We start from the raw sequence: 140,548 nt of genomic DNA, 5'->3' as shown, positions 1-140,548 counted from the left end.
TGGGTATGTATGCCTGCTTCCTGTGATCTTACTCCTCGCTGCATGGGTGGTTTGCAGACTGGACCATGGTCACATGTCAGGTGCATCAAGTGTGTTCTGTGGTGGAGGAGAACTCGCCCTTCATCAAGGAGCCGGACACCGAGGTGCTGCAGGATGACCCACCCAGGAGTGACAGAGTTCAAAGGGTGATAGACTCCAGTCTCTTTCTCCAGCTTCCAGTAAGGGAAGGGGTGGGTGCTGAGGGAACAGGAGATTCCTCTCTTACCCACTAGTTCATGAAAGCCCTTTGCTTTCATTTACAACCCTTCACCACAGGAAAGAGCAAGGAAGGAGACATCCTTGTGATGAATAACATTCACCATCCCTAACTGACTCCCACCGGCATGCTGTGAATTGACATTGCATTTGCATCAGCTGGAGGGGTGTGGTGGTGCATGCCTTTAGCCCTGGCACTCCGGGGACAGAGGCAGGAGGATCTCTGTGAATTCAAGGCTATCTTGGTCTACATAGTGAGTTCTAGGACAGGCTGGACTACATAGAGAGACCCTGCCTTAAAAAAAAAAAGTTCCATGATAGGTTGCTCACACACATGTGAAAGTGTATGTTTGAGGTCAAAGTTTGATGTTAGATGTCTCCTCCTTCTCCTCCTCCTAATTTTTTAGAGATACAGCCCTCTCACTGAACCTGGAAGTCATTGATTTGGCAAGATGTGCCGTCCAGGGAACTCCAGGGATCCTCCTGTCTCCACTCCTCCAGAACTAGGCGTGTAGTGCACACTACACCTGGCTTTAGGAAGCTGCTGAGGATCCGAACACAAACACTGACCGAGCTGTCTCCCCGGCCCCCATTTCTCCGTCTGCTTTAGACGGTCTTGCTCTGTCTCCATCTTCTCATGTAGATAAACCTGAGCAATGCGCAGTTCGTTCCCCTGGTGACTTCGCTGCTCCCAGACCTGGGCCCTCACAAAACTGCACCAGGTACCCAGCCATATCCTGTGCTGTCAAATCTCCTAAGGCCTAGTGTTGTTTGTTTGGATGAAACACCCTGTGAGGGCCACAAACGTGTTCCATTCAGCCTCTGAATCAAACAGAGTTAACATACAGCCGCTTAGCATCCCCCAGAGGAGTCAGATTACAGTACCATTAGGTGCCCTTTGGAGGGAGAAGTCACTCCCAGTGGCCCTAGAGAAAGTAATTGGGAGCCAGTGGGGATATTGTTATACAGGGGATGAATGGTTCTAAGCACAATAAAAGCTGCTTGTGCAGTTTTGGTGGAATTGTGGTCGATCCACCAAGCATCCCGTTGCCTGTGCTTAGAGCAGGATGCCAGGTCCAAATGATAAAACAAACAAACAAAAAACAACAAAGAACAAGAAACAGCCCAAAACCAGCCAAACAAAACAAATAAAAACCAGTACACCTAAACATCTCCGCTCTTTTCTTTCTGTTTCTCTTACAGGGCAGAATAAAGCCACTTAAATGAGTCTTAGGAACCAATAGGGGGCTGACCACAACCCACATCAGTGGTGCTTGGACCACTGAGGATGCTTGGTTAGAATATGAAATGCCGAGCCAGGCGGTGGTGGCGCACGCCTTTAATCCCAGCACTTGGGAGGCAGAGGCAGGCGGATCTCTGTGAGTTTGAGGCCAGCCTGGGCTACAGAGTGAGTTCCAGGAAAGGCGCAAAGCTATACAGAGAAACCCTGTCTCAAAAAAACAAAAAACCCCAAAACCAAAACCAACCAAACAACAACAACAAAAAGAATATGAAATGTCTGCTGCAATTTTGTGTGTTATATGCTTGGTCCCCAGCTCATGGTGCTGTTTTGGAAGATTCTGGAACCGTTAGGAGGTACAAGCTAGTTGGAGGAAATAAGGGGGTGAGGCTTTGAAGGCTATACCTGGTCCCCAGTCTCTTCCTTGGTGTTTGCTTCTGATTTAGCATGACATGAAGAATCTCTTCAATCACGTTCCCACTACGGTGATGTTCACAAGTGCATGCGAGCCAAGCAAGGGTCATAGCCAAGTCCTGGGTTTGTTGGGCTGTTCTGGGATTGAGCCCAGGGCCTCTCATACACACACACACACACACACACACACACACACACACACACACACACACACACACACACACACACACACACACGGCAAATGTACCACTGAGTTCCTGGCCACCCTGATTTTTTTTTTTTTTAGACAAAGTCTCATATAGCCCAGGCTGACCTCAAACTTGCTATAGCTGAGGATGACCTTAAACTTCTGATCCTCCTGCCTCCACCAGCAGAGTGCCGGGATTAGAGGAATGTGCCACCATGCCTGGTTTAAGACCCTCCCCACTTAAGTTTTCTTTCTTTCTTCTTTCTTTCTTCTTTCTTCTTTCTTTCTTCTTTCTTCTTTCTTTCTTCTTTCTTCTTTCTTTCTTCTTTCTCTTTCTTTCTTCTTTCTCTTTCTTTCTTCTTTCTCTTTCTTTCTTTCTTTCTTTCTTTCTTTCTTTCTTTCTTTCTTTCTTTCTTTCTTTCTTTCTTTCTTTCTTCCTTCCTTCCTTCCTTCCTTCCTTCCTTCCTTCCTTCCTTCCTTCTTTCTTTCTTTTTTTTTCTTTTTTTGGTTTTTTTGAGACATGGTTTCTCTGTGTAGTTTTGGTGCCTGTCCTGGATCTTGCTCTGTAGACCAGGCTGGCTTTGAACTCACAGAGATCTGCCTGGCTCTGCCTCCTGAGTGCTGGGATTAAAGTTGTGTGCCACCACCGCCCAGCCCCCATTTAAGTTTAAAAAAAAACATTTAAAATTATATTTCATTTGTTTGTGTGTAGGTGTATGTAAGTGTAGGGGCACGTGTGTTATGGTACACAAGAGGTCAGAGGACAACTTGCTTGAACTTCTACCATGTGGGTCCCAAGGTCAAAGTCAGATCATGAAGTTCAGTGGCAGGTATGCTTACCTGCTGAACCATCTCGGCAGCCCAGCCCAGCTCCCTGCCTTTGAAAAAAAAAGTTTTTATTTTTTGTGTATGTTATTGTGTCTGCATGTATGTCTGTGCACCGCATGTGTGCAGTGCCCTTGGAGGCTAGATGTGGGACTGGAATCCCTTGGGACTGGAGTTACAGTTGTGAGCCACCATGTGGGTGCTGGGAAATGAACCCGGGTCCTCTGGAAGAGCAGCCCATGCTCTTAACGGCTGAGCCGTCTCTCCAGGCCTGCAGCCAATGCTCTTCACCAATGACACACACCTCTCCAGCCCCCACCCCATCCCCATCTCACCCCCCACCTTTTTTTTTTTTGACAGTCTCACTGTGTAGCCTTGGCTGTCCTGAAACTCAATATGTTGACCAGGCTGGCCTCGAACTCACAGAGATCTATCTGCCTGCCTCTGCCTCCCGGGTGCTGGGATTAAAGGAAGGTGTCACCAGCCTGGCTTTCAGCTCCCTTTTAAATTAAAAATAATAATAATAAAAGTTTCTTGCCAGATTTTTTTTTTTTTGAGACAATCTCCTCATTCCCAAAGCCCCTCAGGCTGCCCCTATAAAAGGTCACAGCCAGCTTTTTCTCCTGGCAGACCCTCCCTTCGATCTTCCAAAGGAGAGAGGCTGCCCTCTTCTGTGTGCAGTGATAAACGCAGTCCCATCTGATCAAGGTCAGACTCTGGTCTCTCTTGCTGTCTCTTGACAATGACTCAGAAATCCAGCCCTGCTCCTGGAACTCTGGGCTGCTGTCGGGAAAGCACATGTCTCAGAAACCAGAAACTGTTGGGACAGGTTCTCAGGACTCAATAATGATCATTTTATTGTTTGGTGGAGTCTGGGAAACTGTTAATGTACATAAATATCAATACTAGGAATTTTTGGTTATAAATGCCAGCCAAGAAAAAGAAAAGGATTATTATTTTTAGAAAATGAAAACAAAATCCAGTTTCTTTAAGTTCCACATGGTGGTTCCTGGACTAAATGCTATGGGGTGTGTGCATGTGTGCGTGCGTGCGTGCGTGCGTGCGTGCGTGCGTGCGTGTAAGAGAGAGTTGTGTATATACAGGTTCACATGGGTGATTGTATGTGTGTACCAGTGAACATGTATGTGTGTGTATGTTTTCAAGGGGAGACTAAAGGTTGATGTCTGGTGTCTCCCTACCACTTTCCAGCTTATTATTTGAGACAGGCTCCCTACTGCACCTGGAGCTCACTAATTCAGCTGGGCTGGCTGGCCAGTGAGCTCCAGGGCCTGCCTGTCTTCACCTCCCAGAGCTGGGATTATAGCCACTTGCCTCTGCACCTGGCTTTTCCAGGGTACCGATGATACAAAACTCAGATCCTCAGGCCTTCACAACAAGCCCCCGCCAACTGAGCTATCCTCCCAACACCCCCAAATGAGATTTTAACACTTATTATGACTTAAAAATGTGTATGTACGTGTGTGATGTGCCATGTGTGGTGTGGATACCCTAGGAGGCCAGAAGAGACCATGAGATTCCCTGGAGCCAGAGTGGTAATAAGCCGCCTGGTGTCTGTGCCAGGATCCAAACTTGGGTCCTTTGGAAGAGCCGTGCATTTTCTGACATTTGAACCCTCACTTTAGCCCCACATTTGATTCGGAATGAACCGGACAGACCCTATTTGCTTTCCTGTTCAAAGTTCCTCCTGATGACTTTATGAACCCAATTTACATGCTGCTCTAAATAGACCATTTCTAGTCACCCTAGAGACAGAGGGCAATGGCCAACCAGAGAAATGACTTCACCCAAGCCAGGCTTGGTGCACTGGTGACTTTGGGGGAGGGGTAACTCACCGGAACGAGAGAGCGTTGGCTTATTTACAGGAGCAAGGACGACCGTCAGCAGCTGGCTCGTTGAGAAGAACCTGGGCAGTTTACCAACACCACTCAAGAGTCTTCTCTCCTCAGCTGTCGTTTGCTGAGCCAGATGCATCTTGGGTGACAAGATTCACAGCTGAGCAGGGTCACTGGTGACAGTTCTGTAGCCTGAGTGGTACTGACTGGGGTTCTACAAGCTGGTGTCTTAGGGTCACTAGTGCTGAGGAAACGCCATAACCAAAGCGAGCTGGGGAGGAGAGGGTTTATTTGGCTTACATTTCCATATCACTATTCATCACCAAGGAAGTCAGGACAGAAACTCAAACAAGGCAGGAACCTGGAGGCTGGAGCTGGTGCAGAGGCCATGGAGCGGAGCTCCTTACTGGCTGGCTTCCTGCACCTGGCTCAGGCTGCCTTCTCATCTAACCCAGGACCACCAGCCCGGCGGGGCCTTCCCGGATCAATTATTAATGAAGAAAATGTCTTACAGTCTGATCTTATGGAGGCATTTTCTCAACTGAGGTTACCTCCTTTCAGATAACTCTAGCTTGTATCAAGTTGACATAAAACTAGTCAGCCCAGCTAGGGAGGTACCAGCTTGATTTCCCCATGCCCTGCGCCAGAGCCTTAATGTCTCCAGCAATAGTGACTAACTTTGATTTTTGACATAAACTGAGTGAGAGCAGTGGCAATAGCCTGTGTTATTCTGGGGGGCCTCAGCAGCCTCCCTGACCAACAACTCATAGGTATCATTCCTAATACTAAGATTTCCATTTACCCAGCAATTGTATGGCTCCTGGGAATACTTTCTCGATACATAAAACAAACAAGGTACCTGCATTTAAACTCTGCTGTTTTTTACTGTTGTTGGCTTTTTCATTTCCAGAGCTTTTTTCAAATCTGGAAGACGCTTGAGAATTACTACCAGATCTATTAGATGCTAGAATCTTTTTTTTTTTTTTTTTTTTTTTCTGAGACAGGATTAACCTGGTCTGTCCTGGAACTTGCTATGTAGACTGGACTAGCCTCGAACTCACAGAGATCTTGTTGCCTCTGCCTCCTGAGTGCTGGGTTGAAAGGTGTGTGTTGCCACGCCTCCCTCAGACGCTAGAAGCTAGAATCTTTTTAGTGAGGGTAGACAGAATCCCAAGGTCTACCACCGTACCTTCCAAGCAAACAACGTAGCCGAGGGGGTTTACTAAACAAGAAGAACAAAAACGTTACCGAAGACCGATACAGTGCGTGGACAATCCCATCTCTGCATTGGTTTTTCTTTTTTCTTTTTATTTTTTTTATTTTTTGATTTTTCGAGACAGGGTTTCTCTGTGTAGTTTTGCGCCTTTCCTGGGACTCACTTGGTAGCCCAAGCTGGCCTCAAACTCACAGAGATCCACCTGCCTCTACCTCCCGAGTGCTGGGATTAAAGGCGTGCGCCACCACCGCCTGGCTGCATTGGTTTTTCATCCAAACTTCTTGCTGGATTAACTCTGCTGTGAACCTAGTTCTGCAGGGTCTGGCGAGCCTTCTCCGGATTCCCTTATGATGCCTGGTCGTCTGTTGTATTCCAGTCCATGACATTCAAGGGGACTCACCCAGTGATTACCATATATTCCTACTGGCTCATAGAAGCCAGTCCATCAGGGACTCTGATCATGCAGACTCCATCTCAAGAAGCTGTGGATTGCCAGACTCATGCTTTTAATCCCAGCAGAGGCAGAGGCAGGCAGATCACTGAGTTCAAGACCAGCCTGGTCTACAGAGCTAGTTCCAGGACAGCCAGGGCTACACAGAGAAACCCTGTCTATAGTTAAGTCACAGAGTTTCTCTACTTCCGTAGTATTCAGAATCACTCTGTCTGCCCCCACATCCCACTAGTTCCTAAGTAAGACATGAGAAGCTTTTAAAAATTTCTTGTTTAAAAGCTTTTTCCAGGGGCTGGAGGGGATGGCTCAATGTTAAGAATGCCTGTTGCGGAGAAGGATTCAAGATGGCGGAGACAAGCAGATGCAGGTAGGCCTGTGGCAGCGGCCCGCGGAGGTAGACGGGTCCGGTGGCAGTGGCTGACAGGGACATTTAGGCCCAGCGGCAGCTGGCAGAGACATTCAGGCCCAGTGGCGGCCCACAGAGGTGGACAGGCCCTGCAGCAGAGATAAGCAGACGGAGGTGGACAGGACCGGCGGCGGCGGCGGCTGACAGAGATATTCAGGCCTGGCGGTGGTCCACAGAGGTGGACAGGCCACGCGGCGGAGACAGGCGGACGCAGGTCGGCGACTTGCGGAGGTGGAAGGGCCGGTGGCAGTGGCCGACAGGGACTTACAGGCCCAGCGGCAACCGGCAGAGACATACAGGCCCAGTGGCGGCCCGCAGAGGTGGATGGGCCCGGCAGCAGTGACAAGCAGAGGTAGGTAGGCCCGCGGCGGCAGACAGCGGAGACATACAGGCCCATTGGCCGCCCGCAGAGGTAGACAGACCCAGCGGCAGCTGACAGGGACATACAGGCCCAGCGGTGGAGTCAAGTGGACGCAGGTGGGCCTGTGGCGGTGGGCCACAGGGGTGGACAGGCCCGGGGACAGAGAGGGGAGGACACAGCTTGGAACGGGGACGCCCCAGCCCCAACACCTGGGGAAGAGGCTATCTCTGTGGGTCGGAACCAGGGCGAGTCTGGACACTCCGTCTGGGGACAACCCAGGGCCCAACTGCTGATCCTGTGAAACCCAACAACTTGGAGGTGTTGGTGAGACTACCCTGCTCAGCTGAAATCCATCTGGGAGAGGATTCAGATGCCTACAGTTTGAAGTCTGAAGAAACAAGATCAGCTGAGGAGTTGACAAATGAACAAAACGTGACCTGGGAACACAGAAGAAGGCGCTACCCAGTCACCAAACCAGATCACGAGAATCATAAGTATATAATTCACCGACTGAAATCAGCTGTCCCTGAAGAAACAGCCCAATAGCACCAATTTAACCAAGAACCCCTACTAAACCAAGACTAAAAATTAGAACAAGAGAGGCACTCTCAGACACAGACACCACCTGCACCGCACAGAGGAAAAGATGAGTAGACGCCAGTGCAAAAATACAGGCAACAACATAAAGACCTATATGGCAACATCAGAACCTAGTGATTCTACACCTGCAAGACCTAAACATACCATGACAGAAGAAACAGAAGAGATCAACCCTAAAAATGACTTTAAGAAGATGATAGAGGCCCTTAAAGAAGAAATAAAACATTCCCTCAATGAGGAAATAAAAACTTTCCTTAAAGAGGTAATGAAAAACTACCTTAAAGAGGAAATAAAAACTTCCCTTAAAGAGGAAATGAAAAACTCCATTAGAGAGGAAATTAAAAACTCCCTTAAAGAAATGGAAGAAAAAACGAACAAAAAATGGGAAGAAAACAAATCAAGCCAAGAAAAAGCAATTAAACAGATGAAAGAAACATTTCAAGATCTGAAAAATGAATTTGAGACAATAAAGAAAACACATGCTGAGGGAATGCTGGAAATAGAAATCCTGACAAAACGAACAGGAACTACAGAAACGAGCATAACCAACTGATTGCAAGAGATGGAACAGAGAATCTCTGACACTGAAGACATGATAGAGAAAATAGATTCATCAATCAAAGAAAACACTAAAGACAAAAAAGTCATAACACAAAACGTCCAGGAAATTTGGGACACCATGAAAAGACCAAACCTAAGAATAATAGGGATAGAAGAAGGAGAAGAATACCAACTCAAAGGCACAGAAAATATATTCAATAAAATCATAGAAGAAAACTTTCCTAACCAAAAGAAAGAAATACATATGAAGATACAAGAAGCTTACAGAACACCGAATAGGCTGGATCCAAAAAAAAAGTCCCCCCGCCACATAATAATCAAAACACTAAACACACAGAACAAAGAAAAAATATTAAGAGCCGCAAAGGAAAAAGACCAAGTAACATATAAAGGTAAACCCATCAGAATAACACCAGACTACTCAATAGAGACTATGAAAGCTAGAAGATCATGGACAAATCTCATGCAGACACTAAGAGACCACGGATGCCAACCCAGACTATTATACCCAGCAAAACTCTTAATCACCATAGGCGGAGTAAACAAAATATTACAGGATAAAACCAGATTTAATCAATACCTGTCTACAAACCCAGCCCTACAGAAAGCACTAGAAGGGAAAATTCAACCCAAAGAAGCTAAACACATCCATGAAAAATCAAGCAATAGATAATCCCACACCAACATACACAACAGAAGAAACAAGCTGGTGTAGCTATCCTAATATCTAGAGAAAAAGGATGTTTCAAAAGAGAAGAAGTCTTGTGGCAATGCCTCAGTGGTCCAGGTAACTACCAGAACTCGGAAAAGTTGGTTGAACTTGGGATTGACTGGGAGGCCAAAGATTTAAAAAGCAGAAGATTCTCTCAAGACACAAGTTGTGTGATAATAGTGTGTTTTGTGTGTGTGAATGAGAATTTGTAAATGTTGAATTCTAGGCTTCGACAATCATTGTCACTGCAGATTAAGCTGCAAGTATTTATGCTTTAAAACTTAAATTATAAAGCTAGTTACGTCTTTCTAACAACAGTTTTAATGTTTATGAGCATATTTTACCTACATTACCTTTTCAGGATGTTGAGAAAGATGCATCACAAGCAAAGGCTGGAGGCTGGGGGCTAGATGGTTTTGAGGAAGAGGTCTTGGTGGACTCTTTCATAGAGCAAAGGGAAGCAATGCCTTCTGGGAAATGAGTTAAGTTTTAATCTAGTCTTTAGGATTAGAAGTCAAAAACAAAAATATTAAGGAAAGGAAAACCTAATTGATCTTTGAAGTATTGTTATATGGAATTGAGTGGGACTTTTGAGGCCTTTCTTCCAGAAAACAAGGACTTGGTTGTCAGGCCTATATTAGGCCTAAACCTTGGTGCCATGTAGTTGTACTTAAATCATTTCAATGGAAAGTGTCTTAGTGATTGGAACTTCTAGTGCAGTTTGGAGTTCTTCCATTTGAAAAATGTGATATTTGCATGGGATTGTTTGAATCTTGTTTTCTAGTCCCTCCCCATCACCACCCTCATAGTCTGAAGGTAGATTTTTATCTTGATAAAGGAACAAAAAAGGTGAACATCTTGTTTGTAAATAGGTATCTAGTAACTAGTGGTAAACTTGAAATGGTAGAATTCTTTAAAGCCTAATTCTAGATAGCCTTAAGAAAATATATCTTAATTACTTTTGAACCTGTATTCACCTTGTTTTTTTTTTTTCAAATATCTTAAGTTATATTTTCTTTTTCAGAGCTGCTTCTTATTTGGGGCTACTTTTTTTTTATTATTTTTTTTTAATTGAGGCGTAATTCATAAAAGGGTATATTGTTTTGATGAGACTTTTTACAACTGTGGCTGGATGTCTTTCTTTAGTCTTCCAAGAAGGGCCATTTTACTTTTTTAGAGTTACTTTTTAAAGTCATGAGGTCAACAACATGGACTACTATGCATGTAAGTGCTAATGCAAATTAAAGCCCAAGTTGACCTCCAGCAGCAGTTCATTCTATGTTGACAGTGAGAGAACACTTTGCCTGTTAGGATACTGTTACTCGTGGACTGAAATGCTGAAGAAACCCCTCCCCCTGTTTTGTTTTTTTGCAAAAATCAAGGTATATTCTAGGGTTTCCTGGTTGACCTCAACAGATAAACTGAGATGATAGTCTTAGTTCAGAAATGATCTGAATGTAGATTTACAGTCTACGTGTACAGCTGGCTAAGTGAGATCGCTTTCACAGTTCTGCATGTATCCCATCGGCTCCCCATTAGTCACTGAACTCTTAAAACTGGTATTGTAACATTATTACAATGTTTTGCACCAATTTTATAAACTTTACAGTACAATATGTGTTCCTTTTCTGAGGCAAACCAAAGGTATATTTCTCAAGGTTCTGCTGCTATCAGCAGCGTTGATGGAGGATTTCTTATACATTTGTAATAGATAGAAATAAACCAGAAAAAAAGAAGAAAAAAAAAAGTGGTGGAGGAAAAGGTGAACACTGCAAGAATACTCAAAAGGGCTGAGAGTTGCAAACGCCAAGATTGGCTTTGCATAGTAAATGGAATAGAACAGCTCTGAACTATAGCTTACTTTTCCTGGTTTGGTCTGACAGAATGATTGAATGCTTTTGTACAAAATCAGAGCCTTAAAAACAAGGATTTGGTGAGATTGTAAAATGGTGTGCCACTTTGGCAAAACAGTCTGGTGGTTGGTCAAAATGCAAAACATTGTTACTCTGTTACTCAACAATTCTACCCTTAGGAATATAACCTCAAACTACTGAAAATGTGCACCTATGAAACATGTACATGAAGGTTTACAGCAGTGTGTTGCTAACAGTAAAAAAGTTAAAACAACTCAAATAGCTATCAAATACTGGAGAGAAATAAAATGTGGCTTATTCATACAATAGAATATTATTAAGACATAAAAATGAATGAGAAACTAACAGATTAAATGACTTTGGTGAACCTTCATAATTTCATTTGTAGATCTTTCCATTTCTAATTTATAAATACATTTTGGGTTATAAATTATAAATGTACTGCCTCCTGTCAACATTGTATACTTCTATTTGATGATTTCTGTGTCAAACATTATATGGAAATGTTTCCAAGTATTTTCTGTATTAACTGTGAATGAATAGAACAAAATAAATTGCCTGTGATGGAAAAATAAAAAATAAAAAAAAAAAAAAAAGAATGCCTGTTGCTCTTGCAGAAGACCTGAGTCCACAGGGAAATGCCAAGTGTGGTGGTGCACACTTGTAATCCCAGTGCTGGAGAAACAGAGACAGGGGGATGGGTCCCTGAGGCTTGCTGGCCATTTTCACCTAATCAGTGAGCTCCAGTCCAACAGAAGACCCTGTCTCAATGGAAGAGGACGGCTTTTCTGGGGATGACAGGTGAGGTTTGTTCTCTAGCCTCTAAACACACACACACACACACACACACACACACACACATACACACACACACACACACACACACACACACACACACACACACAGGAACATGCACACACATACATACATTACAGATAGACTTCTCAGGAAAAATGACGAAATATCACAACCTGGTAGTATTGTGGTCACAGGCAAATACCCTGGTCATGAGGAGCCAATCCTGAAGGGCTTGCAAACAAGCTGAGCAGGCACTTGATCCAGGGCTTTTCACTGGCGAGGTGGCTATGCAGGGGCTGGATGAGAACTACTGCTGCCGGTCGGTCCTGCCCTGCGGCAGCTGAGCTGTCCCGTTCTCAGGATAAGTAGAGCTTGAGGTGGTTTTTATACAGTCCACCAGGCTGGATGTTTCTCTAAGAAGAACTCGGAGCTTGCCTCATTTAACTGTTTGGTTACATGGCTGCTTTTGTTAATAGCACCAACTCGAACCTGGCGTGGTGGCACACGCCTTTAATCCCAGCACTTGGGAGGCAGAAGCAGGTGGATCTCTGTGAGTTCGAGGCCAGCCTGGACTACAGAGTGAGATCCAGGACAGCCAGGGCTACACAGAGCAACTTTGTCTGGAAAACAAACAAACAAAAAGAACACCAACTTCGGTTGGGGCTGAAAATTTTCAGCATGTTAAAATCTTGTTGTATGGCTGTCTCCATCTCCCATCTGTCTTTGCTCCTCAGGTTACCTTGAGTGCACAAGCAATAAAGTTCTTGAGACAATAAACCTCCTGTGACAAAAGTTGAATTTACCCCCAGAGAGTATTGACTTCTTTATTCTGACAAGGCTTCCTCTGAAGAATCCTTAATGTTCAACCAGACCTGTTTGCTTAAGACTAATGCCTCATACTCCTTGTCCTTTGCGTCTGTCCCTTTGACACATAATCTAGGCACCCACGTCATGTCAGTACCTCCCAAAGACAGACCTGCTCAAAAGACACTCACCGTCTGTCTTCCCGATGTAGGCATACAGACGGTGGGGTAAGACAGTGGATGAGGGGCTGTATCCATAGATGAGAAGAGTCAGGGTTTAAAAAAAAAAAAAAAAAAAAAGGAAGGAAGGAAGCCGCCGGATAGTGGTGGTACACGACTTTAATCTCAGCACTTGGGAAGCAGAGGCAGGGGGATCTCCGTGAGACCAGCCTGGTCAACAGAGTGAGTTCCGGGACAGCCAGGGCTACACAGAGAACTCCATTCTCGAAAAACCAAACCAAAAACAAACAAACAAACAAATCAGAGAGATTCTGGAGTTGTACCTCAGTTGACAGAGTGTTTTTTTGGCATACAAGAAGCAGCCCTGGGTTCAGTTACCATTGTTATGTAAAACTGGTCTTGTGGCGCATGATCAAGCTGGTTCCATTCTATGGATGCGAAGGTAGTTCAACACACACATACAAGTCAACAGGTGTCTTACGCCGGGCAGTGGAGGCCCACGCCTTTAATCCCAGCACTTGGGAGGCAAAGGATCTCTGTGAGTTCAAGGCCAGCCTGACAGCCACGGCTGTTACATAGAGAACCACCCCCCTCCTCCCCCCCCCAAAAATAGAAAGAGCCTCCAGGTTCACACATTGGCAGAATTATTATTGCGTAAATTCAAATCTCTATGACAATTCCAATAATATTCTCCACAGAAGCAGAGAAGAAAATCCTACAGTTCATCTTGTGAAGGCACAAACAGCCACAGTAGCCCTGACAAAAAGCCACGCCAGAATCATCACAATGCCAGATTTCAAATTATACTTCAGAGCCATAATAACAGAACAGCATGATGTTGACACATGGGCCGAAAGAATCAAATGCAGAGTGTCCAATCTGCGGCCTTGGGGCTGCCTATCAACATGTATGTACAGGCTACAGTGTCACGTCTCAATGTCAAAAGACATCCCAGAAATAAACCCACACAGAGACAGTGACTTAAACCTTAACAGAGTTGCCAGACAGCATATATTGAAGAAAATACAACCTTTCAACAAATGGTGCTTGGAAAACTGGGCATTCCCGGCCCAAGAATGAAACTAGATGTCTATCTCTCAGCTGGCACACACAAAAATCAGTGCAATGGGCTGGAGAGATGGCTCAGAGGTTAAGAGCACTGGCTACTCTTCCAGAGGACCTGAGTTCAATTCCCAGCACCCACATGGTGGCTCACAACCATCTGTAATGGGATCCAATGTCCTCCTCTAGCACGCAGAGACCATGCAGACAGGGCACTCAATATACATAAATATATATTTTTTTCTTTTTAGAAACGGTTTCTCTGTATAGCCCTGGTTGTCCTCGAACTTGCTCTGTAGACCAGGCTGGTCTTGCCTCTGCCTCCCGAGTGCTGGGTACAAAAATAAATCTTAAAAAAAAAAAAAAAAATCAGCCGGACACTGGTGGCACTTTAATCCCAGCACTCAGGAGGCAGAAACAGGCGGATCTCTGTGAGTTCGAGGCCAGCCTGGTCTGCAGAGCAAGATTTAGGACAGGTACCAAAACTACACAGAGAAACCATGTCTCTCGAAAAAACAAAACAAAACAAAACAAAAAAATCAATGCAAAATGTATCAAAGACTTCAGTGGAAGACCTGAAACTTTGAAGCTGCTTAAGGAAAAACAGAAAAACAAACAAACAAACAAAAAACCCACTAGAGGATGTAGGTAGGGGATGTAACTTTCCAAAAAGTACTGCAATAGCCCAGGAAGTAATCGCATGAATGAATGAATAAATTGGAATTTATAAGATTAAAAATATTCTGCACAGCAAGGAAAACAGAATGAAAAGACAGGTTACAGACTAGATGGAGAATATTTCTCTATCCATCCACCTGACAAGGATTGATAGGGTACATAAAGGACTCAGAAAAAATTCAATGTAAAAAAAAAAAAAAAAAAAAAAAAAAAAGCTTCGGGCTGGAGAGATGGCTCAGAGGTTAAGAGCACCGACTGTTCTTCCAGAGGTCCTGAGTTCAATTCCCAGCAACCACATGGTGGCTCACAACCATCTGTAATGAGATCTGGTGCCCTCTTCTGTATACATAATAAATAAAAAAAAAAAAAAAAGCTTCAATCAATAAATGAGTGAGTTGGGGGCTGGAGAAATAGCTGAGCAGTTAAAGCATGTGCTGCTCTTGAGGATGGTTCCCAGCATCCATGATGGACAGCTCCACAACTGCCTCGAACTGCAGTTCCAGGGGGTCCAATGCCCTCTTCGGGCCTCTAGGGGTACCAGACATGCACTCGGCAGACATTTATGCAGAAACGAGGTGTGAAGGCACATGTCTGTAATCCCGGGGCTTGCAGAAGTAGAGGTGTGAGCATCAGGAGTTTGGGGTTATCATTAGTTACACAGAGAGTTCCAGGAAGGTAGCTTCAGCTAACCTCTTGCCTCATATCTCCTGTAGCACTCCCTGAGGTCACTTGTAGTTGGAATGTAGGAAGGGGCAGTGGGTGGCATCTCAGGTTATGGTCCACCCATCATCCCTGCCTCTGCCAGGGAGTGGTGACAGCTGTATTGTCATTACTGTAGACATAAATAGAGCCCAAAAGCATTGCTTATTGCATTACAGTGCCTAGGAGGCTAAGGTAGCGCTGCTCCCTGATGGGAGGGGATGGTCAGGTACACCTGGAGGAAACAGCTCTTATTGCCCTCTTCCTGCATCCACCCTCCAGCAGCCTCCATTTACTCAGCTACTACAAAGTTCATCTACACCACTTCTTGGGAATTGGTTATCTTTTGCCTCAGCTTCCTTATTAAGCAAAGAGACAGAGTGCAGCATGGGCGAGCATCCTAATTAGCAGTATACTTAGCACAACGTTAATGTCTAGTATATCAAGAACTCCAAGGGCAAAACACCAAGGAAAAGAAAGCAGCAATCAACAGAGAAGCCAATGCACAGACCTCAAAAGATGAACTAACAAACTGCCAAGAAGCTTGGCGTGGTGGGTGCTGGAGAGATGGTTCAGCTCTTAAAAGGCCTGTCTGGTCTTCTAGAGGACCTGAGTTCAGTTTATTCAGTTGATAAACAGCTCTTATTGCCCTCTTCCTGCATCCACCCTCCAGCAGCCTCCATTTACTCAGCTACTACAAAGTTCATCTACACCACTTCTTGGGAATTGGTTATCTTTTGCCTCAGCTTCCTGAGCTGGGATTATAAGAAGGTGCCAAGAGAGAGTCTCACTTGAAATGGTCTAAACCACCACTGTGTTGCCTAGCCAGGATGACCTTGAACTCATGACCCTCCTGCCTCAGCCTCCTAAGTGCTGAGATGCATGATGTAGACTTCTCTTTTCTTTCTTTCTTTTCCTTTCTCTTTTCTTTCTTTCTCTCTCTCTTTCTTTCTTTTCTTTTTTTTTTCTGAGACAGGGTTTCTCTGTGTAGTCCTGGCTGTCCTAGAACTCACTCTGTAGATCAGGCTGGCCTTGAACTCACAGAGATCCACCTGCCTCTGCCTCCCAGTGCTGGGATTAAAGGCGTGTGCCACCACCGCCCGGCTCTTTGTCAGTAAAGGAGGCTTTCTTATATACCTGATAATAATAGGTTGGGTGGGAGAACCCACGAGGTCTCCAGATTCTTTCTGGCTTTTCTGTACTAATTTCTTCTTCCTGTGTCTGAAACAGGACCTGTCTTCGGTGGGGGGTCTACAGAGGCAGGATAAAAGCAAGACTGGGACTTGGGCAGGGAAAGGAGACACTCGTCCCAGGGCAGCTGAAAAGGAAGTATGTCAGCAGAACTACTAAAAATTTTGCTGTGACAGTATTTGAATCAACATGGTACTCCTTTAATAGAGATTTCATGAATTAAATGCGTCAGGGATTAACGTGGAGTCACTGGCAATGTATTGGTGTCCCGTTAGGGAAAGGAACCGAAGCACTGTCCCCTGCAGTCATTTACAAAGAGCGAGTCCAGACTCAACTTCTCTGTTTCATGCTCCGCCTCTTCCATCCTCTGTCTGTCCATCTCGTGAGTCTGAATCTGTGCCTGCCTCTGTCCCTGTGTCTGTCTCTGTCTGTCAGTCCCTAACAAAGGGCTTCACTCTGTCGTTGTTGAGCAGAAAGCATCACATGGGGGAAAGAATGAGAGGCACTTTACAGAAGTCTCTAACTTCTTTAACTGCAGTGTTTTCTAAGGGATGAAGTCACTGGATCCACCTGAGCCCGACGGACCCAGGACCCAGACCACAAGCAGTGCTACAAACATCGGTGTTTACCAACCCAAAGCCAGAGATGGGTATTCATTTTAGAAGACTGCTTCCAACCTTGGTGTTGGCTGCTTTCAGCAAATGATGCACATGCAGAGTCTGGATCAGGGCCATGGAAGAGCTACACAGTTTCACTAATACATAACCAAAGCTATGCACCAGTTTAGGCTGTAAAATCTCAGAGTGCGATAAACCCGAAGCAAGTCGGATTGACTGACAGTGTTCTCTTAAAGGAAGAGTAAGCAAACAGGCTGAGTACAGGTAGGACACTGGTCTTAATGACATCAGAGTAGATTAGTAACTTCGGCTGTGGGGCTCAGCAAACAGTAGCTTAGACTATAAGAGAGAGCTTCATAATATTGCATTACCTCAAGGATTTTGGTTTTGTTTTTGAGACAGGCGTTATAGGAATTTAGAGCATCACTGTATGGGGTAGACATTAGAAGGAACGGCTGGTTTTTTTAGAAGTACTTTGACCTTGAAGAATCCTTGCAGAAAACAGTGATTGTTTCCTGTGATCTGGAGAGTTGTTTTGCTGACGGGGCTCTGCAGCCATCCCATGATTTTGGTCACAAGACGCCTCAGGCACACCTGAAGCTCTTGTCTGTTTATCATTACTGAAAATCTTTAAGTTGCTTTCTAGAAATTCTTGGTTAAATTCTATAAAAATGTAATATCTGAAACAGAGTGGGTTGTTAGCTTATTGAAGAATGTGGTTACTAAGGTAAAAGTGAAAGTTTTTAAAAAGTACAGCTCTGGAGGGAACGGGAGTCAGGCTACACCTGACGCTGTGCAGGGACAGCTCTGGAGGGAAAGGCATCCCGACTTGTCAGGAAGTCAGGCTACACCTGAAGCTGTGGTATGGTGGGGGATGGTCCCCCAGCAGGATGTAGCAATCCTGCTCCTCTCCTAGAGAGAGCCCTTACAGCTGAGCTCTGCTCCCCATCACCTCAAAGGGGCTTCCCAGCAGAGGTGTCCACTTTTTCTTCCTCTGCTCTGCTCCCCTAAGGGAACATCTAGCACAGGTATCCGTTTCTTCTTAGGTCCAGCCTAAGATGTTACTTCTTCGCTTCCCTCCGCTAAAGGGGAACTCCCTGCAGACATACATCAATCTCCTCAGGCTCTGGTGACAAGTTGTTACTTTTTCTGCTCAGTCCTGCAAGGGGACATCTCAGCAAAGGTTCTGTTCCCTTCATTAGCGAAAGATCTTCACCTAAAACTCTTAAGAAAGATTTATCCGGGAAGGAGGCGTCCAGGAGAGTGGCTGCCTCTGCCGGGATGGAGAAGGAGAGCCAACACAACACCTGACCAGGCAGAGGGCCTTCTATAGGGCTTCTTAGGGGTGGAGTTTTTCCAGGGAGAAGATTTTCTGCTCAGGGATTGGTTGGTTTAGATGGCCAGGAGCAAAGTTGTCTTTGGATTCAGGGCCAAACTGTTTCTTTCCCTGACTCTTTTTAGCCTTTTGGCTCTAGTTTAGGGCCAGGGTGTATTTATTTCACTGGCTCTGGTTCTAGGGCCAAAGTATGTTTCAGTTCTGGTTTCAGGGTCAGGGTGTGTTTCTTAGGTTCTGGGTTCAGGACTAATGCATTTCTTTCACTTGTTGGGGTTTCAGGGCCAGGGTATGTTTCTTTCACTAGCTCTGGGTTCAGGGACAGGGTGAGGTGTTTTTTTTTTTGGCTGACCATTTTACCCTACAAAAAGTTCATAAAAAATAAACTCTTACTGATAAAGAGCATACAAAAGTTATTTTTCCACTAAATAAAATATAGGTAAATTGTTTGTTCCTCACTTAATAATTGGCAAGTCGCATTAACATGTTACTTGGGATCTATTAAAAGGATCCTCTTTTTGAAATTTTGTAAAAAATACTCTGTGAGTATTCCCTAAAGTTACCTCTTAAAATCCTATAGAGATTGTTTTTAATGCTTTTATGGATGTAAAAAAGACTACGCAAATAGAAGCTGGTAATAGAATTGTCCAATTACTCTTGCTTCCATATCTAAAGGTAAAGCAGCTCCGGTGTGTAGAACAGAAAGTTTAGAAAGTACTGGAAAGAAAGTATTTTGACAAACTGTTATTAATGATGAATGGCCAAAGCTAAAATTACAAATAAATGGCATGGAGATTTCAGGCCGACTAGACACTAAAGCTGATGTACCTATAATTTCTCAAAAATCATGAAATCCCAACTGGCCTTTACGAGAAGTGTCTATCCAGTTTTCAGGAACTGTAACATTATCTAATATAAAACAAAGTGTGGAATGGATTAAATGTAAAGGGCCTGGAGGACAGGAAGGGATATTAAAGCTGGTATGGGGGGAGCAGTACCCCTTAACTAAAGAAAAATTGCAGGCGCTTGAGCAACTGGTACAGGAACAATTAGATGCTAAACACACTGAGGAAAGCACAAGTCCTTGGAATTCTCCTACGTTTGTAATAAAAGAGAAAATGGCAATCTGGAAAATGGAGAGCTGTAAACAGAGTAATTCAACCCATGGGCCCTTTACAGCCTGGAATTCCTTTACCTTATTACCTAAGGCATGGCCTATAATAGTTGTTGATTTAAAAGATTGCTTCTTTACTGTCCTTTACGAGGACAGGATAGAGAAAGTTTTGCTTTTTCAGTTCCAGTAAAACGATATCATTGGAAGGGTTTTCCCTAGGAAATGTTAAATTATCCAACTTTATGTGAGTATTTTATAAATTAACCATTAAGTAATTTGTTTCAAATTTTGCAAGGTGACTCATATTTAAACAGTCCAAAGCATTTAACAGTTGAAGCTGAAAAGGAGCTGACCCAAGTAGAACAGAAAATACAGAATGCCTATAGAGATCCATTAGATCTCACAACTGAGTGTATTTTGGTAATTTTACCTTCTACCCATTCCCCTACTGAACTTATTATGCAAAGGGAAGATAATATTTTAGAATGGATATTTTTAGCTCATAAACAGGGTAAAAAGTTAAAGTAAAAAGTTAAGTAAAATGTGTATAGAAAAGGTTTCTGAATTCATTAAAAAAAAGGAAGAATAAGACTTCGTCAATTGTCAGGAATAAATCCAGCTGAGATTGTAGTACCTTATACTAATGTAGAAATTATACAATTATGGGTAATTAGTGATGACTGGCAAAGATCCTGTAGTAATTATTTAGGAGAAGTCAACAATAAATAACCCAGAAGTAAAAGACTTCAGTTCATGGAAAGAACTGGATGGATTCTTCCCAGCCTGGTGAGGAGAGCACCTTTTTCTGGGGCTGGTACATTCCATGTTGACACAGGTAAATTAGAAATGGTTGGTTGTGGGGCAGGAAAAAGAGATGAAATGGTTCCGAGTCTATGCTTCAGTTAAAAAAATTAGAGCTGTATGCATTCTACTGGTTTTATTAGACTTTAATGAATCTCTTAATATAATTATTGATTCTCAATATGCAGAGGGGTTGTATTACATATCGAAACTGCTGAACTTATTCCTGATAATTCAGAATTAACTTTATTATTTATACAACTACAACAGGCAATCCAAGAGAGGAATTGCCCACTTTATATTACCTGTATTCAGTCTTATGCAGGATTGCCTGGGCCATTAGCAAAAGGAAATGAAGAAATTGACCAACTATTAATAGGAAATGTATTAGAAGCTTCAGAATTTCATAAAAAAACATCATGTTAGGGGCTGAGTGGTGGTGGTGCACACCTTTAAGCCCAGCACTCAGGAGGCAGAGCCAGGTGAATCTCTATGAGTTCAAGGCCAGCCTGATCTACAAAGCGAGATCCAGGACAGGCACCAAAACTACACAGAGAAACTGTGTCTCGAACAAAACAAAACAAAACAAAACAAAACAAAACAAAACAAAACAAAACAAAACAAAACAAAAAACAAACAAAAAACAAAAAAACAACCAAACCTATCATGTTAACAGCAAAGGCTTGAAGAATAAATTTTCCATAACCTGGCAATAAACTAAAGAGATTATAAAAAACTGTCTTAATTGTTCTATGTATAATCAAGTTCCTTTATCTTCAGGAAGTAATCCTAAGGGCACTCAAAGGAATGAAATTTGGCAAATGAATGTATTTCATTTAGCAGAATTTGGAAAATTAAAATATGTTCATCATATTACTGATGCATACTCTGGATTTCAATGGACATTTGCCTTACGTTCTGAAAAGGCTGATTCTGTAATTGCACATTTATCAGAGACAATGTCTTACATGGCTATAGCAATACAAATTAAAACTGATAATGCTCCTGCTTATATTTCCAGTGAAATCAAACAATTTTTTGCACATTATAACATAAAACATATTACAGGAATGCCATATAATCCCACAGGACAAGCAGTTGTTGAAAGATCTAGTCACACTCTTTATAAAAGAGATGCTTATAAAACAAAAGGGGGTATGAGGACCCCCAGAGATAGATGAGATAATGCTTTACTAACTTTAAATGTTTTAAATGTTAATGAAACAGGGACAACAGCTGCTGTAAGACACTGGACCATAGGAAAAAACCGCTGAATTAAATCAGCCTGTGTACTACAAGGATGTCATGATATCAGTATGGAAAATGGAAGGTGTTATGATGGGGTTGAGGTTGTGCTTCTGCTTCCACGGGGGACAAGAAGTTGTGGATACCATCAAAATTAATAAAACTTAGACATGAGCAAGAGAAGTCTCCCGGAGGCCTTGGCTGCTGAGATGGAAAATATAGCTCTGGGGAGAAAAAGATATTGAAAGCCTTTGAAGCAGACACTGATCCTCCTCCATGGGGACAGCTTAAGAAATTGACTGAAGAAGAAGCAATAGTTGGGCTGGCCAAGAATGCTGGCCTTTGAGTGCTATAATTCTGTCCCTCGCCATGCTGTCTGGGTAACTGTACAGGTGACAGGGACTGAGGATCATGGTCACTGGGCTTATGTTCCCAGTCCTCCGATTAACAAAGGAGTAAGTTGGGGAGATACGGATATTCCTGTTGTGGTCAATGAATCCTCTTGGCTACCTGGCCCTTATGACCACAGGGGACCTGCTAAGCCTGAGGAAGAAGGTGAGGAAATTGCAAGCTCTGCTGTAGGAGCGCAAGGGATTCCTATTTGCACGAGTAATGGAACTCACTGTCGAAATATAACTTTTCAATTTTGGCTATCTTTAGTTAATCACAGCACTGCCCAGAATTTTCATGATAAATTTGATATGCTTCATGCATTTGGCTTTAGAGGACAGGAAATTAATGCTCCTGGTTCCATAAATCTACCTGGGTTACCAACAAGGAATCTGACTGGGTACATTGGCAGCAATGTAAAGGTGAGAAACCTCAAGTGCTCATTAATATCTCCCATGGAGACGTCATTGACTGGAGCCCATACGGCTTCCCTTGAGGAAAATGTTCTCATTCAGAGGTAAGACGGCAGAATATAGTCTGAATGGAACTTTAGAAATTAGCTCCACTGTTGAACCTATCCAATGGCAGGGAGCTGCAATGTCAGGTTCTATGTTACAATTTGGCAATTCAGTTCAGACTAATTTCTGGAAATGGGTAAGTGCCTTATGATCTCTTAAATTTTGGAAAGGAAAGTTAAGTGTTTATGATGGTACTTATACTTTGTCCTTTAGATTGAATCAAAGTCACACTTTTGTAGCACGTGTACCATTACTTACTAAGTAGCCCGTTTCCTTATGGCATTTTTTTTTTTTTTTTTTGGTTTTTCGAGACAGGGTTTCTCTGTGTAGCTTTGCGCCTTTCCTGGGACTCACTTGGTAGCCCAGGCTGGCCTCGAACTCACAGAGATCCACCTGGCTCTGCCTTCCGAGTGCTGGGATTAAAGGCGTGCGCCACCACCGCCCGTTTCCGTATGGCATTTTTATACATACTTAGTTTTAGCTGACTCTCCCTGTACCCCTTCCTCTCTCCCATCTCCCTAGCTCCTGCCTCACTTAAACCTTTCCACTTCAGTATTACCATTACCCCCTTCACTTTCATATCACATGTGTTCTACTACCCTCCTGTCCTAGTTAGGGTTACTACTGCTAGGATGAAATGCTATGACCAAAGAAACTTGGGGAGATGTGGTGTTTTGAAAGAAAATGGCTTCCAAAAGGAGTGGCACTATTAGGAGGTGTGGCCTTGTTGGAGTGGGTGTGGTCTTGATGGGGGAAGTGTGTCACTGTGGAGGTGAGCTTTGAGGTCTCCTATGCTCAAGCTACCAACCAGTGTCTCAGACCACTTCCTGTGGCCTGCAAGATAGAGAACTCTCAGCTACTTCTCCAGCATCATGTCTGCCTGCATACCACCATGTCCCGCCATGATGATAATGGACTGAACCTCTGAACTGTGAGTGAGTCACCCCAACTAAATGTTTACCTTTATAAGAGTTGCCATGGTCATGGTATCTCTTCACAGCAATAGAAACCCTAACTAAGAAAGGGTTTATTTCAGTTTACACTTCTGGATAGCAGTCATCACTGAGGGAAGTCAAGAAAGGAACTCAAACAGGGCAGGAACTAGAGGCAGGAGCTGATGCAGAGGCCATAGAGGAATGCTTCCTAATGGCTTACTCTCTCATGGCTTGTTCAGTCTGCTTTCTTATAGAACCCAGGACCACCAACCCAGGGCCACAGTGGGCGGGGCCCTCATCCATTGATCGCTTCTTAAGAGAGTGCTCTACATGCTTGCCTACAGCCCAGTCTTATGGAGGCATTTTCTTATTTGGGAGTCCCATCTCTCAAATGACTCTAACCTGTGTAGTTGACGTAAATGTAGTCAGCACATCTTACCCTCTCAGGAGCCTTCTTCTTGTTTTTTTTTTTTTTTTGGCCTCTACATGCACTCCCACAGAAATACAAATATATGAAAATGAGAAGTTAGTATTCTCATTGGAGACATTTATCTTTTGCGTCTAGGTTACCTCACTTAGTAAAATTATTTTCCAGTTCTATACACTTAACTAAAAATTTCATGATGTCATTTTTCTTTATAGCTTAATAAAATCCCATTGTATGCCGGGCAGTGGTAGCACACGCCTTTAATACCAGCACTCAGGAGGCAGAGGCAGGTGAATCTCTGTGAGTTTGAAGCCAGCCTGGTCTACATAGTGAGTTTCAGGAAAGGCTCCAAAAGCTACACAGAGAAACCCTGTCTCAAAAAACAAAACAAAACACAAAACAAAAAATCCCATTGTACATATGTTCCACATTCTCACTGTCTATACATCAGTGGATGATGGACACTTGGGCTGGTTCCATTTCCTAGCTATTGTGAATAGACTGGCAATGAACATGGATGTATAAGCGTCTCTGTGGTGGGGTAGAGTCCTTTGGGCATGTGCTCAGGCGTGGTACAGTTGGGTCAAACAGAAATCTAGTTCTAGCTCTCTCTCTCTTTTATTTTTTAAGACCAGGTCTCACTGTGTATCACTGGCTGGCCTGGAACGTGGTATGTAAACCAGCCTGGCCTCCATCTCACAGAGTGCCTCCTGCCTCTGCCTCTCCAGTGCTGGGATTAAAGGCGTGTGTCACCATGCTCTGCTGTTTCTCATTTTCAGGAACTTTCACACTGATTTCCATGGCTGCAGTTTACACACCCAGCACCAGTGTGTCAGGATTCCTTACACCCACTTCTTGGCCAGCGTTTATTGTCTTTGATTGCTTGATGATAGCCGGTCCAGCTGCGGTGAGACAGAACCTCTAGGTAATTTGCATTTCCCTGATGGCTAGGGATGTTCAATACTTTAAAAAATAGTTATGGAAGGCCAGTGAAGTGATACACCAGGTTAAAGTTCTTTATACAACCTGACAACCTGAATTCGGACCCCGAAAACAGGAAGGAGAGAACCAACTCCGAAAAGTTGTCCTTCAATTCCTCCCCCATACACACATCATGTGAACATGCATACACAGATAAGAAGAAAATAAAATGCAGAAAAACTCTATTGGTCATTTGTATCTCTTTTGAGAACCCTCTTCAGTTTCTGGTATGACTCAGTTTATCCAATAGCTAAAGCTTAACAAATTTAGCAAAGACCAAGAGGCTAGACATATATCTTCAAGTTGGTTTTTGTGAGCTTGAACAGATCTTATAAACTGTGTTTATCAAACATGCCTTATTTATCAAACATACATTGTTACTAAATTTTTCTAGAAGCCTGGTGTTGAACAGTTAGCAAAGACAGATGTGGCTAGACATACATCTCTAAGTCAGTGTGGTGGTTTCAATGAGAATGGCCCCCATCAGCTCACAGATTTGAATGCTTGGTCACCAGGGAGCGGCACTATTAGGAGGTGTGGCCTTGCTGGAGTAGGTGTGGCCTTGTTGGTGGAAGTGTGTCACTGTGAGTGGGCTTTGAGGGCGCAGAAGCCCAAGCCAAGCCCAGTGGCTCTCTCTTTCTCTCCTGCTGCCTGTGGATCCAGATGTAGAGCTCTCAGCTCCTTCTCCAGCACCTTGTCTGCCCGCATGCTGCCATGCTTCCCACAGTGCTGATAATGTACTAAACCTCTGAACCTGTAAGACAGCCCCAATTCAATGTTTTTCTTTATAAGAGTTGTCAGACTGGAGAGATGGCTCAGAGGTTAAGAGCAGTGTCTGCTCTTCCAGAGGTCCTAAGTTCAATTCCCAGGAACCACATGGTGGCTCACAACCATCTGTAGTTAGATCCGGTGCCATCTTCTGGCCTACATACATGCAGGTAGAACACTGTATACATAATAAATAAATCTTTATAAATATATATAAAGTTGTCGTGGTCATCATGGTGTCTCTTCATAGCAATAGCAGAATGACTAAGACAGTCAGCTTTTGTTATTCTGAGTAGGCCTTTATAACCTTAGGAATTTATAAACTGTATTTATCTATCAAACATATGCTGTTGCTTATCTACATTTTTTACTCTAAGGACAAAAATCATATAAAATCCATCCTAATGCAAAACCTTGGAGACCGGCTGCCTCCTTAGTCTAAAAGGAGGGGCCAGGATAAGCAGAGGGCTCAGAAGGACTACAGAATTTTGTGAGTGCTGCCTTAGTTGGTTTCTACCTTGTGGTCATCTTAGTCAAGATGGTGGCAGATTACATGGTATGTTCTCTCTTTTAGCTTTAGAAAAGGTGGCTGCCAGCCACAATGAAGAGGTCGTCAGCCAAGATTAAGGCAAGCCCAACGGTTGCTATTTAAAAACATCTATTTTCTGAAACAAGAGTTGAACCCAAGCTATATATAGTTTGTTGTAGTAAATTAAGATTACCTTATATAAAGATTTTTTAACTATCAACTTTTTGTTACTTTTTTTTTTTTTTTTTTTTTTTTTGAGGCAGGGTTCCTCTTTGTAGTCTTGGCTGTTCTGGAACTCACTTTGCACACCAGGCTGGCCTCGGACTTAGAGATCTGCCTGCCTTTGCCTCCCTAAAGGCATGGACCACTGTGCCTGCAGGCTTGTTACAACTTTTTTGTTTGTTTTTTGAGACAGGGTTTCTCATGTAATAGCCCTGGCCATCCTGGTACTAGCTCTGCAGGCTGGCCTCAAACTCACAGACATCCACCTGCCTCTGTCTCCCAAGTGCTGGGATTAAAGGCATGCGCCACCACCGCCCAGTTTGTTATAACTTTTAAGTTAACTTTTGTTACAGATTTTACAGATCTTTAAACCATACCCAGTGAATTTACAAATCCTGAGATAGATAAAGAGTTTACACAATAGTTTTACAAGATTTCTTTCTGGGAGCAGAGCAAAGAAAGTATAGAGATAAGAGGTTTTTTAAGGCGAAAGATTTATACGATCTGAAGAGAAACCAGAGTATAAGAGGTTTTTTAAGAGTATAGGGTGATGGCCCAAGCTTTTAATCCCAGCACTTGGGAAGCAGAGACAGTCTGGTCTCTCTGAGTTCAAGGGCAGCTTGTTCTACAGAGTTCCAGGACAGCCAGGACTATTACACAGAGAAACTCTGTCTTGAAAAACAAGAGAGAGAGAGAGAGAGAGAGAGAGAGAGAGAGAGAGAGAGAGAAGAGAAGAGAAGAGAAGAGAAGAGAAGAGAAGAGAAGAGAAGAGAAGAGAAGAGAAGAGAAGAGAAGAGAGGAGGGAGGGAGGGAGGGAGGAGGAGAAAAAGCTTAGGGACTGGAGACTTTTGGGATCATTTGCTGGTGCAGTTGGCAGAAGCTGTTGATCTGTAGAATTTGAAATCTGGGTGTGTCGTGTTGTGGCCATGGATCTGTATAGAGTTCAAGCCATTAGTGGCTTTAATGCAATCCCTGAGTCCGGGGATGAAAAGAGAAAGATCTGCACACCGAACTCCTCCAGAGGGAAGGCTCCAGTTCCAAAGGGAGCTGAGATACTAGAGGGACAAGGGTCACAAACAGGAATTTTACCAGAGGGAGAATTCCAATGCGGTAGAGGTCCAAGGGGGCGCCAGGAAGAAACAGGGCAGGCAGCGCTTAGGGGAAGGAAGGAAGCCCCGGGGTGGAGCTGAGTCCTGGTGGAGAGGAGGAGAGGGGGAAGGGGAAACAGAGAAGTGCCCTGGCCACAGGAATTTCAATTTGGGGCATCCTCAAGCAGGCTGAGAGACTTGCCAGATAGAAAGGTCCCAAATCACAGAGGAGAGGGGACCCTTTCTACGCGATGCGGGACCAGGAGGGTGAAAGGAGCATCCTCACACACTTTGTGGCTTTCACAGTAAGAGCAGGCTCCGGCAAGACGAAGCAGGCAGCTCCAGGGTGACACTCACCTAGGCGATGAGGAGAGAGCTGGTGGAGAGAGTGACAGAATCTTGCCACGTGACAGGATCCCTGGGCGCGGGGCGGGAGAGGGGCGTCGCAGGCTCCTGGAGACAGAGACAGAGAGGTGATGCCCCGGATCAGAGCGGAGGACAGCAGGTAGAGGGAAGGAGCCGTCCAGGAGGCACACTCTAGAATTTGGAGTCAAACATGGTGGATGGCAGAAGCCAGCAGAAACAAATGGTCCATATTTACTTTAGGCGAGTGGAATCAGCAGCAGGTTAGGTTAGGAGGCCCGGCCCCTCGTTTATTTATGCTCCCGGGAGGTTTGGGTATCAGATATATAAAGTGAGGACAAGCTCTCTCTCCAAGGTAGGGCTGAGGGGAGGGAGCGTACAGCCGGAGGCACTTGGAAGAGTCCTCAGAGCACGGAGAGAAAATAGTAGGTTAGTAAAGTGAACGCGGCCCGGCCGGCGGCAGCCTGGCCTGGGTGGGTGGGTGAGGGCCACCGAGAGAAAAGAGAAATAGAGAAGGGGCCAGGAGAGGGAGACAAAAACAGAAAAACCGAGAGTGTGCGTAGCCAAAACGGCAGGGTTATAAGGGGCTGAGAAGGCAGGGGAGGGAAGCCCACGCACCACCGTGCGCGCAGGAGAAGTTTAGGGTAGGGGGGGTGGGGTGAGAAAAACTGAAAAGAACCACAGGTAGTTGTGACACTGAGGAAGCCTGGGGGCCAGCATGCACTTTGGCGTGCTAACAGGCACCACACACAGCCGTTTGACCTGGCCTGATACCTGCCATGTCAATAGCCACAGTTGAATTCATATCCACCACGAAAAGGGGGAAACAACAACAACAACAACAAAAAGCCAAAACCAATGATGGAGTTGGAACTAGGGGAAAAAATGACTTCGTTCGTTTTTCGAGTTATTTGTATATTTTACGGTAACCCCGTCAGGTGTACAGCTGGCGCGTGCACACACACACACACACACACACACACACACACACACACACCCCTCCCCGCCCCATTCTGTAGGTTGTTTATTCACATGTAACTAAGAGTGACCTTGAATTCTGATCCTCCGGCCTCTACCTTCCGAGCGCTGGGGTTACAGGTGTACTCCACCACAGACACCTGTTTTTGCCTATCTGTAACTGTATTGTTCCTGACTGGTTGCGTATTTGGGATTACTTGGTTTTTAACCTTACTTCCTTTTTTGCGACGCAGCAAGGTATGATGAAATGCATACATACCGCATGTTCACAGGGGATCCCACGCGATCCTAAGTGAAACTAGCCTTTTGCATGCAATTTGGCTGGGTCAGAACAAAACAGTCGAAAACCACCCCCAACGCCTTCCGAAAAGGCTTTCACAAATGCAAATGCGGAACAATTTCGTGTGAAATTCTTTTTTTTTTTTTTTCTTTTTGCACCAAGCACAAAGGCATCTTGTGGCGAGTTAAGTCCTTGTAAGGGGGGTTGGACTAGGTTGCAGCTTTACTTTCCTGGGTCTTGTCACGACGATTTGCTGTGGAGTGTCAGGGGAAGGTGGAGGTAGGGCAAAGGTCGAGTTAGGGAGAACTGTGGAAGGGCAGGTAGGGGCGGAGGGGACAGGGAGATCTAGGAGTGGGGGCAGGGTGGACAGAAATGCCTGATGACCCGGGGAGAAAAAGGACCAATTTGGAGAGAAGCAGGGGCCGCGTTGCGCAACTATCGGCCCGCGTGCCCCCAGGTTAACCACTCGGTGCGAGGACCCGCCCCGCATCCGGGAGGACGACCCTGGAGCGAGAACACAATTAAGCTGTCGCCTTTTGCTCCTAGGGGAAAGCACTGGGGCTTCGCCCAACCTCACCCAGTTCTAGTCTATCCTGGAGTTTGGGGGAAATGCCGAATCCACTCCACTTCCCCCAGAAAGACGTACCCACCAAGGAGGTGCGGTGGACTGGCCTGCGGGTAGAGCAGAGGTGGCTTGCATTCTTAGCACTGAACCCCAGGGAAATAAAATACACCCAGAGTGGGTTAAGGCAGGGTAACTCTACTTACAGTTTGGTTACCCCCACCTTGCCTCAGTTTCTTCATCTGAAAGGCAAGCCTCAGAACTGTCCTTGGGGATGTCGTAGTTTATGAAGAGCTGAGCTCCCAACTCTTCTAGTAGGAAAGGCTGGGGCGGTGGTGGCCGCAGGGACCACCACAGTTCCCGGGGCGTGAGACCCTGGCGCGCACAGTCACAATGCACCAACCCGAACAATGACTAGACCATTGGAGGGCAGCGTAGACGCCGGGCAAGATCCAGCTCCTGGGCGGGGTCTGTGGGATGTGGGCGGGCACGGTCCCGCAGCTTTTTCCTTCTCGGACTGGGACACAACCAGCTGTGCAGTCGGCAGAGAGGTGGCCAGAGCAATCCGCGATGACTTCCAGCTAGTGAGTGTCCCTGGCCCGAGAAAAAAGTGGCGCGCGATGCTGGGGAGCAACCGGTGCGGGGGCGGCAGTGCGCCGGCGGAGGGCAGGTGGCGGGTGGAGCCCGGGGAGTCCTCGCGTGGGAGGCAGCAGCCTCCGGGTACGGTGCGTGCAACCTTGGCTGGAGACAACCCCCCCCCCTCGACGCCCCCTGTCTCCGCTGCTGCTCCGGTGCAAACAGGGAACCAGGTTTCCCGTGTGAAAATCCGACCTGGAAGTTGTTCCACGGTCAAGCACACGCCGAGGGCAGGTCTGAGCGTGGGGTGGTGCCTTGGGGGTGCCGGGCGCAAGGCTAGAAGCCCTGAAGCCCTGAGCAGAGACTAGGCGCCTATCTGACTGAGTTCTGGGATCTAGCGGTCGGATGCATGCGGGCTCAAGCAAGTTCAGGAGCCTTGGTCCCTGAGTCCCTTCCAGAGAGTTCCATAGCCACCTTCGCAGACTCCATGGTTTCAGAATGTTGGGGTCTGGAGTGAGGTGCTCAGCTGAACCTCAGTGAGCCTGCACCATAGCACCGCACGCCGAAGACGCTGGAAGGTTGACTTAATAATGAACGCGGGAAAAAATGTCCTTGGACGTGTTCGATTAGTTTTTACAAATTACATAGAAGGATTAGAAAGAGTGTTGTGGCCGGGTGATGGTGGCACGCGCCTTAACCCCAACACTCGGGAGGCAGGGGGAAGCACAGTTCTGTAAACTCGAGACCAAGGTTATTTTCTCCGTTTTTTTTTTTTTTCCAAATGCAAATGCAGTTAAGGGAGATGTAGCTCAGTTGGTGGAGGGCTTGCCTGACACTCCAGAAGCCTTGAGCTCAATCCCAACTCCCTGGGAGGCAGAGGTCCACAATTTTGAGGCTAGATGGGGAGATCAACTTTAAAATGGGCTGAGGAGGTGTGGCTCTGTGGGGTATGGTGCTCGCCTCCTGTGCACCAGTACCGGGATCGTTTTTTTTTTTTTTTTTTTTTTTTTAAATAGCAAAAGACGGTCCACAAAAGATGCAGGGAGTGAGGGGGAAGGCAGATCTCTCGTGTACCCTTGCCCACTGCTGAGGACTTCAGAGGGAAGGTAGAAGCTGGGCTCATTTAACGGGCTCAGTGAACATGAATGATGCCAATCAAATTTAAGGCTGGCAGATGTTTGACAAACTTCGTATTTCCTTCATTTATGAAAAGCTAGAATTTTGCTTCTAGATCTACAATCTTAATCCATGCTGTGTGCCATTTTCCTGTTTCTACTGCTTGGTGCTGGCCGGTGCGGTCCCGGGGAAACCATCATCTGTCTCTTCTAGCCCCTGAAATGCCATAGCTCCTCTCAGCATACCCAACCAACTCAGAGAGACATTATTGTCCATACACTACACTGAATACATGTTAATTTTTACATTCATTTCAAAAACCAGTGTGGCGGTGTGTGTCTGTAGTAATTCCAGCAGTTCAGGAGGTTAAAAGTTCAATTCATTCTATACCCCGTAGAACACTCAGGAGCTGGCTCTGTGAGTGGACAGAAAAGCGTGATGACAGGGAACGGTCAGGAGACCAGCATTTACTTAGGGTGAGTCAACTGTGCTCCTGACAAGGCCCATGAAGAAGGAAGTGCTGATACCTCTCTCCATGTTAGAGTTGAGACTGAGGGAGAAAGTTGTCCCAGGACCATGCTGGAAGGAGCTGATTGGAGTTTACCTCCATCCTGGATTTTGATTATTTGGGACATTTACTAGAATTTCATTTGACAATTGTTGGTGAATGGAGAGATGGGTCAGTAGTTTAAAACACACAATGCTCTTGCAGAGGCACTGTGTTCGAGTCCCAGCACTAATGTCTAGCAGGCCCTAAGCACCTGTGACTCCAGCTCCAAGAGGATCTGAAACCTACACACACACACACACACCATCAAATCAGATGTCCTGGGCAAAACTTTCATTCCAACATTACATTCTCCTCCCTTGGAACTTGAACAACACATTTCTTTTTTTTTGAGGTGTGGTGGGGAGCATGAGGTTTCTCTGTGTAGCCCTGGAACTAGCTGTGTAGACCAGGCTGTCCTTGAACTCACAGAGATCCACCTGCCTCTGCCTCCATGTGCTAGGGTTAAAGGCGCCTCCTCTCCTGCTGAGGCCACTGCCACCACACCACAGCAGCTGCATTCAGCTTTTTATGTGGGTTCTGGGGTCAAACTCGGGTCGTCAGGGTCCCACAGCAGGGGCTTCTAACATCTGCTGAGCATCTTCCCAGTTTTTCTTTCCTTTCAGGGCAACTGAAAAGGTATGCTTTTTGAAGTTTTTCAGATTGTATGGAATCCGTAGGAAGTAAAGGATTACAAAGGCCAGGGATGTAGCTTTGTGGTAGAATGCTTGTAGTTTGCATGAGGACCTGAGTTCATGCTTTATTTTATGAAAGGGGGAGGGACTTGGTAAGCTAAGATGCTGAGTTCATACTTGTTGAGATATTACACTTTCCAAGCAGTTTTTGGTGGTGCTGGGTACTGGCCCCAGCTCCTTAGGAGTGTTAAGTGTGTGCCCTTCTACTGAGCTACAGCTTCATCCCCACCTAAAGCAAAATCCAAACCAGAAACCTACCACCAAGAAACACACAGGCCATGTTATACTTGGCAGTTGGCTCTGTTTCAACATTTTAAGTTTTTGTTTGTTTGTTTTTGTTGTTGCTTGTTTTTTAGAGACAGGGCCTCTCTGTGTAGGCCTGGCTGTCCTGGAACTCACTGTAGACCAGTCTGGCCTTGAATTTAGAGATCTGCCTGCCTCTTCCTGGGATTAAAGCCATGCGGTACCACCACTTGGCTTCTTTTTTTTTTTTTTTTTTTTTTTTTTTTGTTGTTGTTGTTGTTCCTTGAGACATGGTTTATGTAGCTCTGTCTGGGCTTTCAGACTCACTTTGTAACCCAGACTGGCCTGATCCTTCTGCCTCATGGTGTTTTAAAGTTTAAGCATCAATTTAAAACTTCAAGTAGCAGTCAGGTGGTGGTGGCACTCGGCTTTAATCCCAGAATTCGGGAGGCAGAGGCAGGCGTATCCTCGTGAGTTCAAGTCCAGCCTGATCTTCTGAGTGAGTTCCCGAACAGCCAAAGATACACAGAGAAACCCTGTCCTGAGAAACCAAAAAGAAAAAAAATTTCCTCAGGTAGAATGAAACTCAGGTTTCATCTTCAAAATCGTTGTTTTAGTGCATGGAGGAAGCAGATTCCACAGGGAAGAGGTGTCACAAGTTCCTGAGGAAGGATGGTTGAGCTCATTTCTGAATGTATGGACAGCCTGAGACCTAATACCGAGCCTCCAATGACCTAGTATCCCAGGTGGATGCTGGGAGTCAAGTACCCAACTATGAGTTCTGCAGATTAAATTCCATGTTAGGGAAGTTCTTAAAGATACAGTGCTCACTTGAAGATGAACAGGAGGCAATCGCCCAGAAAGTCCTGCCTTTCTGGGATAAAAGACTCCTCGTGCAAAAATGGAAATTCCCCAAAGTAAAGGGCCCGTGAGCTGGCTCAGTGGGTGAAGGCACTTGGACCACAAGCCTGAGGGGCCTGGCTTGGAACCCTGGAACCACGTAAAGGTGAGAGGAGAGAACTAACTGCATGAAGTTGTCCTCTGATCTCCCCACTTGCATGTGTGCCCCACCCCATCATGCCTGTACACATGTGCATGCACACACACACACACACACACACACACACTCTTCTTTAATCCCGGCACTGGGGAGGCAGAGACAAATGGATCTCTGTGAGTTTAAGGCCAGCCTGGGCTACATAGAGAGTTTTAGGATAGCCAGAGCTACATAGGGAGACCCTGTCTCAAACCAAACATGAAAAAGACATAGAAAGCAACAACAACAACCCCCTCAAAGCCATTGTTCACTTGGGGTTTATTTATTGCTACATGACAAGTTGTGAAGTAAAGCTGAGACCGTTTAAAGATGCTTAAGAATTCATCAAAAATGACAGGCTGGGTGTGGGGGTTTGAGTTCTAGTACCACAATCAATATAATCAATCAACCAATCAATCATAAACCTAAATGTTATCACAATTTCATTGATTTATTTATTTTAAAGATGTGTTCTGTAGCCTAGCCTGGCCTCAAACTCTCCTTCCTCAGCCTCTTGAGTTCTGGGATTACAGGTATGCCCTGAGAGAGAAATACATTCAGATTTAAACATTTTAATGAAAACATTGACTATGATTAGTCTAATGCTCGAATCAGGCTCCAGTGCCCACTTCCTAGCCCATTGCTGTGGCTAGAGGCTGTAGATCCTCTTCAGGTGGGACTCTGCCAATTCACCATATGGAAGCTAGCTTCTGAAGGAAAAGAAGAAATTAAAAAGGAAGGACATGACTGCTCCTAGATATGGTGGAGGAGAAAGTTTCCTCTAGATAAAAGAGAGAGCATGGCTAGAGGCAGAGATACCTGGCAGAGTCCAGAGTGAATATGACCAGACTGAGTCATATGAGGAGAGGTGTAGGCAGAATTTTGCTGTCCTGACTGCCTGCTCCCAATAACTGACTTGGGGACTTAATATAAGTGCTTGGCTAATAGCTCAGGCTTGTTATTAACTGGATCTTACAACTAACTCATTTCTATTAATCTATGTGAAGTCATAAGGCTTGTGGCTTTTACCTCTAACCCATTTAGTGTGTCCGACTTGTTCTCCATCTGGCTGGTGACTCCACTGACTCTTCCCTTCCTCATCCCATCATCCTTAGTTTGGCTTTCCTGTCTAACTTTATCCTGTTCTGCTATTGGCCAGTCAGCTTGTGTATTAGACCAATCATAGCGACATATATTCACACAGTGTGCAGAAGGGTTATTCCACAGCATTTCCCCCTTTTGTCTAATTAAAAAGGAAGGTTTTAACTTTAACATAGTAAAATTATATACTACAAAGCAGTTATCAAGGGGCTGGAGAGATGGCTCAGTGGTTAAGAGCAGTGATTGCTCTTCCACAGAACCCAGGTTCAATTCCCAGCATCCACATGGCAGCTCACAATTGTCTGTAACTCCAGTTCCAGGGGACCTGACACCCTCACACAGACATATATGCAGGCAAAACACCAATGCACATAATATAAAAACAAATTAGAAATCAAAACACCCACAAAAAAACAGTTATCAAGTATGAATTACAGTTACAATATCCAGTCTATTTTTGTATTTGGCAAAATTAGAGAAAATACTCTATTATCTATCTTATCTTGATGAGTCTAAAGTCTTATACCTAATTTGCTTTCTATCATAACTAAGGAAAACTATAAGTTTAACAATTTAGTTTTTAACTCTATCAAATATCCTAGAAGGATGAAATGTTACCTAATGACAGGAACATCAGGCTGCCTGGACCCAAATTTCCTCTGCAATGTTGGAGCATCCAACTCTGGCCTACAGGTCTAGCATATCTGACAGACTTTCCTGTCAAGCAGAGAATTGTAAAGGACTGTCCCTACCTTGTCTTGGCTGTGGGGCGTTTACCCACCACCCCCACAGTTCCCCAGAGTTTTCTTGAGTGCAATCAGCAAGAAATATTAGATAGAAGGATTTATAGCAGAGAATCTTGCAGAAATAAACAGATAGAAAATAAAGGATAGCCTCGAGAGGGCCTGGAACCTATTCCAACGGGCCCTGACTGTTTCTGGCCCAGGGTTTTTATAGAGATGCCAAGGGGTGGAGCAAAAGACCTCCTCCCCCAGCACAGCCAAGTGCAGACCATCTCAGACACCAGCACTCAGGCCCGTGGTCCTGATCATCCTCTATTTGGACCTGCTGGGTAAAGCCACGAGGAACCCGAGAATGGGCTCCCACAGGTCCCCCCTTCTTAATATATAAAAAAATAATTATTAATGGCTTATAGCAATCTCCATAGCTGTTACACCTCCCAGTATGGGAGTAGAGGATGATATAGATGGCATTTCTCTTTTGAATTAGGTCCAAGGTGACTACAGCAGTCTTAGCTGCCTCAAACCCTGTCTAAACCAAAAACTCTTAAGGCGACTACAAACTTAAAGAATCCCTTAGCTTCATCATTACCATTAACAGGTTAACATAAATATCGCTATACATAGTCACAATTCTCTCAATCTTACAACTCAAAGCAAACTCTTAACAGAACCATTTGAATTAGCATATATGATGCTATATATAGTTAACAATTTTCTCCGACTTACAACTTTAACTCAGTGATTTGAATTTTCTTGTTAACAGAACATAGGAAAAACTTCGATGTATTCACATCAAACTTAAATATTTCCTTAACTCCACAAAACCAGGGTGCATTAATATCAATAGGTTTCTGCGAACATAATTCAATCTCATAACTCCTCCTTTCATTTATAACTTTTTAAACAAAATCTCAAACCTAGTTAGAGGAATCCAAACTTATACAATTCCTACAAACCCATATTGAAAAGCAATATTTTCAATCTAACCATTAACACTTTGAAAACTTTTAGCTAAACATCCAAAAGAGTTTTATAAAACTCTTTACACTTTAAATTTTAGTATACCCATTTGCATTTCTTACTAACAAATCATGACATTAATCCACTCAAACAACAATTTAAATTAAATAGACTAAGGAATATTAACTCTTCCTTTTCTTTATAATTTTAAGCAAAATCTCAAGCCTAGTTAGAAAACCCAAACTTTTCTGTTTAAACAGTTCCATTTGTAACACAAAAACAGTTCTGTACGTAATTCCATTTTCACATAAACAGTTCCACAAAACAATTCATAAATCACCAGTTAATAAAGCATATACGCATACACAAAATTGCATCTTGATTCTAAGTAGAAATACATTTCTTCATTTAAACAGTTCCATTTTTAACCCAATTCCAGAAAACCGTTCCTAGGTCATTACTCAAAACTGTCCCATTGCAATGAAATCTCTATTGTTTATTTCATTTAAGTCTTAAAATTCAAATGATAAATTCTGGTACTAGCCTTCCAAATATGAAAAACCCATAACCAAAATCTTTTTGTAATTTTATCTCATTTTTAAGTTCAAAAAGTTCAAACAAGAAAAATTCTGATATCAGGCTTTCACTTCCAAATATGAAGAGACATTTTTCAACCAAAACTTCTTGCAGTTAATAATTTTTGTTCAAACAAGCATCTCTGAACTTTTATTCTCAAGCCAGAGACCTTTTTAGGTACAGTAGTATTCTAAACCGCACCGTTTTTTGATGTTAGCTCAGGTTTTTCTGTGTTACGTCGATTTTCCACGGATCTCAGCTGCGAATGCCTTGTTGTGCTGGTTCTGGCGTCTGCCATTTTTAGCTTCTTAGCGGCTTCTGGAGCTTTTGAAACCATTCAGACTGCCTACTATGAAGTCTACTAGGACACTAACCTTCTGTGTCTCGGGTTCTTTCACCATATACACTAAGAATAGACTCACACTTAACATTTACACTTTACAAACTCACATATAACTTTTTTTGCCTTGCAAAGCATTTAGACTCAATTCAACATTTACATTTTTTTCAAACTCACATATAATGTATTAACATCTACTTATTTATACTCCTTAAGGAAACTATAGAACTACTTTAGCAAATATATTTCTTATTACTTCTTATACACAACTAGTATCTTTACTTCTTACAAGCTTATTACTACATGTCTTAAGACTACCTTAGCTACTTCTTGCAAGCTTATATTCTTAAAGGAATTCTATAGATCTATTTTACAAACTTAGCTACTTCTTGCAAGCTTATATTCTTAAAGGAATTCTATAGATCTATTTTACAAACTTATATAGGCTACCATTAGCATATATCTAACTTAGCAAACACCTAAAGATTTCTTAACACAGATCTAACAAGACAGAATTTTTACAAACTCACATATTTTTGTCTTTCTACTTCTTACTCTTAATTATTATTATTATTATTATTATTATTATTATTATTATTTTGTGGATAGTACTTGGTTTATTCATTAGAAAAACAAAAACAAAAACCCAATAGGTCTTACATACAAAACAAGATGCTTTTTGTTTTCAAGGGTTAAAAGCACTCTTTAAAAATTTAAAGTGGGAACACGGATGACACAAAGCTGTTTCTCCCAGAAACACATGAACAAATGTAATATGCACATGGAATTTATTATACACAGACCATTCAGGGGCAAGACAGGACCACAGAGCCCTGTGCCCGTCACAGCTCCAACATGGCAGACACTGAGGGTGGTGGGAGTATGTGTCAGCATCTGGGCACAGAAGTGAATTGGTGCATAAAATAGAAAACTCACTTCCACGTTAGAACACCAACAGAATTCAGCCACAGTGTAGAGCCACAGCAATCCAGTACACTGAGCTGCTTGACTCAGGGGTGACAGGGAGATAATCGCAACACAGATGTAACCCTCACATCTGGGGTCCAGCACATCTTCAGCCCCAAGTTGCCACTGGCACCTCAGCACCAAGGCAGTTATCACTCTGGCTAACTTTCCAGGACCCAACGCTGCTGCCTGCAGCCTGGCCTCAGCACTGGCCAGGCCCTTCTTTCTCCTGTGTAGAGGCAGGGTTTGCAGAAAAGCCATGCAAGCTGCTGGTGTCATCGTTGGTCACATACAACTGGGCTTTGAGTCCTACAGGGCTGGTGTGGGGAGGGTTTGTCTCCACTGTTTCTAGGGCTGGGGTTCTCCATCACAGGTGACTAAGGTGTTCAGGGACCAAACCATCTCATGGCCTCACTCTCCACTTACTCTTAATTATTATCACCATCTCTATTAGAAAGATTCTCTTAACTAGACAGGAAGTACGTACATCATTTCTAAAGTTTAGAGTTTATAGTCAGCTTTGTTATAAAGCACTGGGATTTAGTGAGTGTTGTCATTATAGAGTTGTGATACTTGTTGCTAGGGGATTGTAACATTCTCGGGACGAAGCCACACTCCAAAGTTGCCAGATCTCTCAGCCGTTCCGGACCAGCAGAGATGCACTGTCAGCAGTAGACAGTTTTTAACTAGAGGCTGTCCCTTCACCCAAATTCATAGTAGTTCCCCTAAATGCCTCAATTCAGACAAACATTTCTATTACAGCAGCACTTTTGGTTTGTTCTACGGAAAAACTTCACTTCACGCTGAGGGTGAAATTACCATATTTAGCTTCTGTAAAGCTCTTCGCCAATACTGCACAGCTACTAGGTGATATAAGGTATTTTTCTAAAGGAGCTAGTAAAGCCAAAAGTGGCACAGCTCTGAACTCTTATTCCTCACTGTTTGCATTAAACCAGTGACAAAACCTCAGAAGCACTAATCGAGCCACTTTCATTCTGGTTCCTTTATAGGAACCTCATTGGACCTGACCTTCCTTAGTTCCACGCTCCTTACCAAATGCTCCAGTAACCACCGAGCTTCATTCTCCTCTTGTGAAAAAACACAAACATGTCCTCAACCCCATATTAAAACAGGATCGGGCCGGGCGGTGGTGGCGCACGCCTTTAATCCCAGCACTCGGGAGGCAGAGCCAGGCGGATCTCTGTGAGTTCGAGGCCAGCCTGGGCTACCAAGTGAGTTCCAGGAAAGGCGCAAAGCTACACAGAGAAACCCTGTCTCGAAAAACCAAAAAAAAAAAAAAAAAAAAAAAAACAGGATCGGGACCCTTCCATAATCCCGAGCAGGGATCTTTCCATTTCACTTGAGTTTCAGGATTTAGTATTTTCACTTCATTAGCTTTAACTCCTGATGTTATTAGCGGCTGTGATATTTAGCATTGATTTCTTATAAGGAACTTTCAGGTAAAGCAACTCTTTTGTAAGACAGCTAGATTTTCTGAAGTTTGTTTCCCATCTATAAAGCAGTCATTTCTTTTCTGAATGCCTGTTTCCTTGTCTCCTTATTAGATTTGCAAAGGAATTACTCATTGCAGGCAGTTTGTTCAAAAGGCAAAAAACTTTTTTAATTTCAACGTAAGTTTTTTCATATCTAAGACAACGTTCAGTGTATAAACTGCTTTCCCTTGTTTTAAAGATTTTAAAGTGGCTTGTTTGCTCTTAAAGGTAGCTTTTGTCATCCAACTACCGTAAACACTTTGCACGGCTATTAGGGTAAATAAGGCATTTTACCAACAGAGCCCCAAACCTCGAAGCTCCTAGTTCGTATCCTTTCAATCTTTCATTGGAACTGATACTTAAACTTAGACTACTTTCCTTCTTTTAAAAGCTGTATTTTAAGTTTACCATGAACGTATCTTCGAGCTGACAAAAGTGTTTCAGGGCAATGTCGCCATCTTCAGCAGAAAAACTACCTTTCCCAGAATGCATTTCCCTTATATCAGTCCATAATAATATCAGTCCCATATCAGTCCCTTATATCATTTCCCATATTTCTTATCGGGTTTGAGAGTCAACTGGTTCTCTTTTACCAGACTTGCTTACCAATTCTTGCCCGGGAGGTTTGAACAAAGTTTTTTGCTTTTGCAATGGGAGATTTGAACAAGCATTTTACATTTTCAGCTATGGCACATTGGGAGGTTTCTATTCTCCTCAGCTGGCTTCAACAGGTGTTTCAACTTCATCAGACACTGACCCCCGAATCAGAACCACACCTGCCTCATTAGCCGGCATTGAGGCTGGCATTTCTGATAGCAACTTTGCTCGGGGCTTGTGTTTGCCTTAGCCAGTCAGTGAAAAACAAGATCATTTGCAACAGAGCTTTTCCATGGCTCCTTCAGAGATTTTCTCCCACTGATCTTATTCTCATTTTGCTTGTTCCTCCCCCCCAGATGCAGAGCTTCAGGTATCTGTCTGCGGCTCTGTACCTCTGCTAGCTGCCTTTGGAAGTAGGGGCTTTTTTTTCTCCCCCTGAATCTGTCTCCAATTCTAGCAGCTTTTTCAGGTCACATATTTTCTGGGGAGGATTATGTTCCTTCTCTGTTTCTTCAGAGTCTTTCTCCCAGACAGTTCCCAGTTTGGTCTCAGTTCATCCCCTCTACCCCAGAAACTGTTTCCGACACTAGAGTGGCGGCTTTCCCTGCTACTGAAGGTAGGGGCTTTTTTGTCCGTTTCTGTTTTCGGGGTCTGTGTGGTTTGCGTACAGACTGAAAAATTTAACAAGGGAGGTTTTTGCCATTTCTAAACTCCCATTAGGACAGGTGCTTTGCCTCTTCAGGCCTTCACCTGGCCCAGTCCCCCAGTGGGTTCCCTTTGTTTGTCTGGGTGCTCCAGGACAGAGCTTATGCCAGAGGCAATCACCCCTCAGGGCTACACTCCCTCATCTCATCGGGAGTCAGTTGAAACAAAGCTTTTCTCAAAGAGGTGCTTTCTCTGACAGAAAAGCAAGCTTTACTCCTGGATAGTTCTGTTCTGCCCTGGCTGGGCTCTTTCCCCAGACAGCGTTCTGACTCGGCAGCACGACTGCTTCAGACACAGTTCGGCTTTACTGTTTTCCCAGAAAGGTCCTTTCTCTGATAAGAAAGCTTTTCTCAGATTTCTTTTTGCAGCTGTGGAACTATCAACCCGGGACTTGTAGGAAAGTGGACAACAGTGCCGTTCCCACTGGCTTTAGCTTTGTTTGTTCATTAGCAATCTTCCCCTGGGTCCTGCACCTTCCTGCCTCAGCTCTTGCAACTGCAGGAATCCTAGTATCCCTGAAATGCACTCCAACTCAGAGACGCTGGCCAGTTGCCTCTGGGTTTTTGGTCAGAAGCGAGGATACAATGCTAACAGTTTGCATTGCTTCAGGGGATCTTTGCATTAGGAAGATTAGGAGCACCTTTTCTTTCTGAAATGCTCACTCAGACAAAACCCTTGTTGCCTCAGCTCCGCTGTAACTGAAAAGCTTGGCTTTTTTGCTTTTCTCAGGTAAAGTTTCCTGCCCTTTGGGCTCTCTGTAGCTCTTCACCCACACTCTCCCAAGCGTTTCCATCAGGGTACTCTGACCCACTATCTTTTACTAGCTTGAAGAGAGCGTAGAAGGGGTTTTTAGAAACTTGTTCCTGCCTCCTGCCTTGCAGGGAGGATTGTCAAAGCTTGAGAGAACTTAGAGAGGTTTTGCTGTCTTAAGTTTGTTGTTTTCCCTTAGAGCTAATCACAGGTGGTCCCCATACTAATATCTTCAGGTGATTCTAATTTTTGTCCTTCAGAGAGTTCTGAAAGGCTTTAGTTTTTAAGTTTGAGAACTTTTGAGAAAGATTAAGGCTTTTTAGAGAGATTTTTTTTCCCCCAAAATTTCCAAGAAAAGCTTTATAGTTTAAGAGAAGGATTTTTTCCCCCAGGAGAAAGACCAACTTTTCCCAAAACTTGCCAACTTTAAACTTTGACTTCTTACACCCCCATTTTTGCCTCAGGGAGAAATTACTTTCTCCTGCCTCTTGGACTTAGCATTTCAGCTGTCCCCAGGTCAAAAGCTTCCATAGGAAACTTTTTCTTCCCCATAAGCTCAAAGAAGAGCTTTTTTTTACTACCCGTAAAGCCCAAAGAAAGATTTTCCCCCCAGTTTGCGTTTATAGCTCCCAAAGTGAGGAAATTAAAGAGTTTTTCTGTCTAGTTACCTTACTTATTTTTTCGTACACAATCTTACACTTCTAAGTTTTTCCTAAACTATATTACTACCCTATACCTTATACTTATTTTCCACAGATAGAAATTGAGAAAGGGATAGAAGATAGAAAATTTTGACAGAAGAGAATTTCGCATCGGACATCCTTCCAGTCCGCTTTCCTTTTCTCTCGAGGATAAAACCCCTGCCTCCCAAAAAAATATATATAAAAAATATATATTTTCCATAACACCGGCATGCCTTTCCACTGGCAGGGCTGACTCAGCACTTTCACCAAAAACTCTGTAATAAAACTATTATTTTCCTTTATCTTTAGTCCCTACTGCTTTGTCTTTAGTCCCTGTTCATTTGTCTTTAGTCCCCCCTTTTTTTTGTTCCCTTTTTTTCTTTAGTCCCTTTTTTTTTTCTTTAGTCCCTGTTCATGGCGCCATTCTGTGGGGCGTTTACCCACCACCCCCACAGTTCCCCAGAGTTTTCTTGAGTGCCAGCAGCAAGAAATATTAGATAGAAGGATTTATAGCAGAGAATCTTGCAGAAATAAACAGATAGAAAATAAAGGATAGCCTCGAGAGGGCCTGGAACCTTTTCCAACGGGCCCCGACTGTTTCTGGCCCAGGGTTTTTATAGAGACACCAAGGGGTGGAGCAAAAGACCTCCTCCCCCAGCACAGCCAAGTGCAGACCATCTCAGACACCTGCACTCAGGCCCGTGGTCCTAATCATCCACTATGCGGACCTGCTGGGTAAAGCCACAAGGAACCCGAGAATGGGCTCCCACACTTGGCAAAGCTCAGAAGTCACCTTTCTAGCATCCTACTGGTTCAGTTTGGACAGTATATTGTCAGAAGTTGAGGTAAGGGTAGATTTTTTTCCAAAATGGCTAGCTTTTGCCATAAAGAAAGCAAACTCCATACAGAGGTTCTTTGATGCCCATCATCTTCTCTGAAGTAGATATTAAATGTCATATTCTGCAGGTTTTTGATGTGTTTGAAGACCATTTATCTATCTAAATATATCCATGTATGACTTTGAAAACATACCTAACATGACTATAAGTTTATTATAGATGGCTACTAATCTGTATTTCTTAATTACATATTACATTTTTAAATGAGCTCCATAAACACAGTACCTTCAACAAGTAGAAATATTTGTACAGTATAACAAAATTAACTTTAAATTTATATCAATAAGCCAAAATCCATACCAATGTATATATTTAAGACTAATAGTTGTACCGGGTGGCGGTGGTGCACACCTTTAATCCCACCACTCGGGAGGTGGAGGCAGGCAGATCTCTGTGAGTTCAGCCTGGTCTACAAAGAGAGTTTCAGGATAGGCTCCAAAGCTACACAGAGAAACCCTGTCTTGGAAAAAAAAAAAAAAAGACTAATAGTTGCTTTTTTGGTTTAAAAGTAGATTCAGTATTTAACCTTTTATCCCATCATTTATACTCCCCCCATTTTCTTTTTAGAACGAGATCCTTGAATCTAATCTCCTTTGTTCAGCTTTTTTCCTGACCATTACCAATAGCAACTTGTAACCAACTCCCCTTAAATGATAATAAACATCCATAACCTATTTTTGGGAAATGTGGATGTAGTTTTCCAGACTACTTCCTGTTGATTGGGGGCTCTGGTAATCTTTGGGGAACCCTGATAAAATTCAAGGTTATGGTCAAGTCCTGACTGGAGTATTCTGTGAGGCTCTATCATTTCAACCAGCAGCCTTGAAGCTGTTCTGGATGCAGAATTTTGAGGAGACTGTAACAGGGACATTTTGAAATGCTGGATCACCTGGGCCATCCATTTTTATTGGTATTTGGTCCCCTTGCTCTGAAAATATATAAACTTTTAAAGATACATATCTGCATTAGTACAAGTATAGACTGTGCATTGTATGTAAGTCAGTCAAATGTGATTTTTTTTGTTTTATGTTTGAGCAGATAAAATATACATTATATGTCTTGTAGTTCTAGGTTTATTTTTTTATGTTTGAAGTCAGATTTTTTACGGGGTCTTCCTCGATCAAGCCTGATTTTCCTTAACTTGGAATGGATCCATAGCCTCTCATTTCCTGTGGAAACAAAAGCATAATCTTTCCCTCAAAGTAACATACCTTTTGACTTAAATTTTGAAGTCAAGATATTTTTAAAATATATAGGTTGGTTTATTCTAGCAGCTTTTATAATCCAGTGTCTCCTAGCAGCCAAAAAATTCAGACAACACAATAACATACAGGAACCAGACTCTCTGTGTATTTCCCATCTTTACGAGGCTTATTATATTTTTTATTACTCTACTTCTTCCCCTCCCCTCAGCTGAGGACTGAACCCAGAGCTTTTCGCTTGCTAGGCAAGTGCTCTACCACTGAGCTAAATCCCCAACCCCTCCCCCCTCTATTTCTTTTTTAAGGACTTTCTCTACCCTTTTCTCTCCTAAGCCTGCATATATTTTTAAACACGATGTAACCCGTTTAGAGGTTTCTTCTGTCTGAATCTGTCTTTACTGCAGATCTGTAACCTTTTCCGTCTGCATGAGCAAAATCCCCAAACCTCGACATGCAGCATGCTGGTGGAGCTTGCAGCTTACACCTACAGGCAGTGGCTGGAGATGCCTCTTTGCACCACTGCTTCTTGCCTTGAGCTTTGCCCTGTAGTTTTTAACTTTTCTCATCCTTCCACAGTTCAGCTAGCTCATAAGTCATCACTCCACCTTAATCTCTCACAACGCTGTTGCTTACCCAAACCTACTACCAGCAGGTTGTCTAGGAGGCGTAGTTAATAAACTGAGAACACTGTCTCTCTGGCCTTTCTCATGTGAGAGACTTCGGGAACCTGCCATGTGGCTTAGCTCGTGGCGTACTGGCAGCTGCCAGGAGATACGTCTCTGTACTGTGGCTGGCATCAGAGACACAAGACTAGGAAGTCAAGTTTAGCTCTGTTTTGGTGTGTTTAGAACCTTTTAAAAAGCTTTTTCAAGTCTTATGTTGATCTGTACCAGATGGTGGGCACCATTTGTAAGGTGGAAATTTCCTGTCCCGCCCTGCCTGTTCCCAAATAACTAGCAACCGCTTCCCAAATAACTGATTTGGAGACTTAATATAAATTATAAATGTGTGGTCAATAGCTCAGGCCTGTTACTTACTAGCTCTTACGACTTAACTCATTTCTATTCATCTGTGTGCTGCCCTGAGGCTCGTGGCTTTTACCTCTAACCCATTTAGTGTGTCCGACTTGTTCTCCATTTGGCTGGCAACTCCACTGACTCTGCCCTTTCTCATCCCATCATTCTCAGTTTGACTTTCCTGCCTAACTTTATTCTGTTCAGCTACTTGCCAGTCAGCTTGTTTATTAAGCCAATCATAGTGACATGTATTCACACAGTGTACAGAAGGATTATTCCACAGCAGAGGGGAGGGGAGAGGAGAGAGGAGCCAGACCAAGAGGCCAGAAGGGTAAAGGGTAGATGAAAGGATAACCCAAATGGTTTATATATGGATTATACAGGAAAGGGCAGCTGAGGGAAGGGCAGCCCAACCCCTGGACTGGAGAAAGTTAGAGGACAAGGTGTGCCAGCCAGGAGGGCCAGATAACAGGTGGGGACTGAGGAATGCCCGGAGAACCTGGCAGCCAGAGTCTGCTTTGATGTGTTAAGCAGGCACCTCAGTCTCAGTTTGAGACCCAATGACTTCCTCCTCAGAGCAAATCATCTGTGACAGCCACCAAGGCCAGAGCCACCATGGCTTTTATTAGCTAATTGCAGAAGTTGATAAGATTATTATGTGCGTGCTTGCTGATCACAAAAGCCAGTGTGAGAAAGGGCTACACAAAACTGTGGCTAACTCGGGGTGGAAACCAAAGACACCTCGGAGACCAGTTACCACAGTGAGCCGAGGACTCAGGTTGTCTTTGATGCGCCCACTTGATAACCACAGCTGACTGCATCCTGCTTCCTGGAAAAACCATAGGCAGACTGCTGACGGTGTCGACTGGTGGTCCCTTCCTGCCTTGTGAAGCCCTTTTCTAAACCCCAAACAACCAGACAAGGGCAACCAAGACTGAGACTCTTTGTGCCCAGCAGCTCCGACCCCGACCCAGGTCCTGGAGGCTTTGCATTCTGCTCAGGGCCCTCTCACGTCTGTTTCTGTCTCTCTGTCCCTTGCTGTTCAACAGACTTCTTTCACTTTCCCACTCACCAGCTGTGTGTAAACGAGTGAGACGTGACCCCGTGTTGACCTCTGGTGTGAGGAGCTCTGGTGACTTGGTTACCTGACAGCCTTACACCAATACCAATACTAGCCAGACTCCCTTGAGCTCAAGGTAAAACGCTCCCTTCTCCACAGGACTTAAAATTTTTATTTCTTAGTTGTGTGAGTGTGCGTGCATGTGCACACAGGCCTGCCTGCTCCAGGGTGTGCACATGCCGTCTCTGGACAGCTTTCAGGAATCGGTTCTCAGTGTCCACTTTGTTTTTGAGGCAGGAGTTCTCCAGGTTCTGTTGCTCCAGGTCAGCTGGCCCTTGAGCCTTGGGCTGGTTCTCCGGTCTGCACTTCCCATCCTGCTTTAGAAGCTCTGGGATCCCAGATGTGCGTCACAGCATGTGGATTTTTACATGGGTTACAGGGTTGAACTCAAGTTGTTGGGCGTTTTTTACTTGGGACCCCATAGGACTTAATTTTCAAAGAAGAGATGGATTTTATTAGGGATGCATCTTAACATAGATTTAAGCATACAGTGAAAATAGGGGTGCTCAGGGAGGTTAGATACCCTCAAAGGTCATATGGACTTCCTCAGAGGGAATTACCCCAAAGGATTTTTGCATCTTTTATGGTTTGAAGAGTAGGTTGTTCATTCGGTTTTTATGTTTTACTTTATGCTACATTTAAGCCCACATCGTAAGTTCTCATTTCTCTGAGGTCATCTTTTCCCCTGTGCAATACCTTCTTTTGGCTTAGGACAGTAAGGATCAACTGTATGAGGCAGGGGAGCTCCTGTATGGGTCAGTCTGTCCATGAGCTCTGTCAGGAGGTCACACAGCATGAGCACTCTGTTCACCTGGATGAGTTCACTGTCCAGAGAATCTGTACCCAACTTGAAGTGCAGTGTAGCTAGAGTTTTCCTGCCTTGCCCACAGTCAGGACAAATCTCTCTCACCCGCCAGTCCCACAGCCACTCAGACCCAACCAAGTAAACACAGAGACTTATATTGCTTACAAACTGTATGGCTGTGGCAGGCTTCTTGCTAACTGTTCTTATAGCTTAAATTAATCCATTTCCACAAGTCTATACCTTGCCACATGGCTCGTGGCTTACCAGCATCTTCACATGCTGTTTGTCATGGCGGCGGCTGGCAGTGATTCCTTCTGCCTTCCTGTTCTTTCTTTTCTGTTAGTCCCTCCTATACTTCCTGCCTAGCCACTGGCCAATCAGTGTTTTATTTATTGACCAATCAGAGTAATTTGACATACAGACCATCCCACAACAGTATAGTTGTATTATTTGTGTTTTGTTTGTTTGTTTCTGTTTTTTTTTTTTTTTGACAGGGTTTCATTGTGTGGCCCCAGCTGTCCTGGAACTCTCTCTGTAGACCAGGCCATCCTCAATCTCACAAAGATTCACTTGTCTCTGCCTCCTGAGTGCTGAGATTAAAGATGTGTGCCACCACGCCTGGCTTTGTCTGTGTTCTTAAAGATTTATTTATGCTTATGTGTATGGGTGGTTTTTGCTGGCCTGCATGTATGTCCATGTACCCCATGTGCACCTGGTGGCAATGGAGGCCAGAAGACTCCCATGGAAATGGAGTCATGGACAGTTATGAGCCACAAATGGGTACCGGGAAATGAGTTTGGGGGACTTACAGAGCATGAATGAGGGGTTCCTTACAGGAGCATGGGTGACCTCAACTGTATTAGTGCAAAGATGCGCCACACTGTGGAGCCCCATTTCCAGTCCACCATCTATCTCCTATGTATTCTAGCATCTCCCAAGATTACTTGCGGCTGAGAGAGAGCAGGACGTAATGGCTGCCATCACAACACAGTCCTGTGATCATCCCTTGGCTCCTTCTACTTAAAACTATTAACAGCAACACTACCAACCAAAGAATCTCTCCTCCAAAATATTCCCGGAGGAAGAGAGTCATATTACAATGTCCTTGAAGGTGGAAACAGTTTTACAGACAGGTGGTACTCTGAGAGGTGACATACACCTTTAATGCTGGCACTCTGGGAGGCAGAAGCAGGCCAATCTCTGTGAATTTGAGAGTAGCCATGATTTACATAGAGAGTTTCAGGCCAGGCACATAGAAAGACATTGTCTCAAAAAAAAAGTAGTGACTTTCTGTCTCTCTCTCTTTTCCCCTTTCTTTTTCTTTCTTTCTCTCTTTCTTTCTTTCTCTCTTTCTCTCTTTCTCTCTTTCTCTTTCTCTCTTTCTTTCTCTCTTTCTTTCTCTCTTTCTTTCTCTCTCTCTTTCTCTCTTTCTTTCTTCCTTCCTTCCTTCCTTCCTTCCTTCCTTCCTTCCTTCCTTCCTTTGGGGGGGCACACTAGTTACTGTGCAGCCATCGCTGTGGGGGGGCTCACTAGTTACTGTGCGGCCATCGCTGTGGGGGAGCACACTAGTTACTGTGCAGCCATTGCTGTGGGGGGGCACACTAGTTACTGTTCTCATTGTTGTGACAAAAGCAGCTGAGGAACGGCTTCTTCTGCTCAGGACTTGAGGGAACATCCATCGTGGGAGAGACTGGTGGCAGGAGGAGGCTGAGGCAGTTGGTCACCTTGTACCTGCAGGCAGGAAGCAGAGAGAGAATGCCGTTGCTTAAACCTCCTCCTCCTCCTCTTCATCATCTTCTTCTATCTTATTTTTTTGAGACAGGGTTTATCTGTGAGGCCTTGGCTGTCCTGGATCTGGATCTGTAGACCAGACTGGCCTCAAACTCAGCAATCCCCCTGCCTCAGCCTCCCTACTGCTGAAATTAAAGGCACCACACCATCACCACCTTCCTTCTCCCTCCTTCTCCTTCTCCTCCTCCTCTTTTTTCTCCGAGACAGGGTTTCTCTGTGTTGCTTTGGTGCCTGTCCTGGATCTCGATCTGTAGACCAGGCTGGCCTCGAACTCACAGAGGTCCGCCTGGCTCTGCCTCCTGAGTGCTGGGATTAAAGGCGTGTGCCACCACTGCCCAGCCCTCCTCTTCTTTTTAAGTTCACTTCTAAAGATTTTTTTAATTGAAATTTAAATTTTTATGTGTGCTGGTGTTTTTGCCTGCATGTGTGTCTGTGTGTGAACTTCTGGAATTGCAATTTTACAGACAGTGGTGAGCTGCCATGTGGGGTCTGGGAATTGAACTCAGGACCACTGGAAGAGCAGTCAGTGCCCTTAACCACTGAGCCATCTCTCCAGCCCCCTTTCTTCTTTTTAATTTAATTAAAAAAATTCTTTCTGTTTGTGTGAAGTGTGTGTAGGTGTACACACAGGTGTGTGCATGTGAAGGTTCAAGGTCGATGTCAAGAACTGTCCTCTTGCGCACTGCACATCTTTTAGCCAGGCAGTGGTGGCGCACACTTTTGATCCCAGCACTTGGGAGGCAGAGGCAGACAGATCTCTGAGTTTGAGGCCAGCCTGGTCTACAGAGCAAGATCCAGGACACCCAGGGCTACTCAGAGAAATCCTGTCTTGGGGTCAGGGGGATCTCCCTGTAGGAAAGCCTGTAAGGCATTTTCTTAATGACTGATTTTGGAGGGCCCAGTCCATTGTGGGTGGGGCCATCGCTGGGCTGTGGTCCTGGGTTCTATAAGAAAGCAGGCTGAGCAAGCCATGGGGAGCAAGTCATTAAGCAGCACTCCTCCATGGCCTCTGAGTCAGCTCCTGCCTGCAGGCTCCTGTTCTGTTTGGTTTTCTGTCCTGACTTTCTTGGAAGATGAACAGAGATATGGGACTGTGAGCGGACAAACCTTTTCCTCCCCAGCTTGCTTTTGGTTTTATCATAGCAATAGTAACCCTGACTAAGACACCAGCTTTACGTCAGAAATGTTTTTCACTATGCAGGATTTTTTTTTAAAGTTCTGATACATATGTAAATATCCCATCTCTTCTACTACAGGTGTTTCTGTATAGTCATGACTCAGGAGAGGATGGTGGTGACAAGGTGCACAAAAATAATGCTGGGGCTGGAGAGATGGCTCAGCAATTAAGAGCGCATGCTACTTGTGTAGAAGATCTGGGTTCAGTTCCCAGTACCCATGGTGGGTGGCTCACAACTGCCTGTAACTCCAGCTCCAGAGGATCCAATGCCCTTATCTGGACTCCATGGGCACTCACATGCACACACACACACACACACACACACACACACACACACACACACACACACACACAGAGGCACACACATACACACACAATTAAAAAATAAACCTTAAAAGTGAGTTTCTAAAGCAAAAGGCAGATCTTGCGGATTTCTGTGGTGTGTACAGACACAGGTTGACATTGACTGACGAGGGAGATTAGAGAAGGAGAATTGCAGTGATCAGAATGCTCTCGGTGCATGCATGAACCTGCCAAAGAAAAATGCAGTAAAGGTTATAAAAAGTTGAAAAACACCATCATCATCATCACCACCATCATCATCATCATCTTACCTTCCTGTGTGGGAACAAGAGGAAGCGCTATCCAGGGCTCAGGCTTCAGCCGTTCTCGGTTTCTGCTCATTTCAAAAGCAAACCGTGTCAGTGGCATAGCGACCGGAGGGACACAGTGCCAACCACCAACCCGCCCGGGTCTTTATTTTGACACTGACTTTACAAGTTGCATTCTGGACCTTTCTTGGATGTTTCTTCAATACAATCCAACCCAAACAACAGGCTCATTATTATTTCGACCACCCGACATGGAAACACAGGCTGGCCTGTTTTAGAAGGACAGACTCTGCACTTACTCGGTAAAAATTAAACCTTTATTAGTAATCTCCTGCTAGAACAATCTCTGTTAATGATTATACCTCAGGACATTTCCTTGGCTCTAGTCAGATCTGGGGAATTCAGAAGTCTAAGAACTTGGGACTGAAAGTGTAACTCAGTGGTAAAATGCTTGCCAGACAAACACAAAGCCTGGAGATCCGATCCATCCATAGCATTACCAAAACTACACATCTGGGAATTTAAATTTAAAGCAGTGTTGTACACCTGTAGTTTCCACCTGGGCGAGGGGGTGGGGGCAGAAGGACAAGAAATGAAGATCGTTGTTGGCTAGACAGTGAGTTTGAGGTCGGCCTGTTTTTGTTTTTTAAAGGAAAACTCCAAGCGCCATGAACATAGCTCCACATGTAAAGGTTCTTGCTACCCAGAGAGACAAACCGAGTCCCACCTCCCAGTCCCACATGGTAGAAAAAGAGAACTCACCCCCAAAAGTTGTCTCCTGACCTCCACATATGTGTGCCATAGCATGTGCACACTGATGTAATCCCCTCACAAAATAAATAAATAATAGTTTTTAAGAGGCTAAGAAATCGATGAAGAGCTGGGCGTGGTGGTGCACACCTTTAATCCCAGTTCTCTGGAACCAGAGGCAGGTGGATCTGTGAGTTTGAGGTCAGCCTGGGCTATAAAGAGAGTTCCAGGACAACCAGAGCTGTTACACAGAGAGACCCTGTCTCAAAAAGACAAAACAAGGCAAAAACAGACAACAAACAAAAAAAAGTTGATAAGGGTCTGTTTTTTGCTAGTGTTTCTGTAATTTGATTAGTTTAAATGAAGGTGTTTTTGCCACCATTTTACAAAGTTCAGATGTTAACAGGAATACATAATAAAGGTAGTGACGAGCCCCCATAATTTTTTTTATATACTTGAGCATTTCTGGTCATGGACTTATTCCATGTACTTGTTGAGTCCTGGTTCTATAACCTTGCTATTCCTCCTTTTCTTTTCTTTTTCCTTTTTGTTTTTTGAGACAGAGTCTCTTTACATATCCCTGGATGTCCTAGAATTTACCATGTAGACCAGGCTGGCCTTGAACTCACAAAAATCTGCCTGCCTCTGCCTCCCAAGTGATTTATTTATCTCTTTATTTATAGATGCGTGGTGGTTTGAATAAGAATGGACTCCCATTAGGGGGATGGAGAGGATAGCTCAGAGGTTAAGAACACTGGCTGCTCTTCCAGGGAACACGGGTTCGATTCCCAGCACCCACTTGGCGGCTCACAGCCATCTACAACCGTACTCACCCTCTTCTGGCCTCTGTGGGTACAAGACATGCATGTGGTGCACAGACATACATGCAGGCAAAATACCTACACATGTAAGATAAAATAAAAATAAAAATTATAGCTGGGCGGGTGGTGGCGCACAACTTAGTCTTAGTACCCAGGAGGTAAAAGCAGGCAGATCTCTGTGAGTTCAGAACTAGCCTGGTCTACAGAGAGAGTTCTGGGACAACCAGTGCTACATAGAGAGACCCTGTCTCAAAATAAGTAAAACATAAAAAAATTAAAGAATGTTCCCTATAGGCTCATGTATTTGAATACTTGGTCACCAGGGAGTGGCCCTATATTTCAAAGGGTTAGGGGGTGTGGCCTTGCTGGAGGAAGTGTGTCACTGGGGGTGGGCTTTGAGGTTTCAAGAGCCTATGCCAAGCCCAGAGTCTCTCGGCCAGCAAATCAGGATGTAGTTCTCAGCTACGTCTCCAGCACCACGTCCGCCTGCATGCCACCATGCCTTCTGCCGTGGTGATAATGGACTGACCTCTGAAACTGTACGCGAGTTCCGGTGAAACGCTTTCTCTTAGAAGAGCTACCTCAGTCATGGTGTCTCTCCAGCAACAGAACAGAGACTAAGACAAGAGGGAGATCTCACAAGGATGGGGTCCCAGCAGGTATCATACGGTGAAGCAACCCTCAGAGATGAGAATGAAAACCTGGTGTGGACTGACTTGTCAGCCTGGGTCAGACTCCGGGGAGGCTAATGCTAGGTGGTTCCTTGTTCAGCATGCTAAAAACATAGTACAATTTGGGAAAGGTTTTCAGGCAACAATCAGTCCAGTTCCAGGTGCACAATAAAGCTTAAGGTGGGACTACTTAGAGGCTCTTTTACAAATTAAATGTTTTCTTTTATAAGAGTTGCTGTGTGGCCAGCCTGGACTACCAAGTGAGTTCCAGGAAAAGATGCAAAGCTACACAGAGAAACCCTGTCTCAAAAAACCAAAAAAAAAAAAAAAAAAAAAAAAGAGTTGCTGTGGTCATGGCATCTATTCACAGCAATAAAACCCTACCTGAGCCAGGCTGTGTAGTGGTGCACGCCTTTAATCCCAGCAGTCGGGGGTAGAGGCAGGTGGATCTCTGAATTCAAGGCCAGCCTGGTCTACAGAGTGAGTTCCAGGACAAACAGAGAAACCCTGTCTTAAAAACACACACACACACACACACACACACACACACACACACACACACACACACACAGAGTCCTAACTGAGATAGTTGGTGAAGCTATTTCCAGAGAAGATTAAACAGGAGACTCCTTAAGGCTCAGGAAGTTCTGAGTTAAAACATCCGCTCCAGAAAGGTGGGCGGCGCACTCAAAAAATAAACAATTCAAGTCTCAAAAGTTCCTAAAAAACAAAAACAAACAACCAACCAAACACACGGAACAAGATGGCTTTCTGAGGCGCCTTCCTACTCACTCCCACCGTGGCGTACCGTGGCCAGGGCCAGAAGGTGCAGAAGGGGATGGTGTAGCTCATCAACCCCATCTTCAGATACTTGCCAAATAGGTCTCGGATTCAGGTCTGGCCGTATGAGCAAGTGAATATGCGGATAGAGGGTTGTATTATTGGCATTGATGAGTCCATGGACCTCGTATTAGATGATGCAGAAGAAATTCACTCTACAACAGAGTCCAGGAGACATCTGGGTGGGATCGTGCTGAAAGGAGACAATATTACTCTGCTCCAGGTGTTTCCAACTAGAAACTGGCAAGCATTGAGAAGTTGAAGCGGAAGTACAGTGAAGGCGTCTTCTGTTGGGAGCACAGTCCGAAACATTTGTTCATATTGTTTTAGTGGCCCTTATGTTATTATCAGGTGACAATAAATGCTGTGAGATTGTTTTGATTACCGCTCCCAAAAAAAACCCCACAAGATATTCAGGGCCCTCCTAAGACTATGAAGGCAGCGAGCAGCTGCTGGGGGAAGGGCTTTTCCAACAGCGTCGGAGCTGCTGGAGGAGACGCTCAAACCTGGAGAGCTGCCTTCAAGTTCTGCAGAGAGCTCCAGGGTTACAACTTTCATGAGTTATGACCCATGTTGGGGGCCACTCTTTGGTGATACAGCTGCCTTTGGGTTGTCTCTTCTCCTGTGAGAAACCTCTCACTCATTTTCCCGATAAAGTCGTTGATTCGCCAGGTTGGACTTTGGTGTGATCATTATGCTGGTCTTCTGTTAGTCTCTATTTAGAGTGATCAGGTGTTTGCTCTAGTCTCCCTAGGAAGAGGGTCCCAGCACAAACAAAGACATACTCTGATGTAGGTGGTACTGTCCTTTGGGCCTGGGGTAAGAAGTAAAAAAATAAATAAATAAAAAGACAAACGCAGAGTTCTAGATCTCCCCTTCCCCAACTTCCTGTTGGCTGTGGTGTGAGGAACCTCCTTGGGGCTGCCTCTGCAACGACTGGCTGAACTTCTGAAACCGTGGGGCCAAGAGAGCCCACTTCAGATGCTTTCTGCAAATCGTTTAATCGACTTGACACAAAAGTGGTTAATACGTGAGCTTCTGTGCACCCCCAATTTTGAGATTATTTTGCCCATCCCTTAATTTTCCCAAGTCCTTTGTTACTCCTTCCTTCTCTCTTTCTGAGTTGTCCTTAGAAATCCCTTTCACCTTCTTTCAGAGAGCCTCTCACTGGCCTGGAGCTCACCATTAGGGGAGACCGGCTGGCCAGTGAGGCCCCAAGACCCTCCATTGTTGTCCTGATTATCTTGGGGCTGCAAGCGCGTACCTGTAGATGTAACCAATCGTCTTATTAAAATAAGAAACACAGAGCCAATGTAAAAAAGAAAGCCGAGAGGTCTGAGCTCAGAGATAAAATCTTACCTCCTGCAGTGCTCCTAGCTTCCCCGAGAGAGAGCTTCTTCCTGTTTGTCTGTCTTTAAATAGTCTTTCTGTTCTGCCTTCTCATTGGTTGTAAACCCAACCACATGACTGCCTCATCACTGCCTGTAAGTACCGCCCTCCAGGTCTTAAAGGCGTATGTCTCCAATACTGGCTGTATCCCTGAACACACAGAAATCTACCTAGCTCTTCTAACCACCACGCTCTTGCTATGGCTCTAATAGCTCTGACCCCAGGGCAACTTTATTTATTAACATAAAATTAAAATAACATTTCAGTACAAATAAAATACCACCATACGTACCAAGGTGGCACACCCCTTTAGTTCCCAGCATGAGAGACAGAGGCAGGCAGATCTCTACGAATTCAAGGCCAGAATGATCTACACAGTTAACTCCGGGCCAGCCAGGGTTATATGATGAGACCCTGTCTCAAACAAAACAAATTAAATGATCATTATTGAATGTGCATGTGAATGTATATGTACAAATGCCATGGCTCAGGTGTGGATGTCAGAGGACAGTTTGTGGGAGCTGGTCTGGTCCTCCCACTGTGGGTTCTGGAAATCAAGTCTTCTTTTACCCACGGAGCTCTCTCCCAGTCCGTACCCAGCTTTTTATGTGGGTGCCAGAGACTGAGCTCAGGTCCTCGTGTGCAGCGTCTCTGACTAAGCTGTCGTCCCAGCTCCTTGAGGTCAAACATTTTTAATGCATTTTGCTTTTTCTCTGTGTGTTCTGCCAGCTCCAGATTTCTGTGGCTCCTCAAGATCTCACTCATGATCCTAGGACTTGTGGTTCTTCTATTTATATCCAGAAATGTGCCCTTTCAAGCAGTGCTCAGCAGCTTCAAGCCAGAGTTCCCGAAGCCTGAGCCGGGTGGCTCAGTGATGAAGCTTCTACCTGAGGAGTACCTGAGGAACCTCTTTACCTACGAAGGCATCTGGTGAGACTCTGGGTCTCTTCCCTGCGTCTCCCTGGGGGCCTAGGCCTTATGGGCAGTTCTGAACAGGTACTGATGACTAAAGTGACTCTCAGAGACCAGGCGTGGTCTGTGGGACGCAGTCTCTGTCCTCTTCAGCACCCAGAAACCATATAACCTCAGGGGGAAGATGTCGCCTCTTGGCATCTGCCCTACTGGGACTTCCTGCCACCTGAAGTGCCCATGGCTCTTGGGTTTAAAGAAGCTAGGTGGAGGGGATAGTTCAAGAGAGGGCTCTTAGGCATGGCGGTACACTCAGAAGACTGAGGTAGGGTGTGTGCCATGGGTTAGAGGCCAGTCTGTGCCACATAGACAAGTCTCTAAGGGGGAAGGGAAAAGGAAGAAAAGGGAGGAGTCTCTTCAGTCCTTCCCCTCACCGGCCCTCCTGCTTGCCTCAAGCTGTCTCTGTGAGCCCCGCTCCACCCCCCACATTAGGAGAGCCACGTAGGAAAAGAGACTTTCAGGGTGAGTGTCACACAAGATTAGGGCTGAGGTCCCCTCACCCCCTTCAGCCATCCATGTGTATCTGTGTCCCTTGTATGTTTTAGGCTGTTTCCTAAAAACCAGTGCGACTGTGACTCCGGCCAGCTGCGAAGAAAATACAATTTTCAGGGTGCTTATAGCCAGAATGACTTCCCAGCTGTGACTGCCAGGAGACAGGCGGAATTTGAGCACTTTCAGAGGAGGTGATGCGGACTGGGGGAGGCTCTCGGGGTCACCAGGAAGAACAAACACCCACTCCAAGCGCTTAAGGGAGTGAGGAGCCCTAAGAAAAAAGTCTGGACCTCCCCCTCCTTCGCCCCCCGCTCCCCCGGAGGAACCATCGGGAATAAAGAGAGGAAGACAGTAGAGAATAGAGTCCTCCAAGGGAGATCTGGAGGGTTTTGTGCACATAAAACTTTTCAATAAAATCAGTAGAGGAAAAGGAACAGAGCTCAACGCCGCTCACTCAGTCATGGTGGTGGCACAGCCCTGAGGTGTCACAGAAGGTGACTATCTATGCTGGGAACATACCACCTGCCAGGTCTGAGTAGCGTGTCACTTTTTATTTATGAGTGCTCTGTATGTCTACCACATACCAGAAGAGGGCATCCGATCCCACTGTAGATGGTTGTGAGCCACCATGTGGGTGCCGGGAATTGAACTCAGGACCTCTGGAAGATCAGCCAGTGCTCTTAACCGCTGAGCCAGCTCTCCAACCTGAGTGGGTCACTTTTTAATCTTTTGACGGTGCTGGACCCTGAACCTAGGGCCTCTTATAAGCTAGGCAAGCACTCCATGCCCCACCCCCGGTTCTTTCCCGTGGTGCTGGAAATCAAACCCAGATCCTTGCATGTGCTAGGCAAAGGCCCTGCCACAGCCGCAGTCCCTCCCTTTCAGTTGCAAAGGATGGACACCAAGATGGGTGGTTGAATTAAAATAAGTTCTGGCTGGTTTTTCTTAGAGGGGATTTTGTACGTGCTGGGCAGGGTAGTCCTTACCTGTAATCCCAAAATGTGGGAAGCCGAGAACAGGAGGATTACAAGTGTAAGGATATCCTAGGCTTCGTGGTAAGACCTGTCTCAGACCAATAAGATGGAGTCACTTGTGACAGCCCCTTTAAAAGTAACTAAAAGCCGAGAGGTTTTAGAGAAATACTTCTTAGGCAGCGCTAGTTGGTTGTAACTGAACGTGAATCTTGATTCCTGCTTGCATTGAAGTCTATGATACTTGTTTCTGGCATGGACATATTCCACCTCAGGAAGCAGGCAAATATAACTGGTCTGTCAGGGATGCAGATATTCTTTCATCAAGATTTACTTTTTATTATTTTAAATCGTATGTATGTGCAGTGATAATTTCACTTGTTCTTGCTGCTGCTGCCGATGGTGATTTTTAAAATGTGTTTTGTTGTACACTGACTCATTCTTGCTATCTCCCGAAGAAAAGGGCTGCCCCGCCCACCACCTCTGCTGGCTCCACCCAATCTCCCCTTTGGATACCCAGTCCATGGAGTGGAGGTGATTCCCCTGCACACAATTCTCATCCCAGGTAGGTACACCTGCGTCCCAAAAGGCTGCAGCCAGCCATTCACTGGGTGTCCTTGCGCACTTGGCATAATGCAGGAAGCTTGTGGGACTTTGTGGGAGTCCATGGGAGACCAGCGCCCACCTTTCGAAGGGTTCTTAGGGGGAGGAGAGAGGAATGAGAAAGCATTAGATAGAAAGATAGAAGGAGACAATAAGAAAGAGACACAGGGCCGGGCAGTGGTGGCGCATGCCTTTAATCCCAGCACTCGGGAGACAGAGGCAGGGATCTCTGTGAGTTCGAGGCCAGCCTGGTCTCCAAAGCCAGTTCCAGGAAAGGCACAAAGCTAACCCTGTCTTGAAAAACAAACAAAAAAACACCTTACTATTTAAAAGGTGGCTGGCTGGATGTTCAGATCATACTTGGGGTTTTCACATGAAAATTTTTATCATCAATAAATAGAATGTGGAATTAAAGAGAGAGAGAGAGAGAGAGAGAGAGAGAGAGAGAGAGAGAGAGAGAGAGAGAGAGAGAGAGAGAGAGAGAGAGAGAGAGAGACAGGGACAGGATAGCTTTGGGAAGGCCCTGGGTCAATACCTACTCGCCTGGAGGTTTATTCCAAAGGGCTTTTTATACAATGCCAAGGGGTGAGGCAAAAGACCTCCTCCTTTTAAGATCAAAGCCCACACCATGCAGCCGAGTGTAGACCCTTCAGAACACCTGGTAACCACGCCTGTGGCCAAATCATCTCCTTATGCAGCCCTGCTGGGTAAAGCAAGCCCAGATTCTCTGACCCTGAGTAAGGTCTCACTAGAGAGCCTCTATGGGCTTCCATAGGATTTCCTCTCTGATTCCACAACCCAGAATCTCTCTTTGTAGCTGCAGATTCCCTGTGGCTCTAAGATAATATGGAAATTGGAATTCTGTGGGTCTCTGGGGGGGATCGTAGGGAATAATTGGCTTTCAAAGGTCCTCTAGCACCAAGAGCAAATAGATGAACCTATCTCCAGGGAGGATGTTCTGAAAAGAATGCTTAGGTCGGTTCAACTCCCTCATAGGGCAGGAGGAGGAAATGGCTCGGTAGGAAAAGGTGTCCATGCCCGGGCTGCCACCTGAGGTCTATACTCAGGACCCACGTGGTAGAAAAGCCAGCTTCCTCAGGCTCCTAACCTGCCCACATGAACCATGGCATGCATGTACCCCCCCCCACACACACACACTCCCTGCACACAAAATAAAAAATTTAAAAGGTAAAATGAAATAACAATTAAATTCCTTTCCAAGCTCAGTGTGGCAGCACACACTAGTACTCACACAGAAGTCAGGAGACTGAGGCAGGAGGATCAGGAATTTGAGGCTGGCCTCAGCTACACGGTTTTAACCCCACACCTCCATACCAAACACCCCAAATTAAAGCAAATAAGATTAAACAATAAAGACAAAACAAAAACAAAACTAGCCTTCATGGGGTCTTTACGCATCCCTCTGCCTCTCCATCGCCTGCTTTTTCAAAGCCAAGTACAGCAAGGCCAGGAGACACCGTAAGCAATATGCGCATTTTCCCCCCAGAAGTGGTGGGTGGACTCCGCACCATCTGGTGAATGCCTCCCTTGCTATGGGCTCTTGGCATCCAGAGGCAAACAGCCCCTGCCATGAGCCATGGAAAAGACCTGAGTTGAGCTGGGTGACGGTGGCACACGGGATCCAGCGAGTCTCCATGAGCGAGACCCAAATTATCCCAACTCACGCTGCTAACAGGTGGAGGTGAGAGCGAGTGCCCGGGACAGAAGGCAGGCAGGTGCCAGATCTGTGGCCCAGCCTTCCCGACGGAGCAAGGGGAGGGAGAAGCAGCCCCCTTGGCCCAGTGACAGCTAAACTTCCTCCTCTACTGCTTGCCAGCCTTCCGTTCAAGCTGAAGTCACACTTAATTACATCCTGTGAGATAACCAATAAATCTTGCCCAGAGGGAGAGCACTGTTGCTTGAACCCAAGGCTTTTTAGACAAGTTCCAGGCCTGTGAGGAATACCCTTAACCCTGGTAATGATTTCGAGTAGCCATTTAAAAATGATTTTACATTTTGGGTAACTTGTTTATAAAACAAACAAACAAACAAAAAACCATCACTGGGCGGCAGTGGCCCACACCTTTAATCCCAGCACTCAGGAGGCAGAGCCAGGCAGATCTCTGTGAATTTGAAGCCAGCCTGGTCTACAGAGTGAGATCCAGGACAGGCACCAAAACTACACAGAGAAGCCCTGTCTCAAGAAAAAACAAACAAACAAAAACAAACCACACACACACATTTGCTTGATTTTTGTTTATCTAAGAAGACTTAGTATCTATGCATCTCTGTGTGTCTGTGTGAGCATATATGTACATGAATACATGTAGATGTGTATGGAGGCCAGAAGACCATGTTAGCAATGCCCTCTGTTATCTCTGCCTTTTCCTTTTGAGGCAGGTTTTCTGGAGTTCATAATTCTCTGCTAGGCTGGAAGTCAGCAAGTCCCAGCAATCCTCCTGTCTCTGCACCCCTCAGATGTAAGATAACAGGCACTTGTGGGACCTGAACTCAGATCCTTCTGATTATGTAGTGAGCACTCCTAACTGCTGAGCCATCTCTCCGGTCTGTTTGTTGTGTGTTTTTTATTTTGAATGAAATAATATTAAATTGCTTAATCCACTTAGTAGTTTCAAGGAATACTGTCACAAATAATTTGAAAGCCTTGGAGGGTCATTTTGTTGTTTGTTTGTTTCCTGTTACGTAGATAAAATATCCTGACAAGCCAGGCAGCGGTTGCGCACGCCTTTAATCCCAGCACTCAGGAGACAGAGGCAGGCAGATCTCTGTGAGTTCGAGGCCAGCCTGGTCTACAGAGCGAGTTCAGGGCAGTCAGGGCTGTTACACAAAGAAACCCTGTCTCAAAAAAAGCAAAAACAAAACCCTGCACATACATACATATAGGCAAAATACAATCATATATATATATAAAATATAAAAAAATAACTACAAGCCGGGCAGTGGTGGCGCACGCCTTTAATCCCAGCACTCGGGAGGCAGAGCCAGGCGGATCTCTGAGTTCGAGGCCAGCCTGGGCTACAGCGTGAGTCCCAGGAAAGGCGCAAAGCTACACAGAGAAACCCTGTCTCGAAAAACCAAAAAAAAAAAAAAAAAAAAAAACTACAAAATTAAAAATAAATAAATATGACCCAATGAATTTTATTAGGATTGTTTGCAAGAGTTTGGGGTGGTGTCACATACTATATTCGAGCAGCTTACTCACAGCTATACCACTGAAGAAACTATCTCCCCTTCTCCAGCCATTCACTGCGGATAGCTCCTCACAGATGGGTGTGGCCTCATGAGCTCTTCCTCCATCCTTGATGGGCTGGGCCTTGAACTCCTGACCCTCCCTTCTCTACTACCTGAGTACTGGGAATGCATGCTTGCACGTCCATGCCCAGGGTTATGTGGTGCCGGGGATCAAACCCAAGGCATTGTGCATGCTAGGCAAGCACTCTACCTGCAATGTGTATTCTACATGCACACTGAAACGTTATACCCATTTACCAATAACTCCCTCATCTTAATTTTGCTTTGATAAAACACCCTGACAAAAAAGCAATTCAGGGGAGAAAGGTTTATTTTACCTCATAGTTATTTTACCCAGACTGTCGTGGTGGGGAAATCGAGGCGTCAGGAGTCTGAAGCAGCTAGTCATGTTATGTGTGTGGCCAGTCAGTAGAAGAGGGCAACAAGTGCAGGCAGGCCAGTGTTCAGCTGATTTTATCCATTCACACAATCCAGAATCCCCTGCCTAGGGAATGGTGCCTCCTACAGTGGGTGGGTCTTCTCGGTACCTTACAGACATGCCCAGATGTCCTTCTCCCAGGTGATTCTAGATTTTGCCAGGTTGATAATTAACATTGACCATCACATCCCCTCTCCCACCTCCTGGCAAGTTAAACTTCTATTTCTGAGAGTGCAACTCTTCCCAGATTCATCTAAGGGTTGTTCATTATGTCTCCATTGTGGTGATATTTTGTTTGTGCCCTAACAAATAAAGCTTGCCTGGAGATCAGAGAAATAAAGAAGCCAGCCACTAGAAAGACTTCTTAGCTCTAGGAATACTCAGACTGAAAAAGCCGAGCTCCTGTCTCCACCCAGCCATATCACTTCCTGCTTCCTCCTCCAAAGTGCTGGGTTTAAAGGCATGAGATCCCAAGTGCTGGCATTAAAGATGTGTGCCACCACTGCCTGGCCTCTAGTGGCTAGCTCTGCACTCTGATCTCCAGGCAAGCTTTCTTTCTTTCTTTCTCTCTTTCTCTCTTTCTCTCTTTCTCTCTTTCTCTCTTTCTCTCTTTCTCTCTCTCTCTCTCTCTCTCTCTCTCTCTCTCTCTCTTCTTCCTTCCTTCCTTCCTTCCTTCCTTTCCTTTCTTTCCTTTCTTTCCTTCTCTCCTCTCCTTCCCTCCTTCCCTCTTTCTTTCTCTCTTTCTTTCTTTCTCTCTTTCTTTCTCTCTTTCTTTCTCTCTTTCTTTCTCTCTTTCTTTCTCTCTTTCTTTCTCTCTTTCTTTCTCTCTTTCTTTCTTTCTTTCTTTCTTTCTTTCTTTCGTTTTTCGAGACAGGGTTTCTTTGTATAGTTTTTTGGTGGATCTCGCTCTGTAGCCCAGGCTGGCCTCGAACTCACAGAGAACTGCCTCCCAAGAGCTGGGATTAAAGGCGTGTGCCACCACCGCCCGGCACAAGCAACAAAACATCATCGTACTCCATTGTTGCTTTCCCTTCAGTAGCAGGACCACCTGGAAGGGGCTGTGTGAGTTCACAGAACCCAAAGCTGAGGTGAGCACAGGAAGCCTTAGGTCCGTGTGGGTTTGAGACCATGGAGCCATCTCAGCCCTGGGAATGGGGACTGGAGTAGGTCAACTGTCTGATAGAAAATGACACTCGGTGGGCTCTCCAGATGTATGTGGGAGTCCGAGATAGGGAAGTGTACTAGGGGGTGTCAGTATTCCCTCAGACTTTTTGTTTGGTCTCTCCTGTGTCTTTCAGGCCTCCAGTATGAAGGGCCGGATGCCCCAGTCTATGAGGTAAGAGCCCCCAGCCCAGTGCTTTTGGCACTGCCCCACGACTGTGGCTGGTCTCAGCCTCCAACCGAGTCCTATTGATTATCCAGATGAATCACCACATGAATTCAAAGTGGGACGTGGGGCCAGCGCACCGGGGTGTTGCGGTCACTGGAGTGGCTGCAGGGAGTACTTCCAAAGCTACACAGAGCTCACAGCCACCACCGTGGTTGTTTCGCTTTAGGCGGAAGCGGCTGCCACATCCACGGCTGCTGCCTGTGTGGCCTCTGACAACCAAAGTATAGGGTGCTCCGCCTTCCCCGGGGTGCTCTGCCCCGCCCCCTCTCAGCACAGCTCCGGGTTGAGGTCTTAGGGTGGGGGGTGTGATGGGTGAGGTATGGTCTCATCCAGGACCTGCGAAAGGGCCCTGGGGAACGAGGCTGGGAGTGTGTGTGCAGATGTACGTACACGGGGCAGAGTGTGGAGGCCGGAGAAGCTCGCTGCTGTCCTCCACTGTAGGGCTCTCCACCTGTTCCCTGGAGAGTCTGGGGAGCTCACCGTATTTTGGCTAGGCTGACAGCTAGCCAGCCCCCACGACCCTCCAGCCTCATGATCTGTTTTCTTCGGTTTTGGGGGTTGCCTGACTTTTTTATGTGGGCACTGGGCACTCAAATCCAGGTTCTGACACTTACCCAACAAGTGTCCTTACCTGCTGTGCCATCTCAGCTCAGAAGTGTGATCTGCATCCTTCATCCCCAGAGACTGACTGGAGGGTGGAGCAGGGGTGAATGAGCTGCTCTGTGTCCTCAGAGGCCTCCTCTGTTGTGGGAGCCCATTCTCAGGTTCCTTGTGGCTTTTCCCAGCAGGTCCAAATAGAGGATGATCAGGACCACAGGCCTGAGTGCAGGTGTCTGAGATGGCCTGCACTTGGCTGTGCTGGGGGAGGAGGTCTTTTGCTCCACCCCTGGGCGTCTCTATAAAAACCCTGGACCAGAGACAGTCGGGGGCCGTTGGAATAGGTTCCAGGCCCTACTCGAGGCTATCCTTTATTTTCTACCTGTTTATCTCCGCAAGATTCTCCACTATAAATCCTTCTATCTAATATTTCCTGCTGATCACACTCAAGAAAACTCTGGGGAACTGTGGCGGTGGTGGGTAAACGCCCCACAGAATGGCGCCATGAACAGGGACTAAAGAAAAAAAAAGGGACTAAAGAAAAAAAGGGGGAACAAAAAAAGGGGGGACTAAAGACAAATGAACAGGGACTAAAAACAAAGTAATAGGGACTAAAGATAAAGGAAAATAATAGTTTTATTACAGAGTTTTTGGTGAAAGTGCTGAGTCAGCCCTGCCAGTGGAAAGGCATGCCGGTGTTATGGAATATATATATATTTTTATATATATTTTTGGAAGGCAGGGGTTTTATCCTCGAGAGAAAAGGAAAGCAGACTGGAAGGATGTCCGATGCTGCAGCGAAATTCTCTTCTGTCAAAATTTTCTATCTTCTATCCCTTTCTCAATTTCTATCTGTGAAAAATAAGTATAAGGTATAGGGTAGTAATATAGTTTAGGAAAAATTTAGAAGTCTAAGATTGTGTAGGAAAAAATAAGTAAGGCAACTAGACAGGAAAACTCTTCAATTTTCTCACTTTGGGAGCTATAAACGCAAACTGGGGAAAAAAATCTTTCTTTGGGCTTTACGGGTAGTAAAAAAGCTCTTCTTTGAGCTTATGGGGAAGAAAAAGTTTCCTATGGAAGCTTTTGACCTGGGGACAGCTGAAATGCTAAGTCCAAGAGACAGGAGAAAGTAATTTCTCCCTGAGGCAAAGATGGGGGTGTAAGAAGTCAAAGTTTAAAGTTGGCAAGTTTTGGGAAAAGTTGGTCTTTCTCCTGGGGGAAAAAAATCTTCCTCTTAAACTATAAAGCTTTTCTTGGAAAATTTGGGGGGAAAATCTCTCTAAAAAGCCTTAATCTTTCTCAAAAGCTCTCTTAAACTTAAACTAAATTTGTCCTGAGAGAGGACAAAAATTAGAATCACCTGAAGATATTAGTATGGGGACCACCTGTGATTAGCTCTAAGGGAAAACAAACTTAAGACAGCAAAACCTCTCTAAGTTCTTTCAAGCTTTGACAATCCTCCCTGCAAGGCAGGAGGCAAGGACAGGTTTCTAAAAACCCCTTCTAGGTTCTGTCGCTTCAAGCTAGTGAAAGACAGTCGGTCAGAATACCCTGAGGGAGATGCTTGGGAGAGTGTGGGTGAAAAGCTACAGAGAGCCCAAAGGGCAGGAAACTTTGCCTGAGAAAAGCAAAAAAGCCAAGCTTTTCAGTTACAGCCTAGCTGAGGCATCAACTGCTTTGTTTCTGAGTGAGCATTTCAGATTGAAAAGGTGCTCCTAATCGTCCTAATGCAAACATTCTCCTGAAGCAATGCAAACTGTTAGCATTGTATCCTCGCTTCTGAGCAAAAACCCAGAGGCGACTGGCCAGTGTCTCTGAGTTGGAGTGCATTTCGGGGATACTAGGGTTCCTGCAGTGGTAAACTTCCTGGAGCACAGAGATGAGGCAGGAAGGTGCAGGACCTGGGGGAAGATTGCTAATGAACAAACAAAGCTAAAGCTGGTGGGAATGGCACAGTTATCTGCTTTCCTACAAGTCCCAGGGTTGATAGGTCCACAACTGCAAAAAGAAATCTGAGAAAAAGCTTCCTATCAGAGAAAGGACCCTTCTGGGAAAACAGTAAAGCTGAACTGTGTCTGAAGCAGTTGTGCTGCTGAGTCAGAACGTTGTCTGGGGAAAGAGCCCAGCCAGGGCAGAACAGAACTATCCAGGAGTAAAGCTTTCTTTTCTGTCAGAGAAAGCACCTCTTTGAGAAAAGCTTTGTTTCAACTGACTCCCGATGAGATGAGGGAGTGTAGCCCTGAGGGGTGATTGCCTCTGGCATAAGCTCTGTCCTGGAGCACCCAGACAAGCAAACAAAATCCACTTGGGGACTGGGCCAGGTGAAGGCCTGATGATGCAAAGCACCTGTTCTAATGGGAGTTTAGAAACGGCAAAAACCTCCCTTGTTAAATTTTTCAGTCTGTACGCAAACCACACAGACCCCGAAAACAGAAACGGACAAAAAGCCCCTACCTTCAGTAGCAGGGAAAGCCGCCACTCTAGTGTAGGAAACCGTTTCTGCCGTAGAGGGGATAAATTGAGACCAAACTGGGAACTGGGAGAAAGACTGAAGAAACGGAGAAGGAACATAATCCTCCCCAGAAAATATGTGACCTGAAAAAGCTGCTAGAATTTGAGGCAGATTCAGGGGGGAAAAAAAAAGCCCCTACCTCCAAAGGCAGCTAGCAGAGGAACAGAGCCGCAGACAGATAGCTGAAGCTCTGCATCTGGGGGGGGTGGGGGGAGGAACAAGCAAAATGAGAATAAGATCAGTGGGAGAAAATCTCTGAAGGAGCTATGGAAAAGCTCTGTTGCAAATGATCTTGTTTTTTACTGACTGGCTAAGGCAAACACAAGCCCCGAGCAAAGTTGCTATCAGAAATGCCAGCCTCAATGCCGGCTAATGAGGCAGGTGTGGTTCTGATTCGGGGGTCAGTGTCTGATGTAGGAGAGACACCTGTTAAAGCCAGCTGAGGAGAATAGCAGTGTGCCATAGCTGAAAATGTAAAATGCTTGTTCAAATCTCCCATTGCAAAAGCAAAAAACTTTGTTCAAACCTCCCGGGCAAGAATTGGTAAGCAAGTCTGGTAAAAGAGAACCAGTTGACTCTCAAACCCGATAAGAAATATGGGAAATGATATAAGGGACTGATATTATGGACCGATATAAGGGAAATGCATTCTGGGAAAGGTAGTTTTTCCGCTAAAGATGGCGACATTGCCCTGAAACATTTTTGTCAGCTCTAAACTTAAAATACAGCTTTTAAAAATAAGGAGGAAAATCGTCTAAGAGTTTAAGTGTCAGTTCCAATGAAAAATTGAAAGGATACAGAACTAGGAGCTTCGTGTTTTGGGGCTCCATTGGTAAAATGCCTTATTTACCCTAATAGCTGTGAAAAGTTTTTTACTGTAGTTGGATGACAAAAGCTACCTTTAAGAGCAAACAAGTCACTTTAAAATCCTTAAAACAAGGGAAAGCAGTTTATACACTGAACGTTGTCTTAGATATGAAGAAACTTATGTTGAAATTAAAAAAGTTTTTGCCTTTTGAACAAACTACCTACAATGAGTAATTCCTTTGCAAATCTAATAAGGAGACAAGGAAACAGGCATTCAAAAAAGAAATGACTGCTTTATAGATGGGAAACAAACTTCAGAAAATCTAGCTGTCTTACAAAAGAGTTGCTTTACTTGAAAGTTCCTTATAAGAAATCAATGCTAAATATCACCGCTGCTAATAACATCAGGAGTTAAAGCTAATGAAGTGAAAATACTAAATCCTGAAACTCAAGTGAAATGGAAAGATCCCTGCTCGGGATTATGGAAGGGTCCTGATCCTGTTTTAATATGGGGTCGAGGACATGTTTGTGTTTTTTCACAAGAGGAGAATGAAGCTCGGTGGTTACCGGAGCATTTGGTAAGGAGCGTGGAACTAAGAAAAGTCAGCTCCGATGATGTTCCTATAAAGGAACCAGAATGAAAGTGGCTCGATTAGTGCTTTCTGAGGTTTTGTCACTGGTTTAATGCAAACTGTGAGGAATAAGAGTTCAGAGCTGTGCAGCTTTTGGCTTTACTAGCTCCTTTAGAAAAATACCTTATATCACCTAGTAGCTGTGCAGTATTGGCGAAGAGCTTTACAGCAGCTAAATATGGTAATTTCACCCTCAGTGTGAAGTGAAGTTTTTCCATAGAACAAACCAAAAGTGCTGCTGTAATAGAAACGTTTGTCTGAATTGAGGCATTTAGGGGAACTACTATGAATTTGAGTGAAAGGACAGCCTCTAGATAAAAACTGTCTACCGCTGACAGTGCATCTCTGCCGGTCCGGAACGGCTGAGAGAACTGGCAACTTTGGAGTGTGGCTTCCTCCCGAGAATGTTACAATCCCCTAGCAACAAGTATCACAACTCTATAATGACAACACTCACTAAATCCCAGTGCTTTATAACAAAGCTGACTATAAACTCTAAACTTTAGAAATGATGTACGTACTTCCTGTCTAGTTAAGAGAATCTTTCTAATAGAGATGGTGATAATAATTAAGAGGAAGAAGTAGAAAGACGAAAATAGGATATGTGAGTTTGTAAAAATTCTGTCTTGTTAGATCTGTGTTAAGAAATCTTTAGGTATTTGCTAAGTTAGATATATGCTAATGGTAGCCTATACAAGTTTGTAAAATAGATCTATAGAGTTCCTTTAAGAATATAAGCTTGTAAGAAGTATCTAAGCAAGTGAGCTCCAGGAAAGGCGCAAAGCTACACAGAGAAACCCTGTCTCGAAAAACCAAAAAAAAAAAAAAAAAAAAGAAGTATCTAAGGTAGTCTTAAGACATGTAGTAATAAGCTTGTAAGATGCTGGTTGTAAATGTAAGTTTAAATAAGAAATAAGATGGAATGAATATAAGTATATAAGAATTAATAAGAAATATATTTGCTAAAGTAGTTCTATAGTTTCCTTAAAGTATAAATAAGTAGATGTTAATATGTTGTATGTGAGTTTGTAAAAATGGGTAAATGTTGAATGAGTCTAAATGCTTTGCAAGGCAAAAAATGTTATATGTGAGTTTGTGAAAAAGTGTAAATGTTAAGTGTGAGTCTATTAATGTATGTGGTGAAAACACCTGAGACACAGGAGATAGTGTCCTAGTAGACTGCAAAGTAGGCAGAGTGAATGGTTTCAAAAGCTCCAGAAGCCGCTAAGAAGCTAAGAATGGCGGACGCCAGAACCAGCACAAGGCATCCGCAGCTGAGATCCGTGGAAAATCGACGCAGCACAGAAAAACCTGAGCTAACAGCAAAAACGGTGCGGTTTAAAATATTACTATAACTAAAAAGGTCTGTCTGTGAGAACAAAAGTTGCAGAGACGCTTGTTTGAACAAAAATTATTAACTGCAAAAAGTTTTGGTTGAAAAATGTCTCTTCATATTTGGAAGTGAAAGCCTGGTATCAGAATTTTCTTTGTTTGAACTTTTTGAACTTAAAAATGAGATAAAATTACAAAAAGATTTTGGTTATGGGTTTTTCATATTTGGAAGGCTAGTACCAGAATTTATCATTTGAACTTTAAGACTTAAATGAAACAAACCATAGAGATTTCATTGCAATGGGACAGTTTTGAGTAATGACCTAGGAACGTTTTTCTGGAATTGGGTTAAAAATGGAACTGTTTAAATGAAGAAATGTATTTCTACTTAGAATCAAGATGCAATTTTGTATATGCGTATATGCTTTATTAACTGGTGATTTATGAATTGTTTTGTGGAACTGTTTATGTGAAAATGGAATTACGTACAGAACTGGTTTTGTGTTACAAATGGAACTGTTTAAACAGAAAAGTTTGGGTTTTCTAACTAGGCTTGAGATTTTGCTTAAAATTATAAAGAAAAGGGAGAGTTAATATTCCTTAGTCTATTTAATTTAAATTGTTGTTTGAGTGGATTAATGTCATGTTTTGTTAGTAAGAAATGCAAATGGGGTATACTAAGAGGCTACTTTTAAAGTGTGTAAAGAGTTTTATTAAGAAACTCCTTTTGGATGTTTTGCTAAAAGTTTTCAAAGTGTTAATGGTTAGATTGAAAATATTGCTTTTCAATATGGGTTTGTAGGAATTGTACAAGTTTGGGTTCCTCTAACTAGGTTGAGTTTTTGTTTAAAAAATTAAAGAAAAGGAGGAGTTATGAGGTTGAATTATGTTTGCAGAAATTATGATAAACCTGTTGATATTAATGCACCCTGGTTTTGTGGAGTTAAGGAAATGTTTAAGTTTGATACATCGAAGTTCTTCCTATGTTCTGTTAACAAGAAAATTCAAATGACTGAGTTAAAGTTGTAAGACGGAGAAAATTGTTAACTATATATAGCATCATATATGCTAATTCAAATGGTTCTGTTAAGAGTTTGCTTTGAGTTGTAAGATGGAGAGAATTGTGACTATGTATAGCAATATTTATGTTAACCTGTTAATGGTAATGATGAAGCTAAGGGATTCTTTAAGTTTATAGTCGCCTTAAGAGTTTTTGGTTTAGAAAGGGCTTGAGGCAGCTAAGACTGCTGTAGTCACCTTGGACCTAATTCAAAAGAGAAATGCCATCTATATCATCCTCTACTCCCATACTGGGAGGTGTAACAGCTATGGAGATTACTGTAAGCCATTAATAGTTATTTTTTTTTATATATGAAGAAGGGGGGACCTGTGGGAGCCCATTCTCGGGTTCCTTGTGGCTTTACCCAGCAGGTCCGAATAGAGGATGATCAGGACCACAGGCCTGAGTGCAGGTGGCTGAGATGGTCTGCACTTGGCTGTGCTGGGGGAGGAGGTCTTTTGCTCCACCCCTTGGCGTCTCTATAAAAACCCTGGGCCAGAGACAGTCGGGCCCGTTGGAATAGGTTCCAGGCCCTCTCGAGGCTATCCTTTATTTTCTATCTGTTTATCTCCGCAAGATTCTCCGCTATAAATCCTTCTATCTAATATTTCCTGCTGATCACACTCAAGAAAACTCTGGGGAACTGTGGGGGTGGTGGGTAAACGCCCCATACTCTGTCCCCCGCACAAGCCCTCCCATCCTATCCCCGTCATTTTTCTCATATCTGTGATTCATGTATTTGTGAGTGTGCTGGTGATGAAATCTATGCCCTCACATATGCAGGGCAAATGCTCTACCACTGAGCTATGCCTCTACCCCTTCTATCATGTGCTTGTCTGTGCCTGGTTACGGTGTGGGTGTGGCTGAATGCTTCTTACCCTCATGGTCTACGAACTTGCTTCTCAGAGAATTATCCGTTGATTGGCCCGAGATTTCGGCAGGAGTGGTGGTACCACCCAGCCAGCCAGAGAAAAGAGTGGAGGGAGGAGCCCTTAGGGTTGTGGGGATGGAGAGAAGCTTGCTTCCAGCTGCAGCATCATTAGGTAGAACTAATGGGCAGAACTTGCTCCCAGGTGGGCTGCCGGTGTAGCCGAGCAAGAAGGGCCACGCTTGGCTGGGTGGTGGTGGCCCACACCTTTTAATGCCAGCACTTCCGCGTTCCAGGACAGCCAACCCTGTCTTTAAAAAAAAATCCACTCTTTGGGCACCTGAGAGCTGGAATGGAAGCAAGTGCCTCCTACACTGGGTGAGAGGGGATGATAGGCTTACAACAGCGGTTCCTATTAGTAATGAAACGATTTAACACGTTTTCTTTTGTTTATTCGTTTGTTTGTTTGTTTGTTTGTTTTGGGTACTGAGAATTGAACTCAGGTCATCATGCTTGGGTAATACTTTGTGCGTGTGTGCATGCGTGTGTGTGTGCGTGTGTGTGTGTGTGTGTGTGTGTGTGTGTGTGCGCGCGCGCGCGCGCGCCTGTGTGTGCATGAATGTACATCTGATCTCTCAGAGCTGGAGTTGCAGGCTTTCACAGAATTCCCAGCTTGTCATGTGGGGGCCAGGCACCATATTCTGTTTCCCGTGATTGTACAGCTGACCCACCTCTCCAGTCCAGTGGTTTAGTTTTTAATATACTATGTTTGAGATGCATGTGAGCCTTCCTAGCAGGGTGTATTGGTTAGGGTTTCTATTGCTGTGCTAAACACGTCCAAAAGCACCTTGGGGAGAAAAGAGCTTATTTCTGCTATGGTTCCACATCACAGTGCATCATCAAAAGTCAAAGCAGGAGCTGAAAGCAGAAGCCGTGGAAGGACACTCCTCAGTGGCTCGCTCTTTTTCTCTTCAAACTGGACATTTTTTTATTCCTTTTTGCCTTACTTGCTATGTTTTTTTTTTTTTCCTTTTTGGTTTTTTGAGACAGGATTTCTCTGTGTAACAGGCTGTCCTGGAACTCATTTTGTAGACCAGGCTGTCCTCGAATTTACAGAGATCCACCTGGCTCTGCCTCCTGAGTGCTGGGATTAAAGGCGTGCGCCACCACTGCCTGGCGGTAGGAGACTTTTGACGTCTCAAAGCCTTGCCTCCAGCAAGACCACACCTCCTAATCCCTCCCGAACAGTTCCACCAACTGGGGACCACGTATGCAAACATATGAGCCTGTGGGAGCTGTTCATTCAAGCCACCACCCAGGGTGAAGGCAGGGGGATGAGCTAGGGACAAACATTTTGTTTTACTATTTTCTTCTGAGGCACGGTCTCTCATTACCTCATCCTGACTGCCGGGAATTTGCTATGTAGACCAGGCTAGCTTCAGTCTCACAGACATCAGGGTGCAGGGACTGAAGACATGTGCCACCAAACTGTGCGGAGATAAACATTTTGAAACCACTTGAAAATGGATGATGGATAAAAATCCTCTGGCAAAGAACTGTGCTACAATAAGAGAAAAAGACCCAGAACCAAGTCCTGGGAAACTCGATTGAATGTTGGAGGGAATAGGAGGGAGAGTGATTGACAAGCAGTAATCAATAGTGGCAGCAGGGGAGCCGGGCAAAGTGGCCCCATCTGTGACCCCAGCTACTAGGGGGGTAGTGGCAGGAGGCAGGGAGATCTTATGAGCCCTGGAGTCCAGGGATGGTCTGGGCAACACAGTAAGACCTCAGAGGGAGGAGGTAGGGCATGAGGAGGAGGAAGAGGAAGAGAAGGAGAAGAAATAACTCAGAAGTCTTGAACAGTGTCCCATAAACCCAAAGATAAAGATGTCTGCAGAAATGAGTCCTTTAAATCCATGAGTCTCTAGGTCTTGGAGGTGAGGGAGAGGGCCGTAGCTGAAGAATCGTCCACTCCCTTTATAACCAGCCTTATCCTGTCCTCGCTCTTGATGGGTCTCTCCCATTGGGTGCTCTGCCCCCTGCTGGTCATCCTCAGTACTTGCCTTTCCTGTGAAGGGCCTTTTCTCCATCCGCAGCACTTAGAATCGGGGTTTGGAGGATGGGAGACTATAACGTTTCATTGGAGAGGACAAAGAACCTCTAGAGATGGATGGGAGTAACTGACAGCCGCACAATAATATGAGTACTCTTGATGCTACCCCCAGGTCACCCTGAGAGCGTCTCTGGGAACACTAAACACCCTTGCTGATGTCCCAGACAGTGTGGTGCAGGGCAGAGGCCAGAAGCAGCTGACCATTTCCACCAGTGACCAGAAGCTCCTGAATTTCATCCTTCAGCATGTGACATACACCAGCAAGGTGTACCAGCTTCACAAGGTGGACATGGGTGAGAGTCTGTCTTCCGACGGCAAAATGCTGAGGGGGCTGGAACATAGCACCAAATCCCTCTCAAAACCTTCCTCCTCCGTGAAGCCAGCCTGCTCCAAAGATTCTTCCTGTGTGCCAGATTCTAAGCCTAGACATTTACCTTCCTGTTTATAGCCCCCAATAGTGTCCCCTGTTGCCACTGACCCCATGGAGTGACTTGAGAAAGGTCGTTGACACTGCTCGCCTTGCGTACGGCAGACACCAAGTCATTGTCCTGTCACTAGCTAATACTTGGGATCACACAGAGGAGGAAAGGGTTCCTCTGGCTCACAGGTTGGGAGGCTCCAGTCCATGGTGAGCTGACCCTTTTGCTATTGGCTAGTGGCGAGGCAGCATAGTATGGTGGAGCTGTATGATAAAAGAGCGCCTCTTATCTCAAGCTAGGAAGCAAACAGGAACAGAAGAGATGGGAAGTGGACCCTGCTGTTACCTTAAAGGCATGCCCTTTAAGGGAACCTGAATATTTCCTAAGGGCTCCAGCCCCCAGTGTCACCACAGTGGCCTATGCCTATGCTATGTGGACCTTTGGGGACACTGATCCAAACCTTAGCACCATCCGAGTCTTTCTATAGTAGATGGAGTTTTGTTTTGCTTGATAGAGGGTCTCAGAGATCCCAGGCTGACATCGAACTCTGAGCTTGTGCCCCTTCCATTTCCACCTCCTGTGTGCTGGGATGATAGACATGGACCTCCAATAAAATTTATGCAATGCTGGGAATCAAAGCCAGGATGTCCTGTGTGGTACACAAGCACTTTACCAACTGAGTTACACCCCTAGCCTAGTTGTTTCTTGAGACAGGCTTTCATGTAGCCCAGGATATCCCAAACTCTCTTATGTAGCTATGGCTGGCTGGTCTTGAACTCCAGGTCTTCTGTTCTCAAGTTTTGAGATTATAGGCGTGTACCACCACACTCAGCTTATTTTTGTTTTTTACTTGTCTGTTCATTTGTTGCAGCAGGATCTTGTTGTGTATCCTGAGCTAGCCTCAGATAATCAGTTCCTATACCTCAGCCTCCATAATGCTGGATTATAGGCATACATCCCTATGCTTGGCCAACTTTATCTAGTGCTGTTAGCCGTTCTCTGCAACTTTTATATTTATTTGTCTTTATTTAAATTCCATTCAGTTGTTTATTGAGGGGCATGGACATGCCGCAGCGGGCGTATGGATGTTGGGCAACACCTTGAAAGGTTGGTTCTCTCCTTCTACTGTGTGAGAAGGAGAGATCCAGGGACCAAACTGAGGTCCCGGGTTTGGCAGCAAGCACCTTTATTTACCTGCTGAGCCATTTTGATGACCTCTCTGCAGCTTCTACAGCTGCCTCTGCTTCCCTTGAGAAGGCAACCAGCCCAACCAGCCTGTGCATCAATACCTCGTCCTGAGCACTCCTGGAAAGAGAGGATGTCCCCAGTTCCCCTTGGGACCTTGTCTCTCTCCACACCCCCATTATAGAAACTCCTGGGAGAACAAATCTTGTCTCCCTCTGGACAGCCTCAATTTCTATCTGCATCAGTTAAAAGTATCCTCTTTCTTTTTCCTTTTCTTTTCTTTTCTTCTTTGAGTAGCCGGCATAGCACAGTAATGGGGGAAATGCAATATGAGCAAATAACAATTTAGCTTAGTCGGTAGAGGACTTGCCTAGCACACACAGAGCCCTGGGTTCGATTCCCCAGCACTACTTAAAACTGGGCATGGGGGTGCTATGCCTAAAACCCTAGCACGTGGGAGGTGGACTCAGGAGGATTAGATGTCCCAGGTTATTTCCATAGTTATAGTGCGCATCCTCCACCCTTCAGAAAATGACCCTTGTGACAAGGTGCAGTGGACAGCGCTGTCTTGGTCTTGTCATTGGGGAAGCTGAGGGAGGGACTTATTTCAGATAGCTCTTGGCAGAATCAAACTTAATCCAGATCCTTGAATCTCCAGCCCATTCCAGCAGCATGTCCTTACCGCAGGTTGCCCCAGGAATGCACAGGCAGGAGCCAGGATGCCCAGCCTGCTGCATGGGTCCTCAGTCTCCTCCCAACTGCGACTCTCCCTGCAGCTGCGGGCTTCATTGGCTTCCTCGGGGCAGCAGGGTCTCATCAGAAGTCACACTACCTGGGCTCTTACCTTTCTTTTCCTTCCAGTGAGTTTGGAGTCCAAGTCCTCAGTGGCCAAGTTTCCAGTGACCATCAACCAACCTATTGTACCCAAGTTGTATGACCCTGGACCTGGTAAGGTTCTTGTCCTTGGGACTCAAGGATTGCATCAGGCTGGGTGAAGGTCAGAGGGTGTGGTGCTTTGAATAACAAGGGCTCCCATAGACTCACATATTTGAAGGCTTGGTCCCTAGTTGGTGGAACTGTTTTGGGAAGGATTAGGAGGTGTGGCTTTGTTGGAGGAAGTGTGTCACTGGAGTGGGCTTTGAGGTTTCAAATGTGCAAGCCAGACCCAGTCTTACTTTCTTTCTGCTTCCACTTGTGAATAAGATGTAAGCTTTCGGGGTCTGGAGAGATGGTTCAGTGGTTAAGAGCACTGACTGCTCTTTCAGAAAACCTGGGTTCAATTCCCAGCACCCACATGGCAGCTCACAACTGTCTGTAACTCTAGTTCCAGGGAACATGACACCTTCACATAGACATACATACAAACAAAACACCAATGCACATAAAATTAAATAAATCTTTAAAAAAATAAGTTCTCAGTTACTTCTAAAGTGCCATGCCTGCCTGCTTGTTGTCTTGCTCCCAGTCATGATGGCCATTGCCCTAGTTAGGGTTTCTACTGTTGTGAAGAGACACCATGACCACGGCAACTCTTATAAAGGAAAACATTTAATTGGGTGACTTACAGTTCAGAGGTTCAGTCCACTATCAGCATGGTGGGACATGGTAGATGCAGGCAGACACGGAGCAGGAGAGGTAACCAAGAGTTATGCATCTTGTGCATGCAATAGGAATTGAACTGAGATACTGGACGTGGATTGGGCATATATGAGACCTCAAAGCTCACCTCCACAGTGACACACTTCCTCCAACAAGGTCACACCTACTCCAGAAAAGCCCCACCTCCCAATAGTGCCACTCGCTATGAGCTTATGGGGGCCAGTTACATTCAAACTACCACAGTCATGGACTCACCTTCTGAAACTGTAAGCAAGCCCCCAGGGAAATGATTTATGTATAAGCTGCCCTGGTCATGGTGTCTCTTCACAGCACTAGAAAAGTAACTGAGACAGAGGGATCATTTTTTCTTTATAATTCATGTTTATTATTTTTTATTGTGTTTGCACATGTGCACTTGTGTATGGGTGCCCACAAAGGCCAGAGGTTGGATCTCCTTAGAGCTGGCGGCATAGGTGGTTGTGAGCCACCTGGCGTGGATGCTGGGAACCAAACTCTGGTTCTCTGCAAGAGAAGTACATGCTCCTACCTGCTGTGGGTGTGTTAGGCAGGCACTCCACCTACAGAGTCACGTTTTCATCCCTTCTTCCATATTCCAGACCAGCCTGGTAATCCTGTGGACTCAACCTTGTTAGTGGTGAGATTATAGGCACTAGTGATTGTGTGTGTATATGCACACACACACATGCACGCGTGCACACGTAGCCAAGCCAGAGTGGGAATATGAAGTTCAGAGGACAATCTCAGGTGTGGTCCTTGCCTTCCACCTTATTTGAAGCTGTGTCTTATTTTTATTTGCTACTGCATACACCAAATTACCCGGCCCGCAACCTTCCAGAGATCCTCCTGTCTCCACCTCCCATCTCACCTTGGGAGCACTGGAATTACAGGTATGGCCATTGAGGCCAGCTTTATATGGATTCTGGGGATTTGAACCCACAACCTCATGTTTGTGCAACAAGTGCTTTGCTTCATCCACCAAGCCGTCATTCCAGTCCCGAGTGACTTTATTTTTAATGTTGAGTCTGTAACCATTTGTTCTTTTAGAGATTTTGCTCTTTGTTTTGTGAGATTGGGTATCGGTACACAGTCTAGGCTGGTCTTGACCTCACCATCCTCCAGCCTCTGCCTCCCAAGTGCTGGGATTGCAGGCGTGGGCCAGAATTCCTAGTGCTTGATATCTCTCTCTCTCTCCCTCCCCCCACTCAAAAGGAAGGAAAGATTTATTTTGGTTAGTGGTTTTAAAGGTCATTTTTCTCATTGCTGTTACAAAATACAACAGCAGCTTAAGGAACAAAGAGTGCTTTTGGCTCATAGATTGAGCGTTCGGTCCGTCCCAGCAAGGAAGGTATGTGTAGGAGTGGGAGGCAGTCAGTCACCTGTGCCTGTACTAGAGGAGCGGAAAGGAATAAACACCAGTGTCCACCTCCTTTCTACTTCTTATGCAGTCCAGGACCACGGTAGTGTCACAATAGCGACACTCGTTCAGGGTGGATTTTCCTACCACAGTTAAACTTGTCTGGAAATACCTAGATGTTTTCAAATTCTACCAACTTGACAATCACACTTAACGATCTCAGAAGGATTCATGGTGGTGGGAGCCTGCCACAGTTTGGTGAGGTGCGCACGGCGGGAATGAATCTCAGCCCATTTCTCAGTGCCTTTTAAAACATGCATCCTCCTTAGACCAATGATGATGAGGATCATCTCTTCCCAATTTCCACAATGTTTTCTTTTTCTTGGTGTGCCAGTTTAAATGAGAATGTCCTCCATAGGCTCATCTATTTGAGTGCTTGGTCCCTAGTTGGTGGAACTGTTTAGGAAGAATTACGAGGTGTGGCCTTGGAGGAGGTGTGTCACTGGGGTTGGGCTTTGAGTTTTCAAAAGCCTGTGCCAAGCCCAGTCTCAGAGCTTGCTCTCTGCCTGCAACTTGTGGGTCAGGATGTAAGCTCTCAGCTACTGCTCCAGTACCATGCCTGCCTGCCTACTGCCATGCTTCCAGCCATGATGGTCATGAACTAACCCTCTGAAACTATAAGCAAGCCTCTGGATTAAATGCTTTCTTTTATAAGTTGCCTTGGTCATGGTGTCTCTTCACAGCCATAGAACAATGACTGAGACACTTGTCATGTTATATTTGGCTACAGTCGCCACCATGATGCTGAATACTAGTAGCAGGCGGTTTTGTTTGCTCCTGACTTTAAGAACATTCTAGCATTGTTCCATTCATGTTGCTGTGTGGCAGGTGTTTCGGGGTAAGAACCCTCACTTCTTCCTTCTGTTTCCATTGTTATTTACCTTTCTGCTTTCAATTTTCCATTTCCTTACTAAGAATTTTTATTATGAATGAATATTGAATCCCCCCCCCCCCCCGCCCCAGACAAGGTTTCTCTCTGTAGCCCTGGCTATCCTGGAACTTGTTCTGTAGACCAGGCTGGCTTCAAACTCAAAGACCCATCTACCTTTGCCTCCAAAGTGCTGGGGTTAGAGGCATGCACCACCACCACTACCCTGTAGATCTTTTGTTTTAAATGTATTTATTTGTGTGTGTGTGTGTGTGTGTGTGTGTGTGTGTGTGTGTGTTTGCTTATATATATGTATGTGCACCATGTGCTCAGTTAGTGCCCATGGAGGCCAGAAGAGGGCAACAGAGCCCCTGGAACTGCAGTTACAAGTGGTTGTGAGCCACCAGGTAGGTGCTGTGAATTGAACCTGGTGCTCACTGCTCCAGCTGTTTGTATCTTTTCCGTGGAAAAACTGACCCTTTTCTCTTTTCCAAGCTTTTTGCTCTTTTCCCTTTTTATGTGTACATATGTTGTATTTGTGTATGTACATGTTTACATGTGTGTCAGCACAGATGTGTGTAGGTGGCTCACTTGAACATATGTACATGAGCATGTGATGTGCATGCAGAGACCCAAGGTTAATGTCTGGAATTATCATCCACCACTGTCCCACCTCATTCATTGAAAGAGGGTCTGTCTGTCAAAACCACAGCCACTCTCTCCCTGGCCAGCTTACTCTGGGATCTCCTGAATCCATCTTCTGAGGCTGGATTTACAGGCATGTCACCACAGTCCACCAGCATGTATGAGGGTTCTGTGGATATGAACTTGGGGGGACTTCACATTTGAGTGGCAAGTGTTTTAACCACTGAACATCTCCCCGGCCTCTCCAAGCCGTGTGGGTTTTTTGTTTGTTTATTTTTATGAGTCACATGCTTTAAAGTGAACAACCTGTTCCAGGTCCTCTGGTCTTCAGATAGACTTCTTTCTAACTGTACTTTCCTGAGACAGAGGCCAGGGGACTTCTCCTAGGAAGCTCTTCCTAGAAGTGATGGCAAGGGTAGGTCTTGAGTCCTTTAGACCGCTTCTTCTCTTCCTAGGCTCGGGAACCTTTCCTCTGGAACCCCTTAAGTGACTTCTAGTATTTAGATGGAAGCAGGACACAAGGGGTTGCTAACAGAGAAACAGAAAATGAAGAATCAGACAGCAGGAAATTGGCATGGTAAAGCCAAGCAGGGGTGAAAAGATTTCACCCAGTTGGGCAACCTTGTACTGTTGTGGGATCTCTGAACACACCGTGTGAACATGTATCTCTGGTCTATCTCACCTGCATATGACATCTTCTGATTGGTTTAATAAATAGCTGAATGTCCAATAGCCAGACAAGAAAGGATAGGTGGAACTTCCAGGGAGAGAGAGGAACTGGGGGGAAGAATCTGAGCGTGTGTGTGTGTGTGTGTGTGTGTGTGTGTGTGTGTGTGTGTGTGTGTTAGGGGGGAGATTTGCCAGCCAGATGCGGAGGAATTCAGACTTCTGCCATATGGCAGAATGTAGATTAATAGAAACAGATTAATTTAAGTTATAAGAGCTAGTTGGGAGCAAGCCTAAGCTAAGGCCAAGCTTTCATTATTTTTTGTTTGTTTGTTTGTTTCTTTTGTTTTTTGTTTTTGTTTTTGTTTTTTTTTTTTTGAGACAGGGTTTCTTTGTAATGTTTTGATGCCTATCCTAGATCTTGCTCTGTAGACCAGGCTGGCCTCAAACTCACAGAGAGATCAGCCTGGCTCTGCCTCACAAGTGCTGGGATCAAAGGTGTGGGCCGCCAATGACTGGCAAGCTTTCATAATTAATAAAAAGTCTCCGTGTCATTATTTGGGAGCTGGTGGTCCAAAGAAAGACCACCATTATACATTATAACTTCCCAGTGCAGCTGACACACTCTAATTAAGCACTTTCTGTGTATAGAAGGCCTGAGGTCCCCAACGCTGACCGGTCAGAGTAGAAAGAAGCCATCAGGTGACGGGAGTGTAGCTCAGTTGTTAAATGCTTGCTTAGCATGCATGAGACCCTAGGTTCAATCCTTGGCCTGGCAGAAAACAAAACAAAGCAAAACCCATCTGAACAGAGCAAATCCAGAGTCCGGTTCCAACATCCACTTTTAAATTTTTCTCTAGAGAGGAAGCTCAGGAACCTGGTGACCATTGCCACCAAGACTTTCCTCCGTCCCCACAAGCTTAAGATCCTGCTGCAGAGTATTCGAAAATATTACCCAGACTTAACTGTGATTGTGGCCGATGACAGCAAGGAGCCCCTGGAAATTAAAGATGACTATGTGGAGTATTACTCCATGCCCTTCGGGAAGGTACGTTCCCCTCAGACTGGGAACACCTAGCTCCCAGAACAGGAGAGCCCCAGCTTCAGCTGCTTCCATGGTCTCCTCTAGGGAGCAGAGTCCTGTGGTAAGAGGGGCCGGGGATTCTCTCATTCAGATGCAGAGGGAAATTGTATCAATCTCACGTTTCCACATTAACGAAGTGTTAGTTTTACTCCATCTTCACCCATTTGGTGTGGAAATTGACAGGGGTTCTTACGGGAGCTGACATCTGATTGTGGTGTGTAGGGGTAACAACAGACTTCTGTTCCCTGTGACTGCACCCAAGCTATCCTCCCCCTTAAGGCCTGTTTCTTCTCCTCCCTCTTTCCTTCCCATCTTCCCCCAAAGATAGAAAGGGAAAGTTATCCTTGATAACAGATGTTCCCCAAAGCAACATCTCCCAGGAGGTAGAAGGGCTCCAGTCCATTCCCAGAGGCCACTGGACCAAAGAGGGGCTTCCCACCTTTTGTCTCAGTCTCTGAGTCAGTGGTCTGTCATGACCTCAGAAGCACTCTGAGGCACGGACTTCTTTGACCCAGCAATTGTCGGCCTGTCTGAACTATGGAATCCCCACAGATTCCAGCCTCCCCCATGATAGGAGGCAGCCTGGCCACTGAGAATTCAGGAAACCCTACCCCCAGATGACAATTGCTGATTCCACCCCATGCCACCTGCAGGGCTGGTTTGCTGGTAGGAACCTGGCCATCTCACAGGTGAACACTAAATATGTCCTCTGGGTGGATGATGACTTTCTCTTCGACAACAAAACCAAGATTGAGGTACTGGTGGATGTCCTGGAGAAAACGGAACTGGATGTGGTAAGGGACAATGGCCAAGCTCAGCCAGCCGCAGTCTGTAGTGATGAGGAGGGATGGAGAAAATAGAAATGATGGGTGATATCACTCTGTATGCTGTAAATGTGTTGCTCTGATTGGTTGATAAATAAAATGCTGATTGGCCAGTAGCCAGGCAGGAAGTATAGGTGGGATAAGCAAACAAGGAGAATTCTGGGAAGAGGAAGGCTGAGTGAGGAGATGCCAGCCCACCGTCCAGGGAGCAGCATGTAATGACACACAGGTAAAGCCACGGAACACGTGGCAACATATAGATTAACAGAAATGGGCTGAGTTTAAGTGTAAGAGCTAGTCAGTCATAAGCCTGAGCTAATGGCCAAGCAGGTATAAACAATATTAAGCCTCTGTGTGATTATTTTATAAGCAGGCCATGGAACCGAAGGGCCCAGGGAAGACTGGAGAAACTTCTAGCTACATTGGAATGTCAGTGTCTGAGGGAGGAGCAGAGGGGAAAGATGAGGTGGAGGAGGCGTTCACAGCTCGCCTCGAGAGTGCATGAGTTCTGCTTCTGACCCCTTAATTGTTTTCTTTGAACAAATTTTGTGAGTCACCATGTGGTTGCTGGGAATTGAACTCAGGACCTGTGGAAGAGCAGCCAGTGCTCTTAACCTCTGAGCCATCTCTCCAGGCCTTTGAGCAAATTTTGTACCCCACGCTAAAAAAGTTCACAGTTGTTCTGTTTTTAAAACAGCATGTTTATACGTCGTTTCTATTTTTTTTCTGGACTCTATGAAGTTTAAGAGAACTGTGTTCTTGTTCAGTCATAACATTTAAAACTATTTTTTAGATTTATTTTTATTTTATGTGTAGAATTGTTTTGCCTGCATCTATATCTGTTCACCATGAGTGTGCCTGGTACCCACAGAGGCCAAAAGTGGGTGTTGGATCCCCTAGAACTGGAGTTACAGATGGGTGTGAGCTGCCCTGTGGGTGCTGGCTAGGAACAGAACTCAGGTCCTCGGCAAGAACAAGTGCTCTTAACCTCTGAGACATCTCTACATCCTCCATGACATTTGTTTTAAATATAAAAATACAATTGGACACGGTGGTGCACACCTTCAATTCCAGCACTGGGGAGGCAGTGGCAGGAGGATCTCTGTGAGTTCAAGGCCAGCCTGGTCTACAGAGTGAGACAACAATACAAAGAGAACAATAACAACAAACCCTAAAGATATAAATATTAGCTGTGTGCAGTGGTGCATGCCTGCGATCCCAACGCTTGGGAGGTGGAAGCAGAACTTGGGAGTTCAAGGCCAGCCTGAGCTACAAAGCAAGTATGTACGTATGTGTATACACATTTGTATGTGCGTGTGGAGATGGGGATTCAGTGATCCAAAGGACCCAGCAGCAGTATGAAAAGAGCTGTGGCCACATGGCAGAGCCACTGAGGGTCCTTTGAAGGCTAGATCCACAGTCCAGCGAGGCTTCCTAGAAGGATGACTTCTGACCCTGCTCAGGCCCCGGTTTCTGTTTGCTGACTAGGTTGGTGGCAGCGTGCAGGGAAATGCGTTCCAGTTCAGGCTGTTGTTGGAGCACAGCGAGAAGGGGGGCTGTCTTCACCAGAGGTGGGGAGGGTTCCGGGCCCTCGATGGCTTCCCCAGATGCGTGGTGACCAGCGGTGTCATCAACTTCTTCTTGGCTCACACAGAACAACTCCGGAGAGTTGGTTTTGATCCCCGCCTACAGCGAGTGGCTCACTCAGGTGCGAGGTTTGGAGGGGTGAGGCAGGGAGTGGGGAGGGGGTCCTCCTCGGAAACCCCTTCTCGATACACCAGGGATCTCCTTCCTCTTTCGCTCCCAGACTATGGCGCTCATGGCCCCTCTTGCCATCCTCAGCTCTCTGTGTCTCCTCTAGGCTGCCTCTGCCCATTGGAGACACCCCACTTCCTTTCCCCAAGCTCTGTCCTTTACTTTTCGTGACCCTGCTTCACATTCTTCTCTCAGAAAGTCTCCGTCAACTAAAACTGCACCTGGTGACTGCCCCCCCCTCCCCCCCCCCCCCCCCCCCCCCCCCCCCGCTTCCACTCCAGAACCCACAGTACCACTTAATGGAAACCGTTGGTACCTCTGCTCACACTCCTCATGGAGAAACGAAGTTATCTGTTTCTTCCCTTCCAACTCCAGGACTCCCTGGAGCCAAGGGTCCGGCTCCACAAGATGCCGGCCTTCCCTGTGGTTAGGAACCAGGTGCTCCCCTCAAGCGTGGCTGGGGAAGCCTGGCTGACTGCAGCTCCCTGTGTCTCCCGTTCCTCCTCTCTTTGCAGAGTTCTTTGTTGATGGGCTGGGGAGCCTGTTGGTGGGCTCGTGCCCAGAGGTGACTGTACAGCACCAGCCACGGGAACCACAGAAGGATCCGGACATGGCTGCCATGGAGAAGTCTTATAACACATACCGGACCAACACCAATGCTCAGGTCCAATTCAAGCTAGCTCTCCACTACTTCAAGAACTATCTGCAGTGCTCCACTTAGAAGTTCGAGGAACAGGAAACCCAATAAACAAAGCAGATTGGCTGTGGGCAGCACAACTAGTAGGACTGACCATTAGGGATACCAAAGACAGACTCCTCCAACGAGAGGCGGAGGGGGCAAACCGGCTGGTAGCTGGAGCAAGGGCTATGGGTAGCTCAGGTACTGAGTTATTCAGCTAGAAGACGTTAAAAACGGGCTACTGTGGAACAATCTTTGAACACTGTAAATATGTATTGCTTTCGTTGTTAATAAAAAGCTGATTGGCTGATAGCTGGGCAGGAAGAAATTGGGTGAGACAGCCTGACACAGAGAGAAGGAAGATGCTGGGAGAGGAAGGGCAGAGTCAGAGGAGTCGCCATCCAGATGCAGAGGGAGCAGGAGATGAACGTGCCATGCTAATAAAGGTACCGCATCGTGACAGAGTGTAAATAAGGAATATGGGTTAACTTAAAATGTACGAGCTAGTTAGTAATAAGCCTGAGCTATTGGCCAAGCATTTGTAATTAATATAAGCCTCAGTGTGTTTATTTTCAAGTGACTCCAGGAAAGGAAAACTCCTACAATGGGCCAATCCCTGATCAGGGCGGTGGAGATGACCTAACAGTTATTATGCACGGAACACCCCCCCCCCCATTTATGAAACACCTGTACAGAGAGCAACTCACTCACCTGAGCCGATGATAAGGAAGATGTTGACTGGGACCCTCCATCACGAGAATGGATGCTGGAGGCATCGAGATGGCTCAGTGGGTAAAGCCCCTGCTGCCAAGCCTGACAACCGAGTTTGATCCCTTGAGACCCACATGGTGGGAGGGGAGAAGTGACTCTCATAATCATCCTCTGACCTCCATGAGCACGTGCCCCCCCTTCCCAAGTACCATCAATAAATGTGAAAATAAAAGTAGATAGTGGCACACACCTTTAGTGACAGCACTCGGGGGCAGAGGCAGGCGGATCTCTGTGAGTTCAAGGCCAACCTGGTCTACATGATGAGTTCCAGGACAGCCAGGGCTACGCAGAGAGACCTTGTCTCAAACACACACACAAAGATGAAATGATGGGATCAGAACATCATTTTTAGTATCACCATCGTCCACACATTTTTGTTCAGTTCTGTTGTGTAGAGTCAATTAACATGAATAGCCAGTGTCCTTGCCTGGAGAAGTTACAGCCTGGTTCAGACCACAGTGTGGCTGGTAGTTAGGGCTGCCGGAAGCTGAGTTCTAGTCAGATGAGCATCAGTACTGCAGCTGGTGAGGCTGGGTGGGGGAGGGGACTGAGCACACAGCAGGGCTGGACCAGTCCTACAATGAAACGTGATAGAACTTCTTTACTCACTGTGTGGACACTGAACGCTATTTAAGCAAGATTAAAAGAATACTGACGTGATCATGGTCCTATCACAGCTGCGGTCTGTGACCCATGGTGCCACCAAAGGCCATGCCAATCTGAGTGGCCTGTAATGCCACCTGGGGCCATGGTGACATCTGGCCCCGGGCTGCTACCAAGGACTGTGTCTGAGTCTGTGGTCCTACCACAGCCAGGATCTGTGCTGATGTCTGTGACCTATGGTAACACCAAGGGCCACACGGATGCCCAGGGTCTAGGCTGCAACCTATGACCATGTTGTCTGAGGGCTAGTCCACCACCAGGACCATGCCGATGTGGGTAGCCTGCACTGCCACAGGGGGCCATGGTGTTGTCGGGGTACCGGGTGCTGCCTAGGGCCATGACTGGGTCCCTCGCCCAGCAGCAGCCAGGGGCTGAGTTGATGTCTGTGGCTCCTGTTACCATCAAGGGTTGTCTGGGTGCCCGGGGTCTGGATAGCCACCTGAGACTGTGTTGGAGTCTCAGGGCCTGGGCTGCCACTGGGGCCATGGTGAAACCTAGGCCCGAGCTGCAAGGACCATGTCTGGGTCCGTTTCATGCTGTAGCTGGGGTCTGTGATGATGGCCATGGCCCGTGTTGCCACAGGGGGTCATAGGAACCATGCATGTTGAAATCCTCACTGCCCTGGGATAGGTAGCTTTGCCCCTGGCTAGACAGTGCAGCAGGAGAGCTGGCCCCAACCGATGTCATAGGCCTTGGGGAGCTGGCTCTGCCCCTCGACTGAGGGGGCCAGTCCCAGTGGCCCAGACCAACCAGCTCAGCGCTCCTCCAGACCCACCTCCTGGGCCTTGGGTTGGCCCACCCTAACATCTACCCGTCTATGACGCTGGAGTGAGTGCAGGGACTGGTCCTTCGCAATGATAACCACAGGATCTCCATGACTCGGGGCAACAACAGGATATCTGAGAGGAGTTTTGGTGAGGGTCCAGTGATGATGACATGCCAGAGGCAATGAACACTTTGTGAGTGGGGCTGACTGGACAAAAGGGAACACTGCGTGACACACCGAAGGACCCACTGGGGTGAATGAAGAAATGTTGGAAAGATGGAGGAGTGGGGTGGGTTTCTTGTTCGTTTGTGTTCTTTTGTTTTTAATTGATTTTGGGGCGTTGGGTTTCTTGGGGGGGAATGTTGCAGGGGTCAGGGAGGATGTGGAGGGGCTGGGAGGTGAGTGGGATTGGGGTGCATGATGTGAAATTCCCAAAGAATCAATAATTATGTTATATATATATGTAACATATATAACAGTAATTATGTGTGTGTGTATATATATATATATATATATATATATATCATAATTATATAAAGAATACTGACCTGAAAATTCTTCATCAAATCAACTGGAAATAAAGGTAGATAGCCATATGCTTGCTTCAGCTAATCATAAGCGGCTAACTAGCATGATGGTGGGAATCATTCCATATACAAATAAACTTTAAACTGTCAATGTGCCCCAGCCTTCAGTTTCATAACGCTAAAATTGCAATCATTTCATTTTTCACCAAGTCGAATTACAATAATGTTATTCAAAGCCAGATGTTACGATGCACAGCTGTAAGCCCAGAACTCAAGAAAGAGAGATAAGAGCACTAAGGCCAGCCTGGGCTATGAGAAAGCCTGTGTTTAAGTGAATGGACAGGGGCCTGGAGAGATAGCTCAGTGCTTAAGAGTGGTTACTGCTTTTTGCAGAGGACCTGGGTTTGGTTCCCAGCACCCACAGGATGAGTCACGATGTCTATAACTCCAGTAGCTCCAGTTCCAGGGGGTTGGAAACCTCTTCTGACATCCAAGGCTTCTGCATACATGAGACACATACACACACTCAGGCACACATATGCACAAAAATAAATTTAAAATAAATAAATGATTGGATGACTGAACGGGTAAATGTGAACCAGAATAACTCTGATCTTATTTTGTTGAGATGGCCTGGCCTAGAACTCACTTTGTAGATCAGGCTGGCCTCAAACTCATGGCAATCCTCCTGCCTCCACCTCTCAGTGCTGCAATATCAGGTGTGAGCCACCACTTCTGGTTTGATTTTAAGCTTTGAAACATTGACTTTAAAATATACTTATCTATTATAATTTTTGTATAATTAATGTGTAATATAAAATAAATATTTAATATTATAGAATATACTAGAATAAAAATAACTTCTAAGTCATGAAAAATAATGCTAATTTTAAAATTTACATTTACTCCAATTAACTCTTGAGGCAAATATTGGACACTCTGAATACACTTCACTTTATATTTTACTTCCTGAGTGAATTATTGCTCAGAGCTGGTTCATAGAAAGCCAAACACCGGGGGCTGGAGAGATGGCTCAGAGGTTAAGAGCACTGCTTGTTCTTCCAAAGGTCCTGAGTTCAATTCCCAGCAACCACATGGTGACTCACAACCATCTGTAGTGAGATCTGGTGCCCTCTTCTGGCCTGCAGGGGTGTGTGAAGACAGAACACTGTATACATAATAAATACATAAATCTTAAAAAAAAAAAAAAAAGAAAAGAAGAAAGAAAGAAAGAAAGAAAGAAAGAAAGAAAGAAAGAAAGAAAGAAAGAAAGAAAGAAAGAAAGAAAGAAAAAGAAAGAAAGAGAGAAAGCCAAACACCAAAAGGGAGGATGAAGGGGGCGGGATACACCAGCTGGCTGGCTGTGGTGAGGGCCTTTAATCCCAGCCTTGAATTCAGGATTTGCCAATCAGGTATATAGTGAGTTTTTTTGTTTGTTTGTTTTGTTTTTTCCAAAACCCAAGTCAGGGGCTGGGAAAATGGCTCTCAAGGCAAAGCTCCTGCTACCCGGGCATGAGGACTTGAGCTCTCAGATCACCAGCACTCAAAGCAAGGTGTGGGAACCCCAGGCACGCTCACAGCAGCTCTCACAGCCTCCATTTTGACGGGGTTATCATCGGCCTGCTCAAGCACGGTCTCTTCTCTACTTCCAGATCTAGAACCATCTCTCCAGGAGAGAGTCAGTGAAGATGGAGCTCTGGTAGAGTTTGCTATGACCCAGGAACCCCTTTTCCTCAGGAACACCCCATGTTCTAAAGGCATGTGAGGCATTCCATTCAACTCAAAGGCTTCAGGAAGTCCCTGAAACCCGCCAGACACACTAGGCCCCTCCTTCCCAAGTGTATGGATAGATGCGGTATGAACGGCTGTGAGGCATTCTCAGATGAGCTGCACTGCCTGAAACAGACATTCTCCAACCGCAGAGCTGCCTGCAAATTGTACAGGGGCTCTGGGGTTGCAGCTTTTGTGACACCGTGGGCTTTCATGATGCAGCTGTCTTTTGGGTCCTTTCTGCTCCTATGGTAACCCCTCACCCATAAGTAGGTAAGTAACCCCAATAAATAACACCCTGTAAGTAACACCAAAAAAGCTCACTGGTTCACTACCATGGACTTGGGGGGGTTGTGGTGATATTTTATCTGTGTACCCCAAAGTGTATCTGAGGATCAGAGGAAAAAGTCAGCCACTGTAGTAAACATAGAGATCAGGCAATGGTAGCACACACCTTTAATCCTATCACTTGGAAGGCAGAGATCCGTCTGGATTTCTGTGAGTTCAAGGCCATACTGGAAACAGAGCCAGGTGTTGATGGTACATACCTATAATCCCAGCACTAACTATAACGGTCTGGAGGTCTGTACAGACAGACAGGAAGAGGAAGTGATGTAGCTGGGCGGAGAGAGGAAATGAGATGGCAGAACAGAACGGCATATAGGCGTGGGTAGACAGGAAGTAGGTCTCTGGCTGAGGCTCTCCAAATGGTGAGAACATGGCTGGCTTCTTTTTGCTTTTCTGATCTCTCGATTTTAACCCCACTATCTGGCTCCGGAGTTTTTTTTTTATTATTATTAATAAGCCTGTTTATAAATTCGTCTTACAGGGGTTTCCTTATTTTGGCCTGTCATTGGTTCCCTAACTGGGGTGAGTAGACTTTGTCCCCATCTTCCCAAGGGTAGTATTACATGACAGTGTGACATTAAGGGTCTCTGAGCACAAAACGGGAACATTTCTTCCTTTGGATGCCCCTATGGCCCTAGCAAGTGGTTCAGTGACCCAAGCCTGGGAAGACACCAGCCACATCTGAAGACTGGCAAGGCCCAGAGGCTCTCCTGAGAAGTCCCAGCCACACCAAATGGAGTGAACGAGTGGATGAGAAAAACCGAATCCCAGGCAAGGAGAAGGGAAGCAATCCATTCATTTCATTCCGTCACAAAGAAGGGGGTTCCAGTGAGCATGCCAGTTGAGCTGAGACTAAGCCAGGACAGAACGTGGAGGGAACGCAGAGGGCGAACCCGAACAGGGAGAAGTGGGGATGGAAGGGGGGAGTCACTGTCACCCCTGTAAAGGCAGAAGGAACTGTCGCCTACACCCTGCAGGGATAGATTCCTGCCCTACAGCAGCTCTTGAGAAACCATGCCAGGCCAGTTGTGATAACGATGCCTTTGATCTCTGGTCTACACAGTGCTGGGTGGCGGAGGAGTGAAACCCTGGAGAGGGAGAGAGGAGAGAGATAATGCCAATGTGTCCTCTGTGAGTCAGGGAACCCTTTTTGGGGGTAGGGGGAGCATGGCTTGGAACTCACAGAGATCATCCTGCCTGCGCTCCCAGGGTGCTGAGATTAAAGGCCTGCGCCACCTTGTCCGGCCTTCATAAGAATGAAATAAGCAGGTAAACAGGTCTGGAAATGCCTGGTGTTCAGGCTCAACCTTCAAGGAAGGGAGCCCCTAACAAGCTCAAGGTAGAATTGGTTTAGTTCTCAAAATGGGTTTCAAACTTGTTTCTTTTCCTATTTATTTATTTATTTATTTATTTATTTATTTATTTATTTATTATTTATTTATTTATTTATTTATCCATCCATCCATCTATCTATCTATCTATCTATCTATCTATCTATCTATCTATTTATTTATTTATTTATTTATTTTTAGGGCAGGATTTCTCTGGCTGTCCTGAAACTCCCTCTGTAGACCAGGCCAACTCAGAGGCAACCTGCATCTGCCTCCTGAGTGCTGGGGTTAAAGGCGTGCACCACCACTACCACCACCACCACCCAGCTAGAAAAGTTCTTGTGCATTCACTCCTCAGATCAGACTGTTGCCAACAGAGCGTTCTGGACTTGGGCTGACCACGTTCCTGATGGCATGCAGGGGTAAAGGAAGTCATACATTATACTGAGGAGGAGCTATCAGAAGGACAGCGGATAACTCCCCCCAGCACTAGGAGTGGTGGGCAAAACGAACTCAGGAAAGTGGCCAAGAAGCCAAGGGAGGGCTGGAGAGACGGTTCAGTGGTTAAGAGCACTGGCTGCTCTTCAGAGGACCCCAGTTCAATTCCCAGCACTTACATGGCAGCTCACCACTGTCTGTAATTGCAACTCCAGAAATCCTGACACCCTCACACAGACACACATGCAAGCAAACACACCAATGAACATAAAATAATTAAAAAAAAAAAAAGCCAGGGACTGAGCCGACCAGGAACCAGCAAGGCCAGTGTGGCTGGCATGTCACTTGAGGAGTCTGTGGACCTGGCACGACTGCCCTACCGCACTGAGGCCAATGGGTGTCTCGGACACAACCAGAATTGGATCCAGTTCTAAAATCTCTGGCTTCTGGGCATCAGTCTCTGGATCCTAAGTCCATCTGGCCAAGCTAAAGACAGATACCTTGAGCCTGGAGAGTTAAGTGCATCTGTCCTGGGGCAGCTAAAGACAGACAGACAGACAGACAGACAGACACACACACACACACACACACACACACACACACACATACATACTCCCTGAGCCTGGAGAGTAAGTGAATCTGTCCTGGGGCACAGTTCTGCTGTCACTCAGACTTGCGAAACACTGGATTCCTTAAGAAAGTGAGACCTGCCTGAGATGGCTGTTCTTGGATGTCAGTGTGAATAAATCTGAGATTAACTAAAATCTAAAACTGGGGGGCACACCTGTGAGGAATTTTTGCTAAATCTGAAGTGGGAAGATCTGCTTCTAATCTAGATCTTGATGTGGGAAGACACACCTTTAACCCGGCCACATCATCTGCTGGAAGCTTCCAGTCACCAAGGCTGACCTGGCTACAGCTGCTGAGTGCCAGATCTGCCAACAACAGAGACCAACAATGAGCCCCAGATATGGCGCCATTCCAGGTGACCAGCCGGCGACCTGGTGGCAGTTTGACTACATTGGCTCACTTCTTCCTCTGAATGGACAACACTTTGTCCTTACAGGCGTAGATGTTTATTCAGGTTAGGAATTTGCCTTTGCTGCGGGTAACGCTTCTGCCAAAACCACCATCCATGAACTAACAGACTGCCTTATCCACTGTCATGGTATTCCACACAGTAATGCTTCTGACCAAGGAACTCATTTCTTTTTTTTGTTTTTTTTTTTTTTTTTTTTGCTTTTTCGAGACAGGGTTTCTCTGTGTAGCTTTGCGCCTTTCCTGGAATTCACTTTAGAGACCAGGCTGGCCTCGAACTCACAGAGATCCGCCTGGCTCTGCCTCCCAAGTGCTGGGATTAAAGGCGTGCACCACTACCGCCCAGCCCAAGGAACTCATTTCATAGCCAGTCATTGTGGATCAGCTGGACTGAAGCCTGTAAGTCATTCTATAAATCCCCTTTACATCTCTCTCTCTCTCTCTCTCTCTCTCTCTCTCTCTCTCACACACACACACACACACACACACACACACACACACACTCATTATATAAATTCTGTTACTCTAGAGAACCCTGGCTAATACATCACACAGCAAACAGATTGCACTAGTGTGTGGCTCTTCTGTTTGCACACGCATGGCATCTTATTATGCGTTTGTTTGGTTTGTCTTTTGTCTCAATACAAGTTTGCAGTGTGTGTGTGTGTGTGTGTGTGTGTGTGTGTGTGTGTGTGTGTGTGTCCACCAAGGCCAGCAGAATAATGATCCACAGGAGGCAAGACTACCGTGGATTCAACACGACTCACTAGCCAGTGCTGGTTCAAACTTTGAGAACCTGACACCAAGGAGTTTAATCTTAGGTATATTTAAGCACAGCACAATTTGGTGAAAACTTTCCTGGTGATAATTAACTCAATCTTATGTGCACAACAAAGCTTAAGACATGACTACATTGAAACTCTTGGTAAAGTACACGTAGTTTCTATAGCGATGCATGCATGCCCTTAATCCCTGCACTCGGGAGGGAGAAGCTAGCCTGTCTCTGAGTTCGAGGCCAGCCTGGTCTACAGAGCAAGTTACAGAACAGCCAGGACTGTTACACAGACAACCCCTGTCTCAAAAAACCAAAACCAAACAAACAACTTGTTTCTATAGATGGACTGAGAGGAAAACAGGCTACTGATAAGGGTCTGGGGGAGGATCTGGTGCGGTCACCAGGCTGTTAATCACCACCTTCTAGGTGGAAACAGGTTATATACATCTCTCTCAGGGAAGGGACACAACCCAGTGTGTTTAACATCCTGATTCCCCTAGTGCTTCTCTGTGAGCACAAACACCTCTGTGTGAGGTGCCCCCACACACAGCAATTTCTTAAACTCTTGTACAGCACTTACGGAACAGCCATTGTTTATTTTGGCAATTCTCACTGTATTATAATAAACAATACAGAGTCGAGAACTTCCTTAAACAAGCCGGATGATCAGTAGGATAATGCCCCCCCCCCCCACGGTGAAATTGCTGAGTCAAAACGACACGTAAACTGTTCCTAGACTGACCTGCAGAAACACATTTAGAGTCAACAAAGCACGAGAGAGCCCAGGGAAGTGTCTTGGTGTGTGTGTGTGTGTGTGTGTGTGTGTGTGTGTGTGTGTGTGTGTGTGTGTGTGTGTGTGTGTATCTTTCTAAGGTCTGCCTGCCTGTCTGTCTGTCTGGATCTTTCTAAGGATCCAAATGCTAGAAGTTTCGGCAGTCGGGGCTTCAGAGGCGCGCGCCGGAGGTCTGTCTGTCTGTCTGTCTGTCTGTATCTTTCTAAGGATCCAAATGCTAGAAGTTTCGGCAGTCGGGGCTTCAGAGGCGCGCGCGGAGTGCAGACACACGCGGGGGAGCAGAACTGGAAGCGCCGCCGATCAACGGTGCAGATAACCTGGCCTGCGTGGAGCGCTGGCTGCCGCAACCAGGTGGGGCGCACTCTCCGGCATCCCGGGTTTGCATCCCAGGCGCGTCCGGGGTTTGAACGGCTGTGCCACCATGTGCCAGTCCGCGTCCTTCCCCGCTGGGCCAAAGCGCCCTGGCCACGGTCCTCCTCCTAGAAACACAGTAAACAAGCAGACAGCGCGAGGCTGCGCGAGCCGAACCTCCTGCCCGGAGTCCGGGGCGCTTTTTCCAGACTCGCTCCGACCCGACAACTCGCCGCCCCCCTGGACTTGGGGGCAAGGGCCGGGACCCCTGGAGGAGCACCGGAAGCAGTGACGCCTCGGGGCCCGGGAACGTTTGGAACTCGTGGGGACAGGGGAATCGTGGTGGTTCCGTGTCTGCCCGCCATGGCGGCCCTCGGCCAGCGGCCCAAACCAAGTGCAGCGAAGCTTAGGAAAGGTTACCCAACGTCATGTGGCTTGAGAAGGCTGCCGGGCGCCTAAAGCCGCCAGCAGGTCCCATGGTGTAATGGTTAGCACTCTGGACTTTGAATCCAGCGATCCGAGTTCAAATCTCGGTGGGACCTCACTGAACCTTTTTTTGGCCTTACACTCCTTGTTTTGGGGCCTGCAGGAAGTAGCGAGCAACTCGAGGCTGGACGCGGGACGCACTGACCTGCAGGACGGCTGTTCGGCTTCCCCCGGGTTCAACACGCTTACATTTCAGGAACAGCCCGGGCTGGGTGGCACTGCGCACGCGCGCCGAGTCAGGCGGAAAAATACATGTGTTGATGGAAGACTGAACATAACTTTACCCCGGAGGGAAAAACGAAAGAACTCGAAGGCTCCCGAGGCTCTCCTGGCGGGGTACGGCCTCACTCCACGCGCCTGGGAGGTCCCGCCCCGTATCCTCTGATTGGCTGGTGTGCCGAACGCGCGGCGGGATTGCTTTGTGAGCAGCAAATGAAGTGGCCGGACAGGGCTAAGGGGCGGGCAAGTGACGCCAGGAGACCTCTGATTGGTCACAAGCGATTGGTACCCGGAGGCTGGTGCGTTTGGGGGGTCAGAGACCCGAGGTTTGGTTTTGGTTAAGCGCTGCTCACCTAGCGAGGTTCGTTTTCCAATTAGACAACAGTCCCTTAGCGGACAGCTGCCCAGGACCGTTTCTCACCGTCCATGGGGTGCTCCTCCAAGCGGAGGACAGACATTTGCTAAAGGTTTCCCCCTGCAGCAGCGCGCGCGAGGCCGTGGGACCTGCGGGAAAAGGCGCACCTCTACGACAGGGTGAAGATGTATGCAGGGAGTATTGTCATCTTTGGATTCGTATCTGGATTTTGAGATGTGTTTTTCCCCGTAGGGTAAGTGACGAGGGAGCCTGCTGACGCATTATGGTCTCCCTGCAGAGTGATTGGCACTGTGGCTATAGGTCCCCACCCTTGGGAGAATGCCATGGAAACAAAAAGGAGCCTCGCTAGACTCTCCTATGAATCCTCAGAGCACGCCTCTTCCCGGCCCGACCCCACGCACTCTTTAAAACGTCTGAATGAATCCGTTTGAATGAGCCATCCCAGCCTCAAAAAATATCTAAGCATGAGAGGAGGAAGGACTTGCTCTCGCGGAGAATAAAGCTGGTTGTCAACAGTACACTAAAGAAATTAAGATAATATCCGGATGGATAAACATACCGATGGAACAGAATAGAGAACCAAGATACAGCCCCACCTTTATGGACAGTAGTCAATTTATAACAGAGGTGTCCCGGAAAGAAAATGTAAATAATAATAAAAGTTGGCACAATAGAGTAGAGCAAAGGACCTCCTTGACACCGGACCGTTGTGTTTATATGGAAAAATATGAAATCGGAATCCTCTCTAATTTACACCAAGCACAGCAGTGAATCCCACGTGAATTGTTGACCTGAATGTGAAGAAAGCCGGGAAGCTTGGGGTGACAACCTAGGGGAATACCTGCATCTCAGTTTAAACAAAGCCTTAATTAAAGACCCAAGAGTGTCACGCTTCGCGAGATGAGTGTGCCACTCTATGCTCTTATTAGAAGATACCAATAAGAGAGAGAGCATGTCTGTTGCTCAGTGGTAAAGTGTGCAAGGCCCTCGGTGTGCTGGCATAATGAGAAGACAAAAGGTAAGCCACAGAATAGGGATTTGCATGTGTAATGCACAAGTGATAACGAAATCTAAATAAATAAATATAACAAATTCTAAAAATCTGTAAGAAAACTGCAGAAAAATAACAAAGCCATGGACTGAGGGGGGATGGCTCAGCCAGAAAAGTTCTTGTACACAGTAATGAGGACCTGAGTTCAATCCCCAGAACTTGTGTATAGTTCTCCAGGCTGGGGAAGCAGAGACAGGAGGGTCTCTGGGGGCTCACTGGCCAGCTCTTAAGAGAAGCTGTCTTTTTAAAAGAAGAAAGTGAAAGATGCCTGAGGAACTACACCTAAGACTGACCTCTCGCTTCCACATTCACAGCCACATGCGCACACGTTTTTAAACAGCAAAATCAAGAGGAAAACCGCCTCAGACTTGAGTGGGCACCTTGCTTTGGAAACCCCAAACAGCCTTTACATGGCAGATGTGGCAGATCATTAAAGAGCTCAATTGGATGCCACATAGCTGCCTAATGGCAGCGCCGGTCAGCATCGTGAGTTCTGGGACAGCCAGGGAGATGGAGAAAGACTCTGCCTCAAAATAAATAAATAGACAAATAAATAAATAAATAAATTTTTAAAAGACTTGGTCTAAAACAAAAAGCTATCCAGCAATATGGTTTTGCTTTTACTAGACACAAGGATGCATTTACAAGCCCAGTCCACATCTAGGTGTCATAGGAAGATCTGGATAAACCCATCCTCCCTCCATTGGCTAGCTATATCTGGGTAATCTGAATGTTCTAAGCCTCTTTTGGTAAAAGAATAACAGTGGTGCCTTTTGCCTGTCAGTGTTTTGAGAATTTGTAAAACAAACAAAAGCCCTAGGGAGGTGTGTTGTCACCGGCCTATCAATAATCCCGGCACTTGGAAGGTAGGAACAGCAGGATCAGACATTCAAGGTCATCCTCAGCTACACAGAAAGGTCGAGGACTGCCTGGACTCCGTGAGATTCTGTCAGAGAAAGAAAGAGGCCAGTGATATGGCTCATGAGTGAAGTCACCTGCCATACAGTCCTGGTGACCTGGGTTCCACCTGGGAACTTGCATAAAGAGGAAGGAGAGAACTGACTCCCAGAGGTTGTCCTCTGACCTTCACACACACACACACCTTGACACACATTAACCTCCACCCAACTCACCAGGAACACGCATGTGCGCGCGCACGCACACACACACACACACACACACACACACACACACACACTCCATGGGAGAGCGAGAGGAGAAGCCCTTCGTCTCTGTCTGGACTTGTCTGCTGTGTTCAATAATGCTGATTTCTAAAAAGACGACCAGACTAGTGAAGTCCTAGAAGCTCAGATACTAGAAAGAAGAAATGCTAATGCAGTGAGGGAAAACGTCGAGAACACCGACAGCTACTTAATGTATTTGCTTATGCATTTCTAGTCTGGATTGCAACAGAGGGAGAGAATGAGAACTGAGGGGTGGAAGTTGGAGGGCAATTGGGAAGAACATTCTAGCAATTGGTGCTGTCCATCAACGGAACAGTCTTGAGTGATGGAACCTCTGGTGCGGGGAACACAGAGACCTCTGTCTGCTGTGGTGTCGGAAGTTTCTGCACTCAGGGGGAGTTGGCACTCCATAGAGTCAGGCCTTCTGTTTCCATCCGAAATGAATCCTCACTTCCAGCTCAGCTTTGCTGGCCAGGAGCTTTCCGCTCCCCCCGTCCTCCTGCTTTTCTGTTGGTTTGTTTATTTGTTGGTGCTAAGATTGTCAGTCAGATAACTTTTTGCCTCAAAAACTAGTATACACACACACACACACACACACACACACCCCGCTGAAATATAAGTTTGAGAAACATGATCTGAATTAGGTGGTGGTGGCACACACCTTTAATCCCAGCACTTGGGAGGCAGAAGCAGGTGGATCTCTGTGAGTTTGAGGCCAGTCTGATCTACACAGGGAAGCCCAGTCCCAGGATCCAATAATTCCAGTTCCAGGGAGCTGATGCCCTCTGGCCCCTAAAGGGCACTTGCATACATATGGTGTACATTAACTTATACAGGTAACACACTCATAAATAAAGTAAAATGAATAAATCTTAAAACATCTACAAAAATATCAGAATGTATTCTCACATGTTAAGGATAAGTATCTTTTATTTGGCTTTTTTTTTTTTCCTGAGACAAGTAGCCCAGGCTGGCCTTAAATTCACTACAATATAGCCTGCCTCCATCCTCCAGCAGAGGGCTGGAATTGTAGGCATGCACCACACCTGGATCATCTCTCTGTCTCTGTCTCTCTCTCTCTTTCTCTCTCTCTCTACTTATTCATTTTATTTTATGTATGAATGTTTTGCCTGCATGTATGCATGCCTGTGCACCTAGGTGGTCAGAAGAGGGCGTTGATGTGGGTGCTGGGAATCGAACCCAGATCCTCTGCAAGAGGAACAGGTGCTCTGAACCACTGAGCAACCTTCCCCATCCCGATGTATGTTATTTTTAAAAAGTTGGTTTCAACCAGAATTCCCTATCATCTTTCTCTTCTTTTTCTAGCTCCAGTTCTCTTCTGGCCCCCTTCTTCCTCTCTCCTAGCCCCTGTAGCTTTGGAGGGAACCTCTCTTTTCTCCTAAGAGTCTGAGAGGTCCCTTCTCATGGTTTTCTTCCCAGGAAGAGAGAGATTGACTCAATTTTCTGGAAGGTACTACAGAATACCTTTTGTGTAGCATGCTGTCCCAGTCCAAGTCACCAGCAGAGGGCAGCACCCTTGGACCAACAAAGTTGGTTTTGGAGTCTACCTTCCCCAGCCTGCCCTTCCTTGTCTTGGTTTCCCTTTGCAGGTAAGATAATGTATGTGCAGCACTCACCACACTGTCTGGCACACAGTAAGCCTGTGAACTGCAGAACATAGACTCCTTTCACACAAGTTGACCAGCACCCTCTAGGGTCAATGAGATAAAGCAAGCCTTGACCCCTGCCCTCAAAGAGTCTGAAATCCTTAAACGGAAAACAAAACAAAAACCCAACAATTTAATTGGAGCCGGAGAAACATCAGTTAAGAGAGCTTGCTGCTCTTGCAAAGGACCCAGGTTCTATTCCCAGCATCCACATGGAAACTAACAAGCACCTGTAACTTTAGTTCCGGAGGACCCAATACCCTCTTCTGGCCTCCATGGCGACAGACAAACACAGTTCATACAAGCAAAGCATTTACACGTGCAAAATTAAAAGTAAAACACACACACACACACACACACACACACACCGTATTATTTTTACGTGGGGGTGTGATGTGTGCATATGACTGTGGGCATGCATGTTCAAGGAAGGAGTGCTTGCAGAGATCAGAGGACAACTTTCAGGAGGTCTGCTCCTCCCACTGTGAGTTTTGGGGACTGAACTTGGGTCATCAGGCCTGTGCAGCAAGGTCTCTAACCTGCTGAGTCATCTCACCAGTCAAGATGGAAATTTTGATGGAAATGTTAAAACTGAACCCCTAATCCTGACCCCTGGAAGGCTGAGGCAGAAGGACAGTGAGTTAGAGGCAGGTCTAGACTGTATAACGGGTTGCAGGCCAACCTGGAGTTAAGTACTGAAAACCTGTCTCAAAGCCAAAACAAGACAGGCATGGTGGTGACCGCCTTTAATCTCAGCACTCAGGAGGCAGAGGCAGGAGGATTTCTGTGAGTTTCAGAGTAGCCTGGTCTACAGAGCGAGTTCCAGGACAGCTAGTTCTACACAGAGAAACCCTTTCTAGGAAAAAAAAAAATTGCCAAAGCAAACAAGAAGGACTTTAAGAAGAGGAATCCACATAGAGAGATTGCCCTAAAGACAGGGAAGCCCCGGGCCGGAGGGCGCTCCCCAGGAAGCTGGAGCCTTGGGTGGCTAGCCAGAGGCAAAGCATCCTTACCTTACTGTGTAGAGAGGGAGGCAATAAAGCCTTTACAGATGAGAGCCTGAGCGCTTTACAGTTGTGGAGAATTAGTGTCGTGAGAAATTAGCATGCCCCACGGCCTGGCACAAACCGATAATCTCAACACTTGAGGAGCTGAGGGAGAAGGTCCAGCAAGATCAGAAACTCAAGGCCATTCTCTGCTACTCAGTGAGTTTGAGGCCAGCCCCGGCTACATTAGATCCCATCTTGAAAAGAAAACAAAAGTTTAAAACTTGAAAATGACTTAGCACACGCCTCCTCCCCAATTCTGGACCCTCTGGATTTTCTGAATCGCAATCACCTGGTCTCTGCTGAGCACTCTCGCTTTCTAACCCAACAGCTCTCAGGCCCCTTCACTGGCCTTCCTCCTCAGCCTGGGGTTCTTACAAACTCTGTTTCTGGCCTCCTTTCAAACATACACAGCCCTCTTGATCATTCTCGGCCAGTCAGGGAAGATCAGCTACCATCTGTCAATGATATGAGTAGGTGAGGGGTGATGCCTAGGGGAATCTCTGAGAAAGTGTGTGTGTGTGTGTGTGTGTGTGTGTGTGTGTGTGTGTGGTGTGTGGTGTGTGGTGTGTGTGTGTGTGTGTGTGAGAGAGAGAGAGAGAGAGAGAGAGAGAGAGAGAGAGAGAGAGAGAGAGAGAGCGCACTTGTGTATGTGGTGGTCTCTGTACCTGTGGCTTCACCTTTTACTCACCACCCAAGGAGCACGATAAAGTCGAAGGAAGCATCCTTGGCACTTTTTCTCTGTCTTTCTCCTATTTCTTCCATTCCTTCCTATTCCATCTCCCGGGCCATGCATCTCCTAACCACATTTCGGAGGCTGGCTGCCTTGTACAGACTGCTTCCCCTTTCTCACCCTGAGAATGGTGGCCCTGAAAGGCCTTTCCATCTTCCAGGATTCCTGAGGTCAGGTGGTCGAGGTCATGGAACACAACTAACAGCGGAAGACAAAGATCTAAAAAGATATTGAGGCTAGACCCTTTGGGGTGAGCCCGGAGACAGGTCTCTAGTGGTGGGTCACTGAGAGAACTCCAGATTGTCTCCACTGAAATAAGCAGTGACTTAGGAGTCGGCGTTGTATTCTCCAATATGGAGAGACTTCTAGACAGCCATGATGTCCTAGACCATGTTGTCTTAAACCAAGAAAAAAAAAAACACCTCTTCCCAGTCAAAAAGAAAGGCAATGAATCCTGGTGCAGAGAAAGGACGTTAGAGAAAAACCCGGAGAAATCCAAACAAGGTCATGAGTTTAGTTAATAGCATTGTACTAATGCCTCTGTGTGTGTGTGTGTGTGTGTGTGTGTGTGTGTGTGTGTGTGTGTGTGTGTGTGTGTGCGCACACACACATGTCAGTATTTCAGGGCCTCTGACACCCGTGGATGTCAGAGCAAAACTCTCAAATGCTGATTCTCTTCTTCCACCTGGAGGGGATCCAACACAGGTCCTCAAGTTCGGCAGCAGGTATCTTTGCTCACTGAAGTATTTCTCCAGCCTCCTAGTGTTTGTTTGTTTGTTTGAGACAGAGTCTCAATGTGTAGCCCTGGCTTGCCTGAGACTCACTATGTAGAACATGCTGGCCTTATTGGTAATCCTCCTGCCTCTTTCTCACTAGTGCTGGGGTTACAGGCTTACACCACCATGCCCATTTCTTAATTTCTTCATTTTAATAAATGCCGTGGCCACAAAAGAGGTTGCCATTGGGCAACTTCGGTAGTAGAGGGGAATTCTGTTATTTGCAATTCTGCAATTTTTATGGAAATCTAAAGATATTTCAAAATAAAACCACCGAGGTGGGGAGGGAACTGAAAGAAGTAGAGGGAGGAGAAACTGTGGTTGGGTGTATTTTTGGTGGCACATGCCTTTAATGCCAGCACTGGAGAAGCAGAGGCAGGTGGGTCTCTGTGAGTTCGAAACCAGCCTGGTCTACAGAGCTAGTTCCAGGACAGCCAGGGCTACACAGAGAAACCCTGTCTCGAAAACCAAACAAAACCAAAACACCAAAGAAAAATCTGTTAAAAGGAAGCCAAGCAGCCAATGGTGGCAGAATTTGATGGCTCCAGGGTGTGTGATCAGAATCTGTAAGCAGTGGACTTGGCATTGTGATAGGCTGACTTGGGAAAGACCCAGGGCAGTGTTTCAGCCTTGCTGGGTGACACCATTGTGCCCAGGCTAGGTTCCATTGGAAAAACTGCCTGGTGCACTCTGAAGAACCAGTGGTACCTCTCAGGGTTCAGACCCTTGGAGATCTATGAGACTGAGACAGGAAGGGTGGCTTGGATCCCATCCGTGACCCATTCACAAAATGATCATGTTCATTCTCTTTTTGTGTGTTTGTATATATGTGTGTAAGCCAGAGGATGAGTCTTTCTTCAAATACTTTTCACCTTTTTGTTTGTTTGTTTGATTTGGTTGTTTTTTGAGACAGGGTCTCACGCTGCCTTGGAACTCATCAATCAGCAAGTCAGTACACTGCCCAGTGAGCCGCGGGAATCCACTTGTCTCTGCTTCCCCAATCTCTCTCTCTCTCTCTCTCTCTCTCTCTCTCTCTCTCTCTCTCTCTCTCTCTCTCTCTCTCTCTCTCACACACACACACACACACACACACACACACACACACACACACACGTTCTCACTATAAAGCCCTGCCTGTGCCGGGCGGTGGTGGGGCACACCTTTAATCCCCGCACTCAGGAGGCAGAGCCAGGCAGATCTCTGTGAGTTCCAGGCCAGCCTCGTCTACAGAGCAAGATCCAGGAAAGGCACAAAGCTACACAGAGAAACCTTGTCTCGAAAAGCAAAAAACAAACAAACAAACAAAAGCCCTGCCTGTGCTGGAATTCACTCTTTAGACCAGGCTGGCCTCCAAATTACAGAGCTCCACCTGCCTCTACCTCCTGAGTGCCGGAACCTAAGTTGTGCACCACCAGGCTACCTCATGCCTGCCCTCTAAAAAACATGGTGTTGTAGCTGCAAAGCAAGCACTTTACCCAAGGCTGTCTCCTCATCTCCCGTTCTTGTCCCCTTAACCTGCTCACTCGGGAATTAGGCACAAGAGGAAGGAATGGTGTTGCCAGGACCCAGCACCATAATTCCATTAAGTGGGAGCTGTGCTCTGTGCTCAGAGAAGCACATTCATTATGGTATTAGGGAAACACAAGTGGGTATAGTGTGTAACACTTGTAGAAGCTGAGGCAGGAGGATCTGGTGTTTAAGTATAGCTGGGCTACCTAGTGAGAAGATCTCAGTAAAACACTTCCAGCCTTGTAAAGAACAGATTTCGCGCCTGTCATCCACACTGAGAGGTGGAGGCAGAAGTACTGATGTGAGTTCGAGATCAGCCCGGGCTACTGTATGAGACTGGATCACCAGTAAGAAAACAGACAAATGAAACACCAGGAAGTCTCTCTCAGGAGATCAAGTTATGTAGCCCAGCCCAACAAATAAGAGACCCTCCTGACCACACACTCCACCTCTAGCCAGTATCCTAAGGACCTGGGACTTCCTCTTGGCCTTCGGTTCACACCTGACTGCTGGTCCATTTACAATACAGTTCTTGGGGCCTGGAGAGATGGCACAGCAGTCCAGCTTTGCACAGGACTCATGTTGGTTCCCAGCACCAACGTGGCAGCTCACAAGTGTCTATAACTCCAATTCCAGGGAATCTGGCGCCCTCTTCTGACCTCTGCAAGCAATAGATACTCACATGGTACATACACATACATGCAAGCAAAATACTCATACATATAAATCAAATGTGTCTTAAAAAGCAAAACCTTAAAAATACAGTTCCAGCTGAGCATGGGGATGCATGCCTTTAGTCCCAGCACTCAGGAGGCACAGGCAAACAGGTAGACCTCTGTGAGTTTGAGGCCACCTTGGTCTAAATAGTAAGTTCCAGGCTAGCTAGTGAGACCTTGTCTCAAAAGACAGCAAAATATAACAACCAAAAAAGTTTGAATGAGAATAGCCATCGGCTCATAGATTTGAATGCTTAGTCACCAGGGAGTGGAACTGTTTGAAAGGATTAGAAGGGTTAAGGGGTGTGGCCTTGTTGGAGGAAGTGTGTCACTAGGGGTAGAGTTTGAGGTTTCAAAAGCCTACACCAGGCCCAGGCTCTCTGTGCCTACTGTCCATGTATCATAATGTAAAGTTCTCAGCTACCGCTCTAGTACCATGCATGCCACCATGCTCCCCACCATGATGATAATGGACTAACCTTTGAAACTCTAAGCAAGCTCCCAATCAAATGTTTTCTTTTATGAGAGTTGCCTTGTTCATGGTGTCTCTATATAGCAATAGAACAATGACTAAGATAATATATACACATTTTTTGAGACAGAGTATTGGTGGAAGTATTAAGGCCACTCCACGTAGTTAAAAGGGAGGTTTATTTTGTGGGGTAACTTACAAATAAAGGGATAGGTTACAGGGTCCGGGAGAGGTGAAGTACAGTCCAGCGGCGTTCTCTGGAGAACTCTGCTGGGTGTACCATCCAACACCCAGGCTCACCAGGAACCAAAAAAGGGCCGGTACATCCAAATCTCAGGTCTTAAGGGCTCCTGTCTCGGCCTCGCCTCAGAGGCAGGCCATAGGTAGGCATGACAGTTACCGGAAGCCTCACTGGGGGTAGTACTTCCAGGTCAAAGCTGGAACAGCTACCCACTACAACAGAGTCTCACTAGGTATCCCAAGCTGGCCTCAAACCATGCTATATCAACTTCCCTGATGTTGGAATTGCGTGCCACCATGCTGGGCATCAAACCATGGTTCTTTTCCCTCTCCTTTCTGCGCTTCTCTTTGTAATATCCCTTTCCCAAGGAGGGTCACCCCTCATGTATTCCTGGCATAAGGCTTTTGCATTCAGTTCTCCTAGGAATTACTTCCATCTGAGACCTTTTCTATCTCCTCTCCCAGGACTCAGTGTGTCCATTCAGCTGGTTAGGGAGCCCTTCTGGGGGTCCCTGTAACATCCCACAAACCTCTCTTATATTTCAGGGAGTACTCTGTACCACGAATGCTTGTCTATGATCCTTCCAGACAGGAGCTCCTGGCTGACAAAGCCTCAGAGTTGTGCCCACAATTATGTTCTCAGGCCTGAGCAGGACCTGGCTGATCTTCTGCTAACTGAGCCAGCCCCTTGGCCGCTTAAGTACTTTCCTCTGCTTCTGTTTACCCTTAAGGTAAAGAAGAAAGTTCCTTTATTTTTAGACAGGGTTTCCCTGAGTAGCTCAGGCTAGCCTGGAGTGCACTATGGAGCCCACGCTGGACTTAAATTTGTGATTCTCTTTCCTCTGCTTCCCTATTCTTGAGATTATAGGCATGTGCTACTATGCCTGAATCATGAAAATAGTTCTTTACATTTTTTAATTTATATTTTACTAATTTTTTTAATTGTGTATGTGTGTTATTTTTAATAATGGGGGGAGGGGTGTGCTCATCCCTGGAGGCCAGATGCATCAGATCCCTGGACCTACAGGTGGTTGTGAGCCACCCAGTGTGGATGCCAGGAATCAAACTGGGTCCTCTTCAGGAACAGCACTCGCCAGGCGGCAATGGTGCACGCCTTTAATCCCACTCGGGAGGCAGAGCTGTGAGTTCGAGGCCAGCCTGGGCTACAGAGATTCAGGACAGGCACCAGAACTACAGAGAGAAACCTTATCTCAAAAAGCAAAAAAAAAAAAAAAAAAGAACAGCATTCTCTCTCTCTTTCTCTCTCTCTCTCTCTCTCTCACACACACACACACACACACACAGAGAGAGAGAGAGAGAGAGAGAGAGAGAGAGAGAGAGAGAGAGAGAGAGAGAGAGAGATCCTTCCAGACTTTACCTGGGTCTCCCTCTTTGCTTCACCGTCTTTACGCTGTGCCCTCTGGTTGGTGATCACCCTGACCTTGTTCACTGCCCTGCACATGCATCTGCTGTATGCTTGCTTCTGCACGGCCCTTGCCTCTCCCGCACTGTAACTTCTACGGGCGTCACTGCAAATTCCTTAGGTTTTCTCTACCACATTCCATGAAAATATGAACCAGCTAGTCTTGCACATACTTCTGGCTGTACTGCCTAATACATTAACACATAACAGAAACTCAGTACATTAAATAAACCATGTGATCATGACCCTACAAAATCTCTCCCCAGCCCCCACCCCCAGTCTTCAGGCCATCCCAGCTAATGTAGTTTTTTTGTTTTGCTTCTTATTTTGTTTTATTTTATTGAGACAGGGTCCTCCATAGCCTAGGCTGGTCTCAAACTTCCTATGTAGTAAGCATGGCCTTCAATTTCTCATCTTCCAGCCTCTAACTCCCCAGGGCTGGCATTTTAGGCAAGGGCTGCCATGCCCAGTTTATGTGGTGCTGGGAATGGAACCCTGGGTCTCCTCCATGCCAGGCAAGCACTCTCCCATCTGAACTCCTACCTCCTGCTGTGGTCTAAATAACTAGAAAGGGTATATCAGGATAGGCCATGGGGCAGGGAAGCCCTCATCCCAATCTTTAGCCCAAACTACATCGAGGAGGAGAGGAAGAAAAGTCAGGGTGGGGCCCTTCTAGGTGAATGCTCCCTAGAACTGTCCTCTGGGGCCTCAGGGCACTGCAGATTCTTCCTGACCTGCCACACATGTGCCACCTGCTCAGCTGGGAAATTCTCCTCAAGTGGGGTCTCCCTCCATGCCTTCAATTCTACATTCTTCTCGCCACATCTCCCAGTGGAGGCCCCGCACTGGTTAGCATGGCCTCACTGTGTCTCTCTGCCCCTTGCCCTATCATAAGCAAAGGCAGGGGGGTTGGGGATTTAGCTCAGTGGTAGAGCGCTTGCCTAACAAGCACAAGGCCCTGGGTTTGGTCCTCAGCTCTGGAAGGAAAAAAAAAAAGGCAAAGGCAGGCAGGTGGAGGACAGGGTGGGAAGCAGGATTGAGAATTGACTCAGTGTGCATTTTTTCCCCAGCATCTTTACTCATTTTAAATTCAAGAGGAGGTAAACAATGGTCCCTGGGGATCCCAGCACACTTGGGCCTGGGTGAGGAGGAACGGGAAAAAAGTGGGGGTGCTCTGGGCCATCAGCTTATCACACAAGTGCCTTTCTCCTTGAAGGGATTCTTGTCTTCTGGGATGCCTTTGAGAAGAGGGTCAGCCCCAGCTTGGGCCTCTACGTAATCCTTGATTTCCTTTCCGGTCTTGGAAATCTGTAAGATGACAAAACATGGTCACAGCTCTTGTTTGTTTCTCAGAATCCATGACATGGAATCTTAGGAAAATGGGCAGGGAAGGGTTGATGCTGTGGGATGGTCTGTATGTCAAATCACTCTGATTGGTCAATAAATAAAACACTGATTGGCCAGTGGCTAGGCAGGAAGTATAGGCGGGACTAACAGAGAAGAGAAAAGAAAGAACAGGAAGGCAGAAGGAGTCACTGCCAGCTGCCGCCATGACAAGCAGCATGTGAAGATGCCGGTAAGCCACGAGCCACGTGGCAAGGTATAGATTTATAAAAATGGATTAATTTAAGCTATAAGAACAGTTAGCAAGAAGCCTGCCATGGCCATACAGTTTGTAAGCAATATAAGTCTCTGTGTTTACTTGGTTGGGTCTGAGTGGCTGTGGGACTGGCGGGTGACAGAGATTTGTCCTGACTGTGGGCAAGGCAGGAAAACTCTAGCTACAGGTTGAGGTCAAAGAGAAAGAGGAGGTGGAGGAAAGAGGGAGGGGGAGGAGAGGGAGTCCCTTGACCTGACCCTCAAACACTTGACGGCCACCGCAGCCTGGGGCCAGTGCTGCACACACTGGGCTCCCCACAGCTCTCAGTCTCTCCCCTGTGCCCAGGAACGTGAGAGGGACCCCAACCGTCTTCTATATCCCACCCCAGTCCAGAGATCTGTCCTGGGCCTATGTCTCCTCTTAACTCCAACAGGAAGGTGAAGAAGCTGGAGGAGGAGGGACGAGGGACTCACCGGATCACGAGGGTTCTTCGCTTCCTTCTTCAGCTGCTCCACCTCCATCCTCAGCAGCTCTTTCTCACTGAGATCCTGGGCCATCCTGCCCTAGAGGGAGACCAGAGCCTTGACAGGATCCCACAATCATGAGCACTTCCCCCTCCACGCCTCCAGTTCCACACTCTCCCTGACCACACCCCCGCAATCAAGATCCCTCATTGGCTAGCATTTCCTCACAGTATCCCTCCACCCTTTGCTCTATCTAAACGAAGACTTAGGAGAAGTGGAAGTGGTCAGTGAGATAGGGTAGTTCAGTCTTTGCCCTTGGATAAGAACCTTTCTAAGAAGGAAACAGAAAAAGGAAGGGAAAATGGGTTTTTAAGTGTGGAAATCTGGGACGAAAAGTGAATGCTCCATGAAAGGATTCAGGAGGATGCTTTGTCTCTAGGTCCTGACAAGGGGACAGTATGCCTAGTGTTAAGACTATGGGTCAGCCAGAGGCCAGCTGCGACCCCCAGCTCTGCTGCTCCCTCCTGTGTGACCTTGGACAAGTCACTCAGCTTCTTTGAATCTTAGTTTTCTGGGCTGGGCGGTGGTGGCGCACACCTTTTATCCCAGCACTGGGGAGGCAGAGCCAGGCTGATCTCTGTGAGTTCAAGGCCAGCCTGGTCTCCAAAGCGAGTTCCAGGAAAGGCGCAAAGCAACACAGAGAAACCCTGTCTCGAAAAACCAAAGAAAAAAAGGAAAGAAAAAAGAATCTTAGTTTTCCCATCAGCAAATGAGTATAATAATAGGCACGTTGCTTTTATTTTTTGAGATAGTGTCTCATGTAGCCCAGGCCTCAAACCCTTTATGTAGCTGAGGATGACTTTGAACTCCCGATCCTTCTGCTTCTACCTCCTGAGTTCTGGGCACGCACCACAATACCTAGATTGTACGCTACTGAGGATGGAACCCGGGGTGTTGAGCACGCTAGACAAGCATTCTATCAACTGAGCTACCTCCCTACCCACACTGTTATTGTGAGAACTAAGAAAATAATGCATGGGGGTTGTTGGAGAGACGGCTTGGCATTTCAGAGCACTGATAGCCCTTACAGAGGACAAGGATTCAATTCCCAGCACCCACTTGTTGGCTCACAGCCATCCATAGCCCCAGTTCCAGGGGATCCAATGCCCCCTTCTAACCTCTGTGAAAACCAGGCATGCATGTGGTACACATACATTCATGCAGGGAAAACATTCATACACATGAAATAAACGAGAAAATAATGCATGGGAAACACTGCCATACTGCCTGGTACATAACACATTTCTTATTTTGATTTCTGACAGTATCATTACCATCATCCCTCAGGGTAAACCAGCCTGTTGCTTAACCCCGGTAATACCAAGACTAGACCCCAGCCCAGTGCCCCCAAAGCCTCCTTACCTGCTAGCACTCTCTCCGAAATCACCAGTCCAGGACCCAGACACGATGGTGTTTGAACCTGCTAGCGCCTCATCAGCTGAAAATCTTCAGATAAAGCAGATGGTCGGCAAAGCCTAATCTCTAATGCCTAAGCTGATCATGAGCTCAGGGTCATAAGTCCTGATTCTCCCAGGCCTTCACTCCTCCACAGCAGACACTGACTATTCTAACCACAAAGCAAAAAAACAGGCCACCTCCATTGTGGGCCCCTGCACCACCACATCAGCAGCTCTCCGTTAGTGACCCCCCCCCAATCCAACCCCATCTCACATCTCAGTCCAGCCCACATGCTCCCCTTGCCTGTCTTTGTCCATCACAGAGCCTGCTCCAAGTCTGGTCCCCCTCAGACAACACACTCCACACTAGCTCCTAGCTTTCCGTATCCAGAAGCCCTGTGCCTTCCATTAGGGGGTCCCATAATGTCACCTTCCAAGGGTCTCCAGGCTCACTCTTCACTCACTCCATGAGAACATACCCTCACTTCCAGTGCTCAACGTTCCAATCCAGGGGTTGCGGTCACCCCGATGCCATGGCCTTTGCTTCTTGGCCTCCACGCCTTCCCTGGCGTGTGGAACTGCCTTCTCTTCAGATCCCAACAACTACAACCTGCCCTTTCCCTCTCCCGTCCAGGGCTACCCGACGACGACTATGACATTTAGCAGAGCTGAGCTCCTGCTCTGACTGACATTAGTCCAGTAGCAAGGGACTCTCTGGAGGGAATGTTAAGGAACTGATGTGGTCAGTGAGGGTTCCTCTTCTGCCAGGAGGATGACGAACTGGGAGGGGGAGGGGCTGTAGAAGGCCGTCCTTTGCCCCAGGATCAAGTCCCACTCCCAGCTGGGAGCGCCAAGAACTCAAGTTTAGGACAGAATCATCAACCCGTTTGCCTCTCAGTCAATACAATGGGCCCCACTCAAGACTCTGTCCGCCAGTGATACCTCAAACCCACACATCCATCGGGAATGGTGGTGTCCCCCACCCAAGGCCTTCCTGTTGCTCATCTGCGTCCCTCATAGTTCTTATTTGGTCAGTTTCATCTTCTCCTACCTACATCAGGCACAAAGCACAGGTCCCGGGACTCCCTGCTTGACCCTTCACAGGCTTGCCCAGGCTTCTCCAGGAATTCTAGACGGTCTTCCTGGTGTCTAACCCTGATACTTCTTGCTGCTGCATGGGCTGTTTTCCATTGTTGTTGCACTGCCAGCCCCGCCCCGCCCCCCATGACTTATCTCCATATCCTATCCACCCTCCACTCCCCCATCCCTTGGTGACTCATCCCCAAGCTTCCCAAGGAAGCCCCCACCCTCTGCCCTTCCTCCCTCCTTCCATGAGTGGAAAATCCACCCCCATTGCAGGCCAGCCCCTTCCTCCTGTCTCTATGACCCCCTCCCCCCATCGACTAGCTTCCTCTCCGGGACCAGGGAGCAATCCCAGATGCCCCGACCTTGCCTTCCTTTGCCCGGTGAGATTGGGAGGTTGAGCCCCCCGAACAGGCCCCTGGCTTCCCCCTCCTTCTCCTGAGCTGGGGACAGAGAGACACAAGCCCAGGACCCAGGGTCTGACTTCCTCTTGTCCCGGAACGAGCATGCCTACCCTTTGCAGGCAAGTTTGGGTCTCTCACGCAGAGGAAACCAAAAGTAGTGAGAGGGAGGGAAAGCAGAGCGGGCCAATCAGGGGCAGGGTGAGGCTCAAAACCAGCAGGCTCCCCAGGGAACCCCACCGAGGCCGGAGCCATGGCGGAGCTGCAGCAGCTGCAGGAGTTTGACATCCCCACGGGCCGGGAGGCTCTGCGGGGCAACCACAGCGCCCTGCTGCGGGTGGCCAACTACTGCGAGGATAACTACGTGCAGGTAAGTGGAGAGAGCGCGTGCCGGGATACCCATCCCGGGAGGGGACTTGCAGCCCGGTCCCCCTCGCAGGGTCCTCTGACAGGTGCCTGTTCTGGCCTTGGCTGAGGACTCTTCAGGCTTCAACAGCGTACGTTTCCCAAGCGCCACCGCACTTCTTCTGACATAACCTCAGAGGTAGAGGATGTGTATACATCACTGTACACTTAGTCTGTTCTCCCACCGTGCCCCAGCTCATCCCTTACAAAGACCTACAAGAGCCTTTCCTCTCACGGGCGCTGGTACCCTCTGCAGGCTGGCTCTAGGGGGGTCGTCAGGAAAACTTCCACCCTCGGGAGTTTGTTCCTTGATGTTTGAGGGAGAGCAGGGCAGGGTCGGAGCAGATCGGGATGAGAGAAGAGGTCTGAGGCAGAGGCAGGGGGCTTACAGCCTGGCTGCTGAGAGCCGATGAGGAGGGAGGCACTAGGGAGCAGACTCCAATTTGTGTTTATTTGAAGATTTTGAGACAGGGTCTCCCTGTATGGCCCGGACTGTCCAGTTCACTGTAGCTCAGGTTGGTCCTCCTGTCTGAGCCCCCAGTGCTGGGATTACAGGCTCCCACCACCTCACCTGGCTGTTGTGTGTGTCATGTGTCCTCTTGTTCCGGTTTCTCAAGGCCTTGGGAAGGGAGCCCAGGGCTGTCTGGGAAGTACTTTTTTGCTGAGCTAAGCCTCACTCCAGCCTGGAGGAGTCTTGTGGATCTCATGCTTGTTCCTTAGCTTTGGTTCCTGGGGAGGGGAGAGGGGCAGGGGACCTAGCAGCTGCCCATCTGCCTCTGTCAACCCTCACAGTCACCGTGTGAGACAAAGACTGGAATTCCAAGTGTGCAAACAGCCGCTCAGGGAGGGGAGGTGACATGTCCAGGGTGACCCAGCTCTGGAACAGCAGAACCAAGCATGGCCTCCCCGCCCTCTCACCCGGGCCCCTGCCTCTCCATCCTTCTGCCTGCCTGATACGGTGTGTCACTGGGGACAGTTTATCTGCACTCTTTGTCCTCAGTTTCCTCTGCTCCGTTAAGAGTGACAGGCGAAGTCTTTGACCTCTTACCCCTGGCCAAACTGTGAGACAACACCAGGGGCCCCTTCCTATAGTAAGGGGTCTGGGAAGAGAAGAGGAGCAAATGCCTGTGGGAAAGGGCATCTCTCTGTACCCTGCCCCCAACAGACTCTTTTTGTCCCCAGTCCTGTGAGGTGAGGACCGTTCATGGGTCACAATGAGGAAGCTGAGGTTTGGAAAGGGTTAAACTGTGCTCCCAGAGGCCTCCAAGATAGTCACCAGGACAGGATTCAAACTCCGAATTCTAGCTGGTTGTGGTGGTCCATACCCATGATCTCAGCACTGGGGAGGCTACAGCAGGGGGATCTCCAAAAGTTCAAGACCTGCCTTATAGTCTCCACATAAGTGAGCCCAAGCCAGTCAGGGTTACTTAGCACGACACTGCCTCAAAGAGCCCAAAACAACAAATCAAAACCCCAAACAAAAAGCAGCCAGAGTTCTGACTCAGAGTCCAGTTACTAACCCTTTAGACCACAGTGCTACCTTCCATGTCATTCTGCTGTGTGTGTGTGTGATGCTGAGTGTAGCTAGATGTACACCTAGACTGTAGCTAGATGATCTGGCATGTGGCTTATAAACCAGCTCTGCCCCGGCCTGCCCCCCACCCCCAGCACTTCGGCATGCTCCCCTGGCAGGGATGGAAGCGGTCCTTTCCTACACCCCCAAGTCCTGCTGGTGGATCCAATCCCATGTGTACAATTGGTGTGCACACAGGAACTGAAGCCACAAGGCTGAGTCCCCAGGTCTTCCATCTATCCACTTAGGAATCTATGGTGAGGTTCCCATTGGTCTTTCTTTCTTTCTTTCTCTCTTTCTCTTTCTCTTCCTTCCTTCCTTTCTGTCCTGTCTGTCTCTCTATACTTCAGGCTGGCCTTGAATTCCTGACCTGTCTGCCGCAGCTGCAGAAGACTGGGATTACAGGCCTGTGCCAGCATTTGGGGGTGGGTGGAGTTCCTCTGAGGTTCTATACCTTCTCCAAACAAGTATGAACTGGAACAATGTGTTGAAGCAGTTGCCCAGGCCCACCATCCTGTAAGAAAGGCAGCATAAATGCAGCTATTATTGCTGCTGTTACCATTCCATTGTGAAGGACTAACGGAACCCACTCTATTGGGGTGACAGCCTTGGCAGACACTCGGGGGATCAGAAACCCTGACCCAGGTTGGAATCCCTGCCTTCCTTTGTGCAGAGTGCTGCCTCCTAGACCGTACAATCAATGACCATCCCTGCCTGTCTGTCTACAGAGGAAAGTGTAGGGTGATGTCTTTTCTAAGGTCTCCATCCCATCCTTCCCCACTAATGAGTAGTCAGAAGCCCAAGGGGAAAGGCAGCGGGTGGATGGGTCAAGTGTAGGGTTCTCAGTCAGGGTTGACTGAGTGTACAAACAGGGTCATTTGCATGATAAACACCCAGCTTAGATGAAGGGTCCCAGACTCTTATTCCTCCAGACTTCACTGTGGGTCAAGACCAAAGCTAGAGGGTAAAGACATCTGGAGATACCCAGAGCAGACAACTCTTGTTTTGGTTGCTAAGTCCGTGTGCTGTGCTGGGGAGGGAACAGTCCAGGAGCAGAGGGGGCCGGTTTTATTACCCTTTAAGCCAAGATCTAGAACAAAGCCTGTAGTCCTTTCTAGTTTCTTTGCCTATTCAAGGCTTTGGGTGGCATATGCTGATGAAATGTAAATTTTCATTGCATATGCAGATTATATGTAAATAGGCACAAATGAACATCGCTTTCCTGCTGTCAGAACAGAAAAGCAGGGAGGGGAGGACCATGGCATGGGTTTTCCAGAAGGTTCTAGTTCAGACTACACAAGAGGAATCCAGCTCTCACTGAGGACACAGCTCTCGCAGTGCCGGTGACAGGTCCTATGGAGTACACAAAGTTCCGAGCCAGGAGGCCGCAGGGTATACACCCTGGCCTGCCTCCTCTGCTCTGGACTTGTCTCTGCCCCTCCCCCGCCTCCAGAAAGGGACAGGCTTCAGTGGGCAGGCTCATGGTCGATGGCGAAGGAGGAAGCGGCTTGGGGAAGCAAGAGACCCAAGAAGGTTTACCCAGCCCCCAAGTCTGGTCTGGGACCCAAAAAAAAAAAAAAAGTTCTTTTGTCTTTAGCCACTCTCTGGCCACCCCTTTTCCACTGACTGGCAGTGTGGCACTGGCTAGTGTCTGGCATGCAGTAGGAAGCTGCCTAACTCCTGCTGGGTTCCCCTTCGACCTGCCCATCGGCCAACACATGCATAGTTATTTCCTATCTTCGGTGTGGTGGGGACTATGCCAGCAAAGGATGCCGGAAAGGATGGACCAGCTCTCTGTTTTTGTGGTGCTTATATTTGGCTGGAGGGGGGAGCTGGAAAAAAAAAAAAAAAGGGACAGGAAGTACAGGCACCAAGGCCCCGAGGTGGAAACGATCCAGCTTGTTAGAGAACAGAACCCCAGTGGCCAGGATGGCTGGAGAGGAGCAACGGGGGTGTGTAACGGGGAGGGGGTGTTTTAAAGCCAAGTGTGGTTGCACACACCTGTAATCCTAGCACTTCGGAGATGGAAGCAGGAGAATCAGGAGTTCGAGGCCAGCCTTGGTTACAACAGAGTTTGAGGCCTGGACTACATGAAACCCTGTCACAAAAAAAAGAAAAACATTCTGGTTCTGGGACACAGAGTCCTTTTCTAAGTTCTTACACACCTGCCTGTGGATGGCGGCTAAAGAAGTTCAAGGCCAGCTGGGGGCTGTTAGGCTCTGGCCTTCCTCCGAGGGGGCTTTGGTTTGCAGGTTTAGGGTAAGGGTGTGGTATTGGTTGGTTGGTTTTTACATTTAGTTATGTCTCCTCAGGCCAGCATCACCTTCCTCTTTCCTTTCTACTCCTCACCATCCAGCCTGCAAAGAGGCACTTGCTGAGGAAGGCAGTAGGGTCTGGTCCTCTCAACTCAATCCTCACCTCAACTATTGGAGGAGAGGACCCCTCCCCATCCCCACAGGCAATTCTCCCAGGCTGCAGACATGTTTACCTAACACCCCTTGTAACCCTCTTACTACAACATCATCCTTCCGGAAGCTACCTCAAGCATCTAAGGACTGTGGCGTTCTCCAAGTTCAGCTCCCGCCTTCCTTAGATTCTCTTCTGGTCCCACCAGACCTTGCCTAGGAAGCAGTGGAATGTGCTGGCCTCAAGCCAAGGCTGTGTGTATTTCAGGCCACAGACAAGCGGAAGGCATTAGAAGAGACCATGGCTTTCACCACCCAGGCCCTGGCCAGTGTGGCCTACCAAGTGGGTAACCTGGCTGGGCATACTCTTCGAATGCTGGACCTACAGGGCGCTGCCCTGCGGCAGGTAGAAGCCAAGATCAGCACGCTGAGCCAGGTAAGGGTGTGGGGAGGCGTCCCCTTTCAGCCCTCTCTAGTCTCTTTAGTCCCACTCAAATATTCGCTACAAGAGTTTCTTGCTTTTCTCCATGTCCACAGAATGTTGGCACCTTCTGAACCTTGGAGACCTCCATCATGGCTATGTCTTAGTGTGGTCCTTGATACCCCATTAAGTGCAAAATTCTCTGAAAGCGCTCTCTCCCTCTCTCTCTCTCTCTCTCTCTCTCTCTCTCTCTCTCTCTCTCTCTCTCTCTCTCTCTCTCTCCCTGGATATGTAGAAGCTTTGTCTGCCGGTCACAGTACCTGCAGAGATCAGGAGAGACTAAAGGCCATCCCATTATTGGAATATAGGCAATGATTATAGGCAATGATTATAGGCAATGATTAGTAAGTGTCCTCCCCTTGGCTAGGCAAGCCCATTTTCAGCCCCAGAGGGATCCCTGACACCATCATACCGAGTCCCTACCCTTGGCCCACAAATACCCTCAGCCTTCCTTCCTGGATTCTTGACCCTGCAGGGCACATGTATTCGTGAAATTACACTTTTGGTCTGACCATATGTCCCCAAGGGGTCAGCGTATAGGGTGTGTCTTCCTCTTCCTCCTGAAGATCCAAGGTCCCACCCCTCAAGGCCTGAGGGAACATTCCAAGAGGAAGCTAATTCACATGTTTGTCCCCTAGAGGGGAGAGCTGACTTAGTTACAATTCTCTGCCACCTCCACACTGTGTCCTTCTGCTCCAAAGGCTGCCCTGTCCTTCAATCCCTTCCCAGCCTCCCCAGGGATGTTGTTTTCCCTTTTCTTCTTCTGTTTCCTGGACAGCTAATAATAACCTTGTCCTCTTCCACCAGGAAGTTGCTCCAAAGTGCCTTCATCCTCTCTGCTGCTCTTTTCCCAATTGCTGTATGGCTACCAGGACGGGTGGGGGGTGAGGTGGGGGACGGGGAGAACGGATGGACGGACAACGACACACAAAACCTCCTCTGGATTTCCCTGACTCCCATGATCCCCATTCTTTCCTCCTCCTTTCTTTCTTTCGAGACAGGGTCTCACTGTGTAGTCGTAGCTGGCCTGGAACTCATCATCAAAACCAAGTTGGCCTCAAACTCACAGAGACCTATCTACCTGCCTCCGCCTCCTGAGTGCAAGGTTTCTCCCTCTCTTAAAGGGAGTGGTGTTGGACAGGCTGCCCCTCACTGTCACCTCCCCACCCTGTCACGCAGATGGTGAACATGCATATGGAAAAGGTGGCCAGAAGGGAGATTGGCACCTTGGCTACCGTCATGCGGCTGCCTCCTGGCCAGAAGGTCATCCCTCCCGAGAGCCTACCTCCCCTCACTCCCTACCACAGAAGACCCCTCAACTTTGGCTGCTTGGATGACGTTGGCCATGGAATCAAGGTAAAGGGAAGCTTTACCCTTTCCACTTTTTACCGTCCCCACGGCCCACCCTTTCCTGCCAGGGAGCTCCCGCCTGTCTCCTTCCCAAGCTCTAGTCCTCCCTCACAGCCCCTGCCTCTCTCACACTTCCATGGCCAGGAGCCGCGGCCTAAGCCCCTCACTCTCCCAAGGTCCCTAACTGCCCTCTGCTCCGTACTCAGACACTCTGCTTCCAAAGATCACGAGCTGCCCCTGCCCCCACCATGGGCACTGGGTGTGTGTGTGTGTGTGTGTGTGTGTGTGTGTGTGTGTGTGAAGGGGAAGAGGGTGGAGGGATGGCGTCAGGACCTGTGCCTGAGAACCGCTTCTCAGCCACATGAGAACAGCAACTTCCTCTGTCTGGGGGTTTGAGGTCACGGCTCTAAGAAGTCACCCCAGAATGCTGGTGGGAGGGGCAGGAGGCAGCAACAGAGAGCAGCTGGTGGAGGGGACATAGTTCATGTTGTCACCTTTTGTCACCACTCCTTCCTAGCAGATTCGAAGCTCTCCTGGGTCTTAACCTCTTGTATTATGGCAGCCCCCCCCACACACACACACAAGGGAGAACAAGTCTTCCCCTCAGCTCCCAGGTCCCCGTAAGTTCTTTCTGCAATCCAACCTTCTCATCTTTTTTTCTTTTGACGGTGCTGTGGATGGAACCCAGGTCTCCCATAAGCTCAGCACAAGCTCCAGCCCTGAACTCTATGCCCAGCCTCCACCCTCTCCTTTATGCCTCAGGTTCCCTCTGTCTTGTCTCTAGAGAGGCAGGGTGACAGAGAACATGGGCCCCAGGTGCTCATCCTGGGGGAAGTCCCGAAGTCAGAGACGTCTCTTGCATTGGGGGCTGCCCTCTATCAACGACTCTCCTAAGTGTCTTAGGTTCTGCCATCCCTCTGCCTTGAATTTGGGGAGGTCAGTCCCATAAGTTTATGGAAATGAGTTCTGTGTGATGTGTCTCCCTTCTCCACTCTTGCTGGAGGAGACCTCGAGTCAGAGCTAAGGACCACCAAAGCCACCCAGATCCTTGCAGAGTTGCTATAGTGTGGGGGTGCAAAGTCTCCGTGGCTATGCAGAGGAAGTGGCCTTTAGACTAGTCTGTGCTTGCGGGTTTCTTTCGGTGGGGGTGGGTGGCTCTGTGGGACCCGCTGCAGACTTAAGGCCCTGTGGCGCCGGCAAGGACACCCGCGTCTGGGGTGGGGGTAGGGCGGGAGGCGGGTTGGAAAGTGGAAGTAGGAACTTGCTGAGTCTGGCTAGTCCTCCCAGGTCTCGTTCGGCCCTCCCCCAATCCCTCTTAGGGATGAGGGTGAGGTTTGCTCCCCTAGCCTCAGATGTCAACCCTCCCCCCAGGACTTGAGCACGCAGCTGTCGCGGACCGGGACCCTGTCTCGCAAGAGCATCAAGGCACCTGCTACACCTGCTTCCGCCACGCTGGGGTGAGGCCTCCCGGCCATTCCCATCAGCTCTGCCCAGGCCCTGTGGTTCTCAACTGCCCCCCTACCCCTTGCCCGCAGCACCTAGCGCCTTGGTGCTCCTGAGCCTGGCACCCAGCTTGTCCCTCCACGAGCTACCCCGGTCCTGCTCGGCAGAGGCCCCCCCTCTCCCTCCTCATGCCACGCTGCTCCACCCCCAGGAGACCACCCCGGATCCCCGAGCCGGTGCAGCTGCCCTCCGTGCCCGACGGCAAGCTCTCCGCTGCCTCCTCCGCGTCTTCCTTGGCCTCGGCGGGGTGAGTGCTTGAGTCTAGTGGGGGGTAGACAGTAGGTGGAATTTTAGAGGGGGGGGGTTCCTGCCAGACCTCTGGGGTTGAGACCTAAGGACCGCTGGGTGGGAAAAATAATGAGGCCAGATTTTGGGTTGGAGGGGCCCCTTGGGGGATGCTGAGTTAGAAGGCTCCCCTCATCTGCGTGTTCTCTGGTCTTTAGCAGTGCGGAAGGTGCCGGTGGGATCCCCCAATCCAAGGGACAGGCAGCATCTAACACCCCGCCTCCTCCACCTCTAGCTCCTGCCACCCCGCCCCCTCCACTTCTAGCTCCTGCCATCCCGCCCCCTCCACCTCTAGCACTGGCAACCCCGCCCCCTCCACCTCTAGCTCCTGCCACCCCGCCCCCTCCACCTCTAGCTCCTGCCACCCCGCCCCCTCCACCTCTAGCACTGGCAACCCCGCCTCCTCCAGCAGCCTCCGCTGAGGTCTTCTTACCGCCTCCTCCGCTGGACGTGTCCCAGTCCCCTCCAGGTAAGAAGTGCCCATCCCCCCTCACCCCCACCCACTAGAGATTCTCATCCATCCTTTGGGGCTCCAACCTTGTGCTCCTCCGGAACCCCAGGGAATCAGTGAACCGAGCCTGTTTTACACTGGCCCTGTGTTTGGAGCTTCTCATTTGAAGTTAACTTTGACAAGGCCGTTATAGGCTTAACCCGCCTGGGTAAGGGTTGCCCAGCAGGGTCTGCCTACCCTGTGCCGAGTCCTTCCAAGCACCACCAATGGGCTGGGGGCATTGTGGGTGACGACACACACTGGTTAGATCCTGAGGACGGTGCCACCATACATGTACGACATACACACACATGTATTTTTTTTTTCTGCCTTCCCAGAAGCAGAGCTGCCCCTGCCCCCTCCTCCAGCTCTGGAGGGGGATGAACTGGGGCTGCTGCCTCCGCCCCCACCAGGTTTTGGACCAGATGAGCCCAGCTGGGTCCCTGCTGCCTACTTGGAGAAAGGTACCGTCCTCTTAGGACTGAAAAGCACCAGGCTCTATTGCCAGGTTTCTGGCCTCTGTTGCCCTGACCCAGGGGCATTCGCTCTCCCTGCTAAAGGTGTGACCCTATTTTGTCTCTCCATCCCCTTCCTTTGGGAACTGAGTTCTGAAGCCTGCTAGGAAAAGAGCAGCTGGCCTGGTGTTGAATATTGCCTGGGCTGGGGAGGGATGTAAAGGCTCGGACGCTCTTCCTACAGTCTTCTCCCCACATGCTCCCTAGAGCGCTGTATTAGGGCTCCTGTACCACTGGGGGAGCAGAGGACCCTCTCGCAAGCTTTTCTTTCCTGCCCTGCAGTGGTGACATTATACCCATACACCCGCCAGAAGGACAACGAGCTCTCCTTCTCCGAGGGCACCGTCATCTGCGTCACACGCCGCTACTCCGACGGCTGGTGTGAGGGGGTCAGCTCAGAGGGCGCTGGATTCTTCCCAGGGAACTACGTGGAGCCCAGCTGCTGACAGATCCGTCCCTGCACCAACCCAGCACTGCCTCAGTGGGCCTCCTGAGTCCCAAGAAGCCAGCTCCGCAGCCAAGGCTGGACTAAGGACCTGTCTACCTCTTGGGCTGTGAATGGTGTTCGGTCCCTGCTCCACACAGCAGTGGGGAAGTGTGTGTCTGGGGTCGGGGGCGGGGGGGGGGGGGAGGGGGGAGAGGCTAGAGAGAGGTGGTACACAAGAGAATTGCTGCAGATGGGGGACCCCCCCCCTGAAAAAAAAAACTAAAAGCCAAGAAGTTCAGGCACCTTGCCCAGAGGACCCCTAGCTCATAAAGAGCAAGTTGCCAGCTTTGAATAAAACTGATGGCCTCCTGATTCTTGCCCCGCAGGGCTAGAGGGCCAGGGTTTTGTAATGGAAAGGGACATCAAGAGAGCCCTGCAGACTGACCCAGGAGGACCTTTCCATCCCAGTCCTCTTTAGGGTTCCCACTAGACCCCAGCCGTCACAGACGGCCACTCACGGCATCTTTCAAAACCCTTTTGCCGCTTGCTTTGCGTTCAGTCTGGGCTCCTCAAGCATCCTCCACTTAAATGTGGCTGACAGCTAAGGGCACCTTTTCACCCCTCCCTCCGACTGCGGCGACGGCGGCGCTAGAAATGAGTCAGTTCGTCCCCCTTCACCTCCTTTATAGGTCTGAAATACCAGAAGGGGGAGGGGCTTGGGTTTCCCTGGCTCTACGTAAAAACATGGCTTTCTGTTCCATAAGGGCGGAGGGAGGGGTGGGGGACGGAGGACGGCTTTGGTGAAGTCCCTGGTCTCTTGCTGTGGTAGATGAGGATGGAGTGAGATTGGTCACACTCTCCGAGGTCATTGGTTGGCTCTACCTCGTCCCACCAGCAGGAGGTTGGCTGCTCCCTCTGGCTTTTTCTTCCTTTGGGGGGTGTCTGGCATGGTGGGCGGGGGAAGGGAAGCAAGGCGCGACCCCGCGCAGCAGCGGATCGCGGTGGCTGGCGCAAAATCAAGGATGCTTTGGAGCTGTCTCCCGAGAGCATCGCGGGTCTGCGCAAGGAAGCCGGCGCTGGCATGCGGACTGGGGCGGGGGGCCGGGGTGGTGGCTCCTGAGTCCGATTGAAAGAAGACTAGGTAGGGGAAGTTACGCGGTCGAAGCGGCAGCTGAAGTAGTGGGGAGATATCCCTTCTCCCAGCTGCCAGGAGCCCCTTCCTCTCAGTTCGAGGGACACTGCCTGCCTTCCAAGGGGTGCTCGCCACTTCCTGGAGAAGAGGCAGCCGAGCTGTGGTAACTGCATAGATAGGGACGGCTCCTAGTCTCCGCTCCTAGACCACAAGCGGACAAAATTCCAGAAATGCCCAGAGGAACATAGCAGAGCGAAGAGGAAGGAGTGAAACCAGGTGGTCTTAACCAATTCCCAGTCCTGCGCCCCGCCCCCTCCGCCGGTTTGTCCCCGGGTACCCCTCGCAGGTGATGTTCAACACATCTTCAGCACCTGTTGCAGATGTTGGCGCACGTCTGCGGCCGTTTCCCAGGGCACCACGTGGGCGCGGAAGGAGCTGGGGTCGGCCTTCTGTGCCTCCTGGATGAGGCGGTGCATGGGGTAACCGCGGCGCGGGAAGGCCACGTCCCCGCCCGCCAGCAGCCCCATGGGGCAGAAGTCATTTGCACCATCGCCCACGTAGAAGAGGCGCTCGAAGTGCACGCCGTCGCGGGCCCGCTCACGGAGGTATTCGCTGAGCACCTTGTGCTTGCACATGTTGGCGGGGCAGCGCGGGCAGCTGTGCGTGTGGAAGGGCCGCAGCGTCAGCTGTCCCCGCGCGTCGGGCCCGGATGGGTTGCTGAGGATGCGGCGGAATAAGCTGTGGTGGCCAGCGGCACGCAGGGCACTCTCCACACCGAAGGTGTTGGCATCCGAAATGAGAATAACCTCGAAGCAGGAGCCCTGCTTGGCTACGAACTGCAGCAAATCGCCCATGCCTGGCGACAGGGGGATGGTCTCGTAGACGGCGCGCAGGTCCCGGGGCCGTACGCCCTGCTCACCCAGGTACTTGAAGACGCGTTGCATGTACTCATTGTAGTAGCCCTCGCGGTAGGTGGCTCGCAGGCTCTCGGGTAGTTGCTGGCCTGGCGCCGCGCGCACGATCGAGTCGTCGCTGTTTTCGTCCACGATGGTCTCATCGAAGTCGAAGGTCAGGAGGAAGCGAGGCGCGCCGGGCGCAGCCATCCTGCCGTCCTGGGAGCAGGGGGGAGAGGAGCAGGAGGAGGGGGCAAGCGAAAGGTGGCGCGGCGGGAGCCGGCCGGGGAGAGCCTGGTTAGCGGGCCACAGCCAGGATCGCTGGCACATCCAAGACCTGAGGAGGACCCAAGGCTGGTTAAGTCGGAGATGGAACCGATGTGGGGCCCACACCCCACCGTCCCTTGCCCGTCTCTCAGTTAATCGTGGGGGGGTTGACGCAAGGGGTCCATACTGGTCTCGAAGCCAAAGGCTTCTTGGTTTTTTGATTCTGCCTCTCTCATGGGTTCCCTGGGGCTTTAGCAGCTGTCAGCTTAGGAGAAAAGGGAGGCGTGGCTTGTCAGGGATCACTCCCTGAGGTTCCTTAACTGATTTGGCGTCACCAAGGCGGGTGGGCAATGAGTGTCAGGTCTTTCCCCGGGGAGCCTAGACGTGAGCTCTCAAGTGCCAGGCTTGGAAAGCCAGGTTCCAGATCCTGCTAGGTCCTGGCCAGAGAACTAGATCTGAGCCCTTGAAAGGACCAGGGAGGTGTGCAGACCACACAAGACCCAGGGAGGCTCTTTGGGAGCTTCCAGCCAGAGGGCCCTGGGCAGGGGGGCTTGGGGATGAGACATGGCTCCTCCAGGGAGTGACTGTAGGGCCCTGGTGCTGCTGCTAATCACTTGCCAATTCCCTGGGAAGACCGTGTCAGCAGGTGGGGTTTCTGCCAGAGTCCGAAGCAAGCAGGCAGCAGGAGAAGCAATGGGGGCCCCCCTCGCCAGGCCACGACATACCTGGGGGACAGGTAGGGGAGAGGGAAGAGAGCAGCAGTGTCTGGCAAGGGCAGAGAGGGAGGGAGGGGCAGGTAGCTAGCAGGAGGGGCCACTGGGGAGGGGGTATTTAGGAGGAAGTCAAGCAGGGGAGAGCGGACTACTGGAACAGTGTGGGCGCCTTAGGTAGTGGGACTCTGGGCCAAGGGGGAACAGCATGGGAAGGATGGGGGAACGGTGGGGGTATTGGGGCACAAAGAGAGAGGCAAGCACACAGACACAGCGGGAGCCCCCATCTACACGGCCCTGCCACCTCTGTTGGCCAGCAGCTGTCCGGGAGGGGCAGAGTGACAGACCCTGGAAGTCCTAGACTATCCACCATACCGCTTGTCTGTCTGCCTCTCTGCAAGAGCTTCCTGTCCCAGCTCACCCACGTGGAACCTGGTTTCCCGTCACACAATCACACCCACTTCTTTCTTTTTAAAGAAAGGGTCTCATGGAGCTCAGGCTGACCTCAAACATGCCCTGTAGTGGTACCCCCTCACCCACTATTACTTCTGATAACTTTTGGTAAAACAGCAACAGTTTCAGTCATTTCAGAGTTGGGATTGGAATGTGGCTCTCTGGCTCCCCTAAAAGGACCGTCCCTTCCACTGTGTCCCTCTGGTAGTCGCCTGGGGGAGTTTCAGTGGCATGAGGTCTCTGTTGCTGAGGATATAAGGTACCAGGACCCACACCAGAGAAATGTCTAGGGATTCACAGAGCGCCAGTGGAGAGGGCAAATCTGAACGGGCCTGGGGAGGAGGGTTCCTCCTATCTCAGGGTGGAGAAGCTGGGGCATGAGGTCTCCTCCTGAAGGGTCCCACTTACCCTAGATAGGCATCGTAGGCCAACAGCTGGAAGACACCCGCTCATTGTCAGGATATTATGCTGGGCACCACCTCTAGAAACTGTGTTGGTCTCAAGCTTTCATCCAGAGTTCCTGAAATAAACAAACAAACAAAAAACCCCACAAAAGTCCACACCTGTTCATTTGGGGTGTGTTGGCGCACACCTTTAATCTCAGCACTTGGGAAGGAGGCAGAAGCAGATGGATCTATTGAGTTTGAGGCCAGCCTGGTCTACATAGTGGGTTCTAAGACAGCCAGGGATATGTAGAGAGACCCTGTCTCAAAAACCAGCTTCCCTTTTACCACTGATGCCCACCTGACTGGATTTCCTCAAGCACGGGCGTCACTCCCAGGTTCTCAGCAAGAGCAAGCTCTTGCTATTAACACTCCTGGCCAGTTCCGGGGCTCACCAGAGAGGTAACAAGGGGGCACACCTGGAGATCCAGACAGGCTAAGGGACTTACTCAAATCCCACTCACTCAAAGTGGCTGAGGCTTTTCCAAACCAGATCTCAGAGGCTGGTCCAGGGCTTCTTCCTCCCGTATGAACTTTGCCCACACACGGGTAGGGCAATGTCACAGTTTACCAGTCAGTCAGTCACCTTTATTCCCAATCTCATTCATGGTTCGTTAGACCGGTGAAGGCAGAGAACAGAGGGATTCATTCACTTCCCAGAGGCTGTGTTGTTTAAGCAGTGTGGCCTTTGGTTCATGAATGCTTCACCACTGTCTAGAGGCTGAGAGCCCTGGGCTTTACATGAGATATGAGACTTACCTCCGTCACTAACCGTGTTCAGGGGTCTCACCAACAAGACCTCTACTAGAAACCTCTACTAGAGTTTAGGTGACCCGGTCTGGTCTTTTGGTTGGGGCCTTCATCATTGCAGCTACGCAGGTTACCATCTACAGCTTCTGGTGCCTCCCTTCTCCCCTACCTCTCCACCCCCAGGTTGAGAGACCAGAGGTCAGTCAGCCTCTTAAACTTGGAAAGATACAGCTTGGAATCGGAAAGATACCAGAGAAGAGACAGCAAAGAGCTGGCTGGCTGCTGCCCTCTAGTGGTGACAATAGGTGGCGCGGCAAAGTCTGACTTTGTCAAGGTGACGTTCCCTGACCATCCCAGGGCAGCGGAGGCAACTGCCTCCAGAATAAACGAGGAGAGGACGAGGTGGACACCGGCTCTGGAACCGTCTTTATAGAGAGACGCATCACTGGCTACCCTCGGTTCCTCAAAGCGAAGCTTTAGAGACGGGAAGTGACTTTTAGTGCTGCCCCCACCCCACCCCCAATTTATAGCTAGTGACTGGAAGGAGGCAATAAAGCTCACCAGCAAAAAATGGTAGTGTCCTGTGAAACAACATTGTTGAGATAGTGCAAGAGAAGGGGATGGGGATAAGGACAAGGGAATGGCATGCAGGGGATATTAGAGGAACTGTCAGTCAGAATCCTAGCTGATATAACCTTTGTCCCAGGACAAGCGTTAGGAGAAGGGGGGGGGCACACCCATTGTAAAAAGCAATCTCAGAGGGATAGCATCAGGGCAGGAGGAGAAGGGGGGGCGCAGATACAAAGACACAAATGGCCACACCAGCAGCCACACAGACCAACTTTCTTTTCTCTCAGCATTTCTTCCTTCCCTCCGTCCCTTCCATAATCAGGACTGACCACCAGTCTTTGCAGGTATTATACAGCACACCCTTATTATACAGTACTTTTGCTTTTAATTTTGAGACAGGGTGACCCAACATGGCCTTGAACTCAGCATCCTGAGTAATGAATACCCTGCCCTGCTAAGATAAATTTTCATCTCTTGGGGGGTGGGGTCAACTATTTGCCTGTCTTCCTTTTAAAAAAATTATATTAATCTTATGCTTAAAACCTCTCATGTCTCACAGTAGTAGACACAATTATGTTTTTACCTAATACTAGTGAGCGTTTACAGAAATCTTCATTTTTGTGTTGGAGACGGCCTCACTACCTAACCCTGGCTGTCCTGCAACTTTCTATGTAGACCAGGCTGGCCTCAAACTGCCTGCCTCTGCCTCCCAAGTGCTGGGATTAGAGTCCAGCACTGCCACTCCTGGTAATCTTGTTTCTTTTTTATCTGCAGAGCAGTAAGCCAGGCCTCCAGGGTTTCTTCCCAGAAGCTAAGGCAGTCTTACTGTGACACCCCACATCCCAGCCCCACAGCTGGGGAAGCATACATCCCTAGTTGTTTTTTGTTTGTTTGTTTAGTTTTTTTTTTTTTTTTGAGACAGGGTTTCTCTGTGTAGTTTTGTGCCTTTTCTGGAACTCACTTGGTAGCCCAGGCTGGCCTCGAGCTCACAGAGTGCTGGGATTAAAGGCATTCGCCACCACCACCCGGCTCATCCCTAGTTGTTATTTGGCTTCATAACATTTGAAAAGGTCAATGGCAGTAGCCTGGCCTGGTGATGCAGGAGATGTAGTTCGAGACCAGCTTGAACTACACAAAAAGTTCCTGTTTCAAACAACAACCACACACACACAAGTCATTCACTCCTGACAGGTTTTGTATGAGTGATAAAATCCTGTGTGGTGCCAGACAGTGGTGGTACATACCTTTAATCCCAACACTCAGGAGGCAGAGGCAGGGGAATCTCTTAAATTCAAGGCCAGCCTCGTCTAAATAGTGAGTTCCAGGACAGCCAGGATTACTCAGAGAAACCCTGTCTCAAAACAAACAAAAACAAAAAACCAACAACAACAACAAAAATCCCTTGTGGAGACAGGATTTGAGTTTCTTCAGCATGTTAGCAGGGAGAGGAAGCAGATTTTCTGGGGCGGAAAGTATTCTTTTCTAGTCCCACCTAAGACCAACTTTTGTGGCCCTGATTCCATAGATCACAGGCTCCCAGCCTGCTCCCTCCCTCCGTTGACACAATTTTTTTTTTCCCATACAGGGTCCCTCTGTGTAGCTTTGGTGCCTGTCCTGGATCTCACTCTGTAGACCAGGCTGGCCTGGAACTCAGAGGTCCGCCTTGAATCCTGGCATGAAAGGTGTGCACCACCACCTCTCCCAGAGACAAATACTCAGTTAAATCTGTGGGAAGGTGGGGTAGGTGTGTGTCTGTGTGTCTTAAGCTCTAGGCTTGAATTCTCCGAATGGAGGATAGGGTAGAAAAGTTTGGGGAGTTTTCCACGAGAAACATGCAGGCTGAGAATGGGGGTGAGGACTTCAGAAATATCACAGTGGCGAGCGCTCTCTGCTCCAAGAGTAAGTATATGCCCACCACTAGAAATCAGATCGCACAGTTAAGCTGGGATTCCTTTCCCTAACCCTCACAACTTCCCGAACGCCTTTCTCGTTCAAAGAGACTCAGAGAGGTCCGGCTGACATCACGGGCGTCACACAGCATCAGAACCAGGATTAGACCTCAGGGGTCTCTACTCTCTGAACCTCCCCGTTTGCTCCAGAGACTCTGTAATGTTCCCTGTCCTGGCTCGCTAGGGAGTAATGATCTATGCCCTGGTGCCGGTGAGGAATCTGGGACTAGGCGTCGCCTCTGGGGTCCCCTGCTTGGGTAGACGAGCAGAGGTTGATCTTCACTGGGTAGGGGCAGGGAGATGGCAGCTGCCGGTGGGGTAGCAGGAGAGATATTTTTAGAGGTGACTGGAAAGCAAGCACTCTGGCACACCCCCAGCTGGCGGGCACTTCGCTCTAATGCGGGCGGGGGGTGCGCAGCTCGGGGAGAAGGGAGGACTTGTGGGTGGCGGGGAGCTAGGATAGTCCCCGAAGATGAAGGGGCACTGGGCTCCATGAGCCTGGTGAAGAAGGGGGCTCAGTTCTCTGCCCCAGGGGCTACCCCACCACCAAGCGCATGAAACACCCTCAAACTCCACACGGCCCCCACCCCAACATTGAGATCGCGATCCTCACGAAGCCCAGGACTCACGCGGGGCAGCGGCGGCCGCGCTGTCCGTCCCGGTTGAGTTTGGAGTGGAAGTAGTGGGAAGGGGGCTAGTTAAGGGGTTTGGGGGGCAGGATGGAGCAAGGGGTACTTACGGGAATTGGGGAGGACGCAGTCTTATCCACCCCCGGATTTCTGAGCTCCGGCTCACGCGTCCCTCCAGTCCTGAGGGACCGTGGATGATGTGCCTCTGTTCCGTCCCTTCCACCTGCCCTCCATCCCCGGGGCCGCCGCCGCGTCCCCTTTAAATGCCGGGGAGCCGGAGCCGGAGCCGCGGCGGGCGCTGCGGCAGCCGCAGCACCCGGGCCCACCGCAGTCCCCGCACGTCACAAGCGCTCAGCCAATCACCGCGGCGCCGGCGCACATCAAAGGGGCGGGCTCCCAGCGGGCCACGCCTCCCGGCTCTCCCCGAGGCCGCGCGAGCGGCGGTGGGACTGGGCGGGCTGGACGGGTGGAGCGTGGCGCGTCCCGTCCGAGGAGCGTGGCTGCGGGGCACCCTCTGCGTGCGCGTGGCACGTGCGTGAGTCGCTGTCACACTGCCCGCCTCCTGCCGGGCTCGGCGTGGGGCATCTGCACGCAGCCTCCTCCACCGCCCGCCGCCGCCGGTCCGCCTGGTCGCTGAGCTCCGCGGGACAGCTTGGTGACCGGAACCGCAGAGCCGCACGCCGTCCACGTGCGTCGAGCTCGGTGTCCTCTGCCCTTCCGGGAGGAGCCACGGCGTCCCACCGAGTCTTCGGAACCTTGTCCCCCAGATTGCCGGGTACCCGTGCTTGCCGGCAGAGGGGGGCTTCTCTCACCCAGCACCGCGTAAACACGGAGTTGGAGAGCCAACACTGTACATAGCGGTGCGAATAAAAAGCCCCGCTTTCTCTACGTCCCGAGAGTGTGTTCCTAACCTCATTCCTCTCTCGGGAGCTTTCCCATCCTTTCCAGCCCTCATATTATGATTGAGAGAGAGGAGGTGAAACCTGGATTTCCTGAGCCCGTGCTATGAACCCCAGCACTTGACCCGGGAGAAACGATTTGTCCAAGAGTTCAAACATATTACTTCAGCCACAGAACAAGATCTGAGTGAGAAGTAGGTGCACCCAGACCTGGGTCTAACCAACCCTTCCTAAATCCTCCTCCGGCCCTGCTCCTGCAACACAGCCTGTCAACAAATTTCGGTAAACTCTGCAGGACAGGGGGAGGGGGCTGGTACCTGAATATCAGCGCTGCATGCTGCCACCAGTACAAAAGCCGATAGGCAGAAGAATTGGCCGACCTGATCGACCACTCCCATCCTTCAAACCCTTGCTAATGACTTTTCCGATGTCTCTGCTCCCTAAACCGCCAGCACCCCTTCACCCTCTCTGTCCCTGGTGCTTGTTGAGGCCAGATGACAGCTGGCAGGTACCTGTATTCCTTCCCCCTTCCCCTGCCAGTCCTTGTTTGGCTTTTTGTTTGTTTGGTTTTTTCGAGACAGGGTTTCTCTGTGTAGCCTTGGCTGTCCTGGGACTCACTCTGTAGACCAGGCTGGCCTCGAACTCACAGAGGTCCGCCTGCCTCTGCCTCCTTAGTGCTGGGAATAAAGGCGTGTGCCACCACCTCCTGATTCCTGTTTGTCTTATATAGCACTGTGACCCAGACCCTAGACACTGACACCCTGTATGCCTTAGGCATTTGTTATTGCTGGGTGTGGTGGCACACACCTTTACGCCTTTAATCCCAGCACTTGGGAGGCTGAGGCAGGCAGATCTCTATGCAGCCAAGCCCCGCCTGGTCTACAGAGTGAGTTCCAGGACAGCCAGGGCTACAGAGTGAGATCCTATCTAAGGAAGAAAATCCTGATCCTCTGGTGCAACTTCAGCCTTACTTCCAAATTCACTGATATGGTCAGGGAGCGCTGGTCGGCGACTCTTCTTCCTTAGTGATCTCAAGTTTTTACTGCCCAGTTCTGCCTTCTAGCCCAGTAATGGGGACACCAAAGTTCACCTGTGCCACCTGCAAAGGGCCTTTGTGAAATGAGTGTGGTAGTGTTTGGGGTGGGGGCGGGGGGGGGCATGTTGTGCTTGTTAGGGAACCACCTTACCACTGACCTTTAAACTCCATGTGGGGGGCGGTGCTGGGGGGGGTTGCCTGGTCCAGCAGGTACTCAATGGAGGCTAGGGACTTCAGGGCCCCCGGAGCGGGAGATACAGGCTGGGACTGTAATACAGGTGAGCTGCCCTTTAAAGGTGCTGGAAACTGCACTCTGGTTCTCTGCAAGATCAGCATGAGCACTCCTAACAGCTGAGCCACCTCTCCAGCCCGAGCCCGGAAAAACGTCTGTTCCCCTGGTGCTAAGACCTTCGGAACACTCCCCATCTGTCAACTTCCTTCACTTTCCCTATTTCCAGTCAGAGAGTGAGCCAATGGATGACCAGCCTCGTGTCTACAGATGGGGTCAGGAATGGGAGGAGAGAGGCGCGGTCCAGGCCTCAGAGGCTGAGGCTCAGCTCAGGGTGGAAGCTCTTGCTCGGTAATTAGTTTCACTTTAGGACTTGGGTCACCTGACCTGACAGAGAGCTCGTGGGGCAGAGAGCCATCTGAGGTGACAGAGCTTGCTCAAGTCTCTGGTGACCCTTGACTCAGGTGGCCACAGTCGAGCTTTCCAACTCAGTCCTCACGAAGAGGCTGAGTCACTTGCCCGAGGTTCTGATGGTAGAGCCCAAAAGGCCAGGCCACACCCTGTTCTTCAGGTAGCCTCGCAGTATGCGCAGAGGTGACAGGAAGCAATGGACAGCTCAGGTCACACGGCCCACCCCGGAGAGGAGGACCACTAATCTTTCCAGGAACCGCCTGGGTGTGTTGGTCATTGAGTATTTCCAGTTTTTCAGAAGCTGAAACCCAGGGGCATTAAGAAAGTGAGTGCACTGTGGGGCAAGCGTTGGTGGTCTGATGTAGATCTGTACTCCCAGTGAGCCCAAAGAGGAAAAAGAAGGGGCCCTCAGTGACCTGGGGACGGGTGAGTGTGGGCTTAGGTGGGGGTCGTGACCAAGTGTGTCCCGTTATGCGTTTCAGTTGTAAAGCACTGCACTAGGAGTTATAACCAGGACTGAGAGAATCCCTTTCTAGCCCCCATGGTCAAGCCTGGACAATGGTGACTCATTCTAAAATTCTCTGCTCTTCCTCCCCACAACAGTCCCTCTGTGCTACTAGCTAGCTTCCAATTTACACATGACAAAAATATGTCACTTGCCCAAAGTCACCGAGCTAGGATGTGGCAAAAGACAAGATTTGAAACCTGAAGATTTTATTACACATTTGTGTATTCATTTGGGTGATGTCTCACTAATGTAGTTGAGGTGGCCTGGAATTCCCAGTCCTCACCACGTCCGGACGGGAGCTACATTCTCCACCCACCCTCCAACACACCTTTGGACAGGATTTCATGTAGCTTAGGCTAGCCTTAAACTTTCTAACTCATGAGTGCTAGGATTGTTGGGAGTGGCCTGCCATACCTGGCTACATAGTGCCGTGGATGGAACCCAGGGCTTTGTGCATGTTAAGTAACCCCTCTTCCAACTAAGCCACATCCCTAGCCTCGCCCCCACTTTTTATGATTTATTTATTTTTTATTTTATGTGTATTGGTGTTTTGCTTGCATGTATCCTCTGGAACTGGAGTTACAGATAGTTGTGAACTGCCATGTGGGTGCTGGGAATCGAACTCTGATCCTTTGGAACAGCAGCCAGTACTCTCGAGCTCCATGACCAACGGCAATCTTAATCAAAAGGAAGTACCCTCTTGTGGGGATAGGAAGATGAAGGGGGGCTTGTTTATGTTCTTTTTTTGTTGTCTTTCTGAGGCAGGGTCTCACTCAAAAGCCCTGCCTGGCCTGGAACCTTATTTATATTCTTTCTTTCTTTCTTTTGTTGTTTTTTTGTTTTTTGTTTTTTTGGTTTTTCGAGACAAGGTTTCTTTCTCTGTGCAGCTTTAGAGCCTGTCCTGGATCTTGCTCTGTAGACCAGGCTGGCGTCGATGAGACAAGGATCTCTTGTAGGCCAAGCCAGATTTCAACTCACTGGTCAGCTGAGGCTGACCTAGAACTCCTGATCCTCCCTCCTTTATGCACACGTACCTCATGCTGGGATAAGAGCACTGAGTCTGGCAGGAGGCTCATGTTCTTGAATGAAGCACTTTCTTTTCTGAACATTCTTGGGCCTATTAGTTTTGTTGTTTGCTTGCTTGCTTTTTTTGAGACAGGGTTTCTCTGTGTAGCCCTGGCTGTCTTGGAAATCTCTTTGTAGACCAGGCTGGCCTCGAACTCAGAGATCTGCCTGCTTCTGCCTCCCTAGTGATGGGATTAAAGATATGCACCACCACCACCATCTTTAGTTTTGTTACTTTTGTTTTTATTTTGAGACAAGGTCTCTCTACAGAGCCCTGGCTGTCCTGGAACTCACTCTGTAGACCAGGCTAGCCTGGAACTCCTAGTGATTTGCCAGTCTCTGCCTCTGGAGTACTGGGAGTAAAGGCGTGCGCCACCATGCCAGGCTCCTATCTGTTATTAGGTTGAACATCGTGAGGCTGAACAGCCCTTAAGTTCTGGCTTCTAGAACAGCCTGATTAGGAATGAGGACATCTGCTTTCGAACTAGTGTGACGTAAGGCATGTGGCTCCCTTTGGACCTTGTTTTCCTTAGTAGGGAGGATTATCAAGATCTTGCAGATTTTAAGGACTGGCTGTTACTTAATGGAGACCAGAGAGTGAGTCTTAAGGGTTCCTCCTCTAGCTGCCTGGAGACTACATAGTTCCCTGGAACCCTCAGATCCCAACCAGGTCCAGAGGCATAGGTAGGAGCAGAGCAGAGATGGGTGGGGTGCCCTCCTCAGCACAAGCACTGGCCTGCCTAGTCACCTGGGTCCGAAGCCCCAGGAGGGCATGGCAAGGAGCATTTTTGAAATATTCTGGCCTGAGTCCCTGGGCTCACCCAAACATGCAGAAGCCTGTTTGCTGCCCCGTGGCCCTTGGGGCATTCCATAAGTCTGCCCCTACCTCTACCGCCATGGAGAAGACTCTGAATTTCCGTTCTCTGATCATGACTTGAGCAGGCTTCTACACTGTGTGGTTCTAACTAAACTTGGTGAACCTGTCTGATTTTGAATTGCCCTTCTATGGATCCAAGAAGGTTGACCCCCACCCACAGGTCCACAGAGGAATTGGGCAACAGCATAGCACAAGTCAGGACTCTGATCTTCAAAGTCAGGCCCTTCAGACGCTGGGAACAGTGTGTAATCTCCTGTTAGCCATGCTTCACAACCAGGCTATGCTCATTTGTTTGTGATCTAATTTTTTTTTAAATAAAAACTCAGAGGGTGGAGAGATGGCTCAGTGGTTATCAGTTAAGAGCACTGCCTGTTCTTTCAAGGACCTGGGTTCAAGTCCCAGCCCCCACATAGTGGCTCACAATCATCTGTAACTTCTGTTGTAGTCTTCACAGGCACCAGGCATGCCATGGTGTACAAGACATACATGCAGGCAAAACATCCATACTCATAAAAATAAAAATTGGAAAAATATTTACTGTGTAGGGCACTGGGAGAGGGATATTCAATAGGATGTAGACCCTGTCCTAGAGTAGCTTATAGTCTGATGGGGACTGGGCAAGAAAACAGGCTTTTCAAAAGAGTATGGGAAAGTCAGGCCCAATGGCGCAGGCCTCTAACGCTGAGGCAGGATGGTGGCAAGTTCAAGGTCCGGCTGGGCTGTACAGTAAGCTCCAGACCAGCCAGGCATCCCATTGAAAGCAAGATCCTGTTTTTTCAAAACAAAAACCAATATTTTTTTTTTTTTTTTTGAAATTTGAAAGTTCTAGGAAGCTGGATGTGGTAGTGTGTGTCTGATCCCAGCCCTCGGGACATAGAAGGTCAGAGTGCTGGGATTAAAGGCGTGGGTCATGGTGGTGCATGCCTTTGAGTCCAGCACTAGGGAGGAGGCAGAGGCAGGTGGATCTCTGAATTTGAGGCCAGCCTCGTTCAGGACAGCTAAGGATTTACAAAGAAACCCTGTCTCTACACTCCCCACCCAAGAATAATAAATAAGTAAAGGAAGGAGAGAGAGAGAGAGATAAGAAAGGCGCGCATCATGATGTTGTAAATAAATAAATAACTAGAAGTTTAAGGTCATTCTCAGCTACTTAGTGAGTTTGGGGTCAGCCTGGGCTATTGCAGGAGACTGTCTCTAAAGGAGGGAGGAGGGCTGGGCTGGGGCATAGCTGGAAGGCAGAGTGCTTAGCGTGCGTGTGTGTGTGTGTGTGTGTGTGTGTGTGTGTGTGTGTGTGTGTGTGTCTGAGCTCCATCCCTTGTACTGAAACGAAAATCATCACAACAGAACAGCTTGCCGAGCTGCTGTTGTCCCCCAGGGGAACTTCTATGCCATCTGTGTTTCAGCAGGTCCAACAACTGGCCCCCGAGGGTCCCTCTAGAATTAAGAGGAGATCCATCGTTCAAGCAGTAGGTCCCCTGAGAAGTCCCACCCTGACCGATTGCTTCTGTTCCATTTGAACTCTTTTTTTTTGTTTGTTTGTTTTTTTTTTTTTGGTTTTTCGAGACAGGGTTTCTCTGTGTAGCTTTGCGCCTTTTCCTGGAACTGACTTGGTAGCCCAGGCTGGCCTGGAACTCACAGAGATCCGCCTGGCTCTGCCTCCCGAGTGCTGTCCATTTGAACTCTTACCTGGCTGCTGGTGGCTCTCTTCTCCCTCTTCCCACCGCCCCTGGGCAGCCCAGACTCACCCTAGGAGGACCTGCTGCCTGTGTCCCTCCCTCCAGAGGACATAGCCATGAGCCTGAAGATGGGAGGAGGGGGCTCCGGAAGCTGGGGCAGGGAAGGCAGACAGGGAGAAAAGGGCCTGGAGGGGTGGAAGGTGTGAAGGCAGGTCAGCGGAAGGCTGGGCCGTCCGGGGCAGGGAGGGGAGGGGAACGGGGGGGGGGGGGTGGGGTGGCCGGGAGGCGGGAAGGCAGGTCAGGCGGTGGCATCCCTCCCTCCCTGGCTGTGCAGCCTTAGCTGAAGCCCCATTTTTTTCCCCTTTCTGGGCTTTAGAGGGAAACAGCTGTCTACTGCTGTAAAATGGGGCTCTTGCTGCCCTGCTCACTGGGCAGGGAGGCTGTAAGGTGAGGGGAGGGGATGGGTGTGGAAAGGTTCTTTGGAGCGGCTGTGCTACGGGAGCCCTGCGAGTTCATACACTCTCCACCAATCGAATTTCAAGTAGACATTAGTGTTCAAGGGTTTGCCTCTCCTGGGCTGACCTACAGGCGAGGGCTGGAGATACACAGGGGAAGCTGCTTTTTTTATTTTATTTTTTAATTAAAAAGGTGGGTTTTTGTTTGTTTGTTTTTCTTTTCCCTTTTTTTTTTTAAGGCAAAATTTCTCTCTCTCTCTATGTAGACCAGGCTGGCCTCAACTCACAGAAGTCGGCCTGCCTCTGCCTCTCCAGTGCTGAGATTAAGGGGTGTGCTACTATACCCAACTAGGAAGCTCTTGCTTTTTGCCTTCAAGGGGACCACAGTTCTGTACTGTCATTGAATCTAAGGCTTGGAAATAGCCGGAGGGTGTTAGAGATATCTTTTAAAATCTTAGTGCTAAAGCCAGGTCTGGTGGTGTTCACTTATAATCCTACTGCCCCGGAGTTGGAGGCAGGAAGATCAGTAGTTCGGTAACAGTCTTGGCTATAGAAGACCTTGTTTCAAAGGGGAAAAAAAAAATCACACAGGGGCTGCGGAGATTGTTCAGTGGTTAAGAACGCTTGGTAGAGCCGAGCGGAGGTGCCAGCACTCGGGAGGCAGAGGCAGGCGGATCTCTGTGAGTTCAAGGCCAGCCTGGTCTACAGAGTGAGTTCCAGGACAGCCAGAACTGTTTCACAGAGAAACCCTGTCTTAGAAAAAAAAAAAAAAAAGAAGAACGTGTGGTAGTCTGAATGAGAACGGGCCCCACAGGCTCATATATTTGAATGCTTGGTCCTAAGTTGGTGGAATTGTTTGGTAAGGATTAGGAGGTGTGGCCTTATTGGAAGAGGTGTGTCACTAGGGCTGGACTTACAGGTTTCAAAAGCCCATGCCAGGCCCAGTTTCTTTCTCTCTCTCTGTTTCTCTCTCTGTGTGTGTTTCTCTTTGTTTCTCTCTCTCTCTCTCTCTCTCTCTCTCTCTCTCTCTCTCTCTCTCTCTCTCTCCCTCCCTCCCTCCCTCCCTCCCTCCCTCCCCTCTCTCCCTCCCCTCTCTCCCTGCCCTCTGCCTTGTGGATCAAGATACAAGCTCTCAGTTACTTCTCCTGTCTGCTGCCATGCTCCCCGCCGTGATAGTCATAGATGGGCTCACCCTCAGAAACGGTAAGCAAACCCCCAATCAAATGTCACTGCATGTCAGAGACTTGCAAACACTCTGATGTCGGGGTGACGCGTGGGTCATCCCCAGGGTGTGAACACACAATGCTGTGTATCATGGCTCCATCTGGAGGTGGGTGTAGCCTGCACTGTGGTGCTTGTTTACATCTGTATGTATTTTCATCTGCACAATAGGCCAATGTGTTTCGGAATGTGCCCACACTCACACAGCCTGCTGGGTGGGGGTGGACTGTAAGAGTACATGGTGGGGGTGGCTGGGTGGAGAAAGCTGGGTAGTTTAAGGTCCTTCCGGGATAAGCTAATGGTCAAGGCTCCTAAATCCTCAAGAGAACTGAAGACTAAACTATACATGCGACGCTAAAATGCCTGTCTTTATTCTTTTTTTTTAGAGTAGCCCTGGCTGACCTCAGATTCTCTATGCCACCCAGACTTTGACTTCCTCCTTCTCCCGCCTCAGCCTTCTGAATCCTGGGGTTACAGACACTAGTTACAGCAACAGCTCCTCTTTTCATTCTCTTTCTACAACGGTCTCCTGGGAGCCCTCTATGTGCCAGGGATACGTTGGTGGCAATGGTGCCAGTCTCCAAGAGGCCCTGACATGCCCACCTCCTGGTGTCCATTTTACCATGAAGTGAAGGTCCATCACTCTCAAGGCTGAGTCACAAGGCTGTGGCTCTGCCTCGGTTGGGCCCTGGCTCTGCCTCGGTTGGGCCCTGGCTCTGCCTCGGTTGGGCCCTGGCTTTGCCTTAGTTGAGCCCTGACTCTAAGGGAAGCAGCGGCTGAGTTGTGAGCAGCTCTGAGAGAAGCCACAGGAGAAGGAACCAAGCCCTGGTCAGAGAGAACCAGGATCTGCTGATCCCTCATGAATGAGCATGGACGTGAATCCACCCAAGCTGGCCCCGAGAAGACCACCACCCTAGGGGGGCTCCTGCTCACACAATCTTAGGAGATAAATACTTGCTAGTGTGAGAGGCTGAATTTGGGGCCAATTTGTCACACAGTCATAGAAAACTACACCAGAGTTCCATCTAAACCAAGTTCTGAGAGAAGCAGGAGAGGAGGTAGGCAGCACACAATGAACGAACGCTCCTCCATAAGGTCAACCCAGTGCGCCAGTCAGCAGCAAGCGCTGTGGAAAAGACCCTGGTGGAGAAGCAGGGAAGGAACCGAGGTTCGATTGAAATGGGGTGACTAATGGGGGTGTGGTGGTACATGCCTGTGAGCCTAGCACTCATGAAGTAGATGAAGTAAGGTTCGAGTCTAGGGGCTGGAGAGATGGCTCAGAGGTTAAGAGCACCGACTGCTCTTCCGGAGGTCCTGAGTTCAATTCCCAGCACCCACATGGTGGCTCACAACCATCTGTAATGAGATCTGGCACTCTCTCCTGTATACATAATAAATAAATCTTTAAAAAAAAAAAAAGATTCGAGTCTAAGGCCAGCCTGGGCTATGTATGTGAGACCTGTCTCAAACACACACACACACACACACACACACATACACACACACACATACACACACACACACACACACACACACGCTGGTATGTGTGGTAATTTAAAGTGGGGTGATCAAGGATGGCCTGACTTAAAAGGAAACATTTAAACAAAGACCTAGGGCCAGCAAGATGGTTCATTCATCCAGTAAAAGTCCCTATTCACAGTAGTCCTGGATCTTAGGGTGGCCATTGCGGTGAAGAGATAACCACGACCACAGCAACTCTAATAAAGGAAAACGTTTAGTTGGATGACGTACAGTTTCAGAGGTTTAGTCCATTATCATCATGGTGGGACATGGCAGCGTGCAGGCAGACATGGTGCTGGAGAAGGAGCTGAGAGAAAGAGCTGCATCTTGATCCTGTAGGCAACAGGAAGTGATCGGAGACACTGGAGGTACCTTGAGCATAGGATGCCTCCAAGCCCACCCCCACAGTGACACACTTCCTCCAACAAGGCCACACCCACTCCAACAAAGCTATACCTCCTAATAATGCCACTCCCTATGAATTTATGGGGGCCAACTACATTCAAATTACCACAGCCTACCTATATAAATTCAATTCCTGGACCCCACAGTGGAAAGAGAGTCCTGACCCCTGAGAGTTATCCTGTGACCTCCACATATGGCAACATAGCACAGTTGAGCCTGCACTCATACAACATATATGACATACACATATACACACACTAATATATTAATAGCTGGGCAGTGGTGACATACATCTTTAATCCCAGCATTCAGGAGGCAGAGCCAGGCAGATCTCTGTGAGTTCGAGGCAAGCCTGGTCTACAGAGCAAGATCCAGGGCAGGCACCAAAACTACACAGAGAAACCTTGTCTCAAAAAACTCAACTAATTAATACATGAAATGATAGAGTGGTTGATGACAGAAATCAGAAGGGATGGTGTTTCTGTGACACATGCCTGGAGTCCCAGCCTCTCAGAAGCTGAGGCTGGGGATCCCTGAGCCTAGCTGTTCGGGGGGCAACAAAAAAAAAGACCCTGTCAGACAGAAAGAACAGGAAAAAGGAGGAATTGTCCACATTTTTCCAGCAGCTCTGGAACCCATTCAGGGGAGGCTGCTGAACGTGAAGGAAATGTGGTGTGGGCTAAGAAATACTAAGAGGCCAGAGCCCTCCAATTATTTACAGGGACAACAGGTAAAATAATCTAACCATAGCCTAGTGACTGCCATGGTAACTTCTTGCCTCTTCCCCTTCAAAGGCGAGCGGTATATGAAGTGTGTGTGTCTGGAGCCAGGAGTTGTCTGGCATGCCTTTAATCCCAGCACAGGGGAGGCACAGGGGAGGCACAGGTGGAGGCAGATGAATCTCTGTGAGCTCCAGGCCAGCTTTGTCTACGTAGTTCCAAGCCAGCCAGGGCTGCATTGTATGGCCTTGTCTCAAATAATAAAGTGTGTGCTCCTATTCCAGCAGAGGAGGCAGAATGTGACTCTGCCGTGTCAGCTGGGCACCCAACCTGTCACTTACAGGAACGGGTTTGGTGACTCAGGAGCCCCTCTTCACCTGCCTCTCTCTAAGCTGAGGATGCCTGCCTCTCAACAGCACCTCCCCAGAAACCCTGGGGTTCCCCTGAGCAAGCCCAGGGCCAGGGTAGCTCCGTTTTGCAGGTGAAGATGGATAGAGAGTGTAACAAACCCACAGTTATACTTCAAGGACAAAGGGACAGAACACTGATGATGGAGGAGGTCAGAGGTGGACACCAGAGATGTGGTCTAGTTGGTAAGTGCTTACTTAGCATGCACCATGGGTTCAAGGCCCTGGGATCAATTATTAGCACCACATAAACTGAGCATAGCGGTATACACCTGTAGTCCCAGCACTCACGGATGCAGGAGGATCACAAGTTTAAGGTCATCATACTTTTTGTGGCAAAACAAATTTGAGGCTAGCCTGAGCTCTAAGTGAGACCTTATCCCATGAAACCAACAGAAAGGAATATGAATACTGAGGCCTGGGATTTCCTAGAAAATGGAGGGTACGAAGTAACCAAATACCACCCCAAGCTTCCATCCC

The 140,548-nt window shown here is 47.6% G+C and overlaps 4 protein-coding genes, 2 long non-coding RNA genes and 1 other non-coding gene across 17 annotated transcripts; 4 read left to right on the top strand and 3 right to left on the bottom strand.

The window, feature by feature from the left end:
- The first annotated feature begins 29,960 nt into the window (after positions 1 to 29,960).
- Positions 29,961 to 85,033, top strand: B4galnt2 (beta-1,4-N-acetyl-galactosaminyltransferase 2 (SID blood group)). Of its 2 annotated transcripts, XM_016007895.3 has the most exons (11): positions 29,961 to 30,101; positions 56,466 to 56,666; positions 57,251 to 57,388; positions 58,627 to 58,733; positions 63,761 to 63,798; positions 73,889 to 74,069; positions 76,242 to 76,328; positions 81,454 to 81,641; positions 82,331 to 82,471; positions 83,990 to 84,209; positions 84,772 to 85,033. In XM_016007895.3, exons 1-11 carry the CDS (start codon positions 29,995 to 29,997, stop codon positions 84,975 to 84,977), a joined length of 1,614 nt encoding a protein of 537 aa, XP_015863381.1. In that variant the 5' UTR covers positions 29,961 to 29,994; the 3' UTR covers positions 84,978 to 85,033. The 2 variants fall into 2 exon arrangements, with proteins under 2 accessions (XP_015863381.1, XP_076399323.1); XM_076543208.1 differs by lacking the exon at positions 76,242 to 76,328 and having other exon boundaries at positions 29,969 to 30,101.
- Positions 85,034 to 88,874: 3,841 nt separating this feature from the next.
- LOC121831438 (uncharacterized) lies at positions 88,875 to 95,384 on the bottom strand. 2 transcript variants are annotated; one of them, XR_013041875.1, is made up of 3 exons: positions 95,138 to 95,384; positions 94,105 to 94,634; positions 88,875 to 90,868 (listed from the first exon to the last, which is right to left on the bottom strand). It is a non-coding gene; the product is annotated as an uncharacterized LOC121831438 (long non-coding RNA). The 2 variants fall into 2 exon arrangements; XR_006074873.2 differs by lacking the exon at positions 88,875 to 90,868 and having other exon boundaries at positions 93,928 to 94,634.
- Positions 94,977 to 95,048, top strand: Trnaq-uug (transfer RNA glutamine (anticodon UUG)). The gene has a single exon. It is a non-coding gene; the product is annotated as a tRNA-Gln (tRNA).
- A 1,081-nt stretch (positions 95,385 to 96,465) lies between the features above and the next one.
- Positions 96,466 to 97,213, top strand: LOC143266999 (uncharacterized). The gene is made up of 2 exons (XR_013041876.1): positions 96,466 to 96,605; positions 96,953 to 97,213. It is a non-coding gene; the product is annotated as an uncharacterized LOC143266999 (long non-coding RNA).
- A 10,245-nt stretch (positions 97,214 to 107,458) lies between these two features.
- On the bottom strand, positions 107,459 to 111,543 carry Gngt2 (G protein subunit gamma transducin 2). Of its 6 annotated transcripts, none has more exons than XM_076543207.1 (4): positions 111,523 to 111,543; positions 109,891 to 109,974; positions 108,478 to 108,567; positions 107,459 to 107,712 (listed from the first exon to the last, which is right to left on the bottom strand). In XM_076543207.1, exons 3-4 carry the CDS (start codon positions 108,559 to 108,561, stop codon positions 107,587 to 107,589), a joined length of 210 nt encoding a protein of 69 aa, XP_076399322.1. In that variant the 5' UTR covers positions 108,562 to 108,567; positions 109,891 to 109,974; positions 111,523 to 111,543; the 3' UTR covers positions 107,459 to 107,586. The 6 variants fall into 6 exon arrangements, with proteins under 6 accessions (XP_076399322.1, XP_076399321.1, XP_042138606.1 ...); XM_076543206.1 differs by lacking the exon at positions 111,523 to 111,543 and adding an exon at positions 111,374 to 111,496; XM_042282672.2 differs by lacking the exon at positions 111,523 to 111,543 and adding an exon at positions 110,405 to 111,135 and having other exon boundaries at positions 109,891 to 110,095.
- Positions 111,544 to 111,647: 104 nt separating this feature from the next.
- Positions 111,648 to 121,036, top strand: Abi3 (ABI family member 3). Of its 2 annotated transcripts, none has more exons than XM_076543204.1 (8): positions 111,648 to 111,779; positions 116,061 to 116,228; positions 117,453 to 117,629; positions 118,995 to 119,080; positions 119,278 to 119,373; positions 119,573 to 119,880; positions 120,240 to 120,365; positions 120,699 to 121,036. In XM_076543204.1, the coding sequence occupies exons 1-8, from the start codon at positions 111,663 to 111,665 to the stop codon at positions 120,860 to 120,862; spliced, it is 1,242 nt and encodes a 413-aa protein (XP_076399319.1). In that variant the 5' UTR covers positions 111,648 to 111,662; the 3' UTR covers positions 120,863 to 121,036. The 2 variants fall into 2 exon arrangements, with proteins under 2 accessions (XP_076399319.1, XP_076399318.1); XM_076543203.1 differs by having other exon boundaries at positions 119,570 to 119,880.
- Positions 121,037 to 121,510: 474 nt separating this feature from the next.
- Phospho1 (phosphoethanolamine/phosphocholine phosphatase 1) lies at positions 121,511 to 129,251 on the bottom strand. 3 transcript variants are annotated; one of them, XM_042282671.2, is made up of 4 exons: positions 128,750 to 128,979; positions 124,707 to 124,818; positions 123,754 to 123,860; positions 121,511 to 123,205 (listed from the first exon to the last, which is right to left on the bottom strand). In XM_042282671.2, the coding sequence occupies exons 2-4, from the start codon at positions 124,749 to 124,751 to the stop codon at positions 122,329 to 122,331; spliced, it is 1,029 nt and encodes a 342-aa protein (XP_042138605.1). In that variant the 5' UTR covers positions 124,752 to 124,818; positions 128,750 to 128,979; the 3' UTR covers positions 121,511 to 122,328. The 3 variants fall into 3 exon arrangements, with proteins under 3 accessions (XP_042138605.1, XP_006971985.1, XP_006971986.1); XM_006971923.4 differs by lacking the exon at positions 123,754 to 123,860 and having other exon boundaries at positions 128,750 to 129,251; XM_006971924.4 differs by lacking the exon at positions 123,754 to 123,860 and having other exon boundaries at positions 121,511 to 123,087; positions 128,750 to 128,974.
- Positions 129,252 to 140,548: the final 11,297 nt, after the last annotated feature.

Source organism: Peromyscus maniculatus, chromosome 8 (genome assembly GCF_049852395.1).
Source record: "Peromyscus maniculatus bairdii isolate BWxNUB_F1_BW_parent chromosome 8, HU_Pman_BW_mat_3.1, whole genome shotgun sequence".
Lineage (NCBI taxonomy): Eukaryota > Metazoa > Chordata > Mammalia > Rodentia > Cricetidae > Peromyscus > Peromyscus maniculatus.
The sequence above is the reverse complement of the archived record's forward strand: the minus strand, read 5'-3'. Positions and strand labels throughout refer to the sequence as shown.

Excerpts from the sequence above, each read along its gene's own strand:
- B4galnt2 (XM_016007895.3), top strand. The coding sequence starts at position 29,995 with ATGTGGGCGGGCACGGTCCCGCAGCTTTTTCCTTCTCGGACTGGGACA. Across the intron at positions 30,102-56,465 it reads TCCGCGATGACTTCCAGCTA|CTCCAGATTTCTGTGGCTCC; the intron begins GTGAGTGTCCCT and ends GTGTTCTGCCAG. Across the intron at positions 58,734-63,760 it reads GCACACAATTCTCATCCCAG|GCCTCCAGTATGAAGGGCCG; the intron begins GTAGGTACACCT and ends TGTGTCTTTCAG.
- Gngt2 (XM_076543207.1), bottom strand. The coding sequence starts at position 108,561 with ATGGCCCAGGATCTCAGTGAGAAAGAGCTGCTGAGGATGGAGGTGGAG. Across the intron at positions 107,713-108,477 it reads CGAAGAACCCTCGTGATCCG|ATTTCCAAGACCGGAAAGGA; the intron begins GTGAGTCCCTCG and ends GTCATCTTACAG.
- Abi3 (XM_076543203.1), top strand. The coding sequence starts at position 111,663 with ATGGCGGAGCTGCAGCAGCTGCAGGAGTTTGACATCCCCACGGGCCGG. Across the intron at positions 119,081-119,277 it reads CCTGCTTCCGCCACGCTGGG|GAGACCACCCCGGATCCCCG; the intron begins GTGAGGCCTCCC and ends CTCCACCCCCAG. Across the intron at positions 120,366-120,698 it reads TGCTGCCTACTTGGAGAAAG|TGGTGACATTATACCCATAC; the intron begins GTACCGTCCTCT and ends CCTGCCCTGCAG.
- Phospho1 (XM_042282671.2), bottom strand. The coding sequence starts at position 124,751 with ATGAGCGGGTGTCTTCCAGCTGTTGGCCTACGATGCCTATCTAGG. Across the intron at positions 123,861-124,706 it reads GCCTACGATGCCTATCTAGG|GTATGTCGTGGCCTGGCGAG; the intron begins GTAAGTGGGACC and ends CCTGTCCCCCAG. Across the intron at positions 123,206-123,753 it reads ACGGTCTTCCCAGGGAATTG|GTCTTGGATGTGCCAGCGAT; the intron begins GCAAGTGATTAG and ends GGTCCTCCTCAG.